Consider the following 111,125-nt stretch of genomic DNA (forward strand, 5'->3'; position numbering starts at 1 on the left):
TGGTTCTAGCTGGTAAGGACTGGGCACAACAGGATGGGTACAAGGCAATGTCAGTGCCAGCCTGGCATGGTCTGTTTGCAGATGGGGTAATTATTTTTTTTTCTTGTTTGTATGTCTTATTTTCAGAAACCTAGTCTGGAAAAATAAAAAAAAAAGAGAGGTGGAGGATATTTTGCTGGAAGGTTTTTGGGTGATGAGCTGGCATGTGGTGATGCCTGATGGGTCCTGGTAGAGCTGCAGCCCAAGCAAGGGACAGAGAGTGGTCGTGGTTAAACCGTGCTCATCATTTGCCATCTGTTTGCTTTTGTAAATGAGAGGTAATGATGTTCTGGCTGCTTTTCTTCAATGCAAATCTGAGGTGTTTAGCCAGGTCTGCTGAGACCTCCTGACTCAATTTTGCATGGGTGAGATAGCTGAAAAAACTGTTTGAACTGGAGAAGTTCTCACATGTGTTGGAGCCCAAAAAAAGTCACAGGCTCTTTTAGTGGGGATTTAGGTCACGCATGATTCTGCCTTGAGGTAGTGAAACGATTTCAAGTCATTCCTGTCCCTGCCTGTGCTTTTCCAAGCAAAAAGATGTGGGTTAACCTGTTCTCGCAGTCCTTTATTCTCTTTTTACCCCCATGGCAAAATGAAGTGGAAAAGGATGGAAAAGGGAAGTGAAACCTTCACTCACAATGGCTGTGAGAAGCAGAAAAGCATACGATACCAGTGGCTTGAGGTGAGGGGCTCTGCTCCCCTCCCAGCCCGAAACACAATGCTCCTTCTGTGTCCCCATGCATCCCTATCCTTATCCCTGTCCTCCGGCTGCTCCAGGGCCTCAAAGTGAAAGCTAATCCCAGGGGATAACTTTCCACCCCGCTCCCGGCTGGGAGGTGCGGGCTATTTATGCCTCACCCTGGAGCCTCGGCAGTGGATCGGCGGCGCAGTTGTCGCTGCGGGCTCGGGGTGGGCAGCAGCACCCAGAGCGTCCCCTGCCTGCTCCCACGCCCTGCCGCACGCTGCCGCCCGGCCTCGCTGCTAAATAAGGACGGAAGGCTAAAAATAGAGCTGAGACGGGGCTTTGGACAAGGCAGGCAACCCTTCCCAGGGCTGGGAGCAATATGGGGAGGCCAAGCAGCGTCCGTGTGCGAGGGAGAGCAGAGCTGAATGTGGGGAAGGGTCTCACAAGTGGCTCCTGACTGCGCTGTGGCAGGGGGGGAGGGCTGAGGCCTGCCACACTTGTGTCATGTGTGCTCAGCTGGCTCAGTCCCCTCCGCAGGATAAAAGCATCTGTCCACCAAAATATATGGGAAAATCCATGCTGCTGTGCCGTCCTGATAGAGGGGTACCCGTGTCACCATTCCAGCATGATGGGGGTGCCTGGGGCACCTCTGTCTGGAAAATGATCCGCAAACAGGGGGTAGGAATGGAAGAGGGGATGATAAATCCAGCATTTTACATAGATGGGTGGTAGAGGTGCTGTGGCAAACTGCCCACTCAGGGGCTACCCGATGCCAGCGTTCCCTCCCTCCTGCTCACACGCATCGGGTGTGAGGGTCTCAAATATCTGAAATATCTCAAATATCTCTGCTCTTCAGCTGCCGCCTGCCCTGTGCCGAGCGCGGGGGGAGCGTGGGTGTCCCGGGTACTGCCCAGAGGGTACCGACCCTCGCACAGCCGGGGCACCCCCGGGCGGGATGTGCGGAGAGCCGCAGCCCTGGGTGGAGGGGGGGTGGTGGGGAGGTGGTCGTGCTTCCCCCATGGCAGCGGGGTGATGTGTGTGCCCCGGCGGGGTGGGTGCAGCTCCCGCCCCCCAGCTCCAAATGCCGGCTCTGGGATCTTGGGAAAGCGGCGCTTCCCGTCCCAGCATCCCTGTGAGTCCAGTCCTGCGCTTGGCAGCCAAACCAGGGAAGGGAGGGGAAAAAAAAAAAAAAGAGAGCAAAAGGGGAAGGGAAAATGGGAGCGTCCTCGGGGGAGGGAGTGGCATCGGGCGGTGGTGGGCCGGGCTCCGAGAGAGGGCTCGTCCCCTCTGCTCGGGGCTTCAAAGACCGGCCGCTGCCCGCCCGGTGCCGGCGAGGTGCCTGCCCTCCTCTCGCCTCCCCACCGCTCGGAGCAGCTCCCGGACTCATCCCGGCCCGTTCCCGGCGCATTCCCGGAGCATGCTGTGCGCGGGGCTGGCGCTGGCGCTGTGCGCGCTGCAGCTCGTCCCGGCCGCGCTGGCCGGGCCGCAGCCGCCGCTGCTGGTGGAGCGCAGCGGGGCCCGGCGGCTCAGCAAGGTGAGCGGGGACCCCGCAGCCCTCGGGCTGCCGGAGGGGACTCGGCGGGGCGGAGAGGGGTAAGACTCCGTCATCCCGCTGGGATTGCAGGAGACCAGGAGCTTTTCCTATCCCGCTGGTGGGTGCGTGTTTGTGCCTGGGCAGGGGAGTGGGTCCATGGACCCCTGGAGCTTTTCCCATCCAGTCAGGGTGGAAGATCGCTGGTGTTTGTGGCTGGGCAGGGGAGGTGGGTCCGTGGAGCCCCGGAGCCCCGCAGCCCCCCGCGCTGGGAGCAGTGCTGGAGGTTGGAGGCAGCTCGGAGCAAGAGGGATCCAGTGTTTACAAACACTTCTCAACGCTGAAACCCAGCGGCCTCTTCCTTCGGCTGATCGTATCCCGGCTCTCATTTTGCTGCTTCATGAATCTTTTCCAGCCCAGGTTCTTCTTCCCTATTCCCACGGAGTTCTGGGTCTGGCTCATTAACACGCGCTGATTAAGACACAGCCAGTTACTACGTGTAACTCTCACGCGGTGTGAAGGGAAATATCGCAATTTATTTTCCAGGATTCCTGCGCTTGCCCGAGGGAAGGGGGAACCGGTTGGGAAGGCTGCAGGGCGCTCTGCGGGCAGCATTCTGCAGCCACACACTGATGCTCAGCTCGCTGGAGCCTCTTTGCCCGGAGACTCTCGGACTGGGGGCCCCCAGCTCTGGCTCAGTGTTGAGGTGCAGCCTACCCTTGTCCCGGCTTGTCCTGAGCCCTGTGTCCTGCCCTGGGCTGCTCCCGGCGGGCGAGCGGGATGTGGGATGGGCTGCTCGGCTGCGTGGGCTGCGCTGTGCCCGCTGGGGCTGCCGTGTGGCACCAGGCAATACAGCCTCCACCGGTTCTGCGGCTGAGAGCAGGCAGGAGAGCCCCGCGTCATGCCGTGGGGACACGGGATGCTCCAGCCAAACCTGCTCTGGGAGGGAGCTGGGGCTGGTCTCTGCCATTTGCCTCTGGCAGGCTCAGAAGTGGCTGTTCCAGACAAGTCTTGCTAGCCCTCCACCTTTGAACCAAAGTGTCTTTACTGGTGGTGGCTGGAGAGGTTGGTGTGGCTTGTAGGGAACGGGGGAGATGTCCCAGAGTGACTCTTAAATCAGACCAGACACATAAGTGATGTCTGTCATTTGGGTAACATCTCCTTATGTGTGGATTTTCATTATCACATTAGGGCAATGCTGCTTCCCTGGCTCATTTGTACTCTGGATCAGGATTTGTACTCATTTGTAGCTCAGGACCAGGCCCCTGGGGTGCATCAGGCAGAGGATGAGCACAGACACTTATCTGGTCCCCGAGTGTGATTCCTGCTCCTATGTGGAGCTAGGTGGCTGGAACTGGTGGATGAGGGCTCACAAAGCAGGGCTGGTCCTGGATGAGGTGGGAGGCTGTGTCAGCCCCACAGCCCCCCCCAAGGCTCCCCCCACACCATTGCCCAGCATCCCACTGGACAGTGCAGCCGCCATCTGGTCCCAGCTTGCTCTGACCTGTCCTCACACACCTTGCTTGGTGCCGTTGGCATGATGGATGCATCTTGCCTTGGTCACACGTCAGGTGTTTGGAGGCAGAGCTGAGGCAAGTTTGGAAATTGCAGTCTGGTAATGCTCTTTGGGTGTAAAGTACATGCAGAGGCACGCGGACAGAGGGTTCTGCAATGTCCTCGGTCTTGGAGAGCTGGGAGTTTAAGAACTGGCATTTGAAGGGGCTGAAGGTCATTTTCTGGCTCTTTGTGAGCAGATGTTTGGCAGGGGTCAGAGGGGCAGCTCTGGATAAACCTCCTGCAAACACAAGGCAAGGCTTGCCCCGCTTCTAACTCTTCCTGTCCCTCGGTGCTGCAGGTTGGTGGCTTTGCTTGGGAGAACTGTGGTGACAAGAGGGACCCCGTGGTGCTGCAGAGCCTCTCTGTGGCACCCGACCCCATCAGCATCCCGGGGAGCCTGCGTGTCAGCGCGGCTGTCAAGAGTGGCAAGACCATGGGCTCCCCTCTGAAGGTAAGTGCCAGATGTCCCTCTGTGTGGTGAGGGAGGGCAGAGCTTCCCCAAACCACTGGCAGCTGGGAAATGGGTGCAGGAATGAGCAGCCCTTGGGGAGTGAGGTGCAGAGAGGTGTGGGGCTGAGCACACTGGGCTCTGTAAGCCAGAACAGGGCAGTGGGCATGGGGAGATCTGTGTTGGGAGCAGACAGTTCAGCTGGAGCCTCCCAACCTTGTTCCTAGGGCAGAAACCACCTGAGTTGTTTCATGTCCTGGGGATGTATTGGCTCCAGGAGGGAAGTGAAACCCAAGTGCTGTGGGTGCTTCTGGATGTCACTGCAGTACTTGTTTTTCAGCAGCCAACCCAGCTGCTCCCTCCAAGGACATGGCACAGCACTGCTCTGGGAGCCCTGGGCCATGCCAGCTGCCCTGCAACACTTTTGGGGAGTTTTTTGGAATGAGACAGAACATGTCTCTTGTCTAGAGTGCATGGGCTGTCTTGAGCAATGCTATGGTGTCTGTTTGGGCCTGGGACTGTGGGGTGAGTGCTAGGGGAGTGAGGAGCCAGAGCTGCAGGATGGGAGCACCCTGGGAGTTTTGGGACAGGCAGAAGAGAGGGGAAGCAGGTGGGGATGTGAGGTGTGGGGTGGTGTTAGCTTAAGGGGTCAAACTGAGGTTGGAGGAACAGAAGCTGCAGGTTGAGAGGAACTGAAAGCCAGGAGGGGGAGGCAGGAGGGGGGTTTATTGACCACATGGACATCCCAAGGATTGCATGATCAGGAGCTGAGGGAGTTGAGTTGGCTGGTGAGGAGCTGTGGGTGCCCCTGCTGGTTGTGCTGGTGCTGAACACCTTCCCTGCAGGCAGCGCTGGTGGTAGAGAAGGCACTGGGTGACCTCTGGATCCAGCTGCCCTGCATTGACCAGCTGGGCAGCTGCACCTACAACGACGTCTGCAGCATTCTGGATGAGCTCATCCCACCTGGCACGCCCTGCCCGGAGCCCCTGCTGACCTATGGCATCCCCTGCCACTGCCCCTTCAAAGCGGTACGGCCGTGCCCTGCGGTGACACTGGCACTGCCACTGGGTGCCACTGTGCCCTCTGGTGCTGGGCTGGCCTTCTGACTGACCTCTTGTCTGTCTGTCCCCTCTCTCCACAGGGCTCCTACTCCCTGCCAGCCAGCGATTTTGATGTGCCCGATGTGGAGCTCCCTTCCTGGATGACCAACGGCAACTACCGCGTGCGGGTGGTGGTCAGCAATGGCGGGGAGGAGCTCAGCTGTGTCAAACTGGCCTTCTCCCTGCACTCCCACTGAGGGGTGGGACACTTGCCCTCATATCCCCTCCAGCTTGGTCCCCTGTCCCATCCCATCCTGTGCCAACCCATCCCTGTGAGGTCCTTCCCTCCTGTTGTCAGGAGGAGGCACCTCCTGTCCCCCCCAGTGCCTCCTTCCCTGCTGCACCCAGAGAGGCCCCTTTGGCTGTTCTGCTGTCCCCAAACCCATCACCAGGGTGTCTCCTGCCTGGACAGGGTGGCCTTGGAGCCTAACTCCAGCATGACCTGGGGTTGTTATTTTTTATCCAATTTTTTTGTTTTCTTCTTATTCCTATCAGGGCAATTTTAGACAAAAACATTCCAGAGAAAAGCAGTATTTCTTGGAGCAGTCCGTGGGGATGAGGGAGTGTTTGGGAGTGCTGGGGCAGGCTAGAGGGATGCAGCACTAGTTGCAGAGGGTGTTCCTGCTTCCCACCATCTCTGGCCAGAGCACAGGACTGTTTTGCAGAAGTGTCCCTACCCCACACAGCAGCTTTGAACCTGCTGTTGCTGCATCCCTGTCCTGCATGGGGAACCAGCTTGGTGGCACGAAGCACCTGTGAAAGGCACCTCCCCATGCTCCTCCTGTGGCAAACAGGAACACCTGAGAAACCACCCAAGCCCCACATGGGCATTCCCACTTAGGGGGGGACCAAGAGGCTGGTGACTCCCAGCAGCAGAAGAGGTTGTTGGTTGATGACTGTGCTCCAGAGGGGGACACAAGGCTGTGATGCACTGCTGGGGCACAGCCTGGCTGAGGACCAGTCACATTCATCTCATTTTTCCTCTGAGAGTGAGCCAAGGCAGGATGCTGCACTGGGACTGTCCTTCCCCTGTGCTGGCAGAGGCACCCAAACACAGCAGCATCCTGAACATGGGATAACTGGGAGATGACCATGAAATCCACCAGCCTAGATCCTATTTTGGGGTGTCCTGGCTGTGGCTGGGGACTGTCATGTGGGCAGGCAGAGTCCTTCTTGCTGCAGCTTTGGGCAGGGTGTGAGCCTGTCATCACTCCTCTGTGCCAGGTGCCACCAGCCACCCACATCCCTTGCTGTCCCTGCGTGCTTGTGTTTTGTAGCCCCTCGATAGGGCTTCTACAAGCACTTTATAGGCCTTAACTGCTGCGGGTGCTCCTCCACCACGCAGATGTGCTCCCACTGCCTTTCTGTGCCCTCCACTCGCTTTGTTTCACCCTCTGGCTTTGCCTGGAGAAGCACTAACCCTCTGCCCCTGCTCCCCTTCAGTGCCACGGCAGCAACCTCCTTTTGGGCAGGTTCTGCAGGTTCTTAATAAATCTTTTTACCAGGACGTGGAGCTGGTGCCTCTTGTTGCTGGGGGTGACCTGGAGGTGACATTTATTTCGCTGGAAATAGTGTGGATGTGGGTGTGAGCTGGGGGAAGTGGAGGTGCTGTGGTGGGGACAGCAGTGGAGGATGCTGTGGCCATTGGAGCTGAGCAGCCCTGGGGGCAGTTCCTGTGTGAGGAGCAGGGATCTGCAAACGCTGCTTTGTGATGTGGGGACACAGGGACACAGCCATGGCCCAGGGAGCCACAGCTCATGCTGGGGGGCTTTGAGGGTGTCACACATTTGGGTGACCTTCTTTAACCCTGACACCTGCATGGCTCTGCAGGTTTGCCCCAAGGCAAGGGGATCACAGAAGTACAGAATCAATGAGCTTGAAGATCTCTGTGATCACCACCTCACTCTGTGAGTCCAACCCCTGACTGAGCACCACTATGTCCCCTTCACCATGGTGCTGAGTGTCATGTCCTGTCTTTCCTTAAACACCTCCAGGGATGGTGACTCCACCATCTCCCTGGGCAGTCTGATCACTCTCTCTGTGAAGAAAGCCCTCCTAAAGTCCAACCTAAACATTCCCTGGCGCAGCTCAGCACCTTGTCCTCCTGTCATAGCGCTGGCTGCCTGGGAGCAGAGCCCGACGCCACACGGCTTTACCCTCCCTTGAGGGAGTTGTAGAGTGTGATAAAGCCACCCCCGAGCCTCCTGCAGGCCGAACAAGCTCAGATCCCTCACAGTGCTGCGCTCCAGACCGCTGCCCAGCTCGGTTCCCATCCCCGGCCGCCCCTCGGGGGTTCGGCGCTGCCGCCTTTCCCCACAGCGGCCTCGGGGCCCGCCCGCCGCCAGGGGGCGCCACCGCCCGCGCCCGGCCCCGCCCGGCCCCGCCCCTCGCCCTCAGAGCTGCCCGCGCGCACGCGCCGCGCTCAGCTGAGCCGCGGTCACGTGACGGCGCGGCCGAGCGAGCGGGCCCGGCGGGGCCGGGCGGTGCGGGCGGCGGAGAGGTGCGGAACCGGGACAGGGACCGGGAACGAGGGGACGGGCACCGGGACAGGCACCGGGGGGCTGCGGGTGGATGGGTGGGGGCTGTCAGCCGCCTGTCAGCCCGCCGCGTGCCCGGAGAGCCGGGGTTGCGGTGGATGCGCGGGGTGCCGGCAGTGCCGCCGTCCCGCGTGGGTGCTCGGGGCAGCCGGGGCGCGCTGAGGGACTCGGGGCTCCGGGGCCTCGTTGGCAGCCCCTGTGCAGGGGCGGGTGCTCAGGGCCTGGGGGTCCTGGCAGCTGACATGGGTGCTGGAGGCTGACATGGGTGTGCTCGGGGTGCCTGGGGGTGCTGAAGGCTGACATGGGTGCTGGGGGTTTCTGGAGGTGCTGGAGGCTGACATGGGCGTGCTGGCAATGCCCTGCAGGAAGGCTGGCACCCCATGGGGCTCCTCCGGGCGTGCCATGCAGCGTAGGGGGCACAGCCCCCGATGTGAGGTGCTGGGAAGGGTGCGGAATGCTCTGCGGCACTGGGAGGGTGCAGGGAGCCCCACACTGTGCAGGCTTCAGCTGTGCTGCTCTGTGGAGGGGCAAGTGGAGCTGGCAGCACAGCCTGGCTGCAGTGGGAGCTGTGGGGACTGGTGGAGTTTGTGCCCAGCAGCCTCCGTGTGGGGAGAAGCTGGGCTGAGGGCACTGGCTCATGCTGTGAAACGTTGGAAAGGTGAATCTGGGGGTTCTCTGGAGCTGTGGGAGCACTGGGTAGCACAGGGACAAGAGGACTGATGCTGTGACTGGGAGGTGTCAGGCTGGCATGGACATGGTGGCCTGGGAAAGGGGCTTGTTGTTGGCTCTCCTTTGTGTCAGGAGGTGGGTTATTACAAGAAGTGCTTTGGAAATGAAGGATTCAACATGTGTGGTAGGAAGCAGCAGTGAGTTTTGCTCACTTTTCTGGAAGATTTCCTGATCTACACACAGACCCAGCTCAGCTGGGGACAGCTGTCATGGTCAGCAGCAAGTAGCAGCTTGCTTTTGACTTCTGGCACGGGGCTATCGCTGTAAGGGACAAAATTCTGTCACCACCCCCCCCCCAGCTTTCCTAATAGGATGAAATTGCTTCTGTGTGTGGGTGGCAAAAAAAGCACATGAGAGTGGCTGAGGAGTTGGGTTTGAAGTGGGAACCGAATGTTCCTGCCTTTGCTGTTTCCAGTGACAAGGAAATGGTGTAATGGGGTTTTGCTTTGATTTTAAATGTTTTTCTTGTGGATGAGACAAGTTTTGCAGCTTTTCCTTGTTGGTTGTGGGAGAGCAGAGTGCTCGCTCCCTGCTGCTATGCAACCTTTAATCCAGACACGAGGCAGGCAAGTCACGATGAATGCATTTCCCTGGCTCTTCAAAGCAGAAAGCAGACGGGCCTGCTTGAAAGGGAAAAAAAAATCCACAGGGAGCAATCAGGCAGAGTGATGTCAGCACGTTGTGTTTATCTCAAACTCACTGCTCTTGGGTGCTTTGGATGCTGTGCAGGCCCTCCTTGGGATGGGTACCCATGCCCAACCCAGTCCTGCACCCCTTCTGCCCACTCTCTCTGCCCTCTGCCAGCCCATGGTGCTTGGCAGAGCCTCCCAGGTTTCTGTGCTGCCCCTTGGGCCTGTCAGTGATGACAAACAGCTTCTAACGCTTTCCTTGTGTAAACTCCTTCTGCCGCTCTTCCCGCTCCCTGCCCTGCCGGATCCCTGCCTGCGGCAGAGCCGGTTCAGGACACCATGACGTGTCCCAGCTGTGAGGGAGGAGGCTGGGCAGGAGTGGTGCATGTGCTGCCTTTGGCTCTGGAGAGCCTGCCTGCCAGCCAGCCTGCCTCACTGCTGCTCCAGAGCCTGGTACTCCATGGGACACTCTGCTCCTTCCTGCTGCTGGTGTTGCTGGTGCTGCAGGAAATACAGGACTGCTGTGGCCTGGATAACTGCTCCAGAGCAGCAGGGATCTGGAGCATCCAGACCTGGGGGAAATCCCTTGCTCTCTGCTACCCTTCTGATCACCAGGCTGGACCCTCCCAGTGGTTGCAGCCCTTGGCTTGTTTTCCATGTAGCAGCCAGGTTTGCAGAGCAGTGCTCTGGGGAATGCCTCGGTGCTCTGTGGGTGAAGCAGCACCCAGGTGGCCCAGGCTGAGCATTCCTGGCACAGCCAGATGTGTTGGTCTGTGCTGAGGTTGCATCTGGAAGGCTCTTGCATGACTTGGTGGGTTCATGAAGAGCTCTGGCAGGAAACGAGACAGTTTTTTGCAGTAGTAACATTTCTCTGCTGCTTCCTCTTGCTCCCAGTTCTTTACCAGTGCTGGGGAGTGGGATGGGGGAGCACCAGGACTGCTGGGGCAGGTGTGAAGCCTGAGGCATGACAGCCCAGAGGAGCCGTGGGGCAGGGACTGGATCACCGGTCTGTGGCGCAAGAGCCTTACACATAATTTCCCTGCCTCTGGTGCTCCTTCCCAGTGGGTGTTTGGGATACTGGGTGTGGCATCATGAACCAGCTGATTATTTTCCAGACAAAGGCATGAGGTGTGTGTCCTTGGTGAGGCTTGTGCTGGTGCCCCTGGTTTGCTGGACACTGTTGGAGTTTCTGTTGGAGCAAGAGCTCCAGGCTGTGCAGGTGCCTCATCCTGGGAAGTCCCTTTTCCCCATAGGCACCTTCTTGGCTGTGAAATCTTTGGGGCAGGTGTTTTGCTGTCAGCACATGATCTGTGCTCCTCACTAATGGGAGTATAATAAATTTTTGTAAAAAAAATCTCTTTAATAAAAATTCTTCAATAAGGAAAAAAAAAACGGGAAAAGAAAAAAAAGAGAAGTTAGGAAACTTTCCCTTCCCTGGCAAGAGCAAGCTGTTCCCTTGCAGCACAGTGTGTGCAAGTTAAAAGCAGTTACACTTTCCTGGCCCGTCCACTTGACAGCCCTAGTCCCAAGTGCCAGAGCAGGGGACACAGTGCCAGCATGTCACCCCCTACCCCGCTGCCTGTGGTGTCACACTCACCACCCTTAGAGTAGGGTGCACAGCTCCCATGCCTGACATGAATTGGGTCACATCCAGGCTCTGCCTGCAGGATCCTGACCCCATTCTGTCTGGGTGTGCCCAAAACATGGGCACCAGCCTGAAGGAAGAGCCAGTGGGAATGTGCTGTGCACCTTTGACCTTAGGACATGCCAGTGTGATTGCTGGGGAGGGAGCATGTGGCTGTATAAAAGCCCTGGAGCAGACCTTGCTCTGGCAGTGCGAGCCACCGCTCTCTCTGCACCATGGCTGGCCCCGAGGTGCCTGAGGATGGAGCTGTTGAGCTGGACACCTCTAATGGCACTGCCCCCACAGGGACCATGTCCACGCGGCGCCTCCGCAGCGAGGACTACAATGACTACAGCTCCACAGATGTGACACCTGAGGGGAGCCCTCCCGATGGCATGAATGGCTTCGCCCACCCCGAGTCCTACCAGCGCTTCGGGGAGACCAACGGGACAACGTGAGTGATGCTTCCCTCCTTCCTGGGCTGGCCTGGCGCTGGGGAGGGTGGAGGAGGTCATGCTGGCTCCCTGCTGTCTTTGCTAGAGGATGGTGGAACTGTGGTTTTATGGGGAGTTCTCATGAGGGTGATGAGGGCACAGTTGTGGTCCTGCATCTGTGGGGTGCTGGCAGCAAGTGGCAGCTGCCCCAGTGTAGCTCTTTGCTCTCTGGTGAAGCTGGGCTTGCTGGCAGTGGGCAGTGATTGATGCTTTTCCCAATATTTTCCCATTCTGCCTTCATTTGATGAGGAACTCTGGCAAGCAAACAGCATGCCCAGATTCAGAGCCAGCCATGTTCTGGGGGCTTCCTTGTGCCCAGGTGTGCAGAGGATGCTGTCTTTGCCTGAGAGAGACTGATCCCTTCACCTCAGAGACTTCCTTATGCAGGTCCTTGGTGCTGGGCTGTGCTTATGCTGGGTTTTACCATAAAGTTGGTTTTGCAAATGCCCATCCAAAATCTGTTTGCTCAGTCTTTGCTTTCACACCTAGCTGGGTCCCAGCTGGTTAAGCTGGGTTCAGGGGACAGGATCATGACCTCCATGTGCATTCACTGCAGCCATTCAGAGCTGCTGTGGACCCTTAACAGGATAAGCTGTGTATGGTCTGGGTGTGGGCACCTGCTGACTGTGATCTCTGCATCTGCTCTCCCTCAGGTGGTACCAGACCCTGATCCATCTGCTGAAGGGGAATATTGGGACAGGGCTGCTGGGGCTGCCTCTGGCTGTGAAGAATGCTGGCATCCTGGTAAGGCAGCTCAGCCCTGCTGTGCTGGAGCCTGTGGGGCAGAGTGACCCCAAGGCACTGGGCAGCTTACATGGCCAGTGTTGGGGGTGTTGGGGCTTGAGTTCCTGCCCAGACACCTCTCATTGTTTGGTGACTTGCACATGTTTGCACCCTAAGCTCTGTGGCTTTGTTTCACTGCTGCGACTGTTCCTGCTGCTCCTGCATTGTTGCTGCCTGGTGTGGGGGAGATCAATGTGTGAGCTGGGCCCATGGTTTCCTCTGCTGGGGTCATGCAGGACACTGTGTCCAGGTCACAACCTCTTCATCACCTGCATAGTAGAGATATGCAAAATAGTTTGGAAAACAATCCTAGAAGTGCTTTGCTACACCCAAACTGCCCCAACTTGCTTATTTTGCATCGTTCCTGCCAACCTCGTGGCTCTGTCAGGTTACTTGGTCCTGGGGGGCTGGTTCCTGGGAGCTGCACCAAAGCTCTGGTTCAGCCTCCAGCAGTGTTTGTACTCACCCAGCCCATGGAGTTTTGTCTGGAAGTAGAAGGCACAGTGCAGCTCTGCCTCTGGCCATCAGAGTGCAGCCTTCCCCCTCTCTTCCCTGCAGCTGGGTCCTCTGAGCCTGCTGGTGATGGGAGTCGTGGCTGTGCACTGCATGGGCATCCTGGTCAAATGTGCCCATCACTTCTGCAACAGGTAAGGAGCAACTCCCCTTCTCAGCCCTGCAACTCCTACAGTTCTTCCCTCTTGCCCAAAAAGCCCTGGGGTGTTTCTGAAGCCCCTCAGCAGCAAGTTGCCCATGCCAAAGCCTCAGTTTGGAACTTCTCTTGTTTTTCACAGGAACTGTTTTCCTTTTAATGTCACTCTTTGCCTTGGGAACTAGCAGACAGGGCTGATGTGATGATCCTTCTCCCTTCTCTGGACAGGTTCCAGAAGCAGTTCCTGGACTATGGAGGTGCTGTGATGTATGGGCTGGAGGCAACTCCCAGTGCCTGCCTGAGGACACATGCCATCTGGGGAAGGTACTGTTCTCCTGCCCCAGGCACGGACTCCTCTTTGAGCCTAGCATGTGCTGCAGCTGGGACAGAAGGGCCTCTGGTCCCTGAGCTGTGTCAGCAGATAAGCACAAGTGCCATAAAATGCTGTTTGGCTCACCTGCCCTGAATGGTCAGTGTCCCCCAGAGGGTAATGCTGAGGTCTTTGATCCAGTACTGTCCCCAGCCAGATCTGACTTACACTAAATGTGTGGGATAACTAAGTCTCCACAGCATAACAAAGGGGTGAGTAGGGTCTTGCAGTGCTGGCCCATCTTGCCAGACATGGAACGTGTCCAGTGACTGCTCCTTGCCCTGTGAGTGTCCCACATTGTATCACACAGATCATTGCCCATTAGGGGGTGGGAGCATTCACCTATTCTGTGTCTAGGGAATATTGCTTCCAGCTCTGACAATTCAGCAACAGACTGGATATGCTGAACCCAAAAAGGAGACTTTTCTCCTGAGGCTGGTCCTGACCTTGTGAAAGGGCTGGGATGGGGAGACTGGAGAACCTGAGATCGGTGAGGCTGGGTGGAGAGAAAGTCCTCTCTCCTAATCACAGAGAAGTGAGTTGGGTGTGCTCTGACCTGTACACCCCAACCTTGGGGACAGCAGCATTGCTGTGCTCTGCAAGTGCAGATCTTCTGATCTGGCTGACAGATGCTGTTCTTTTGCTTTCCAGGCGTATAGTGGGACTTTTCCTGATCATCACTCAGCTGGGTTTCTGCTGTGTGTACTTTGTCTTTCTGGCGGACAATCTGAAACAGGTTGGACCTAGACCTCCTTCATGAGCTGGGGGGAGGTGAGAGGGTGTGAAGGTGCTTGGGTTTTTCTTAGCTCCTGTGCCCTGTTTTCCCCCAAAGGTCTGGTTTCTGTAGGATATGCTGCTCTGAAAAGTCCGCTCTTCTGCCCAGATATTTTGAAGGATTGGTTTTCCTGTTCAAACAGAGCAGGTTTTCCTGAGACTCTCTGTGATTTTGCAGAGGTGCTGGAGGTGTCTGTGTTGCTCAGGAAAAGTGAGGCTGTCCTTAGTGAGGCAACAACAGGAAAGGGATGAAAGCAGAGGGACTGTGCATTTTATATCCTGTCCCCCTCAGTAACTGGTTTATTGGTGTCGATGGTAACGTGTAAGTCCCAGGATCTGCTGTGAACCTCTCTTCTCCCTTCCTTGGATCTGTTTGCATTCCAGTTTCTTTCCTCATCCTGTGGCTCTGAAGCTTAATTACATCTTTAGAGAAAGAGTTTCTTCCTGCCAGGCCTCAGGAGGAAATAAACAGAAACCCTGAACCGCTTGTCTGGCTCCTGTTCTGCAAGAAACTGGGAATAATGAGTCCCCATTCCCAGCCTCCACCAGCTCAGTGCCTTGCAGGCACTGCTTAGCGTTTTTCCCCATGTGCTCCTGCTGTGCCCTTGCAGCAGTGCTCTGGTCACTGCCACCATGGCTGTGCCCTTTGTCAGCTCTTCAGTGGTGGCCATCAGCTTCAGAGGGGAGCAAGGGGGGGTCCATCCAGTGTGAGACTCTTCATATGCTCCTGGAGCAGCAGTGAGGAGATTCCCATTGTTGGGTGGCAGGAGGAGTAAATAGGTCAACACTGGTGATCTACCAGCCCTGACAGCAGGAAGGGTCCAGGGTGTGTGCAGGGGCCAGGCTGCTGCTGGCCCCCACCCCTGGGAGCAGCCCCCTGCCCCACTTCAAGGTGGGCTTCTTTCTCCTCAGCCCCTCACAGCAAAGATTGAAGGCTGTCTCAAGCCTCAGGGGAAAATTTCAAAAACCTGCAAATCCACACTAGTTTTTTAGGCCACAGGTGGGAAACCCCTTGGCTTTGGTTTTGGAATTTTTTTGGGTGGGGTGAGGGGAGTGTTGCTTGTTTCTTTTTGCGGTGAGGAATAGCATGTTAGGTGGAGAGTCATGGTGCAGGTGGTACCTTGGGCAAGGTGCCACTGTGTTGGGCAGGGCTTTGGTTTGGAAAATGGCTTTGGAGCAAGGCATGAAGAGGCAGGGCAGGCTGGGGCTTGAGCAGCACTATCCCTTGGGTGCATGGCCCTGCACTGCCCTCTCCCACAGAGGATGCTGGTTTACACAGAGTTCTTCAGTCTCTCCTCTGGGGCAGGACTTGCTCTGGAGCAGGTTAAATCAGTTTGCAGACTGCTCTTTGCTGCAGTGACTGGACAGGACCTGGTACCCGAACCAGCTTGGTCATGGTTGTTTTGGTGATTCAGGGAGCCCATGCTCTCTTGGGAGGGATGGCTCAGCCACCCTGGGCCTGAGCTGCCTCTAGAAGTGAGCACATGGCCTGGAGTGCCTTTGGAATGAAAGACCCCAAGGGAAAAAATGGTTTGTCATGAGACAGTGAACTTGGGGCCAGCGGTAGTTTCCAGGTGTCCTTGCTTGTGAACGGGGCACTGGGGAACTGAAGGACTGTGTGACTTAAATAACAACTTGGTGCAGCAAGAGGGAAAGGATTCCTTTGGAAATAGCACTTAGTGCCTCTTCCCTCTCTTCTCAGCTGACCTTGTGGGCAGTGCAAAGATGCAGCCTGTGCTTTCTGCCCCCTGTGTGCCTGGCTGCTGAGTCCTCCTGCTCTGTGTATCTGGGCTTGGGCAGGATTTGCTGTTCTGGCTGAGGTGCCATAGCCAGTCCCACCTCTGCCCCCTGCAAGATAACAGGGATTTGCTTCAGAGCTATCTGAAAACAGCTTGTTGTTTTGATTTTAATCAGCTATCTCTGCTTGAAGTGACCTCTTGGGGTACTCTGACCCACCTGGAATGGGCTGCTAAGATCTGTGGCTTTTAGACCTGTGTGATGGAGTTCACCAGGGCTTCCTGTGCTTCCCCAGGTTGTGTCTGCTGCAAATGGGACCACCAATGACTGCAGCCCAAACAGGACAGTGGTGATGACCCCCACCATGGACTCCCGCCTGTACATGCTGTCCATCCTGCCTTTTGTGGTGCTGCTCACCTTCATCCAGAACCTCAAGGTCCTGTCCATCTTCTCCATGCTGGCCAACGTGGCCATGCTTGGCAGCCTTGTAGTGATCTACCAGTACATCGTCAGGGTACGTGTGTATGGCTCCCCTCTCTCATTCCTGTGCTCTCCCATGCTTTGGCAGGTGGAGGGAGCTTGCCAATGGGGTATTTGGATGCTGGGGGTACTGTTTGTTAATGTGGGCATGATGGTTCCCTCTGCTCTGCAGGGCTTTTCCTGCAGCGTGGGGCTGTGACAGGGAGTGATGGGAACAGGCCAGGTCTTCCCTGTCTTCCCTGTGTCTGAACTCTGCATGGGCTTTTTTCCAGGATATTCCTGATCCCAGAAACCTGCCTCTAGCAGCAGCCTGGAAGACCTACCCTCTGTTCTTTGGCACTGCAATCTTTGCTTTTGAAGGCATTGGTGTGGTAAGTCTGGGCATGTGGCAGTGGGGTTGCTGCACAGGAGGCTCAGCCCTGCTCGGACTTGCTGCAGCACCTGCTTTGCTTTGCAGCTGCAGTTGCAGCTGAACTTTTCTGACAGTAGCCCAAATTCTGGATGGTGCTGTTAGCTTTAGCTCCAGGCTATCTCCTGGGTCAAACTCTGGTGCTTCCATCTGAGGCTGGAGGAGCACGTGCTGCCAACCTCATGAGGTTGGTTGCTGCTTTAGAGGTGGCTTTATCTGGCAGTAGATTGGGAATCACACCAGCCTCTGCCTTGGGCTCTGCTGGCTGACCTGCAGATGAGGAATTGTCCTGAGTCTTCTAACCAGGCTGGATCCTACAGTTGCCTAATTGGGAGGCCAAAAAGTGTGGCATGAAAAGATGTGATCCTTCCCTTCCCACCCTGCTGCGGGGGCACTGAGATCTCCCTTTGGCAGCAGCGTGGCCCCAGCCTGCCCATGCAAATGGGCCTCTCCTGCAAGGTGCTGTAAATAGACCAACTGTGTCTGTGAAAAAAGCTGGGTGGGTGGGTGGAGAGCTTAATTACTCCCTAAGATGTTGTGAGTTGTTTCCGGGAGCTCCCTTCAAAGGAGGAAAAAATGTTTTCATCTCTTAAATATAAGCTGGCTGTGTAAACACAGGGCTGGAGAGGGCCAGATCCGTTACAGGAGGAGTGCTCACTGAATGCTGTGCCCTGGGCAGTGGGCTCTTGCCAGCACTGAGGCACAAATGCTCTCTTCCTCACATGACTTGGAGGTGAAGAAGCAAATAAAAGTTTTTCTTGTCCTGCCTCCTCACCAGACTGCCATTGTCTCTCTTCTTGAAATGAACACCACCCAAGGACATCTATAAAATTGTTTACTGAAGGCCTATATTTAGTGTCAGTAGCATAGAGGTGGGAGAATTACCTCTCCTTGCTCTTTTTATTGTCCTGCCTGGTTGAAATCTGTCCAGATAAACTCACTAGCAGAGGAGAATGTGTCTTGGTCTTCCCAGAATTTACTGGGGAAAATAGGACGGTGTAAAATAGTGGGCATGGCTGTGCTATTTTGAGGTGCAGAGCATAATGCACCCAAGATATGGGTGGTTGGCATTGCCCCAAGACCCAGCACGGGGCACAGCTCGTGCCAAGGGCAGGGAGCAGGTCTCATCTTTAAGACAAGGGTGTGGGTGATCTGTTGGAGACTTGCTATGCTCCAATGGGAGCACAGAAATCAGATCTCCAGTGTAGTTTTTTTTTTTAGCTGGATTCTCCAGGCTTCATGTGGGACTGTCAATCCTGGCATGGTGGACTGTGCTTGACCATGGGGCTGCCCCTCCTTCTTTTTGGGGCTGACGGGGGTATAGAGGAATGAGCAATCTGTTGCTCTGTCATCTTCTTCCTCTTCTTGTCCCAGGTGCTGCCTCTGGAGAACAAGATGAAGAAGCCCCGTCAGTTCCCAGTGATCCTGTACGTGGGGATGAGCATTGTCACCATCCTGTACATCAGCCTCGGTGTCCTGGGCTACCTGCGCTTCGGGGCAGACATTCAGGCCAGCATTACACTCAACCTGCCCAACTGCTGGTGAGTCCCTGTGGGCAGTGGAGGGACTGGGGGGTGTGGAATGAGGGGCCCAGATAGGCAGGTGGGAGAGGGGGACCTCACTAATCTGGGTGAGCTTGAGGGACTGCCATAGGCAAACTTCAAGGAGTTTGACAAAGACTGTCAGATGCATGTGCTGGAAGAGTCTTGTTGCTTAGTGTCTGAGGCTGGTTTTGGAGTTCAGGCTGTTTCATTGGGTCCCTGGAGGTCCTTGTCTGGGTAGGTGCAGCTCTTTTTTTTTTTTTTTTTTTTTTTCTTGGAGCCTTGTGGCATCTTTTTAGGGCTCAGTATGCACTGACTAGCAGATGTTGAACACAACCCCCATGCAGCCGTACCAGAACATCACTGAATTGTGCAAAACTTCTCTTCCTCAAATGTAGCACATGAAAAACCAAGCCAAAGCTGGGGGCTCCCAGAGGGAGTGAGATGTGACATTGAGCCAATGCTTTGCCTATGAGCACTGGAGCTATGAGGATACCCCATCCTTCTGTGGGGTCTGAGCTCTGCCTGCCTGCCTGAAGGGGTTGTTTCTCCTCTTGCCAGGGCTGGTGGCTGCTGCAGCAGCTGCCCAATCTGTGCTGCTCTGTCCCTGAGGATGGGTGGCTGCTCAGTGTCACTGCTCCATATTCTTCCACAGGAGAAATGCAAGCAGTCCTCTTTGATGGTCTCTGAGTGAGACCTGGAGCTGGGGATGCCTGTCCTCCACTTCAGCCCATCCTCTCTGCTCCTAGTAGCACCCAGCACCTTGCAGTGGGACTCACTGTCTCACTGTTGTGTAAATTTGGGCAGGACTCAAGTTTTGAGTCACTGGTGCTCCCACATGCTGTCCTGGTAGAGCTGCACAGCTGGAGCTCTGGAGACAGCAAAGATTTGACAAAAATAGAGCCTGGTTTTGCTTTAATTATTGCTGTGTGGGTTTCTTTTCAGTTTGAGTGCATGGATGTTCATTCATGCTGGGTCTGTGTAGTGACTGCACTGCTGGATGTTGGTGTTGGTGTGGTAGAAGATCCTGCTCCTGCCAAGAGCCTTGTCCTGTTCCCTGCAGGCTTTGGGAGTTCTGCCAGGTCCCTGCTCTCAGTGAGGAGGGATGGGGCTGGTGGAAGGATGTGCCTGTGTTGTAGGGAGGTCTGAATCCCACCATGCCAAGCACAGGAGGTGTGAATCCCTTCTGCTCAGTAAACTGAAGTACAGTGTGGAGGGGATGAAATGTTGCTATTCCTCCTGAAGGTGAAAAGCAAGTCCTTTCCAGGTTTGGGCTCTGCATGCCACAGCTTGCAATGACATCTGCTGACCTGAAATGCTGCAAAGGGGCTTCTGCAAGGAATCTCAGCTCTGGGTGCCCTGAGGAATGACATTCCCTTAGAACAGATCCTTAGAATGGGATTACTCTGACCTGCTAGGCTGCAGAGAGAAGAGTGCAAATCCATGTTTGTAGGAGTATCCACACTTTCTGCTTTTTCTTAAACTACTTTTCTGAAAGTGAAGCATTCTAAAGTTACTTTTCTAAAAGTAGCCATAGGGTTTTTGGATAGTGAGAAGAGAATAGCCCTTTGGAAGCAGTGCCTGGGGAAGCCTGGGCATGTGACACCCAGCTGCAGGGAAGGTGTGCTGTGGTCCTTGTCACTTGGCACGCAGGACACCTTGATATTTGTGCATGTTGCCTCTTGGCAGTGGATGTTGGACCTGGAAATGGGGTATCTAAAGGGCTGTGACAGTTGTGATAAAGTCTTCACTACCACTCCTGCAGATTAAACCACAGGTGCTGGGTGAAGACTTGCTCTTGAAATGAAAGTCTTGCCCATCCTGCCTCGCCCATGGCTTTTCTTCGTGGCAGTAAAAGGCTGGGCTGTAGGAGCTGGTCATAAAGGGCTGTGGGTGAGAAGTCATGGGGTTTGCCTGCAGCCTGGGAGACAAGGCAAGGATTGTGGTGGAGGTGCTGCAGCCTTCCTTAGCTGCAGCCATTGCCTGGAGGTCTCTGGAGCAGATTTGCAGGAATCGTTGAGTTGCAGGGTGACTAAGGACTTCTCCAGTCTCGTTTCTCTGAAACCACAGCTTCCTCAAACAAGGAGTGTGTCAGTTCCCAGTGCCCAGGTCTAACCACAGTGTCCAAAATATGGTGCTGCTATGCAGAAATCCTTCCTTGCCTCCTAGGAAGGGTTGCCTCAGTGCACTATGTGAAGGGTGAAGAAATGCTGTAATGAGGGGGAAGCTATTGCGTTGCATGTGGCCAGTTGAAGGTAATGACAGAGCTTATGGTCCCAGGAGAGTATTTCACTTCTTGCAGCCTTTAGGGTTGGCCTGGTATGGCAATCTGGCTAAAGCAGGCATTGCTGTGGCTGGCAGAATGCCTCTCTGGCCCTGCATGGGCCTTTCTTTTCTGTGGATCAAGGGTAATGCTTGAATTCTTCCTCTTCTTGGTATTTAAAATGCCCTTTGATCTTGTTGTCATGGTTCATGACCTGTGCAGGACAGGTACACAGCCTTCTTCTGTACTTTTTTTATTAACAGCTATTAATCTTGAATTGCCCTGGAGGACTTTATGGCTTTTATAGATTCCCTTTCTTGGGAAAGCAGTGATAAGATATGCCAGCTGTGGGTTGGTGGCTCAAGGCTCCTGTGCACACGTGTGGCTGCACAGGTGCACTCTGGACTCTGGAGATAACTTTGTGTTCAGCTTGCCTCTGGAACCTCAGGGTATTTCAGGCTGGAGAGGACACCATGGGATCACTGGGTCCTCTCACCAGCTTAAGTGTTGACTGTCAGTAAGGACAGTGATTCCCTACCAATCCAGGCCCTTAGCCATCTTTTGAAGATGCAGCTCTAACTGCAACTGGTTCTTCTGCTGTGCAGCTCCAAGAAGAGCTGATACTCTCTCCTCCATGCCCTCCTATTAGGCAGCTGAAGAGATTAATAACATCCCCTTTTAACCTTCTCATCATGCTGAACAAGCCCAGGGCTTGCAGCCTCTTTTGGACATCATGCTCCACCCCAACCATTTTAGTAGCCTGCACTCAACTTGCTCTGCAGAGTAAGTGTCCTGTCCTGGAGTATCAGGGCTGGACACAATACTCAGAATGCACAAGCCCCAAACAAGAACATAATCTCTTGATCCCTGTCCTTCACCTGCTGGCTGTGCTTTTGCTAGCACAACCTGCTTTGTGATTGACCTTGGTCACTGCAGGGTCCTGCTACTGGCCATGTTCAGTCTGCTGCCCACCAAGACCCCCAGGTTCTGTTCTCCTGGCTCCAGGCCTTCACATGTAAGAGAATTTGTGTTTGCAAATTTGTGTTTGTGTTTAAGCTTTGCTTGTGACATCATGTTGTTGCTCTGAGCTGTGTCAGCTATTTCCTCCAATTTGATCTTGCTTGGAATTTGATGAGAATGTGCTCTGGGTCACTGAAAGCTCATCCAGGTCACTGATGAGGATATTTCCATGATTACCCTTTGGCAAATCCCTGCTGGCTGTTTACTGTCCAGTATGTGCCTGGAAATAGATACCAGGAGGACTTAACCCATATTCTTCTGGGGATTGAGGTGAGGCTGATTAGCCTCTACCTTCCCTCATCCTTCTTGAAGGTGGATATTATTCCTTTCCCAAGGCAATAAGTCCTTTCCCTGAGCACTTTTGAAGATGATAAGGTGGCTTCAGGCTCCTGTTGGCTGCAACCTTGAATACATCTGGACTGGTCCCATAGACTTGTGTAACATTCCATTCACTTAGGTGATCCCTAACACCATCTGTGGGAAATGTTTGACTCTGCCAGACTCTGCCACTAGTGTTCCAAGCTGTCTTGCATGGGAATACTTGGATTTCTCTGATTTAAGGCTGTTGTAGAAGGTGGGTGCTAAGACCCAACATACAGAAGGGCACAGGCCCAAAGAAGGTAGAGGGAAGGCAGGAGCCAGATACATTCCTCAGCTTGGATCCACCCCATATTTACCCAAGTGGTGTGGCCAGGACCCCTGTTTCCTGCTTGGTTAGTGTGTCTTCAGTTGGGGAAGGGTTAGGATCATATGTGAGGTAACCAGATGTTACTTCTCTTTTGGAGAGGCTTTTTCTGCTGCTGGGAAGCTGAAGGCAGAGATGGGGCTGGGAGGTGCCTTTTGGTCACTTGTGATGGGCTCTCTCCTGCAGCCACACTGTATCACTGCAGGATCTGGGACACCCTGAGATTTGACTTGGGGTGAGCCCAAGGTGCTGTTTGCAGCCTGTCTGCACTCTGCCTTCCTTCTGCTCAGCCCAAACTGGTCTTTTAACTCTCTTTCCCCCAAACATGTACCAGCATTCCAAAAATAGCTGCTCTTTTTTGTTTGATGGAGGAGGCTGAGTTGCCTGTTCACATAACTTTGCTTTTGGAACATTGTGATGTTCACTCTGCATGGAAGCCCAGACTTATTCCAGCAGTGCTGTCCTTTTCCCCCTCCTCAGAAGCCAAGCAGCAGCTGGAATGTGTAATCATGGCTGCAGCTGATACATCTTGCTGTCTCTTGCTCAGTGATTAAATGCATCACCCCTAATTTTCTAAGGGTGTTCAGGAGTTGAGACCCCTAGCTCACAAAAATCCTTGCAGAACATTCCTTTTCTGCTGTTGATGTTGCAGGGGCTGGAGGAAGAGCCACAGTGTCACTGTGTCCTTGTCCTTTGCAGGCTGTACCAAGCTGTCAAGCTGCTCTTCTCCTTTGGGATTTTCTTCACCTACGCCGTGCAGTTCTACGTGCCTGCCGAGATCATCATCCCTCCCCTCGTGGCCCGCGTGTCGGAGCGCTGGGGCTGGCTGGTCAACCTGCTCCTCAGGATGGGCCTGGTGTGTGTGACCTGTGAGTACAAACCTCCTTGTCTGACCTTCCCTGTGAGGCTGTGGCACCTCCTTCCCACTGAGCCTTCACCCCTGTCCCTAAAGCCTTCACCTTTAGCCCTCACAGCTGGTAGTCCCTGGGCCTGGCTAATACAAACAAGGTGCCTCCAAGGAGCAGCAGCAGTGGTCCTTTGCCCCCTCTGTATGGAACCAGCCTTCTCAGTGGAGGAGTAGGAAACTGCATTGTTTAGAAGTGGCAGATCCCCATGGAGCCTCAGGGCTGGGGATGGCAGTTTTGCAGGATGTTGAGTCCCACCAGGGTTTGCATGAACAGCCAGCACAGGGTTCAGTGCCAGGGCAGCCTAGCCTAGAGGCTGTTTCTGTAGGCAGTGTGCAGCCAGGCTCCTCATGCCTGTGTGATGGGGACATGGCTGCAGAGGGGTCACTGACTGTGAGGGATGGGCTGTTCTTGTTCACACGCTCATTGCAGTGCAGAGCACAGCAGGACACAGCACACCATAAACAGAGCTCTGATGTGCTGCTGGGCATGTGTGCCTGGAGCAGCCCCACAGGGTCCCTTCCCTTCATGGTGTGTGGGGCCAGTAGTGAGGTTTTGGTGGATCAGGCTCCTGACTTGAGCCTGGTGGAGTGAATCAGGTGGTATCTGATTTTGCCTGGCTTTGATTCCTGAAGAACAAATGCTTGCTGTTGTCAGCACAGGTGAGATGCTTGACTGAGCTCCCTGGTGTCCCTGCTGAAATGGAGCTTTGCTCCATGGCTTGATGCTTCTGAAGCAGCAGAGCTGAGCATCAGGGAGCTGGCCCTGTGTCCCAGCTGGCTTTGGCTTGGGTTTGAGAGGAGTGGGGTGCTAACTCAGGGTGGTGGAGCTGGCTGAGAGCAGAGTACTGCTGCTTCTGGCTCTCACTAATGAAAGGCCAGAAGTGCTGCATTAACAGAGGTGGGCAAGACCCATCTCCTCTGTGCTGAGTTCCTGAAGCCTTGATGTCCTCAGAGGGTGCAGGGATGAAATACTGCCACGCTGGGTGATATGCTCTGGCCACCCTCATGCTGTGGGTGAACTTGGAAGTTGCTTGTGGGGTTGGAGCCTCTCCTGGAGGGTGTTGGGCTGTGCCAAGCCATGGAAGAGTTGGGATGGCTTTAGGCATCAGCAGTACCCTCCTGTTTGGGGGCAGGGAGGCAGCAGAGGTGTTGGTGGAAGGATGCAGGTTCCTTTGTACCTCCTCCCCTCACCCTTCCATTAAGGGATCTCTGGCTCCTGCTGAGGATAAAAGCCATTAGAGGGGTTGCATGAATATTCATTGGAGGATTGTGTGGCCACACAACAAGCCCCCACCAGAGCTTTGGCTCCTAAAGAGAGGGTGCATGTCTGGTGTATGGGTCTCTTTCAAGCTTAAACTTCAAAACCAGCATGCTTAAAACCTCTTTGAATTAATACCTGCAGAAATCAGACTGTTTCCCCGGAGGCTGAGGACTGCAGCTGGTGCTTCAAATCTGCTTGTTTTAGAGGGGAGTTAATAATTTTGTTTACTTTTGAGTCCAAAGAACGGTGTGGGGTGGGCTGAGGATGCTGTTGAAGGGGAGCTGCTCTGCTTTCCTCAGAGGCTGCTGGAGCAGGGATGCTGCTTGCAGCAGAGCACTCCTTTGGCTCTGTTCAGGGCTGAGCACCAGGATAAACTGGCTCAGGACTTTTGTTGCTGTTTCCCTTGGTGAAGGGATGGTTTATCTCTAGGCTTATCCAGATAACAGCAGTGTTGCAGTGGTGGCACAGTCAGTCTCCCAAACTTTCCTTCTTCTGCAGTTCCATGGGTGATCTTTGGCTTAGGGAGGCTCTCTGTAGCTGATTGTCAGGGAGAGAACAAATCCCTCCAACAAGGAGCCCTGAGATGTCCCTTCTCCTCAGGGGCTGTTCCTCCTAGGCCCTTCTAGGTGTCTCCTGTTTCTAAGCAGAAAAGCTTTCAAAGCAATAAACCAATTTTTTTATCTTGGTCACTGGTTAAACACTGAAGTCTGCTTTGCTTGCAGGGGGTTCTGTTGTGTTGTGACATCCCTCTGTCCCCTCCTGGTGCCATGCAGGAGGAGGAGCAGAAATATCCCAAAGCTGAAGCTCACACTGCTAAGCTCAAGCTGTCAGGAGTCTCCCAGGGGGATTTTCCTTGGCTGCAGTTTTCACCTAACAAATGATTCCTAACAAATGTTTTCCCCCGGGCTGTGCCGTGGGCGTGCTGCTGCTGGAGCAGCTCTAAACACACGCAAACCACACGGATTGATTTGGGGTGGGGGGAGATGCCTTTTTCTCCCCTTCTCCTGCTTTTATGGGGTTTCTGAGGCTTTATGGCTCCCCAGGTGTGGGGAGCAGGAGTGCTGGCTCGCACAGGGGGGTCGGGAATGCTGGCAGCCAGCAGCACCCATCCTGCTCAGCCCTGCAGCTTGCTCTGGTGGCGCCCAGGGCGACAAAAAGCCTTGTTAATTTAACAGCTTAATTGCTGCTTGGGGAGGAGTTACCGGAAAAATAAGCAGCTTTGTCTTCTGTCAGGGAGGAGGGCAGAGGTGGGACCCAGCCAGTGGCATTCCTGGGTGGGGTTCTGCTAGATTTGACACGGGGAGGAGCCTCTCTGGCCTGTGGCAGCCCTGATGTTGTGTCCGTTCTTCCTCCAGGCGTGCTGGCCATCCTCATCCCGCGCCTGGACCTCGTCATCTCCCTGGTGGGCTCCATGAGCAGCAGCGCCCTGGCTCTCATCTTCCCCCCGCTGCTGGAGATTGCCACCTACTACTCGGAGGGCATGCACCCCCTTGTCATTGCCAAGGACATCGCCATCAGCCTCTTCGGATTCGTGGGCTTCGTGGTGGGCACGTACGAGGCGCTGGTGGAGCTGGTGGCACCCGCGGCCACCGTGGTGAATGCCACCACTGTCCTGGTGCAGTGACCATCCCCTCACCCTGCGGCCCCTCTCGGTGCTGAGCTGGGGGTGCACGGACCCTGGGCACTGCTCTCCTGGGAACAGGCTCCCCTCTCCTCTTGGGAAGTGTGGGTTTGGTCTGTGAGGAGATGGGGCTGCCCAGCACCACAGCCCAGCTGCAGCAGGATCCTGCCCTGGCTCTGCCTGGAAGGTGGGATCCAGGCTGGGGCACTGCCTTCTCTGGGGGCTCTTAGGGCAGGTGGTAGAGCAAAACAGTTCCTCTGTAAATAGGCAATTTGAGAGGTGAGGAATCCCAGGGATGTAGATTTTATTTTATTATTTTTTAAAATCCCAACCTTTCCATATTTCCCCTGTCCTTTCAGTCAGGGCGGGGAACAGGGACTACTCTTTTTTTGTGCCAGTTTGATTTTTATTTTTTTTTTTTCCCTGAGCACTTTATTTTTACAGCAACAGACAAACCTCAGCTCAGGTTAGAGAGTGTGGAGATCCCTCCTCACCTCGGCCTTGTAGGGAGAGTGGGCGGAGCCTGAGGTGTGGAGCGTGCTGGGGCCCACCGCTCTCTCTCAGTGGGATCCCCGTCTGTGGGCATGGCTCCTGCAGTGCCTCAGCTCTGTTTCCAGCTGAGCATGCCCTGGAGCTGGGCACTGGGAGGGTTTGCTGACCCTTGGTCCACGCTTTCAGTGGCGACACTTCTTTATCCCATCCAGCGCACAACCCAACGCTTGGCTTTCAGAAGCTTTACAGAACTGAGGTGTGTGGGGAGCAAACAGGCTCTGCCATAATGAGGGGCTGAGCTGGTCCCCTTTGGGTGGGATGGTGTTTCCCCAGGGGTCACCACATGCTGCCCACACACCACAAGGATACATCATCACCTTGTTTACAGTGCCTGAGCTGGCCCTGGCACGCTCCACCTGCCTCTGCAGGCTGATACTGAATGTCAAATCACACACAAAAAACTCCATAATATTTCTGGTTTTAACTCTTCCTCTCCTGGTTGCACTCCCTCTGCATCCTCTGCTTCTGCCCAGCTCCTCTCCTCCTGTAGGATGCAGCTCCCTGGCACCTCTCCCTGTGCTCCTGTTGCTTCTTTTGTCGTGGCTGGTGCATGCCTGGTGGGCATGGTCCTGTGGCACTGCTGCTTTCCTTTCTCTCAGAGCCCAGCTTCCTCCCTAGAGAGTTTCCTCACCTTTCTACTGGATTTCTACTTTTTTAAGACAAGGGAGCAAATGCATCCTCCACAGGACAGATTGAACTCCTGCCTGCTAACACAGCATCTCCCAAATGCCAGCTCTCTCTGGAGAGCCTTCATCCCTCATGCCACTGCAGCCATGCCTCCCTGGGGGTGGGCAGAGGCTGCTGGTGGTGGGAAAGAAGGCTGAGTACAGCACCAGTGGGCTGTGTTCCCATCTGTGGTGGAGGGTGAGGTTTGCAGTTATTTTCGGTGTTTGAGCGGGTTCTGTGAGGGGAAGGCTGTGTGGAGCAGTGTCCCTGCAGCCTGCCTCTCCCTTGGGTGCTGCTTGTGTCTGCACTGTGCCCCTTTGCTGGCAGTTCTGGGTGCCACATGCCACTATGTGCACCCATGGCCGGGTGTGGGGTGGGTCTGTGCCACGTCTCTGCCCCTTTCCAGCCCCTCTTTGCTCTCTGCATCTCTTGGGGCTCACCTCATCCTGTCCAAGGCTGTGCTGGGGAAGGTCTTGGCTTGGTCAGGAGCAGAGCAAAGCTTTAACTCAAATCCTCCCTCTGGAGGGCGCCATGGGGATAGAGAGGAAGCACCAGGGCTGGGTAGGGACTCCAGGGCATGACACAAGCGGGACAAGTGCAATATTCATGTCCATCTCTGTGTGCTGACCCCAGCGTGGCCCTTGGGGTTGGGTTTGAGTCAGAACTGTCAAGCAGAGGAGGGAGTGCTGTGAGCAGCAGGGTATGTGTGATGCTTCTCCTTGCCCTGCTAGTAGTGCACTCAAAGAAGGCTGGCCACATTTTAGGGACAGCTGTGTGCCAAGGCATGTCCCCAGCCTGGCACTCGCTTTGCAAGCAGCAGCGCAGACCTCATTTCCAAGGGGACTGGGATATCACAGAAGCATTATATGGGTTTTGCAGCACTTCCCTTTTAATGGGGTGAGCAGGGCTGTTTGAAGATGGTGACACGTGTGCTGTGAGAGGCTCTGCTGAGCCAGGGGTCAATGGTGGACAGGAAAACTTGACACTTGTGTATTGTAGGCTGCTCAGTAACCAAGAAACTTGTCTGTGTAAAAATAGCAATGGTCACGTCCATGTCTTGTGCCTATGGATATTGTCAGTGTACAGCACAGGTGCCTGCCCAGCAGGAGAGCTGGTGCTGCACCTGAACCACGTATCTTACTTTAATCAATAAATATGATCTATTTTTTATGTGTAAAGGCTTTGGGGGTGTGAAGTGTGGGTTTTTCTTCCAAAATAAGGGAGCAGGTGATGTGGAGCCCAGCAGGCACTCAGGATCCCATCCTGTGCTGCTCCCACACAGCACACACAGTTTCCCCTCCCAGTGAGTGTTTCAAATAAAACTGTTCCAGCTTTGCTGCTTGGAAAATTTAATTTTTCTTTTGACCTCATTTGTGCAAGGAGGTTGTGGGCAGAGCTTCTGGGCTTGTAGGGCTGAGCTCTTCTCTGCCTCACCAAAGCCGGGCCTTGGTTTTTCATCTCCATATTTATGCCAAAAGTGGGGCTGCAGCTGAAAAAAAGAGCTTGGCATGTGAAAAAAGATGGGGGATGCTGAGCTGCTGCAGATCCGCCCTAGAGATCAAAGGAGCAAAAGTCAGCCCACACTGGGAGACTGCCAGCACTACTGCAGCTCAGCTTATCCTCACTGCTGAATAATTCATGCCCTTGCAGTGTGTCATTATGGAGCTGTTGGGAAATCAGTGCTATAAAAAGTTCATCTTTAGAAATCTGGCAGATTTTTTTTCCTTAAACTAGGAGGCTTTTGCAGGCTGATGAGGACTGTGGATCTGAGGTCACTTGAATGACAGGGCAGGAGGGACTGCTGAGCACAGGCACTCCTGGTGCTTCAGGGTGTTTCTGACTGGAGAGTCACCATGGTGGGATCCACAGCCATCCTTTCTTAGGGGTGAGCACTGCAGGGCTGTCCCCATCCCATAAAATGGCTGTACTGAGGCTGCTCCTTCCCAGGTATTACTTAGAGGAGCTTCATTACAAGCTGTCTTTGCCCTTCCCTGTGTTGTGACCACTGGCCAAAGCAACCCTGGGGAATTAAAAAATCTAAAGGAAAATATCACTGTTATTTGTGCTGCTTCTGCTGCTGGGAAGAACAATTTGTGTTTTCCTTATGGGTAAAAGTGGTGCCTGTTGTTGAGACACCTCAAAATTAAATGTCCTCAAATGACAGAAATGCATTATTTTAGAATCAGAGCAATTTACCAAACAGAATAAAACCACCTAGATAAAAGAGGTCTGATCTAGGCAGGGACTGCTTTCTGCTGAGCAGAGCTGGTGGAAGCTGTCATGGAAGCGCATGACAGCTTTGAGAGGTAAAACAAGTGGTGTTTGTTTGGGATGAAAAATCAAAGGCTTCAATTTGGGTCCTTTCAAGCCCTTTACTCCTGAGCTAAGAGATACCATGAGGAGGCTCATGGTTTCCCAAAGCAAGACAGGGTACTGTGGGTCTGTCTGCCTCATCCCTGTGGCACATAGAGGATCCTCAAAAAAATGTGTAACTTGCTGTGTTGGTACTTCCCTGAAAGCTTTTCATGCCCAAACTAAGCTGTTGTTCCCTTGGCTGAAGCTAGGCAAGGATGTCCTAATAATTTACAAGAGAATCTCTGGGATACTGAGTAAAATCATAATAGTAAAAAAATCCAAACTCTTTTAATACTTTCCAAAAATTCAACAACAACAAAAAAATTACATCAAACAACCAACCAAAGCAAACCTCTCACGAAGAAACAATACATGTCCAAGCACAAGGACAAACAGGCAAACCCACGCTCAGTAGCCTCAGTGCCCCTCTCTGGTCAGAGATTCCAGGCAGTGCTGGCCAGTCTTTCTGGGATACAGCACGGGGCGTGCAGCTGCATCAGTGTGGGACTGGGACAGCCACGGGGACAAGGCTGTGCACACAATCCTCAGGGCAGGGTCCCCCTTGCTTGTGCGCACACAGCCCAGCTGGGCAGCCTGCTTTGAGTCTGTGGGCGGTTCCTGCTGTAAGAAACCTTGTTGCTTGGTTTTTCTACACAAATTATTTTTTCTTTTTTTTTTTTTTTTTTTCCCCTTGGACTTCTGTTAGCCAGTCAGGGATGTGCTGGTGGGACCAGCTGCATTCCCTCTTCTCTCCCCCAGTGTCAGGGAGCAGACATGAAGAGGGTTTGCACCAGCTGATCCATTCCACGAACAAACTGTTGGCTTGATGCAAGCCCTTGGAGCCAGATCTGGGAGCAGGGAGCCTCTGTACCCCACAAGGGGCACTGCCAGGCTGTGCACTGCTAATCCTTCCACACCTTTCTCCTCCATGACTGCTGCCATACCTGCAGTGCTTGCCCTCCTCCTCCTCATCCTCCCCATGGCCAGGAAGCCTGGCGTGGGAGGAGGCAGCATGGTGCTGGAGGCAGTCACCTCGGTGAGGAGGCAAGTTAGTCACTGGCATCCCAGGAGCATCCTCCATGTCCCAGCAGTGCCTGGAGCATCTCCCCTCCATCTGCAGCAGGAGCACCATGGAGGGCAGCGAGGGGAAAGATCCAGCCAAAATTACAACCCAGCCATGCAGGGGGGGATGCTGCAAGCTGAGAGTGACACACACAAGCCTCCCTTCAGCAGCGTGTGCCAGCCCCCTGCCCTCTGTTCTGTGTGGAAACTTCTCTCCTCATCCCAGGAGCAAGCCCCGCTAGAACATCACCTCCTCACAGCTCCCATAGTCACTCTCCACCATGTCAGAGCCCTCGTAGTTGGGTGGTGGCAGGGGCTGGGCTCGGATGCTGGGCTGGTGGCCCAGCTCGCAGTCGGCGTAGGAGGGCTGGGCCACGCTCAGGCGCATGCTGACCCGCTTGTAGCCCGGCTCGGACTGGAACGGGACCCCCTCGCCCTGCACCAGCTGCGCTGGGTAGTAGCTGATGGCCGTGTACTCGTTCTGGCACTGGGATGCCCCCACGTCCACGGGGCCCAGCGGCAGGAAGTCCTCCAGGTTCTGGTTGCTGTAGCGGGGCGGGATGGGGGCGCGCTTGTTGCTCTGGTCCAGCGGGAAGGGGAAGCCCCCGTAGAGAGCGACCGGCTCTGCGTCTGCCGGGGGAGGGGGCGGCGGAGGGAGAGGAGGGTGAGAGGAGGAGGCAGGGGGGCCCTGGATGATCTCGTAGTGGGAGTACTCCTGCACATCTGATGACAGGTACTGGGGCGGCCAGTAAGTGGTTTCTGCTGGGTAGACTGGAACGAAAGACAGTCATGTTAGATGCAGCTCTAGCAGCTGGTGCCTCTCTCTTGCCCTCCTGCAAATTCTCTCTGTAGGTAGGCTCTGAGCCTGTAGATGTGGCAGACTAGGAAAGAGAGATGTGGTCGCTAATTTGGGAATTGTGGAAACCTGAGATCACCCCTGGCCATGCTGAGGCTGTGTCCCCACCAGCCTACAGATATCCACTACTGCAGCACCCAAAAGACACACTTCATCATTATGTTTGAATGCAAGAAACCCATGTTATGAAGGGACTGGGGCAGTGATGCCTTGGATCTCTCCCTTTCCCTGCAGTTACCTTTGTGAGGAACTCCTGCATGGGGTAACCTTGCTGTCCAGAGCCATTCAAGGTGTTTCCCTGAGAATGTGATCCCTCTGCCCAGGAGCACTGATGCAAATGTCTTCACTAAAACTCCTACTGACTTTTAGGATCTTAACTTTTTTTTCCCAATTTTTCTCTTTTACGGGTTTTCTTTTTGACCCAGGATCACAGCTTGCTGTGCATTAATGGTTTCCCTGCTGACTGTGTACAAAACCAAGCAGAAAAAAGCAGAAAACTGGGATGTAGTGGTGAACCAGGAGGAAAGAGCCAATGAAAGCCCTACAGCAGGGCTGGGGCAGCATTTGCCCCTACTTTGTGGAGGAGATCGAATGTAAGAGAGATAGAATGTAAGAAAATAAAGATAGTGTAAGGTAATCTCACCCCTGAGGAGTTGCAGCTGTACTAATTACCAAAGATTCGGACAGGCCTTCACTTAACAGGCCACAGCTGTGTCCAATAAGGATGAGTGCTATAAAAGAGGGGGTTAGCTGGGTGAGAAGGAAGCTGGAGTTTGTTGGCTGTGCTGTGAAGGAGTCAGTGTGGAAGGAGTCAGTAAGGTAATGCCCATGAGAAATCACCAAGATGATATGGAACTTTTGAGATAAGATGACAACTCTACTTTGCTTCAGCCAACACCATTTTCCCTCCATGTTTTCAAACCTCAGATCCCCTTCCCAAGGGAAGGAGGGGTATGTAAGAACAAGAAGAAGCTGTGGCTACTGACCCATCTCCTCCCTGGCCCAGGTGCACTTGATGAAGGACTCGTTGTCGGAGTTGGATGGGGGTGCGGCGGGGGGCAGGTTGGGGGCCACGCTGCACACGATGGTGCCGCGGTGCTTGGGGGCGTTGGCCGAGTTGAAGGTGACGAACTCGGGGGTGCCGGCGCCCTTGCGCGGCTCGGGCGCGGCCCGGTCCAGGTTGTTGTGCGCCGCGTCGCCCAGGATGTTGAGCTCGATGGGGGGCACGGGCTGGGTGCCCACGCCCACGCTCTTGGAGAACTCGCTCTTGGAGAGCAGGTCGGGGTCCTCGCGGGCCACCGGCTTGTGTGCCTTGGCGCGGTGGCAGCAGCGCTTGCGCACCAGCACGAACACCGTGGCCAGGATGGCCGCCCCCAGCACGCCGGCCGCGATCTCCGCGATCTCCTCGGGGCCCAGCGCCCAGCGCGTGGGCACGATGGCCGGGGTGATGATGGGCTGGGTGCAGTACTCCCCCTGGTAATCGGATGGGCAGATGCAGTACACGGAGCCCTGGCTGCTCACGCAGCGCCCGGCGTTGCGGCACGGGTTGTCTGGGCACTCCTCTGCCAGCTTCTCGCACCTGTGCGGAGAAAGGGATGGAGATGAGCCCTGTCAGCCTGGGATGCACCAGAACTGCCTGATCCTGGTCAGGCTCTGGCTTACACCACCCACAGATGCCCTGTCCTGGTCTGCTGTCCCTCCCTCGCTGGATTCTTGCTACCTGCTGATCCTGGCAGAAGATCCTTGAGTATAAAATGATGGTTTTCAAGAGGCCATGTTTTACAGGGTGGTCCTATTTTTCAGTTGTACACCCAAATTAAAATAGGGGGCTTTCTGCCTCAGAGCAGTGTTTGGAATTCTAGGGCTAACACTGCATAGAGAGATGCTCCCATCCTGTTAAATTAGGAAGCCCAGGGTCAGTATGAGGTGTGTTAACCTCTTATGAAGTCTCCCATGTCCTCCAAGCTCTGTGGAGCCTCTGGATGGTCTGTGGATATCTGCAGGTTACAGAAAACATTTGGGAAAAGACCACCATGTGAGATGGTGAATGGACACCCTTGCTGAAGAGGCTTTTTGACATTTTATGGAGCATCTGCAGAACTGAGATGGTATTTCTGATTCTCTGTCCTGGTCCCACCCACACACAACATGAATGTTTGCCAACAGTATAGGGGACCTTTCCTTCCAACAGCAATGACCTCCCCATGCTGAAGGGAATATACAGTGCTTTAGTGGCTTTTCCTCCCTTTTTTTGCTCTCATTACTGAACAAACTGTGAAGTCTGCACCGCTCTTGTTGTAGTCAGTGATTTAGGATGTGTGAGCTGGTGTGTGTGACATGTACCCACAGGCTCTGGCCGATGTCAGGTATTACACTGCCACCTAATGCTCAGCCACAGGCCTTTATTCCAAGAGCTGAACAGATAATTTCTGCTTTTGCCTTGATCCACAGGACCAGTGTCCATCCTGGCTAAATGGGCAAGGAAGAAGCATGAACTGGGTGTGATGGGCAAGGCAGAAGGATGAACTGGGTTTGATGCTGTTTGAGCCTGTGCTGGGAATCACTGACCAGGCTGGGCTGGAGGCAAGGTGGGGGTCTTAGAAGGGCTGCTGGGCTGGGGTGGTAATGCCCACTGTCTTGAGCTGGGATTTGAACTGGATGAATCACAGCTGTGAGCTGGGACAGAGATTTCTTTTGCATGAACCCCACAGAGTTCCCAGATAGAAACAACCCCTTTAGCACTCTGCAGGGTGGGTGTTGAGGCTACTGAAGCAGGGGGCACCTCACAGCTCTGCCAGCAGGTTCCCCCAGCCCCAGGGCCCCCTCCTGCCGCCCAGGGCAGCGCCTGCCTGTACCCTGCTGCCAGGCCCCCCATAACAGCCAAGATGTTCCCGTTGCTGCTGAACTCAGCTCCTGTCACAGGGAGCGGCAGTGTGTGCCAGCAGCACTGTGTCCCATCACAGAGAGCCTTTGCACTGCCCCACAGCACCTGCAGGCACCAAAATACTTGGAGAAAAGTTTCAGTTTTCCCTCCTGCTCAGAGGAGCAGTGGCCACACGATGGCAGAGTTATTTGTGTCCTGCCCTGCTCAGCTCTGCCCTCCAGCACCTCCTGGCTGCAATGCTCGGGCGCCTGCAGTTTGCAATTAATCCCGGAGTGTGTGGACCTGGTGAGCTCCAGGAAGGTGCAAGGCTCATGTTCTCAGCCCATCAGGGGACGTCACCTGTCCCAAAGCCCCCCCCAGGCCTTACCTTTCGCCCAGGTACCAGTCAGGGCAGTGGCAGGAGTAGCCGGTGGCCGAGAGGGTGCAGGTTCCCCCGTGCAGGCAGGGCTTGGACTCGCAGGGACTGTCCCCAAGCTCACAGTGCTCACCAGAGAACAGCCCGGGGCAGATGCAGGTGTAACCTGGAGAGGGTGAGAGTGAACATATCCGTGAGGAAAAATGGGCAAGGACAGGGAGGAGCACAGCCTGGTGCTGATGGCCCCCACAGGGGGCTCACACAGTATCCAGGCACAGGAATTTGCTGCTGCAGCAGATGCTGTGGGACACCCAGGCCATCCCTGGAGGCCTGATGGGTTCATTACAGGACCTGGTGTGGCTGCTGGAGGCTGGGTGGCTGTTCTGGAACAACACAGTGGCACTAGGGAGCTGATTGAGCAACAAGTCAAGCCCGTCCTCTCCTGACACAGATCAGGGATGCAGTCAGGGCATGGCTTTATTGCACGGAGAAGCTGAGGGACAAATCTGGGATAAAGGAAGGGGAACTTGGCTGGCTGATTCACAGTTTCTGACTCTGTTGAGTGCAATCCCCTGTAATTTGTTGTTCTCAGGAGTCTTTGGTCCTGCGAGTTCTCGTGGTATGAAGTGCCTGTCTCAACTTGCCGAGTTTCTCCTGCTTGCAGGAGATGTCTGCTCACAGACAGAGAGAAACCCAGCAGAGCCAGGCACTCGGAGGGGCTCCTGCTGTTTGTGCTTTTGGCTGCTGTTTAGCATAGCCCCAAGCGTGGGAATGTCCCTGGCTGTGCTGAGCTCCTGCTCGTCACCTGGCTGGTGCTGCTGTGAGGGAAATTCAGAGTTTGCACCTTCCAGCACACTTGAAAAGTCTTTGCTACTCATCCACAAGCTGAACAGCCCTGCTTTAGAGCACAGGGCAAACAACCTGGGCCTGTTCCCACATGTGTGTCAGTGCCTGTACCAGAAGGACGTGCTGACACTGGTGCAGCAGGTGCTGGACATTGCCCACAGGGCTGTGTGTGCCCAAACACAGGTCCTGGATGTGGGGCTCACTTGTGTTTGTGGTCCTGGGGTGGTGCTGGGCTGGCCTGGGTGCTCTCCCCACAGCTGTGTTCTCACACGGCCACGTGGTTCCCCAGGCGAGTCCCTGCCTGTGCTGCAATCCCACGCTGAGATCCTGGGCACAGCTCTGCAGGAGCTCACTGAGATCCCTGGGCACAGCTCTGCAATCCTACACTGAGATCCCTGTGGGCACAGCTCTGCATGAACTTGGGCTGCCTGCCTGGGGTACCCAGGACTGAGCCCATGGCACTCAGGGAACCAGGATAACCTCACAAATAAACATCCCTTAGGCAATCCCTTCCCTGCAACAGTGCCCTGCCTGGAGCCATGTCCCACAGGCTCTTTCTTGGCCACCCGGGCCATTTGCAGAAGAAATTGTTCATCTTGGAAGGAAGCTATGGGAAAGGTGCTGGATGATCATCAGGTTATTACTGAGGGAGTGATTTTTCACCTCCCCATCCCAACTGCATTCTCTCTGCAATGAAAGCAGGGGATGCCTTGACTTAGAGCAGAGATGTGTTTTCCCCTCCAGGGCTTTGAGCTGCTTCCAGCCCAGCAAGTGAGCTTTTCTGTGCAGAGGGTCTGAAGGCTGAGGTGTGAGTGCCAGCCAGACTAACTGTTCTGTACACTTACACCTGGTGTCAAACAAGTTCACCTGAACCAGGCAGCTGCTGAGTCGACAGGGCTGGGAATCTTGTTCCCAGAGGCAGCGGGCAGGGCAGGGGAAGGTGGTGCCTCCTCTGTCCTCACTTGCTCGCTGGGCAGGGTGTGCTTTGGCAAGGGCCCCAGAGAGCTGCAGGAGCAGCTTCTGCCCCACACAGCAGCGTGGGAAGAGTCCCACTGCCCCTCAGAGGGGCTGAGGCACAGGCAGTACCCATCTCATGGAGGGTGTTATGGGGTGCAGCCCTGCTGTGCTGGCAGCTACAAGGAGTTGTAGGGCAGTGACACAGGGTGGACATCACTGGGAGCAGCTCTTCTGCTCACAGCCCCTGTCCCTGTGACACAGGACACAGCTCACTGCAAGGAGCCCCTCTGAGGGCAGCAGGGACACTGCCTGGGGCAGAGCCTGTATCAAACCTCTTTTGGGCGTGTGTACCCCATGTTAGCCTGGGACTCTAGGATTTGAGCTTACGGTTTTCCCATATCCCTTTGCATAGCCCTGGGGAGTCGCTCACTGCAGTGGGAAGAGTCCAAGATCTTGGCTTGTTTCTGCCCAGATTCCATCACCACATGATTCCATCTTGCCTGATTCCAGCCTTGTTAACAGCTCCTTAAGCAAAAAGGATGCAGAGGGGTGGGTGGAATCTCTACATGCATTTGAGTTTTTGGCAACACTCTGCTCTCCTATGTCATGCGCACTCCTCAGAAACAGCTTCCTGCCCTCTGGGCCCGTGGTCCACCGGTGAGAGCCAGGATGATGATCTCACAGCCTGCAGCTGCTGCTGCACTGAGCCACCTGAGGTCCCCTGGGATAGAGGATCTCTGCCTCCCCTCTGGAATAACCCCTCTACAGGGATAATAAAGTTGTTGCATCTTTCCCCCCGCTCAGTGTTTACTGCTCTGCACAGCCCTGTGTGGGATGTTCATGTACCTCCTCCATGAGTTTCGGAGCACATCCCGTTGTTGAGGCAAGGGTTGCTGCTGCAGGCACCGCTGGGGGAGCAGCACTGCCTTATCCCCACCTGCTCCAAGACTTCCTTCGACTGCCCTTTCCCTGGGAGGAGAACAACTTCTCTGCCGTTGATTGCAACCAGGTCCAGGCAGCCCCTGAACCCCCGAGTGACCCTCTGGGACTGCAGCGGCTTTGGGAGGCCCCCAAAGACCAGGTCTCTCCTGCCCTGGGGGACACCACAGGTCCCTGGCAGCTGGAGGGAGGCGTTGCCCAGGCCATCGACGAGCAGGCGGACGGAAGAATTCTTCACCTCCAGGAACACCGAGTGCCACTCGCCGTCGCTCACAAACCGTGAGGAGGACAGGTTCCCAGAGGAGCTCCCCTGGCAGCTGTAGCCAAGGTGAGGCACTCCATTAACCATCTGTAAAACATACAATCACAGGTAGCTGTGACACAGGTGGCTGAGGACTCATTTCTCCTGCTGCTTCATCCCCCTCTCCTGGCCTTCACACTGGCAGTTGAGATTACTCCCAATTTTCTGATTCCAAGAAGTACCAAATGCAGCCCCTTTCACCTTTTTTAACCTATGTCTGGATGAATTAAGTGACTACAACTCCTTTATTTTGCAGAACACCCTCACCTCTCTGTCACAATTTCACCCGTGGTCCTTCCTGGCAGCCTTTGACCAGCATGCAAGGAAGGAAGCCCATCTTTCCATGTCATAGAGCCATGGGATCATACAGCTACTGCTGCAGCTGCTTGCCCTTTCTCCCACCCTCCTGACCCTGATCAGAGCCCTGGCATTCAGACTATCCATAAGAGCATCACCAGTGACAGATGGGCTCTTGTTCTGGGCCACGTGGCTTTTGTTCTGTTCTCATTGTCTCATTGGTGGTGAGAAAGGTGCTGGAGCAGTTGTCCCTTTGGCAGGGCTGAAGGTGGTGAAAGAATCTTATTGAGGAGAAGCACTGGCAGCTTTCTCTGGGGGAAAAAGCAGGACTTGGGAGGCAGAGAAAGGAATTACTGTTGTACCCATGCTGGAAAACCAGGCCAAAGTTACTGATATGTGCTGCAATCCAATCCTTGATCTCCAACAGACTGGAGAGAGACAAGGTACTGAGCTGCTAAAAGTGAACCACACCAACATCCTCTGCATTAAACTGGGACATCAGAAATTCCTATTTCTGGCCCAAGATTCATCTTTAAAAGTCATATAGACAGAGAAAGGAAAAGTTAGCTGTGTTGCTTCAGGGTGAAGTCAGGGTTAAACCCCTTTTTCACCTCTATCTCCCCAGTGCTTTGCTGATAAAACCTCTCTCTCACAGAAGCCAAGATCCTATGGAGAAGGACAAAAGGGATGGAATGAAGTGTTGGTGGGAAACCTGCAGAGCCTGCTATGTAACATCAAGCAACTGATCCCAGGCAGGAGAGATGTCCATGGGGGACATTAGAGACAGCAAGGAGGGTCTGATTCTTGGAAGGGGTTAGAAGAGTAGCAATGATTATGGGCTACCCTGACTTTAGAGAAACCCACACACAATATGAAGGGACTACTCTGGGGCAGAGCAGAACAACAGCTAACTCTTAGAGAGTTTATACCCCATGGTATACATCAATACCAGTGGGAGGAGATGGCAACTGCTGAAGAAAGAAAGAACAAGAAGCAGCTGGCACATGGCATGGAAGGGCCTCAGGGCAACATGTGTGTAAATCCCTTTGCACAACTGGCAAGCACACCAGAGAGCTTTGTCACTTCACTTCATCTGCAGGAACATGATTTCTCTTCAGATGGGTCTGTAGATTTGGCTTATCAATTTCTGGGGCTGGGAGACAGCTGAGAACTTGATTCCCTGGAGCAAGAACTGACACACTGCCAAGCCCTTCCCAGCTTGCCAGGTCTGCCATCCTCTTCCCGTAACCTATTTCTGAACATCAGGAGAGCTTAGAGAATGGAAAAGTGGTGATATGCATGCTCTTGGGAGAGCTCATCCTCTTCATCAAATCTACAAACCATCAGCTATGGTCCTTTCAAGGCTTTGGCTCATATCTGGAGTACTTCAGTCTAAAAAGTTTAAAATCTTGAGGGATTCCTTCATTTTTATCAGGCCAGGTCGTTTAGAAATCTTTTTATCCCTAAGATTTGCTAATAAAGTGAGTCAGGAAAGAAATTATTTACAGGCACTTTTATGGAGGAGGCTTTACGAATGTTTCCTATTGAAAAGATTGTGGAGACAAGCTTGGCCACAGGACATCATGGGCTCACTGAACTCCACCAATAATGAGTGTTTTCTCCCTTGACTCCCTGTGCTGGCCTGAATCAGTGGAGTCTCTTGTCATCTTGTACTTCCTGGGCACCACCCAACGTGCTGGATTCCTTCTGATGAGCTCTTTGGTGACTCCTTCCCAGAGGTGAGGTAGAAAGCATGAGACCCTTTATGAGAAGTTTTTCACACTGGCCCTTTAGAGTTCAGCCTAAAGTCACTCTCAGAGATGGGTACAGGACACATGCATGATATTTCTCTTCTCCTGCTCTTCAGGAGTGATGGCTGTGGCAGCTGGAGCTTGAAATATGTGCAAAAGGCATGTGCGTGGGGGTTGGCTGCTGTGCAGCTCCCTGTCTGAGTGGGTCTGAGTAACTGTGGAAAGATGGAACAACAGGAAGATGGGGTTGTGAAACCATGAGAAGGGATGGGGAAATCCAAGAACAGGATGAACACTTCCAGGTAGGTTATAGTGTGTAGATCTCAATGTGATCAGTCTCAAGGACAAATCTCTGTAAGCTAGTAAGCAGGTGCTGTGATCTTAGTCTCCAGTTAGTCTGAATTCAGTTGATGAGGAATATATAAAACAGCTTTTCTTTAGTAATTTGCTGCTTTCCTTCTGTTGGCCAAGTGGAAGAGTGAGATGATCTTTGAATGCTTTGGTAAGTTCAGTGCTCAGCTGAGGGGAGGAGAGTAATCAGAATGAAATACTCCTCTCTCTGCAGGTGTCTAAAATAGTGAAACCGTCTGAAGAAAGTGGTTGGAAAGAGGGGAGTTTGTGTGAAAAATACAATTTTGGATTCCTGTTCTTTCTTTTCTGTCCATTAGTGTAAAGAACCTGTAATTTGAGGTATGGGAGAAAGTTTGCCCTTTGCTAAAGTGGAAACAAACTGGTTTGGGAACAACTCCACCTGATAAATTCTTTGCCCTGAGAGGTGAGATGCAAGAGAGGAATGAAGAAACCAGAAAGAGGGTGATGTAGACCTGCTATGAGTGTCTGATGACTTCACCAGAAGTCACACCAGAGACCAATACATGCATTTACATGTATAGAGAACGATTTCCTGTTGTAGTTGCAGCAATTGCCAAACTCTGCTTGGCTCTCATTTGGTCTTCCCAAGTCTTGTATTTCACGGATTACTAAGGGTACATATTTTTGCATATTCTTTCTGTGATTCCCTTCCCTGAGAGAGTGAGGTTTTTGTGGCTGTGGAGAGCAGTCCCCTGCAGTGCCATACCCACCTCCAGCGTGGCGTGGTCGCTCCCGTTGGCGTGGAACACGACTGCGTGCTGCTGGTGGGTCTTGAGGCGAAAGTGCATGTGCCAGGAGCCAGCCTGGGAGTGCTGGTACCAGATGTAGCTGTGGCCCCCAAACCTCACAGCTGTTCCTGAAAGGAGAGTGAAAGAAAGGTCTCATCTCTGTGGCACTTTGAGGCTATGCACGGTATCAAGCCTTGCCTCTTTTGCTAGCCTGATGCCACAGCTGTTCAGGAGCTGTCCCATCCACAGCAACCCATGGATCCCTGCACTGCATCTCCCACAGCCCCACCAGGAACTCCCAGTATTTCTTCTATGCACTCAACTGTGAAGCACCCCTGAAATATCAACCTGGCTATTTCTGTCCTTCAAGGTGCCCTCAGTGTGGCCTACAAAACCCTTGAATTTCTCCGTCCTTAGTAAGTTTTTATATTATTCTGTGGTATCCCCTTATGTTCCTGCCCTAATGTCACTGATCTCTGCTCCCTCCAATTATTTCTTGAAATATCCTAGAACCAGTGTAACAAATATATTTTATTTGGCTTTCCTCAAATTTATTTGTTATTCTGTGCTTTGGTCCAGAATCAATACAAGAGATAAAAGATAAAAAATTCTAATCGCTGACCTTCATTTCCTGCTAAATATGAGTGACTTTTCCCAATCAGAGAGACAGATGTTGCTGCTATTAAATGCTACAGGAGATCAATTTTTAAAATGAGACTATATGAAACTTTCGGAGTTTAAAGTCTTTGAAGTTGTGGGCAGAACTGTTGGTCACTGGGCAAGCTAATTCCATGGAAAATCCAGGTGCTCTATAATGTACTGAAGGAGAACACAACATGCCCAGGTTTATAGAAGGATTGCTCACCATTGCACGAGCAGATCTGCTCCAGGCTGTGCCGTGGGGTGAGGACGCTGAGCCGGGCCGTGCTGTACGTGGACATCATGCCTGGGTCCAGCTGGATGGTCTCCTTGCAGACACGGTGGGCACAGTCTGACCCGTGACAGGGCACATGGATTGCTTTCTTCATCCGGAGCCCCACGAGCTGGTCCATCTCCCCAGCTGATCCAGTGAGCTTGCTGGCCAGCACCCGCGGCTCATACAAGGAGCCGTGTGGCTCTCCGACAGCCAGGAGCAGATCCACTCCATCCGAGGCAGCTGCAGGCTGCAGGCTGGCCATGTGGATGTTCTGGCGCCGGGTGACAAGGATGTTGCCCAGAAATCTCTGCAGGTTGCGCCAGTGGTCCCCCACAAACTCCTCGGGGGAGAGGTGTCGGAAGTGCAGCACCACGGCCTTGTCCAAGGCCTCCTGCGTGAAGCACCACACGTGGACACTGACGCTTGTGGTGGCTGTGAACGTTCCGTCGCTCACTGTCACGTTCAGAAGGTAGTGCCCGTGGGGGAGCTTGTCCCCAGCAATGATCTTCCCATCTGCAGCCCCGACTGAGAAGAGCCCCTCCTTGGGCACCTGTGCCACCAGAGTGTACACCAGCGTGTCGTGGGGGTCCCGATCTGTGGCATGGATCTTGCCCAGAACGCCGCCTCGGAAGGCCTCCTCGTTGGTGGTGATGAATATTTCCAGGGGAAGGGCTGAGGGGGCGTATTGGCTCTGCTCAGTCACTTGGATGTTTATAAACGCAGATGAGGAGAGGGGAGGGATGCCACTGTCAGAGACCTGGCAAGGAAAAGAGGAGGATCTGTTACAGCCACACACTGACTAACTTTCATCTCACCTGACTGGGGAGGTCTTGCAAAGGAGAGCGCCTTTCAGGGAGCAGTGAGGGGAAGCTCTCAGGCAGCAGGCAGGGAGTGAAGAAGGAATGAGAAAACTTGGCAGCAGTGTTGGAGCTCTGCCTGGAGAAAGCCCTAGGGAAAGGGCAGCTTCCCTGCCTTGGGGAAGGATGGAGGAGACTGAGGAGGCCTTGGAGACTGACTGAGGCCCTCTGCTAGTGATGGGGTCACACTCACTTCCCTTTGCATTCAGCAGGGCTGAGGCACCTCTGAGTGGCTCTGAATATTCCTGAGGGTTAATAATTTTTTGTGATGTTGCCAATCTTTGTGGTTCCTCGTGTAACTGAGTGTACAGAGATGTAAAGCAGTTATGCACATAAACACATTCGCTCACGTTCCAGGCTCTTTAAGCCCCTGTCCCACCTCTGACAATATCTGTCTAGCATTGAGTCAAGGAACCTCAAACAGAAAAATGCAAATAATCAGATTATGGGATAAATTTCTCCCTAATGCTAAGCAGTTAGAGGTTGAGGTTTGTAATATAATAGTACCCAGCTTTTGCAACAATTGCCATTACTGAAAAGTATGTACTTTACATGTTATTATCCTTTTGTTTGTAATGGACTATCCCTACTGATAACGTTGAAAAATAATGAATTCATTCTGCAACAACAGAAATCCTTTTTGAAGAGGAACTGAAACCACTTCTTAAATGACAAGGATAATTAGAGAAAGCTTGTAGGACCAGATCCAGGTCTCACTTTAAATTGCAATTCACTAGAATGATTATGGGGAAAGCATCTGTCTAAGGAAACTGCTGACAGAGTATTGTTCATGATCATATTATCTGATTTTATCAACACAGAAGCTGGCCCCCTGCTTCTTGTGGGCAGACTGTGTGGAGAAATGAGCTCTGCAGCTGGCTCCAAGCTGCAAAATTTGTGCCTGGATTGGATTTCTTCAAAGCCAGAGATGTTTTCATTTAGCTGGGCCATGCTAATCGCATTTTATTGCTACTTAAGCTCACTGGGGAATTCAGAGACCAGGACAGTAAGACAGGCTCTACCTGGACTTGCAATAGGTACTGTTCTTTCACTCTCCTGTTCAGGACAGACGATGTCACCAGCAGACCATTTTGGGTGACTTCAAAGGCTTTCCCACCATTGCCCTGGGTGATCTGGAACGAGTATGGTGGTCCATTTTCTGAAGAGTCTCTATCGCTCATAATCAGCTCCAGGACACTTGTCCCCACGGGAGCATTCTCCTGAAATGGGGAACAACACTATTGGAGGAAGGAGAGCAAAGAGAAATGGCCCAGGGGAGCCCACAGTGCCCCAGGAGCTGCTGGATCAGGAACAGGAAAACAAATCCCACCCTGCCCTAGAACACACAGAGTACAAAGCAGCGATGTGATTCATCACTGTCTCCCCACTTTACTCCAACAGCAGCCTAGGAATGAGTTCCTGAGTGCAATGACAGGGATTGAGAGAACAAACTGTCTCCTGGCTTACCTGCACCACCACACTGTAGTTGAGCTGGAAGAAGCGAGGAGGGTTGTCATTGACATCAGACACATGGATGTGCACAGGGACATCACTGAACTGAGCAGGCTGGCCATTGTCCGTGGCTCGAACTGTCAGCGAGTAACTGGGGATCTGGAGGATTTGTAGTGCAGGATTACTTGGAGAAATGGCAGAATGGTGGCTTTTTCACATCCCACTTTTATTCTGCTGCAGCTTGTTGAAATGCCCGAGGTCATGCGCCATGGCCACAACAGCCTTGCCTTTGGCTAAGGCTCTCCATCCATAAATCTCACTCAAAGCTCATTGCTAAACTAAATCAGCCTCACAACAGTTGGAGAAAAGAGAAACTTGGCAAAGATGGATGAAACTAAGCTGGGCAAACACCTGTCAATAGTGGTTTAAGAATCATACAATCACACAATAAGCTGAGCTGGAAGGGACCAATGAGGATCTTCTCCTGTTCCTGCACAGGACATCCCAAGAACTCCATCATGTGCCTCAGAGTGTTATCCAAAGGCTTCTCAACTCTGGCAGGCTGAGACAAGCTGCTGCTGTTTTATGAATAAGAGATTGTCCAGGTCACCTTTCTTCTCCCCACACCTGTTTTCTCTAATGCAGAGAAGCAGAACCCAACCATGTTGGTGTCCACAACCAACATTCTCAATATTGAGACCAAAACTCAGAGCTGTGGAAGGTGTCCCTGCCTACAGAAGGGGTTGGAAGTAGATGATGCTCAAAGTCCCTTCCAATCCAAACCATTCTATGATTCTATACTGCCTTTCCTAAAGCCCAGCCTTCCTACTGCAGTATCTGTGAGTCTAGAAAACAAATTATTGCCTTATCTTCTACCTACAATATTGTGAGTAAATAATTCAGAAAAGAGGAGGTAGCTGAGTAAGCTGTTCTCCCTCAAGACTTTTGGGGCACATCTGTTTCAGTCTTCCCATTCTCATTTTCATGAACTCACCTCCTCCCTGTCCAGATGCTTGGCAATGCTGATCTGCCCATTTTTGGGCTGAATGGCAAAATGTCCCAGTGGGTTCCCTTCCACAATGGAATATGTGATCTGATTGTTCATGGACCCATCCAAGTCATCAGCTGACACCTGTTTGGAGGAAAAACAACAAAACACTAGGATCCTTGGGCCAAAAAGGACATGCCATGGAGAAATGGGACCAGTTTGTCATTTTACGGTATTGGTTTGACCTTGCCTAAGTGAGGAGGGGGAAAGGAGGGTAGTTCAGATAAGTGTCATCCAATAGTTTTTTCAAAACAACATAGTTTCCTCAGCTTTCTCCTCATCCTTTTCCTGATTTTACCACCCCTGTGATGGTTATAGGCTGGACAGGGAACTCCACATCACCTTGGACTCTGCTATTCTGCCCAGGGGAGCCTCTGCCTTCCCCAAGCCACAAGAGCATCGTCCTTTTTCAGGCATTTTTGTTTTCTTGGGATGTTCTCTCAAAGCTCCTAAGCCTATCCTTAATTTTCACTTAAAGGTGTCTCATAAGGCAAAGCCTGCGGAGTTTCAGGAATTCTGCCAATCATCCTTTTTTAAAGTCATATTTTAATCTTAGATGCTGAACACCACAAGCCCACTGAGGTCATTGTGTCCAAGGAAAAGAAAAGTGCACAAGAGGAGTGAATATTGCATAGCACAAATAAGGAGGAGGTAAAGACAGCTGGCGTGGTTCAGCCATACCGTGAGGATGATCTCTCCAATGGCAGCATCCTCCCGAATGTCAGTGGAGTAGGGATCCTGGATGAACTCTGGTGCATGGTCATTAATGTCAGTGATGTTGATCACCACCATGGTCACATCACTGAGAGAGGCTGAGCCCTTCCTCGTGCCCTCAATGGACAGGTAATACTCATGACTTGCTTCAAAGTCCAGGCTCCCGTTGATGTATAAGGCACCTACGTTGAGAGATGGGGAGGAAAGGACAGAAAATACTTCAAATGAATGGCACGTGAGATTTCTTGGAATACTGCAGGTATGCCAAGGCAACTGCCAAACTGCCAGCTGAAACAGTAGTTGACCTAACTTTAACCCCCTTGATGAGGAAGAATTAGCAAGAGCCTTGTGACCAGAGAGGCTGAGGAGCCACTGATGAGGATGTTACAGCGAGGGCAGAAGGTCACTGCTGATGCAGCCAAGGGCTTGTTTCAGGGAGTTAGCACTGGCCTTCTGATAACAGCTCTTATCACATTGCTGTGCAAACAGTATAGGGCTTTATTTGGCTGGTAATCATGGGCTCAACACCTGCCCATGGTTAGAGTGCTATTATCTATGTTCATTGAGCACTACTGAATAAAGCTGCCTGTAACCCTGGGCAGCAGGTTCCTTGTGGGACCTTGATGGAAAGACTTTTTAAATGAAAACACTTTCTCCTGAATTTTGAAGTGGGAAAATTTTCTCATCCTGTTCTCTATGTATCCCTCATTCACACTGGACCTGTCTCAGACACACAGGAGGAATCTTTCTATCAATTTCAGTAAGATTTGGATCACTCCTTAAGTGACTTGAATGGCAAAATCTGAAGTAGAAAAGAAGACTGTATTCCCTACTCCTGTGCTGGGTAAAAACAGAGGTAAGCAGAAGTGGGAGCCAAACAGGGAAGAACCAGAGAAGATGCACACAAAGACATCCTTTGATGTTGGATCATCCTGGACCTGCTAGGGCACAAGATCATTTTACCTGTGTTTGAGTTGAGCTGAAATTTCCCGTGGTCATTGCCGTTCACAATTTCATACTTGATCTCTCTGTTTTCTGCGTTGTCCCTCGTCAGGACTGACAAGTTGAGGACCTCGGTGCCAACAGCCACATCTTCTTTCACCACGGCCACGTACTCAGGGGCCAGGAAAACAGGCAGGTACTCGTTGAGATCCACAACAGAGACAGTGACAGTGCCCAGGGAAGAGAGGGGCTGCGGGCTGCCCCGGTCGGTGGCACAGACTGTCAGCTCAAAGGCCGAGTGCTGGGAGTCCTTCAGGGGCTTTTCCAGCCGGATCACCCCCGTGGTTTCCTCAATTGAAAAGTGTCCATTGGCAGAGTCAGACAGAGAATAGACCACCTCAGCGTTGAGACCTGGAAGGGAAACAGACTGCAATAATTCATGGGCAGGGATGCTGTTTGGTTTATTTATTTATAATGCATTAGGATTATATGAACAGAATGAGCTTCAATTCCCAGGGAAAATGGAGGCTGTATGAACATCATACCAACATTGAGTGTGCTCCTGTCCATCTGCAGGTTCAGCCATCTAGCCAGCCCTCACCATTACCCACCAGTGTCAGCTGTCTGCACTTACTAGTGTTCCTCATTTTTAATTACCTTGTTTTCAAATGTAATTTCTCTTCATATCTGCTTCCAAAGAAGAGAAATATGATCTTTCTGTTCTAAATTCAGCCTCTGCTGGAGAAGTTCACTGAAAGTTCCTTTCTTAGGAGCCTTACCTATACTTCTGAGAATCTCTGTGTTTTCCGGAGGACCTCCCCATCCATATTACCTACCCCACCCATATCTAAAGCTCCTTTTCTCCTTTATTACACTCATTCTCAGTCCTCATCTTTGAACAAGTTTCTGTCCAGTTTGGATCCCTGCGTCACAGTTTGTGCTGTGCATCACAGCCACAGTTACTGAGCACATTCTCAAGGAAGGTCTGCATGTTTCTACAGATACTGTGCTCCCATCAGGGTCACAAAAATGCTGATGCCAGCCCAGTAGTCAAGAATATGTCAGCGATGAGATCCAGGCACATCTTCGCCAAGATTCAATCATCTAAACCCACTGCGGTAGCACTTCCCTGCATTTCAAAGGCTTCTCTTCAGAATGAAAGATGAACTCTACCAACACGTAAATCCCATTCTGACTCACCTTCATCAAGGTCCCTGGCAGCAACCACAGCGATGGGTGTCTTGGTTGTGGTGTTATCAAAGACGGCCACGGCGCAGTGGCTGGGGAAGAACCTGGGTGCGTTGTCATTGGTGTCCTCGATGATCAGTGTCACATCAGCCTGGCACGAACGGCCCCCGCCATCAGTGGCTTTGGCTACGAGGTGGTACACGGGCTTCTGCTCACGGTCCAGGGGTGCAGATGTGGTCAGCTCCCCTGTGGGAAAGAACAGGAGGTGGTCGTGTCTCCAGCAATCACAGCTGAAGCCTACAGGACCTCAGAGAGCTGTTTTCCTGGATGAACCGTGGGAGACAATAATTGAGCTAATAGTGGTGATGTGTCCACGCCACATTGCCCAGGGCTATTCTCGGATCATTGCCAGTCAGGGCCCTGGCAAGGCTTTGCATGGGCAGTCCTGCAAGTTCAGCTGAACTTCATCCAAGGGATGCCATCATGGGATAAAACTGTTCAGAAATAAATTGTACTTCTAAACTCCACTGCACTGAGCTTTCTGCAATGTAATGAACCCAAGTGATCTCTAGAACAATCATCAAGTCTGTTTGAGTAAATACACTGACCAAGACACAATAAGAGGTGTTTTGGGATTTAGAACTTGTGTCTTTGGCTCAAGCCAAATACTTGCTGCTCTTTCCTCCTTGAGACCTGGCTGCTAGCAATGGTGTCTGCTCTTCATTTTAACAAAACAGATAGAGCAAACAGGATGATGTAGAATTCCCTCTCCTCTATGCTGTGGCCATTCCTTCCTAGCTGGAATAAACATCTCCTTGTGTTGGCTGAGAGGAGGTCAGTGTAGAGCCATGTTGGGAGCTTGCATTTCTCAGGGGAGGGTAAGGAAGAGGATGAAAGCAGCCCTGCTCTCACCTGTGTGTGGGCCCAGCCGGAACTCCTCAGCACCAGGGCCATGCAGGCTGTAGGTGATCTGAGCATTGCTGCCCACGTCGGGGTCGCTCGCTGATATCTTCAAAATTAAAAGACCTGGCCCAGCATCCTCAGAGACTCTCCCAGTGTAGAGTATCTGGCCAGGACAGAAGAAATCATTTGAGTTCTCTCCAAAATACCTCCACCCCATCTGAGCTCTCTCCAAAATACCTCATGGAAGGAGAACAGACCCACAGAAGCTTCACAGAGGATAAACTCTGTGTTTTATAGGGGAACACAATGTGCCTCCCATTCTTGGCTGCTGGGGTGTGGACTGGGACAAGTGAGCTCATTTCACACAAGCCTTTGAATCTCCTTTGGGAAGTAACCACCTCTGCTTGTTCTCACCACGGGTGACGTCCACACCAGCGATCAGCTCTCTACAGCAGCTAACCTCCTGATGGGAATCTCCCAGCTTAGCAGGATATAAAACTCAGTAATTTACATGCCCCTTCCCAGGAGGCTTCCTGGCATTGTTTATCTCCAAAAATTACTCTTCATAATGCTTAGGCTCTCACTTGCTGCTGGCAAACATGCTTGGAGGCTAGATTTAATATTCTTGCTTGACATGCTGCTTAATTAAAATTGTTAAGCATAATCAAAGCAACAGGATCGTGTGAGAAGAATTATGACAAGCCAAATCCTTTAACATGCTCTGCCTGTTCTTTCTTCTTTTCTATTGTTTTCTATCCCTCCCAGGATCTCCCTTTATGCCCCTGATGTCCCAGAACAGATGTCTTACCTGGCCACACTCAGGGTTATTGTCATTGATATCCAATACAAAAATTTCCACTTCCGTGGTAGCCTGAAATTTCCCATCAGAGGCCATAACCTTTAGGAGATATTTCTCTGTATCTTCTCTGTCCAGAGGCTTCTTGGAAGAAATTGTCCACTCGCCCTCAATTTGATCAACTGTGAACTGTCCCAGTACGTCTCCTTCTAGAAGGGGGCAGGAAGCAATTAAAAAAAGGCATTTACTAAGGGCTGAAAATCAGAAGGGGTAAGGAAACAGAATATGGGTGCGTCCACTGATGGCTCCTTGGGAGACCTGAAGGACCTGGATGCTCCTAGAGGTCTTTTCCAACCCAAATGATTCCATGACTGACTCACACTGGTGGTGCAGAGAGGGCACTGGTGGCACATCCAGCAGGTGAGGAGCTTTTGGTCAACCTCACTGCACAGCTGGGAAATACCCTGCACAATTTAAGTTATTCCCCGTCTGCACATTACAGTGACAGAAGGAAACAACTGATTGCAGAAAAGTCAGTAATGTTCTGCAGATGTGCATATTCATTGACTCAAAACCACATTGTCTCACCTTCCCAGAGCCTGTCAGTCTTTTCTGTGCATGTTCCTAAAAGGATTCAAGAGCTGTAAACACCCTGCAGACACGGTTTGGATCTTACTGTTATGGTACCATGTACAGTTGTATTTCCTCTAATCTGTAGAAGTATTTAACATATAGCTTTGTTTTCTGGGGCTACTTTTTGTTTCTGTAAGAGCCAAATTATGAGAGACAGGTAAATCCAGACTAGGGATGCTCTCTGGTACACCAGATCCCTGCTGCTCCTACTGTTGTTACACATGCTGGATTTTAAACGGGCTGGATGCTGCCACAGGAGAATCCCTCTCTCCTGGGAAGGAGCTGGTGCTCTCTGCTGACCCAGGAGGAAACACAACAGGCAATGGGGGTCAGCGAAGAGAGCTGGCTGTGGAATCTGTTCATCCTGGACTCTGAAGGGTCTCACACAGTGGGATAAATTAAATACATTCCCTTTCTGCTTTCATTTGTGCTGCAGTGATGAGGTTGTGGAGGCACAAGGTGCTGGGAAACACCAGCCCATGCCCAGATTTAGTTTCTGTGTGTTTGAAATCAGTGTGGACAGGGGGAAGCTGGACTCTGTGTTCACCTAATCCTCTCTTTTGCTGCATTTCCATGTTTATTTGTGAAGTCTGATCTGTGTTTGTACATGCAGAGCAGAGAGCACAAGGTGTTCACCCCTAACATAAGTGTGCATCCTCTCAGGTTTAAAGTACTTGAAAGTCACTACTACCTTTAAGATGGCAGAAACGTGAATACATAATGGATTAAATCTTTCCTCTCAAAGGCTTGCAAATACCTAGGCATGCCATAAACCAAATGAAAGCACCAGCATTCCTCCCCTGTTTCAGATGGTTACAACAATAGATAACAGGCTGCAGCATGATCTGGCCTAATGTTTTGACCCTGAAGGGTCCTCCTTTGAGCCTGAACAAACATTTAATTTGAAGGATCTGCCCCAGGTCTTAGAAGGACCCTTTAGGGTCAAAAAATACCATAAAAGCAAGCTTCTACTTGTGCAAATGCAGAACAAACATTCCAGTGTAACTTTTTTGTTATTTTACAGCAGTGGTTAATTTTAGTTGGCATATGTGATGTTTCAGGGATGCAAGAGTAATTTTTAGTATTTCTTGTTAGCCAAAACCTTTTCTAAGATTGACGTGATAGTCTTAAATATTTCCCAGTGCAGAGTGACTATCTGCAGCCTTGTTATTAAGCCAACCTCCAAGTGGTTTTGTAGGAAACAACACTTAATACCATGAAGTTATACATAGTTATTAAAAAATACAAATAGGCTACAGGTACATATGTGATGTATAAACTGACTGCAGTGCTGGCAGGAGAAAAGGCTGGGTCAAATAACTTAAATACAGATCACAATATCTGTGTGAAAAAAATCTTCCTCCCTGCTGTACTGCCTCTCCTGTCCTTCCATTAGGCATTACAATTACGCTGTCTTAAATATTCCTCTCTTAAGAAAATGTAAATAAATATTTCTACAGTACAGTGTAATTACTAATATGTATTTTATTTATATTTTTTATTCCCAGAGAAATAGGACGATTCAGTGGTGAGACAGTTATTTTAATGATCATTTGTTTTTTAATGATCAACCCACTGCAGTTACATATAATTACTTATATGTATCTTATTTATTTATTCCCAGAGAAATAGGACAATTCAGTGGTGAGATAGTTATTTAATGGTCAACCTACTGCAGTTACTAAAGGGTTTTGTATTCCCCAGATTCATTTGAGTCCAGCTCACGACAGAGCTCAGCCTCCATCTCCTGCATCTGACAGAACTGTCAGCGTAACACTATTTCTGTACTAACAACCTGTAAGACAAGGTCTCAAACCCTCACTTTGAGATGACACTCTCCCCTTGCCCACTGGAGATTTGAAGTCAGGAACTACTCACCGGTGATGTAGCAGGTGACGCGGCGGTTCTGCTCGGAAATGTCGGCGTCGATGGTGCTCAGGGTGACAACGACCTGCCCCGGCTCCGCGTTCTCAATGACCGACCCCCTGTAGAACTCTGAGGTGAACTGCGGGGCGTTGTCGTTTTCATCGGACACCGTGACCTCCACCAGGGTTTGGGAAGAGAGCTGCACCTTCCTGCCGTGGTCAGTGGCCACCACGTAGAAGCGGTAGATCTCCTGCTCCTCGCAGTCCAGCTCCTTCAGGGTGGTGATCCACCCGCTCTCGCCGTCGATGGTGAACAGCCCGCGGAGGTTGCCAGACTCTGCTTCCAGACTGTAGGTCACCTGCCCGTCACTTCCCATGTCCTGGTCATTAGCTGTCACTTGGATGACTGTGGTTCCTGAAGGCATGTTCTCCATGACAAATGCTCTGTAGGGATCTGCCTCAAAAACAGGCCTGTTGTCATTCACGTCCTGCACTTGGATATTCACAGAGACCAGAGAGACCAGCTCAGTCTCCAGATGTGAGCAGTGAGCCATGACATCCACCTGGTACCATTTGGTGGTCTCATGATCCATAGGTTTTTTGATTCTCAAAGCCCCTGTCTGTTCATCCAGTGTGAACACCTCGTCCTTGTTACTTTCTGTAGTGGTTCCTTTCACCAGGCTGTATATAATGGGGTCCTCTGCAAAAGCTTTGACTGACCCTATTTCTGACCCCTCTGGAAGATCCTCAGATGCAGAGAATGTATAAAGGGGCTCAGAAAACCTTGGCAATGTCACCTCCCTGGGGACAATCTGGAGATTCACTGGAACAAGGGAGTTCCAGTGAGGAGGTCTGCCATCTTCTGCCTTCACCTTGAAGTTAAAAGCTCTGTTTTCTAAACCAATAAGACTCTCCTTGACCTTAACAACCCCAGTGGCAGCATTGATCTCCACAAGGTCTTCTGCCACATCTTCCACAGAGTCAACAGAGTAAATGACATCTGCATTTGCACCTTCATCAGCATCATAAGCCAGCACCTGGATTACAGGGGAGCCTTTGCTGACATTGGACTGGATGGACAGGGTGTATTCAGAGGCTTTGAACAGAGGCGGGTTGTCATTCTCATCTGTAAGGATTATTTTGACAGTGCAGAAGGCCACCTTCCCACCCCCATCCTTGGCCATGACTTTAATGGCAATGACCCTCTCTGTGGAATTTTCCCTGTCCAGTTTTTGCAGTGTGGCAATACAGCCCTTACTGTCTATGGAGAACTTCTCATGGGCGAGTTTATTTATGATGGTGTAGTCTATGGTGCCATAGGGGCCACCATCTGGGTCAATTGCCAGCAGCTCAATCACTTTGGTTCCTATCTCAGCATTTTCTGCCAGCTCTGCCTCGTACACATTCTGCTGGAAAGAGGGGCTGTATTTGTTGGCATTTGTGGTATTGATATACACAGGCACAGTGCTCTTGAAAACTCCATCTGAAGCAGAAACTCTGAGATTGTACGACGGCTCCAAGTCCTTTTTGCAGCGGTTGAACATGGATATTATCCCAGAAGTGCTGTTGATGGCAAAGTGCCTGTTGTCATTACCCGAGAGGATCACGTACTCCAGCCGGGTGGTGTCTCCACTGTCGGGGTCCAGGGCCTGGACTTTGATCACAATGTGCCCACACGTAGCCATTTCACTGACCTTGGCTTCATACTGAAGCTGGCTGAACTCAGGGGGATTGTCATTGATGTCTGTCACATCTACAATTACCAGGGCATCGCTACTGAGTGGAGGCACCCCGTGATCCACAGCTCTGACTTTCATGCGGAACTGTTGATTTGTTTCATAATCAAGTGCTTGAGCTGTTGTTATTTGCCCTGTGCTGGCATCAATATTAAAGAACTTGGCAGCATCTGAACCATCATCCATGATCTGATAGGAGACCACTTTATTTCTGCCAGAATCCTTGTCAGAGGCAAAGAGCTGGACAACAGGGGTCTGTGGTGGCAAACTCTCTGAGACAGACGCTGTGTAAACAATCTGAGAAAATATGGGAGGGTTGTCATTTATGTCCTCCACCTCCACCTCTACTCTGGCTTCTGAGAAGGATCCAAGTGCTGTGTCTGTGGCTCTGACAGTGAATGTGTGTTTTGTCTCTAGCTCATAGTCCAGCTGCCCTGTGACAGTGAGGACACCAGTTTTGAAGTCGGTGTTGAAGAGTTTCAGGGAATCTTCTTCCACAATGTTGTAGATGAGGCGCAAGCCTTCGGGGCTGCGGGCCTGGATGTGGAGGATAGATGTGTATGGGGGGACGTTTTCTGGCACCTTCACTCGGTAGTACAAACTCTGGAACAGAGGGTTGGATCTGTTCCTCACACTGATCACAACCTCCTCTTCAGCATGCAGGGGAGGCTCTCCTTTGTCCTTAGCAATGACCCGAAGGTTGTATTTATTTAACGCTTGATAATCAAGAGGCCTCTTAAGGGATATGTCTCCAAGGTAAGGGTCAATCCAAAAGTATTTGTATTCCTCTGCAAATGAGTAGGTAACAGCTCCATTATCCCCTATGTCTTTGTCTGTTGCTGACACCTGAAAAAGGACATCCCCTGGCTCTGTGCCATCCTGCACCGAGGCGTAGTATGGCACATTCTCAAATTGTGGGGGGTTGTCATTGACATCCTCTACATAAACTCTGACTGTGGCTTGGGACACTCTTGGTGGCTTCCTGTTGTCCTTCACTTCCACAGCTACCTCGTGCATGTCTTGCATTTCGCGGTCAAATTTCACACCCTTGGTCTGAAGAACTCCAGAGGCCTGGATCATTTTGAACCTTTCCTTTTCATTCAACAGTGAGTAGAAAAGGGGCTCATTTAGCTGATATCCTTTGACCCCAAGAATGGTTAGAGTCTTCTCATCTGTAGAGTTCTCCATCACAGTTGCTGTATATACGTCTTGCTCAAATTTCAAGCTGGTACCTTGTGCCCGAGTTAAATTTAGCTTAACCAGAGCAGTGCTCTTATACAAGCCATCACCAGCTCTGACTGTGAGCTCTTGGTAGCTTCTCAGGCCAGTTGTGTTATGAATGGAGATGAGACCTGTTAGTGGATGGATATGGAATGCATTGTCAAGGTTCCCTTCCACGATGCTGTAGGTCACCTCCGAGTCTGCATCTTTCGCCTGCACTGACAAAAGCTCCATCCCTGGGTGGGCAGGTAACAAGACAGAAATGTCATAGGTGTCTTTGAGAAAGACTGGAGGTGAATCATTGACATCTTTAACGTGGATTGTGACCTTGGCAGGCTTGGATGCAAACAAGCTGGGACTTCCACTGTCATGCACATGTACACTGAAGTGGAAAACTGGGGTGAGCTCATAGTCTATATCAGCACGACTGGTCAGCGTCCCTGTGCTGGGATCCACGGTGAAGTATTTCAGTGCCTCTGGTTCCAAAATCTCATAGGTCAGCAAAGCATTGGAGTCTTGATCAGCATCTGTTGCATAGGTGACGAGGGGAGCGTTGCTTTCATCCAGAACCATGCTTTGGGATGGGGCATTCTCCATGATCCAGCCAACGAAGGAAGGCTTAACGAAGACTGGCACATTGTCATTCTCATCTATGACATAGATGAGCACCACTGTGTCCATAAATGCTCCAGCCATGTTGGTACCACGGATTTTCAACTGGTAAAAAGACACCTGCTCAAAATCTAAGTTCTTCTGAGTAGAAATAAGGCCTGACTGATAGTTCATGGAGAACACTCCATCTCCATTTCCATCTTTTATTTCATAGCTGACTGGTGACAAGCTTGTGGCTGAAACCTGGATCAGAGGAGAGCCAATAGCAGTGGATTCACTGATCTCTGTGATGTATTCAGCCTCTGGAAATTTTGGAGGGGTTCGATCCGAGGGTCTAATGTGGACATGTACTGTGGCAGAATCTTTAAGCTGAGGAAACCCCTGATCTTCTGCCTTTACAATGAGAGTAAATCGCTCCTGCCTGGATGGGTCCAGTTTCTGGGCAACTGTAACAATTCCAGAATATGGGTCGATGCTAAAGAAGCCTTCCCCATTACCTGCAAGAAGAGAAATTACAGAGTGAAGAATGCAGACATCTTACTGGTCTTTGTTTTCTACAACTCTTTTTCATAGATTCTCCTGACTACAGACCTGATTAACATCTGTTTCTTCTACTGAGAGAAATTAATTCCTTTCTAAATAATTTTAATTGTAAGAACAACAAACCCATTGAGATCTGTGAGCTAACATTTGAATAAATCAAAATGTAAATTGGAGATAAACACTCTTCTAATTTAAACATATTTAGTGGTGGCAGAGCATGTGCTTGAAGCTTTTGCCTCGTGTGCAGAACATGGTAGCACAGACAGTACTAGTTCCTTCAAGCCCTGTCATGCTTGTAATTACCAATACTTCAGGGGCAATTAAATTCCTCAGTCCTTGATCTAAATTGCAGTGAGAAAGATGGAGCAAAGGATGGCTTGTCTCCTGCAAAGAGTTTACAGGCCAAATAGGCCGTGTGGCACAGACATAAATACTTCAGTTTTAACCTTCATAGTGAATGATAAAATATTTGCCCATTGAGCATGAATGACTCAAAACCACCACCAGTCAATGCTGAGAGGGTTCTCACCATTCCTTGAGGATGTATTTCTTGGTAGAAATAGTGGAATGGTGATGACTCCTGTGGGAATTGGGAGTACTTTTGCCTAACAACTGAATAGTTCCCATGGAAAAAGAGGAGCAGATTTTAGGCTGTTCTAACTCGTCCAGTCACTATTTTTCTTTGACCAGTGACTCAACATTAAGCTGTCTTCTTAAGAAAAGATGCTAATAATCCATAATATGGACATTACCTACTCACTCTGGATTTTTTCTGGGTAGGAAGAAAATCACATTTTAGAACTGTGCAACCATTTGATGTTCCTTGCAACAGCCAGAGAAAGCTGGTCAAGTGGCCACCAGTTAGAGCATGGTAATGCAGATATGATCACAACCTAAACCATCTTGTTGCATGGCTCTCACCTGCCTGAAGGGAATAGTGGATTTCAGCATTAGCTCCCTGGTCCTGATCAAGGGCTCTGACTTGTATGACCTCTGTGCCCACCACGGCAGAGTCCAGCACTTCTGCTTCATAATGGATGCTGCTGAACTGGGGAGGGTGAAGGTTGCAGCTGTCCACGTGCACGATGACTCGGACAAAGTTCCGCTTGATGGGCACCTCCTGGTCTCGCACCTGAATGGCAGAGAGAGAGCAGGAACAGTCACACCCAGGGATGAGCCAGTCTTGCCTGCACCATATTTCAAGTAACTCATCAGCACTCTTACAGAGATGGCTGTTTTGCAATGGTACCAACCACTTGGCTGGGAATGAGCCTGGAAGTTTCAGAACCAAACCTCAGCCTTGAATTTGAAAGCGAACATTAACTATTACACACTGTGTTTTCTTTTGTAAGAATCCAGTGGCCCTCCAAAGAAGGTGGTTAGAGGAATGCAGGGTGTTACCTACATTTAGCCATATAGTAAAGGTTAACACCCTGCTTTCCTCTTCCCTATTGCTCCAGACAAATCCTTCCTCAAAGACTAGAACCACTTTTAATTTCTCCAGTGACCCATATATCCTGGCCAAACCGGTGGACTCAGCTTGGCTGGGCTTGGTTAGGACTCACCATCACTGTGAGGGTGTGCTGAGGCATGGGCTGGGAACTGAAGCCTTCTGCTGTTGTGAGGGCTCCATTGCCTGGATCCAGCTGGAAAAGTCTTGTGCTTTTGGGGTCCACACTGCCATGGATGGTGTAGATAAGCCCCTTTCCTTTGTCCTTGTCTGTTGCACTGACTCGAAGGATTTCTCTCCCTGAGGGAGTATCTTCAGGAATCCTCACCTCGTAGTGGCTCTGAAGAAAGTGGGGACGGTGCTGGTTGATGTCAATCACGTGGATAAATGCCTGTGAGAGAGATAGCACAGTGAGTGCAGCAACTGGACAAGCGGCCATGTAAACTCTCAGCTCCCAATCCTTCCTGGGTGCTGACACACTCTGAGTGCCATAACCATCACAGTTTTCCAACTCTTGGAGCTTTGCCATCCGTGATGACCGAGAGCCCCTTTGTCCTTGATCCCAAGGAAAACCTGCTGTGCTTTCCCCTTTTGTGTTTTTCACTTTGCTTCCTCTCCTTGTTCAAAATCTCTCCAGTCTCTGGCAAGGCATTCAGAGTGAACATGCCTGCACTTGGCACATGGGGAAGCAGTCAGAGCCTGCCATGGAAAGCAGCAGCAGCTCAGTCATGGTGCCAGCTTTGCTGCTGGCTGGTGCCTACACAGCAACCCCCACTATTTACTCAACAGAAAGCTGACAGAAGGGGATGTTTGGTTAAAGAAGGGAGGGTCTGGCCTATCTCAAGAGCAGCAACTGTGTGGAGAAGCAAAATTTCTGTTCTACCCTTTTTAGCCAAGTTTTCCTCTCTGTGTTGAACAGCACATGCTGGGAATCCTGAATCCTGCTGGGGAAGTCACTGCTTTCTCCTGTGTGGTCTCCTACCCTGGCTGTCCTGCCCCTCCTACTGATGTGCCTCCTGCATCTTAGGAAGCCTCAACCAAGTGTAATAATTTGCTTCCTTCAGCAAACCTGAGCATGCCATGGGGGTTTTACACGAGCAGGTTTCTTGACATCTGCTAGCGGCCTTGAGTGCCAAAATAAACGTGGGGATGAGATGCAAGGTGGCATGGAATGCACACTAGGCAAGGTGGGGCTTTGTTTGTTTATTTGGAACAATACTTGAAGACAGTTGAGACATGTGGCCATCTGTTAGCATCACGTTTCACAGGAATGGTGGAGTTCCTCACTCATCATCCCCCACAGAGAATTTCCCATGATAAGCATTACTGACAGGTGACTCACATCCTAGGTCTTCCTGTGCATTGAGGGCTGGATTTTTGGCTGCTTCTTATGCATGGAGAAAATGACTAGTGAAAGATCATGCCTTGAACACCCCTCCTCAGGGTAGTAAAGATGGGCAAAATCTCATCATTTTAGCCGGGGCTCAGGGACATGCCTGAGAGTGAAGTGCCTCCTTTTGGAGCTTGGCTGGTGTGGATGTGTCCCTGTGTGCTGCCTGGGATCAACAGGAAAGATCCAAGCTTTCCTAGACCAGCTGCGTTTCCAACAACATAAAAACAATCATAGCTCGGTGTAAGATCTGTGTACTGCAGGATCCTCCATTACACTGTCACTGTGTAATGGAGGATCACAGTGTGAGGACATTTCTGTGCCTGGCACGTGATCCAGAGCTCAGCAGATCCAGAGGAAAGGATCCCTTTGGCATATGCTCCTTCTCAACAGGGTCTCCACTAAAGAAAAAAACATTACCTGGGTTTTGATCGTACTGGACCCATCAGTGACTTCTACTGTGAGGTTATAGCTTGACTTCTTCCTTGCATCCAGAGGTCTTGCAATGACCATGCTGCCTGTGCTCTTTTCAATGTCAAAATCCATGTCATCGTCACCACCTGGGGCAGGGGGAGACAGGGAAACAGGAGGGCAGTTACAGTCAGCCAGACTGGGGACAGTGCCACAGGTAAGGTTCATTCCAAATCTGGAAACTCAAAATAACATGAGATAGATAGATAGATAGATAGATAGATAGATAGATAGATAGATAGATAGATAGACAGATGGATGCACACAGGAGATGGGGAGGACAAGGCAAAGAGGCAAAGCTGGACAAAGGGACAGTCACAGATGGTGACCAAGGAGTGTGAAAAGGAAGATGAGGGGAATGAGAGAAAATGAGGAGGAGGAGAAGAGAAGGGGAAAGGATGCACTTATGCATGTGATATCCTGGCTAGACTGGCAACAGGCCCATTTGAGCATTGATTTATTTGCACAAGGTTTCCAGCCATGCACCATCACTAGCTTAGCATGGAGCAGGGACCTGCTGGGCAGAACAGGGCTCTTGCTGGCTTCTGATTCAAGGTCACACTGTGGGCATATCAGCAATGGTCCCCATCATCGTGGCTGGGAGCCTGTGAGCTCCCTGAATTCTCAACACTTCAACAGTTGGGGAGGCAGACGGTGCTTCCAGGGTGAGCAGAGCCTGTTGACTCCAACCCAGCTGGCTGAGAATGGCCAGGAACAGCAGGCCTGAGCAGCTCAGCAGCAGAAAGCTGTCCCTCACACTATTGCTGCTCAGCCCTGGCATGGCAGCTCCTCTCTCATGCCTCACTTGCTGGGGCCTGTTGGGCCCCTCTTGCACATTAAACCCTGCAAAGCTGCTCTGAGATATGGAGAAGCTGAAACAGTTTCCTGTAATTTATCTCAGGTCTCAACTTCTTCCTTCCTGGCCACTGGATGCTCTGGGTTCTGCTTTATTCTATTAAAATCTTTGCTGGTTGTAGAATTGCAAATCTTCCCTTGCTGGAGGAATGCAGTGCTCACCAGCCATCCAGACCACTGCTCTCTTGCTGGGAAGGAGACAGAAAGAAGCACAGACAGAGGGAAGAGAGACCCATGGATGTCTCTCCCCGAGAAAAGACAGAAGAGCACCCTGTGCACAGTGTCCAATGGAAAGAAGACGCCCAGAAAAGGAAAGAGATGAGGAGTGATGTTGCTTTGTCAGAGTTTTTCCAGACTCCATCAATCCCAGTGACAAAGTGATTGTGGTCTCGGGAAGCTTTGAATGAGATGCTGAAGGCTCCTGGACCTCTGCATCATCCCCTTGGTTGCCAGCTACCATGATGCTTTCCTTCCCTTGCAGGAAAAATAAAATCCTGTCCTTTTCCAGCAGGATAGAAACCAAGACAGCCTTCAGCATCACTTGGAGCTCTAGGAACTGGGAAAGATGAGGTCAAGCTACGCTCCAGCACTTAGCAGGGAAATGATGGGATAACATTCAGAGGAATACACCGTTAATTCTGCAGACCCAAGCAGACTCTACTAATGCCAGATAAACCTTGCACCGATATTTTCTTGCTTCTTGTAGTGTTGTATCTTTTGTTGGTTAATTGTATTTATACACCATTATCCTTGCCCTAACACAGTAAGGGGAGAAACTATTCACTTGCCCAATTAAGGCTTTGTCTGACAAGGACAGGCCCTGCAGGCAGTACCAGAGAAAGGCTGTGCAAGGCTGATTAGGGCACCACTTCAAAACATCAAATTACATGAGCACAATTGGCCCTTGTTGGTAGGACCAGTTCTGCACACAATGCCTGGAGAGTCCCCTGGGGGGACAGCCCACGTCCCCTCTGAATCCTGTGTCTTGAAGGAGGCCCTAGAGTTCTACATTCCATGTCTAAATCACCCCTGGGATGTGGTGAGGAAGAAGGGAGAGCCCCACAAGTTAGGGCAGACCAAGTCTTTGAGGAATGCTTCCTTCTCCATTCCCTGCTCAAGACTCAACAGGGAGAGAGATATGGGGGGTATCTGTAACACTCAGCCACACACCTGGATCCTCGCTGGCAGTTTTAACAAAACCAAGAGTGTCACTTGACTCCAGGAGGAGCTGGCACTGGCATGCCCTGCCTTTCGTGCGACATCGGAGAACACCTCAAACACAGGCAAGTTCCAGACTGCCATTAAAAAAATCATGTTGGGTAATTGCACTTGGCACCTGAGGCCTTGGATGGGCAGCTTTGTCTAATGGCTGTTTAAACCTCCTGGTGCCTGTGAGAAAGCTTTCCCTGTAGCTCACCTACACTTAAAGCAAACAATTCCATTAGCTCAGGCATGCGAGCGCTGAAAGCCAAGGGAGCCAGAGCAAACGCTCATGGACACTGCTCTGATTTCTGTGCCTCACCTGTGATATTAAACCACACTTGGCTGGGACCCATCTCGATGCTGATCACTCCCACCATGTGGTTCACAGGATCTGTTTCCATCACAGCGAAGTTGAAGTGGGGCTCATCAAAAGCCAGAGGCTCTGAGGAAGGGCCGGGCCGGGTGACCCAGCTGATGTGGAGCCTGACGTGGGAGGAGAGCGGGGGGCTGCCACCGTCTGTGGCCTTGACCTGCAGAGGAAGGCATGTGCACCCAGGGAGAAAGCTGAGTTAGCTCATGGGAGCTCCAGGGAAAGTTTCAGCTCCCAGTGTGCCCAAAATCCCATGAAACAGACCCTGAGGCAGTGGCTCATGCTCTGGTTGCTTCCAAGACAGAGCCATGCAGCTCAAATTCCTCTTTACTGTCAAGTAAATCTGCCAAGCTCTATCCATAGCAGAGACCTGGATCACAAGCCTTGTTTGCAAGTACTCACAGATTGTGGGAAGGCTTTGAACCCACATCCAAGCTCCATGACCTGATCAGAATGCCATATAGAGGCATGATGGAACCCAAAAACTGCTCAGGTTTGGGTCCACAGCCATATGGGATCATGGATCACTGTATTCCTCTCTGAAGATAGGTTGGACAATTAATTTTACATTTATTGTCCATTTTTAATAGCTTCCTACTGTCTGCACTTCCTACCATTCCCACTTTCTCTCCCTTAACACATTTGCCTTATTCAAGCTCTCCTCCTCTCCACTGCTGCATTCTCTCCATCTCTTTCATCTTTTCTCTTTCTGAACCCCTTTCTCTCTTTCCCGCTCCGCCTGTCTCTCCCCATCTGCTCTTTGCGCTTCCCCCTTCTCTCACCGTGAGTATGTTGTATTCAGAGGCAGGAAAAGCTTTCCTGGAGAAGACTGTGCCGGTTGTGGGGTTGATGGTGAAGATGCCCTCCTCCTCCTCCTCGATGGTGTAGGTGACCTGGCTGTTCTGGCCCTGGTCGCGGTCGGAGGCGATCAGCCTGTACACGGGCAGTGGGGTCTCTGAGGCCTCTCTCTCGGGGAGCTGCACCATGAACAGCTTGTGGGGGAAACTGGGAGGGCTGTCGTTGGCATCCAGCACCTGGATCACGACTCTGCTGGTGGACTTCAGGGCTGGCTCTCCGTTGTCAGAGACAGCCACCTGTCAGCAAGCAAAGGGAGTAGGTGACAGGGCTCTGAGGTGACCTAGAGTGTGACCAGCAAACCTCCATCCTGGTGAGCAAGGACTCAGCAACCAAAGGGAGTGAGTGACAGGGCTCTTAGGTGACCTAGAGTGTGACCAGCCAGCCTCCATCCTGGTGGGCAAGGACTCAGCAAGCAAAGGGAGTGGGTGACAGGGCTCTTAGGTGACCTAGAGTGTGACCAGCCAGCCTCCAGCCTGGTGGGCAAGGACTCAGCTAGGGGGTTTTGTGTGGGTCTGCATTTGTATCTCAGCATTTTCAGAGGCACTGCTCCTCTCTGCAGGGCAAAGCCTGGAGGCTGCAGCTGGCACTGTGCAGGGCCTGTCCATGATGAGTTTGCAGGGTTCCTGCCTCCAGCTGCTGTGGGCAGTGGGTCAGGTTGGTCTTTAGAGATCACACACAGATTAGAGATCTGAAAACATCTGTACTGCCACGGCTTGGCCAGGCACCAGCCATCCTCACCCTGCCCTGCCTGTGCACGCTCCCAGCATGTTGCACTGCAGACAGAAATGATAGACCCTGATAGGCTCAAAAACCTCCAGATCTCTCTGATGGGAATACTCATAGCTGTGAGCAGCTGGGGATGGGGGCTGGTGAGCAAAGCTACACAGCAACATCTGATACAATGAGATAAACAAGGGTGGGTTTCTCTGGCTTGTTCTTTCCCCCATGATGTATAAACCATCCTGCTAGAGGACAGTTCCAGTCCCCTTCCTGCATTCCCACAGCTTCCAGAACAGAACTTTTGCTCCAGTCCTCAGCAAGAAAATAATAAACCCTGCAGTACTGCTGCAGCTGTCTCTGGGGTTAACACACACCATTTAATTAAGTTTCCCAGCAGTTGGGAGCTGATGGGATGAGATTCTTTCTTTGTGCTCCAACTTGCAAGGAAAACCCTTTGAGGACTTAATACACTTGTAGGTAAATAAAGCTAATTACAATCATCATTACCCACCTCTAGGATATGTTCAGCCTTGTATTCTCGATCCAGCTGCCGTGAAGTCGTGGAAATCAGACCTGCCAAGAAAGACACCCTTTGAGCTCCAAGACTCAGCATGCAAGAAAAGCCGGGGCTGATCAGATCCCTGAATGCCCAGGATGAGCCTGCCCACCTGTCCCGTTTCAGGCGCCCTTTGTGATCAGAGGAGAAAAGCAGATACCCCCAGAGGGTAACCCATCCCCTCCCAGCCTGAATCCCTCTGTGGAGGTGTTGCTGCTGCTCTCTGATCACAGAGACCATGGAGGAGGGGGAACACCTACCAGATGCCTGCATCAGTTGAGGGTTGGCAAGGCATTAGGTGAGAAAAGCTGCAGGACCACGAAAACAAAACTTTTCTTATGCCTCTAAGTAAGAAACATTCTGCATGTGCTGGCACAAGTCTGGCCTCTTAACAAGTCTCTACTCCTGATTTTCCTCTGCTGAACCTTGCTCTCTGTAATTTACAGTGTTTTGACAAAAGTTTGTCTCCTGTCTTGGGAAATACCCTCTACTCAACTGCTAGAACAAATGCATTCAGGCTAAAAATAAGGTACACAGTAAAAAATAATGTTGGTATAATATTTAAGCCTTGCTGAGACCAGAGGGTGAGTCCTCCAACAATTGCAAGATTTGAGGGATTTCTGAAAAATACACAGTAGTTTAGCCACAGGGAATAGGTTGGTTGCAGGAGGGAAGAACTTTGAGTTGAAACAAAATAGAGTTGAAACAAAAACATCATAATTGCCCCTTTTTGGCCCATCAATGACTAAGCTGAGTAGATGAAAGAGTGAAAAGGATGGAGTTGAGGCTTCTCTTTCCATGTCTGGTTTCACAACACTCCTTGCTGAGTGCCTTGACTCTTCACTTTTGAGGAAAAGCAGCTCCAAATCATTTTACAACTGCTTTACCAACAATGAAAATTGCATATATAATATTTGAACTCCTGAAAGTCATCAAGGCTGACACAGGTGAGTGTTTTTGTCCACTCCCAGTTATCACCGTCTCTCTCTCCTGTGAAGGGAAGTTCTGCTTTCTTCCTTCTTCACACCAGCAAAAGGCAGGGTGAATTTCCCTGAGCACAGCAAGCACTGACACAGGTTTATGCTACCCTGGGAAATGCTTCCCATGGGATGCCATGTCTGTGTGAGCACGTGCCATGAAAGACTTGTACATCCCAGCTGCATGAATCCATCTCTACTCTCATTTCTGGTGCAAAACCAGACAGCTTTAATTAACAGTGTTGTCTTCAGGTGTACCTTAGTTTTTGTGTGTGTCTGTCTGAGCATGACAGCAGGAGAAAATTTCAGATGGCTGCAGGAAACACGAGGCAGCTGAAGGAGGGAGGAAGGAGCAGCTGCTTGGAACACGACTCGTGTTCACCGTTTCCACTTGTTCTCTGGGATTATTCACATTTGGCACCAGCCATGGTGATAAACATTTATTTGATGCCCTTACAATCATAAATCAACACTCCTTAATGCGTTATGACAAGATGGCTTGAAAAATTCTGTTTGCTTGTCTGTCATAGTGGGGTTTTTTCTCTCCCTAATCATCCTTTTAACATCTCAGCAGGTGAAGAGGACTCAGCAGAGAGCCCGCTGGCTGAGGAGCTTTTAAAACTTTCCCAGGTTAGTGAGAGCCCGTATGGCCCCATTAGCAGCAAAACTCATGGAAATGCTCTTCTAATGGGGGCCTGGAGAAGGAATTGCAGCAGCAGCTCACTGAGATCTCTGATGTTCCTGTCCTCACTACCAATAAGTTGGTAGTGAGGACAGGACTGCTGCTACTTCAGGGAATGCTTCATAATTTTGCCCACAGGACACAAAGATATTGAAAACAGACACTCATGTGCACACTGGGGATGTTTCTGGTTTATCAAATTCCAAAATCCAGTTGCAGCAGACTAACACCTAGTCTGTACTGGATTACTGCACACCAGCTGATGGAAGAGAACTTAACCACTCTAGAGTAACTATCTGGATTTGCTTGGCCACAGCCTGAAATTCTTCCATGACTCAATGAAAAACATGAAAGAAAGCAGGATCATAGCTCAGCTTTCTAGTGCTGGAGAAGGACTGTAGTGAAGGCAGATGAACTGGAATTCAATGACACTTGAATGTTTGTATCATTGAAGATGCTCATTCTCCTGGGGAGTAAGAGCTGACTCTGCTCTCTGTCACATAACCTGTGCTGTATCCCAGCTGAGAGTCTCACCAGATGGAATTTTTTTGCTTTATCTTCACATCTGCTGAGCCACAAGGCAAAGGGTTGGCTTCTCCTCCTGACCCCAGGCAAACTCTGTCCCTTACTCCTGGTTCCCCTCTCTGGAGCCAGTCACCACTCTGCCCTGGGATCTGAAAGGCCTTGTGGTTAATTAATTAGGGTTAATCACCCTAATTCCCGTTTGGAGCCGTGGTGCTGAGATGCACAAACTGACAGCAGTGTTCACACGGGCACGGAGCACCTGGAGCTGGGGAGATGGACCCTGCACACAGCTCCTGAGAGAGGCAGCTGGGATTAATGCACATTTTCACTTGGTGCTGCTTGCTTATACACCCTGTGAGGCCAGAGGGCTAAAATGCAAGTGGAAGCTGTTATTAAAGGGAGCTGACATCAGCTTTTGTGGCCTGGGGACACAGTTCCTTGGTTCTTTCTGCTGTCCCCTACAAGGCCTGGGAAGTGCATGCTTAGTTTTAATGAGTGTTTTGTGTGTGCATGTGCATGTGTGTGAGTTATCAGTGCCCTGCCCTGCTGGAAAACCCCATCCAGCCTGTCCCATGGGACTGTGATGGAGTTGAGTGGGTGTCCTGTATTTGTGTTCTTGCATGAGGGCCTGATGGTTTCTGCTGAATCCTACAGAGACTGAACAACACTGTCAAAGGTCTTAATTGCAGCTGGCCAATTAGCCAAGCTCTGCATCCAGGTGAGGGCCCAGGAACAATGCCTTCTGCTGCCTGTATGCAGGCAGGCATAGACTGTGCTCCAGCAGCCTGTCCACACACAGCAGTGAGGAAGGATCTGCCTCTCTCCTGCTTGCTGCCTGCAAAGGGCAGAGAGGAAGGCTGGTCATGTTGGAACAAGAGCACCAGAATTACCAGGGCACTGTTGTCAGGGAACAAAAAATAATAATAACTTCTGCTGGCAAGAACAGGGCTGGAGGTTGCGGGCCCCCTGCCCTTGCTGCAGGGGGGAAAATCTAAGATAGCTAAAATAGGCAGAATCAGGTTTGCAGGCACTGAGGCTTTCACAAGAGCTTGAGAAGGGAAGAGGTTGTCCTCCTAAAACCCTCTTTCTCTTGTCTTACTCCTGTTTCCATTTAACCTTTTTATTCTTCTCTTCCTACCACCCCACCTCTTGTTCTGACCCCACTGTGCACTGCTCCATGCTCAGCTGTGTGCTATGTTAATTTTGGGGAGCAGCCATGCAACCATCCCTTGGGCCTAAAGAGCAGGATGTCCCTCCATGCAGAGAAATCTTTCCTTGCAGGGAACGACAGACACCCTGGGGAAGCCAATGGACACTGTCACAGCACAAGAAACACCAGAAGAACAAGCACTAGATAAGAGCTGGAGACAAATAACCCAAAGTAAAAGGACTCTTCAAACAGCCTTTCAGCAGCATGAATGGCTTTGTCCTGCCACAGCCTCCCAGTTCCTCCTGGTCTTGTCTGCATTCAAACCCCCTTCACATCAAATTCTGAACAAAACAAGCTGAAAACCTTTCCAGCACAAGAATACCCCAAGCCCTGCTACCTGCCAATCTCTCCATGCATCCCTCTACCCCTGTCTCCCACAAACCCTGCTCCACACCAGCTGCCAGGCTGGGCTGGAGAGATTCCATTGCCCATGGCACAGAGCTTTCATCTCAGTGCACAGTTTTGTTCCCTCTTCTCATCAGCCTTTCATGTACTTTCCTCCTTTTCCTCCACCCTCTTTAGAGAGCTCGGAGATCCTAGAGCCTTCCTGTGGTGTTTGGGAATGCTGGAGAAGCCAGGACAGTTACCATGGCTGTTCTGGCTCCCCTGCAAGGCCTCAGGAGAAGTCAAGGGCCCTGCTGGTTATATCTCCACAATCCAGCCCATGTCAAGGCACTGAATCAAACACACAACCAGGGGCCAAATTAGGTTACCTGCAATAGTGTGTCACTCTGCCCTAAATGATTATCCAGGGCTATTCTGCAGGGTAATTCTGGGTGTAGATACACCTGTTGTAGCAGCACATCAGGACCTTAATTCCTATTAAGACACAGGATGAGAATGAGCTTCCTCTTCCTCCTCCTCCTATCCCTTTGCCTAGAGGCCACTACCAGAAATGTCCTACCTAGGAGAGACCCAGACTCACCTCTGGCCCTCTTGTGTTCTTATTTCAGTGCCACTGTGTTTATTTGTCTGTCTTTTGATGACAATGACCATGTGGGATAGGCAAAAAGGAGATGTCTTGATCATAGTCTCTGCCCTGCAGTGGGATAACCCTTTATATATATATATATATATATATATATATATATAATCCTGCACTAATGGGGATGACAGCAGTTCATCTTCCAGCACTGCACTACCAAGCTGAGACCAAAGATTATGGTTTTATTCTACTTAAGGGAACAACAAGCCTGCAGAATGAAAATACTACTGGGTTTCCAAAAGGCTGCCTAGGGCCCTGAACGTTAGACAAGCTGTGATATTCCTCCTGGCAGCAGCAGCAAATGATTTCTCTTTAGATACTGTAAACATGAGGCTATAACTGCTCCATTTGTGCCAATGTTCACAGGTATTATAGGCTCTTTTGGGTGACATGCAAGTAAAATAATGGATAACTGAATCCTCATCAGGCTTGGAAGCAGGACTTAAACAACCTCCAAGCTCAGGGTTTAAAGAATAGACTTCCAGCAACTGTCCAAGAGATAAGATCAGCCCATGAGTTTCTTTCAGAACTGACAAACTTATCACTCTTCTCATGCAAATCACTCGAGTATAGGGAGAGATGGAGAGGAGATGACTCATTCCTGAGAGAGCTTTTTTTGTCTAAGGTAGGATTAATGGGATGGCTCAGAGGTGAGGTGTCTCATTAGCAAACATTTGGATTTTGCCAGAGTCACTCATTTTGCTGCGGAACAGCCTTGGATCGTGACTTTGCACTCAAATGGGGCTGGAAGCTTTGCCTGCAGCATAAAGGCTGCATTTTCTGCAGGGTGCATGGCTGCTCAGCTGAAGAGGGGAGCCAGCTCGGTGTCCTGACAGCCATCCTGCTCCACATCCCATCAAACAGGCAGTGGTTTTATGCCACAGGGCTTCTGAAGGAACATTTCTGCAGAACCCTGCATTGTGCAAGCTGTCCTGGGGCTGGGTTGTGCATGGCAGTTTGGATTATGTGGGAAAGTTGGATGCAGAGCTATGTCCTGACCAGGCTAAAAGGTTTCTGGCAGCACAGACAGCTCCAGCTGTGGGCAGCAGTGGTCACAGTTAGCTGACATCTCCAGGTGCATTTATACAGTGCCATGTAAACACACCCCGTGAGGTTCTTGTGACAAAAATATTTTAGTATTTCATAATAATAATGATTTCTTTCTTCCATTCCCCTCCTAGCCAGCTGTAGAGCACTGCCAGAGAGCCATCACACCACTGGAAACACATAGCTGAGAGCAGCTCTAGCCTTTTCCAATCCACCCAGCTCCTCATCTGAGAGCAAGCTTCCATCCCGCTGCAGCAGCTGAACTGCTTTTATCATCTCCAGGAGATCAAAGTCATGCAATTAATCCTCTCCCATACTCTGTGTCCTCCCTTCCCTCCTCTCCCAGGAGCTGATGGCATGAAGGGCTCGGCACAGCTTTCCCTGCCAGACTGGCCCAATGTCAGCTCTGCTGGGATTGTTTGAGGAAGCTGTTTACACAAAACATCAGCGGGTTTTTGATGGCTCTGGAAGATCTGGTAAATAATCCTCAGATGAAAGATATAGTCTAGGAAGATGGCAGAAGAGGCTTACTACACTTACTACATTAATGGTGCTGGAGGATGGGTGGAGCCTTTAAGTGCAGTGGAATTCATTTTTGTTAATCCTGCCTGGGTCTGTGTCAGGAACAGTCACCTCCAGAAGGGTGTTGTTCCCCGGCTCAGGATGTGCAACAGTTGCTTACAAGGGGGAAGATTAAAAGCAACTGTTTATGGCTTTGAAAGCAGCACATTTGTGTCATTCTAAGAGCCATCTGGATGCAAATGGCAGCCCTCAGGTTGAGGGTTTCAATCCTCAGCCGACCCACAGAGTGTATTTGGAGACTGGGACTTTTGCTGCAGCAGAGAAGTGTGACAAAGGCAGCTGTGTGGGCTGTTTACATTGAATATGCAACATCCTCTGGGCACTTGGAAGCCTCAAAAACAGATGCTAAGCTGGGTCAGTCTTACCTGTAATGAGGTTAATGGTGAAGAATTCTTGAGGATTTCCAGTCAGGATGTGAAAAGTCAGTTTTCCCTCTGAACTGGAGTCTGGATCAAAGGCATCAAGCTGAAGGACGGATGTGTTTGGTGGGGAATTCTCCATCACAGAGGCATAGAAGACAGGTTTGGACATCTGAGGTGGGTTGTCATTGGTATCAGTGACTTCAATATAAATTTCAGTCACAGAAGACAGAGGAATTGTTCCCAGGTCAAGGGCCAGCACAGTCAGCCAGTAGTGAGATGTTCCCTCTCGGTCGAGCGATCCTATGGTCCGTATGGTGCCTGGGAGAAGGACAGGGAGTGTTTGTGAGGGATTTAAGGAACTCAGACCGCTTAGTCCTTGATGACAGAGCAGTCTCAAGTCTGCTTCCTGCTCTTTGCTGCACACACAAACTCTCACACCCACCTTGTGTGGCTGTGAGATTGTGTGAGGGGCTTGCTGTTGCTGAGGTTAATTTTTGGTACACAGGTGATAGAGAAAACCATGGTATTTTAGGGGAGGATAGACATTGATGCGCTGTTATTTTAAGGAGAAAAAGCCCTAATCCAGGGGTAAGTTAGTAAATCCCTGCACAATCAAGAATGGCTTGAATGCATAGAACATTGTAAAGAGCCAAGCCAAAGAGAGCAAGTAGTTTAAGCCTTCAAGGTACATTATTAAATGAAGATGTCCTTACCTGTGTCCTTCTCAATGTGGAAGACAGACAGGCCAGTGCCTTCTCGGAGGAAATACTGAACCTCTCCATCTTTGCCCCTGTCGATGTCCTTGGCTGTGACCATCATCACAGACGTGCCCCTGGGGCTGTTCTCCTGCACCCAGCCTTTGAAGACAAAGGAGGCAAAGCGTGGTGGGTTCAAGTTCTCGTTGACATCGATGACGTTCACTTCCAGGTGGCAGAGGGAAGAGCGAGAGAAGGGCTTCCCACCATCACTGACCTGCACGGTGAGATTGTAAGAGTCCCTCTTCTCATAGTCAAGCTCCTTGTCCAAACGGAGCGCCCCGGTCAGCTTATCCACATGAAACATCATCTCCTCATTGTTGATGAGGCTGTACCTCACCTCCCCACCAGAGCCAGCATCAGGGTCGAAAGCTTCCACAAACAGGAGAATGGTCCCCACGGGCAGGTCTTCGGGGACCTTCACACTGTTGAGGGCTGGGAGGCACTGAGGGGTGTTGTCATTGACATCCTCCAGAATCACAACGAGGTCTGTGACAGAGAACAGCTGGAGGCCTGTTTTGGGCTGGTCCCTAGCTTCTATTTTCAGCACATAGCAAGGCCACAATTCTCTATCTAGAGCACCTGTAACTGTCACTTCTCCAGTGACACTGTTAATGGCAAACTTGTCCGTGGGGGTTAGGAGGGAGTATTTTACTCTCCCATTGTCATCAGTATCAGCATCTTCTGCTTTCAGTTGAGCTATTGTTGTCCCTGCTGCTACATGCTCTGGTATTGCCACCCAATAGGCACCTTGAGTGAATTTAGGAGTATTATCATTGGTATCCAACACATTCACAGCCAATAGTTTCCAAGATGATTTTTGTGGTGTGCCAAGGTCATACACAGTAATGTTGAGAATGTAGAAGCTGGTTTGCTCATGATCTAAAGGAGAAAGGACTTGAAGGAGACCCAGTTCCAGGTCAATTGTAAAGCAGCTGTCATCGTTTCCATCTGAGATCACATAAACCAATTTTCCATTAAAACCAGTGTCAGGATCAAAGGCTGAAAGGTCAGCAATAGTTGAGTTGATGGGAACAGTCTCTATGATATCAATGGATCGTGGAAAGCTGTCATCAAACTTAGGAGCATTATGGTTTATAAGGTGCAAGTTCAGAGATGTTTCATCATCCTGCCCATGGCCTTGAGACTGAGACTCGATGGAGTGTATGATGGTTTCTGTCAGTTGCTTCAAGACTCCTGTTTCCTCACAGTGCATTTGGACGGGGAGGCCTTGGCTGACCACAGTGATGTTTACAGATGTTGGCAAAGCATAGTTCTCTCCGTCTGTTGCAGTTATTTTCAAAGAGTAGAAAAGTGGCTGTTCAGAAGGAAGATCTCGCAGAGATATTCTAAGGGATATTACTCCAGAGATGGGATTCAGTTCAAAATGCTGCAAGTCGTTGCCAGACTTGATTTCGTATTTGATATGCTGCAGCTCATCGCTGTCGATTGCAGAGACCGTGGCCACAGGGCTCCCAACTGGAAAGTCCCGTGGGATGGTGCCACTGCAGCTTGTCTTCTCAAACACAGGAGCGTTGTCATTGACGTTGCTGAGCGTGAGGGAGACGTACACCTCGGTCTCGTGGCGGAAGGGTGAGCCCCAGTCTGACGCCCACACCCGCAGGTGGTACCATCTCTGCATCAGCTCGTAGTCCATCGACTTGGAAGTGGAAATGACACCAGAATAGGGGTCAATGACAAAGGGAACTGATTTCTCGTTGGCTATGCTGTAGGTGACAAAGCCATTGTCTCCTTTGTCTTCATCTGTAGCCCTTACTGTTAAGACGCTGGTGCCAGGAGGAACATTTTCATCAAAGGCCCCACGGTACGAAGACTGAGTAAAAACTGGACGGTGATTGTTGCAGTCAGTGATGTCAACAATAACAGTGGTGGATGTGTGACTGTTGCTGCTTGTAACTTCAAGCTCAAAACTAGACTGCTCATGGAAGTACATTGCTCTGACTGTAGTTATCAGTCCAGTGTGAGGATTGATCTTAAAGCTTGTGCTGTCAGGAGTAGGTCTTAAAATGTATTTAAGATTTGGCACAGCTGGTGTGATCTTCACCATAACAACTTGGCTTCCAGCTGGGGAAAATTCACTGAGCTGGACCCAGTACACTTCTTTCTCAAACCTGGCAGAAACATACTTGGAGGGAGGTATGTGGACAACTCTGACAGGAGAGAACAGTGGTGGCTTGCTCTTGTCCTTGGCTTGCACACTGAGGTTGAAACCAAAGGGGTAAAGTAACCAGTTTATCTCTTTGTTTGACACAATCATGAACTCAGTGCTCCCAAAGTAGGATCTGATGGCTCTGAAATGTCTTCCCGGATCTCCATCCACAAACTCGACCGAATCAATCCCTGCTTCTGAGTCACCACTTTCTACAGAGAGAGTTGCATAGATAAAGTCTTCACCTGAGTCAGGTGATGTCACCTTCACCGAGGAGATAGAGGGGGGTTTCCTGGCAGATGGCTCCACCTGGATGGTGAGACTAGCCAAGTTCCCAAAGCCATTCCCTTCTGTGATCTTTCTCATTCTGTCCACAGCCAAAACCTGCAGGTTATGCCTGCCTCGATGGGTGCTGTTGAGCCTGCCTGTAACCATAACTGCCCCCGTGGTGGGGTGCACAGTGAATAGGTTGGACTTGGTGTTGAGGGCATAGTAGAACTCAGCGTTCTGGCCAGCATCAGCATCAGTGGCACTGAGTGTGCTGACCACTGTTTTCAGAGGAGTGTCTTCTCTGATGGACACTTTGTAGGAGGGGGGTGAAAAGAGAGGTTTCAAGTCATTTCTGTCCAGAATATGGATCAAGACTTTGGCCCAGGCTTCGTAGGCAAAGGTGCTCTCTGTGGCCTTGATTATTAGCATGTAACTGTCTTTGACCTCGCGGTTTAAAAGTGCTGTGTTGCTGCTCCTGGTTCTTATTCTCAAGAAGCAGAAATCCCCAATCACATGCTCCTCTGTTTTAAACAGACCAGTGTTGTCCCCAGAAGCTATTCTGTACCTGATGTCCCACTCAGGCTCTCTCTTGTAAATACCCATCTTGGCGTAGCTCTCCACATAGGTCTTGGGGGCTGAATTCTCATAGATGGTGGCATTGTAGAAGAAGTGGGTGAAGTGCAGAGGGGAAGTGTTGCCCTTCTCACAGCTGGCCTTGTGGACCACACAATGCATCAGGAAAACAGCAACACTCAGGAAGTGACTCCTGATGGAGACTTCCATGGTGCGGTGTCTCCTTGAGCCCTGCAGGTGTCAAAGGAAGAACATTGGTAATTCTCATTAAGGTCAGTGTGTTACAGATAAAAGTCTGCAAGGGTTCAGCCTCACCTCCCTGCTCGTCTAGCCTGACCTTCATTGGTACAATTGTTATGTTAGCTCAGCTCTTCTTCCCTCTGTCCCAGTGACAGACCTGTCCTCTCACATCCCCACGCTGGCTCAGATTTCTTCACTTTCTCTGCTTCAGTTTCTGCCTTTATAGAGGAGGCAAAATGTGCTAAGTCACGCAAAATGCACTGATCAGGCTGACTTGGTATTTTGTGAACAATCTTGCCCTCCCTTCATTCTGCTTTCTCCTAAGTCAAACAGCGTATCTACACTCTCCACCCATAATCCAAACTTCCTCTTCTTTTGTTTCTCCAGCCTCCCCTTTCCATCTTAACTTCTCTCTCCACTGAAATTTCTGAAAATTATCTTTGAGAGTCAAAATACAAACTGATTTATGTGCCTCTCTGCGGTTGCCTTCCCTTTCTCTCCCTGTGCTACAGGATGTGTTATCCTTCCCCAGCAATGATGGGGAACACATGCCATGTTGTAAAAATTCCTTCTGAATGTGCAGCCCCACAATGTGGCCTTTCCAACAGCTTTCTCTCACCTTCTAGTCAAGCTCTGTCTCAATTATCTCAAAGCTCTTCTGATTCACAGGCCTTACCCTGCTGTCCTCTCTGAGCTGACTGAAGGAGCAGGTTTCCAGCTAGACACTTTGCCCATGTCACCCTCAGCCCTTGAGTAATCTCTCTGGCTGCTCCCTTGTCATGGCAAAGCCCAAGGGTCAGGATTCCTGTGGAGGATCTGCTGTCCATGACCACCTTCCATCAGCTCCCTTCTCCAACAGCTCCCGAGCACCTGTGGCTCCCACTGTTTATCTCTGTGAACAAGGTGTATCAAAGGAGGAACTGGGGAGCACACATGTGATTAACAGGGATGCAACTTTATTAGGGAGCTTTGCAGAGCTTGTTAAAGGATCAAGGACTGTTCTTTTCAAAAGCTAAGTGCATGCTGCTGTGTGTGCAGTTAGGGGTTGAAACCAGGGATAAGCTAAATATAGGTGCATATATTTCCCCTAGATATCCTAGGAGATCTTTATCTAGAACTGTTTCTTCCTGTTTTAAATTTAAATTATATATCAAGTACCTGCCAGTCATTTGGCACATTCCTAATTTAAACAGGGAAGACTTGTTTTTCCAGACACTTTTTCAAGACTCATCTCTTTAAGAACCAGAACTAGTTCAATTTGTAACTCAAGTTGAATGTTAGGAACAAATTGTTAGATCCCAGCTAACAGTATGTGTCATATTCTCTCACCGAGGTATCTAATTACTGATAAATACAAAGCTGTAAATTTCATATTTGCTTCAAATCCTTTTCTCCTTGGTAAACAGAAGCCAAATATCCAAAAATCACTCTGTGGTCATCCCTTTACGAAACAACTGCTCTGAAGCTGAAGTCAAACTAGCAAAAGTTGGAGAAAAATCAACACAATTCAGTTTTGACAAAATTCAGACTCATTTTTCATGCCATCATTTCACTTTTAGGAAACACAACATAATCCCAAATGTACTTCAAATTAAAGAAAAACTTGGGGGGGGCAGAGATAGGTGACCCAGAAAGGCACTGTGGCTCCTTCTGAGAAGTCGAAAACCATGCTCTTAAAAGCTCTGCTTGCTGCTTGTTACTTAACAGCCCTTGAGAGCTGTGCAGCATGTAGGGACCTGCCTAGAGCTACTCCCTTGCAGCATTTTCAACTGCTGAACCTGGCGAGGAGACGTGGGCAGGCTGCGCACGCGTGGCTGGGGCCAGGATCCACACAGCCCAGAGTGCAGCAAGGCACCAGAATCAACCAGAACCAAAGCAGAGCTGCTCCACCAGCAGCAGGCTTAATGAATCCGATGGCTTTGTATCTGGGCTAATTGACTTTTTAATTGAATTGTACTCGAACGGCAATGTGAACTCATCTCTCATAAGACATCAGAGAAGCCACAGAGCAGAGACGTTATGAACTCCACAACCACAAGAAAAGCTGGATCCAGAGCACATGCCTTCCTGGGCACCAGCAATTCAACATGGGAGGATAACCTTCAGCAAGGAGTGGGTTTTCTGGCATTTAACAAGATGCAAGCTTTCGTCTGAATCTCTCCTGGAATGTACTTAACCTCACTCTTCCCTGTGTTATTTCCTGACATCTAAGAAGGGCTTCACTTAACATTGCTGCTTTTCCCCTCTCTATTAGCAGGGTTTTACTCCTCTGTCCAGATAATTGTTGTTCAAAACCTGTTGTGACCTCAATATTTCTTAGAACTTTGCTCTCAATTACCAGCTGGACTGAGAGCAATCAACGGCTTCAGCAATTATTACAAGGGATGGAGAGTGACTACGCATCTGGGGCATGAGGCAGAAGCCTCATTTCCTCTGGAAGTGATCTGAAACTTCGAAAGAGACAGTCAAAACCTGGGTAGAATTGTCTAGGAGGCATCACCATCAACTTTTCAAGAGTTTGTGTTAGGACCATGCTCAGTATCACAGGGAGTCTGTGTCCCCTGACAGCAACTTCCCACCCTGGGCCTGGAAATTATCCCCTATGACCTGCCGCTGCAGTTTCTCCCTTAGTAGGCTGCACTGGGAAGCAATCATGCTCTGAGGGTCTTGTTTCTCTTTTTCCAGCATGGTTTTAGTGCAATTTGAAGTGTAATAGATCCCCCAGAAGATGTCTGTGATGTCCCTGGTATGTCCTCTGCTTCTGCAGTCATTTATGCCACAGTCATAATGCAAAATTATCCAGAAGTGGCATGGGGACATTTCCAAGGGCCCTGGGGAAGCTTAACAGAAAAATGGGGGAGAGTGCCCTGAAGAGAGGAGAAATCTGGTGAATTGGCTCAGCTCCAGGGAAAATCCTGTTGGGACTGACCCTAGAAGATGACGGCAATGAACCAGCAGAAGAGAGGGTTTCCATGACTTTTGTTCCATGGGTTGAAAGCTCTGCATAGCATGAAACCAGCAAAAAAAAAGTCAATTTACCGGCCCTAATTCCCAAATGCAGGTGGCTACCAGGGAGGAGCAGCACTGCCAAGCTCAGGGCTCCCTGCCACAGATTTCAAGGATCTTCAGATGGAAACTGGGTGAAATCAATCAGATTTTTCATGCAGATTAAGAGAACCATTCCTCCTGTCCTTGTGCTGTCAGTAATTAGTGCACGACCCATGGGACCTGTGGCAAGGGCCAAACACACCTCAGGGCTGCAGATCAGCTGCAAGCATTTAACACTTGAAGACCCTCACTTGCCTCTGGTCTCTTCACCTCATGGGACCATTTGTTCATTTATTTGAGTGCTCTAATTCTCTTTGGTGGCCTGCTGGAGCTGCTGCATTGAGGGCCAGCAGTGCTGGAGAAGCCCTCGGTGGGATGGAGTGAGGAAGGCAGGGCACGCTCCCACTGAGGGAAATACCAGGGCATCATTATGTGGTGATTCAGCCTCCTCTCCTAATCACCAGGCGAGGATCAGAGAGCCTCGGGGGGCTTCCCCCTCAGCCCCGTGGATGCAAACTCCCCGCAAAGGCAGTAAACAGCCCGGGTATCTCTAATCAGAGCCCGAGCGCGCAGCTAAATTTAACATCCAAATTGTGAACCTCTGTCAAAGACATGCCCAAATCTGTCGGGCTTGAAACGAGGGAACAAACACAGCGCTGAGATTCAAAGTGTGTGCGTGGGGAGACCCTGGAGATGGTGATTTGGGGGGCTTGGTGCAGGGAAAGGCTGTTCTGGCCAGCTAGGGTCAGGGGCTGGGGCAGGGCCAGGGGGTCTCTGGGGGCCCTCCCAGGGGTCTCCTGCAAGCTGTGGGCTGCTCTGTTTGTTGGCCATATCGCAGCAAAGTGCTGCAGCCTGCCAGGAGGCAGGTGTGGCCCCAGCCCCACCTTTTGATTCCCTTCAAGAGGAGCATTTGAAAGCAATAAAAACCCAAAACACAAAACAAAGCGAGTGCTGAGTGCACCCAGAGCAGCATTCCCCTCACGAGCTGTGGTGGGGGCTTGGCACAAGGTTTTGAGATCAGAAGCTTAAAGAAAAATCATCATTTTCACTGGAAAAGAACAACTCTTCCCTTACTACTCTTTTGCCAGCATGCATCCCAAGTTTTCCTTCTTCCTCTCATTTTCTTCCCTCACCTCCCTCCATTTTCTCTCCCTTTTTTTTTCAATACAATAAACAGCCTCTTCCCCATGATAAGGACCAAGCAAAATCATCCCAAATCACATCAGCTTCTTTGTCAGAGGCTGCAAGAACAGGGAAAGACAGGAGATGAGACTGGCTGTTCAAGTAATTAGTTTAACAATGCATTTCCATGGCCAGTGGGAAACAGAGAGCAAAGGGAGCAATCCTGTAAGATGGTGAGTAGAAGGTTTTGGGAAGGCAATAGGAGATGGGACACTGTTCCCTTGGCTTGGTGGGGCAGAAGGGGTCCAGCTACAGATGGGGCAATGTCCTTACAGCTGCTCCCAAACAGGACTGACCAGACAGCAATCCCTGGGATTTCAGTGTGGCAAAGTCACAGAGTTAAATGGACACTGTGCTGGCCATGTCTGTGAAATGTTTTGCTTCCCAAAGCTGAAATATCCTGTGCTCACCCTGCAGGGAGGCTGTGCTGCTTGGTTAATGTTCGCCCTCTCCTCTGCCACGGTGATTTTAGTGGGGATTGGATTCTTTTCCATTGGGGAGCTCCCTGATGGCTGCTCACAGTCACCCCGTGGGGTTTGAATGCTCTGTGGAGATGGGTATCTCTCAAACTGTTTTCCTGGACTTTGAAAAAAACCAAACAAAACCATCCCATCCTCAGAGATCCTGCTCCTGCCTTTGGTTGTGCAGTCTCTGCTTGGTTTTGCAGTGCACAGGAGAAACACGTCCTGGAGGTACTACACAAAGCCAGAAAACTAATGAAAAGAGCCCCTGCAGTTACGGTGTTTCCTTCTTGAGTGTATCTCGGGGTTTTCCAGCGCCTGTGGATGGTTTTGCAGGGCTGGTGCTTGCAGAACTGCCTGCACCAGCCTGCTCGGGGGCTGTGCTGCTGTGGGTGCAGCTTTCTGCTGGACTGGCAGATTCCATCCAGGCACAGTTGGGCTGTTCCTTCCCCATCTCCACTTTCCAATCTCTGAATGGCTTGGACAGAGTTTTGGAAATTGTTTCCAGGTTGCTGGGCAGCCTGGAGCAAGGTGGCTGGTCATGTAGAACCTGGAGCACGTGCCCTTCACCTCCAAGGACTGTCCTTGCTCCCAGTGTCCCATGAAATGCTGCCAGGGCAGTGCCAGACCTGTGCCACAGCTATTCCACGGCTGAGCTCTGTTCCTGGGGGAAAGGGGCTGGGTATTGATGGGGTGGGCTCTGCTGAGGGCTTCTCAGCTGCAGAGCCATGGAAAGCCATGGGTTAATGAGTCTCATGCTGGCATACAGAGCAGAGACTCTCTCCTTGGCCTGCCCAGCATGGCAGGAGGTCACACACACGTCCCACACACCCGAGCACGACAGGCAGAGCCCTAAAGCACTGCAGATGTTCCTTCATCATCTGCCATCTGAACCAGGCAGGGGCTCTAACCCAGGGGGTTTGGGTACCCCAGGGAGCCTGGGATGGCAGCCTCTATGGGGTTTCGGTGAACAGAGACTCCCTTGAAGGAGTTTGGGGGAAGCCTGTGAGACACTGAGTGGTGTGGGGCACTCTGGGCCCTGGCTGAGAGGGGGATCTGGCAGAGATAACCTTGTTCTCTGTACTGCTGCAGGGCTTGGTGAAAATGCTTCATTCTGAGGCAGCCCTGCCTTCCCCAGACCTGGTCTGCTGTGGCCAAGAGATCTGTGAGGGGTCCTACCAGGACCACCCTTCAGGACTGACAGTGGGAACAGGGGGGATGCTGCCCCTTGAGTGGTGCAAGACACAGATGAGTAGAGCCAGAGAGGAGATGGCAGGATGGCCTTCCACGGGAAGGGCAGCTGGGAAGCATTTAGTTACTCTGATGTCCAACTCCTCCTTCCCCCAAATTCCACAGGTTGGATGCTCAGAGCCAGACTGACTCTAAAGGCACCTTGCTCCAATGTGGCTTCCTCCAGCTAGCCACTCACGCCCTTCCCCCTGGGACATTTCACCCATTCCTCCATCCTTGGGGCTTTGGCTGTGCCCTGATGCTGCTCCTGCTGTGACCCTTCACTGGAGCAGGCAGCTGCTGCGTGTCTGTGCCCCCAAGCCATCCTCTGTCCCACAGCACCACCAGGTATGTGAAGCCAAAGGCCACCTTTCTACCTGCAATGTGCATTTCTGCCTGCTCTGTGAGGAACCCAGGGAGAGCTGGATTTTGCACTGCTGCCAACACCTAGGCCTGGCCCAGATGTGTCACCTAGCTGAGGGGTCACTTTGTAAGCTCATCTTTAGGCACAGGACAACCTGAACATAGCTGAACTCTCTGCAGAGTTGTGAGGGTCAATGATCTCTCTCTGTTTGGCATTGCAGCATCATTCTAGAGCAAGAGTTAACTGAGCAGCTCCAGAGCTATGGAGCCCTCAGTGAGGTTTGGGGGTTGAGGGAACCTTGCAGTGCCAGCTGCCTTACTGCTGGCTCCTGTCCCAGGGCAAGCATGACAGGAGGGAAGTGAAGAAGGGCTGTGCAAAGGGAACCATCCTTATGCATCATTCCTGATCCCTTTCCTCTGCTCTCACCAGCTATGGGAGCAAGGGGGTAAATCCTGCTTATGATCCAAAAGCTGTCACTGCACAGACAACGAGAGGAGGTGTTGAGGGGTGGATAAGGACAGCAGCTGTGACAGCCAGGAGCCAGGGAGAGACAGCACATCCCACTGTGGCTGTCAGGGGAGTGGGCACTGCTGGCTGGGACAAGAAGCAGCCCTGGGGGCTGGAGAAGGGGCAGCCAGTGCTGGTAGGAAGGAGATTTGGTGGGAGCTGCTCACCAGGCAGGGTGTGAGGGGCCCTGGGGTTGGGCACCACAGTGCAGCAGCCCAAGCATGTTGGCACAAGAGCCAGGTGGAGCATGCCAGGATCTCACATGAGTGTGCCCCAGCTCTGCTGCTGCTGCTGGGACTGTGCACCACTCACCCTGTGATTCAGCTGCCGTGGAGGCTTTAGCACCAAGGACCTCATACCTCAGTCACTGCAAACTATCTGTGAGAGCCCACAAGGGGTCCTGGACTCTTCTCTGATTGCTTTCTCCCGCCAAAACTCATCCTGAGCCTTTCACATTTTCCCCATGCTTGGGATGCAAGTTAGCTTACACTGATAACCATCCCCCTGTCTGCAGACTGCTGAGGGATTTGGGTGTGTGGGACCACACTGTCAATCCTGCTACCCTTCAGATCCACTGGCCAGCTCCAGCCACATTTAACCAGATAGGCAAAGACCTGAAAGGAGTTAACTTTGCACAAGCTTGTGAAAAGCAGCAGGACAGAGGAGAGAAATCCAAATTAGGACTCCCAGCTGGAAGAAAAAGCTCTAATGTGAGCCCAACCCGATTATTAGACATCAGAGAATCCACACAAGAGGGAGCGCCGCAGGCAACCCAGCTTCATGAATTGTGCTGCTCACAAACCAGCTGTTTACTGGGGTGCTGCAAAGCTGGGAGAGCCGAGGTCCCACACACAGCTCACACCTGACCCAGGGACACCAACCCAGTTCACCCCAGCCTGGGGAGAGCAGCAGCTCTGCCCAGTGTGAAGGGGCTCTGACCCTGCCAGTCCTCACTGCCACCTTAACTCAGCCTGGCTGCTGGTAACGAGGCCGCTGCCCTCATCACCTCCAGTGCCCTTTCGGTGATTACCCGTGGGGAACACACACGTTATCCTAAAATCGCTGAAATTCCTTGGGAAGGAGCCCAGGAGCACCTTGGTGTGAAAGCTGGTGAGGGACCTTGTGCCCCTTGTGCTGGGTGCAGGTGAGGAGGGACAGCCCAGCCTCGTCTGCCCTGCACACAGCCCTGCCCACCGCGCTCCTCCCTCACCTTGTCCTCCTACCCGGCAATTCCATTCACCCTGCAGACCTGTCCCTGCACTGATCTGATGATTTCTCTCCTTGCTCTGCCCAGATCCTGCCGGTCCTTCCCTCCTGCAGCCCGCAGGTGAGCTCGGAGCGCAGCTCTCTGCTCAGCCCCTCTCTCTCCGTGTCCATCTGTCCGCCTCCAGCTGCTCCTTCCCGCCCCTTTCCTGCCTTTGGAGGCAGCGTGAGGACACAGAGGGCAAAAAAAAAATGAATGAGACAATCAGGGCATCAAGGATGGCTGGCCAGCACGCCAACAGCCGTGCCACAAAAATTCCCCGCAGCAGGGATTCATTGAATGCAAGGGTTACCTGCGAGCTGATAGAAACCCTTCAGCTCCCAGAGCTGCCCGCAGTCTCCCACCTCCTGTGCCGTGTCCAAGCTGCTGCAAGGCCAGCCCGTGCCCTGGGGAGCTCGGTGTTTCACCGAGAAAATAAATTAACCCCCAAGACAGCCGCGTTTGCCCAGGCTGGCCTCACTGCCACACTGTGTCCTTGTCAGCGCTCCCAGCACAGGTCACTCCCTCCTGCTCCATCCTCTCTGCTTTGAGTGTATTTCTGAGATCTGCCAGTGCAGCACCTCTGTGGGGCCAGCAAGGGCGCGTGGACGCTGCGTGGAGCACCTGTGACAAGCAGGCTGGGCACAGAGTGTCCCTGTCAACCGGGGCCATATGGAGCGGCTATTCGTGGCTCAACCCGCGTCTCCCGGGCTGCCTGAGTCACAGCTCCTGTCACACGGGCAACCCAGCCACTCAAAAATAGTCACACAATGGAAGAGCATCCAAATAGCCCTGCCTGGCTACCTCTCTGTTCCCCTCTCCCAAAATGGCCAGTTTTGATTGCTTAGTGGAGGAGCATAAAAAAGAAGGCACAGGTAGTGAACTCCTTCTCCCACTTTTCAGCATCATTGCAAGTACCTGTCTGATACTTGGGCTACCGCATTTAAAAACCTTCACTGGGGTCATCCATCCCAAATGGATCAAAACCTTGTTTGAAGCCAAACACAACTTTTGGTGCCTGCAATATCCTGTGGCAATTTGTTCCCCAGTTAATTACGCCCTCCATACAGAAAAGGAAAGTGTTTCCTTTGGTTTGTTTCAACCCTGCTCCTTGTCCATTTCGGAGCTACAAACCTTCCAAGCAGCCTTTGCAGCCTGCCCCTCCCTGGAGCTCCTTCTTCCAAGATTAGAGAAGAAAGTTTCTTTGCTAATAAAGCACTACCTGCCTCATTGCCAAGGAAAAAGTGTGGTTAGAGGAAAAAAATGCTTGCTCAGCAGATCATCTTGTTAATAGACAATGCAGCATCCATGTTGCCAACCCAGTTTAAAAAATTTAAAAGGGCTCAGGGGTATTTAATCCTCTTATGTTTGTCCATGATACAAGAGGAAGCCCGGTGCTAACAGCTCGAGGTGCAGCTGCACTTGCATGCTCCACACGTGGCACGCAACAAAGCGAGGTGCAGGGAGCAGGGAATGCCATTGCTGCAGCACGCAGGGAGCTGGAACCATCCTGCAGCGCTTGCCTTGGAGCAGTTGGCAGGAAAGCAGGATGCAAAATGCATTAGTCCCTAACAGATGTCTGATTCCAGGTGTCGTGCCTCCTTTGAACTCTCCCTCTGTACATGAGCGGCGCTTGTTTGTTTGCAGGGTTGGGAGCTGCACTGGTTTGGGAACATTAGGGTTTGAAATGCATTCATGGTGCGAGGGAAAGGCTCGGGAGGGAGAGGAGCGGATCCTGCTGTGCTCTCCCCTGCCCAGGCAGGGTACCTGGGCTCATTTTGGGAATGTCCTAGAGCACGCTGAGCCTACCGGCAAGGCTGGGAGAAGCAGAGACCGAACCCCTGGCTGGGTTAGAGACCTCTCCCTGCCCAGAGCCTCAGGAACCCCAATCCTACAGCACACGGGTGGATGTCCCTGAACCATTCCCGATACAGTGAGGGGTGCTGCACATTAGGAGATGATAAAAGCACACAATGCCAAGCCTGGACACTTTGCTGTCCCAAATCCTGATACAGCCCAGCCCTGCTCAGGAGCCCAGTACAGACTGTTTGCTTTCCATCCCAAAGCTCCAATAACCTGCCAGATATCTCTAGCTTGACAGCCTGGAGAGCCACGGCAGCTCCCTGCACATCCCCTGCCTGCTCTTTGCCCCTCTGAGTGCCGGAATGGGGGAACAGAGCAATCCATGTGCCCCTGCCAGGATCCAGGGCCAGCAGCAGTCCGCTGGCCACAACCCTGCCTGCCCAACAGAGCCTGCCCAGCTCGTACCACCACACAGCCTGAATTTCCACACCACCTGGGAACTCTCAGCCCTCCGCAGCCACAAAGGCAAAGGAGCAGGAGATTTCTTTGAGGGTTTCCTCTGAAGCAACCCCAGTCGCGTGACCGCTGATCTTTGCCCCTCTGGAGTGCTGTGCTCCACCGAGTCCAACTCCAATTTCCCGGGAGGCTGATTAGCTGATAACTGCAGTTTGGAAGGGTTGGCTCCCAGTGCCCAGGCCTCCCTGCCTGCATTTCCACCTCCTTTATCAGGGCTGCACATGTACATAGGAAATAATTCCTGCATGCCCTGAAGTGGGACTGGGCTTGCTCTGTCTGGGGTTTCATCCCATAACAAGGTACTGGCAGTGAATGAAGGTGCAGACACAAAGGGTGGCTCTGCTGCCCATCGTGGAGGGGCACAAGGGCAGGTGAGGAGCTCCTGGAACTTGGGTGTACAGGGAAGCCGGGCAGGGGAAAACCAGCGCTGTGACTGCACTTGGGGATCCCCAGAGCACAGCCCAGGGGATCCCCAAAGCACAGCCCAGTTCAAGGCAACAGTGGAAGTGGCTCAGTGGGGCACGTGGGGACAGAGTTTGGAGCTGTATCACCTCACCGTGGTTAGCAGGGCTGGACATGGCCAATAGCTGAGCCTACAGCCAGACACCATCGCTGCTCCTGCCACAGCTCATCCATTTACTCCAGCACAAGCTTGCTCCCTGCAGAAATCCTGCCCTGCTCCGACACCTGGATTGCTTATGTGCTGACTCCCTCCACACCTGCCTTGCTCTGCAGCGTCACTTTTGCTTTGATACCTGGAGCCCACCTGCTTGCACTGGCTGCAGCCTGCTGAAGCTCCCCAGCTAAGCCAGATGCAAACAGGAATGAAACTTTTCATGCCTCCTTCCATGAGCCCTGTGCTAGGGCTGCCAGAAGTGAGGAAGAGATGAAGAGCTCTGCATCCCAAAGCTCTCTCTGTAGGTGAAGGCTGCTCCCAGCAAAAGTTACTCACATGCAAAAGCAGTTTCTCGATTAAATCTCTGCATCCTCCATGCCTTCCTCCATCCATGCTGCACAGACTGCTCCCTGAGTCATTCCCACTCCCCACACCGGCCAGCAGCGTGCCTTACCTGTTGCAGCAGGAGAGGCGCCTCTCCTGAAGTTCACTGCTGCCTCTGCGCTCCCTGCGCTGCGAATCCTCTCCGGCAGCAGCAGCAGCAGCTCCTGGCTGCCCGCCGGGGCTCCATGGTGCGGGCAGGTCAGAGCAGAGGGCTCCGGGAGATCCCTGCAGCAAGGGCTTCTGCCGGCTGCAGCTCCGGCGGCAGCGCTCGGCAGCGGCGAGGGAGAAAGTTGCGAGGGGTGGAACTGGCTCGCAGGAGCGCCAGCCCTCCCGTGACGGGCTGCGGGAGGAGGAGGAGGAGGAGGAAGGGCATCGCCCGCTCCCTCCGTGAAGTTTGAGTGTGCCTGTGTCAGAACCGGGCAAGGACCCAAGCCTTAGAGCCAAATAATTGCAGCGCTTTTTACTGTTAGATTAACCTGAAATCCAGGGCTTCAACTGCAGGGCGGGGGGCGGTGGTGGGCTGGCGGAATATGTCGGGTAAATCCCTCCCAGCACACCTGAAAAACTCAAAGATTGTTTTTAGCTATCTGCCAGGGTGGGTGTTGTGAGGAGGGATTGGTAGAAGGGGGTGGGGGAAACCTGAATCTGCCCTCGGAGCAGCTGCGTGCGAGAGGCACTTTGAAGGTTGTTGTTGTTTTTTGTGTTGGGGGAGCCCCCAGAAACGCCGGCTGGTGCCAGCGAGCCCCGGGGGCTCCGTGCTGCACGGAGGAGAGGGGATGAAGAGGGGGTCCTGCCCTGAAAAGGCAGGAGGCAGCGAGGGGGATGGCAGCGTGGGGAGATAGACAACGTGCAGGAGCTTTGGGGGATTTATCTTTGTAGAGCATCCTGGCTCCGGAGGAGTTGTTCAGGGCTGGACCAAGGAAGGACACGGACTCTTCTGTGAGGGTCCTTCAGTCCTCTTTGTCCCCTTCTGCCTCCTCTCTTCCTTTCCACCTCAAACCCCAGTAAATATTAACGTTCCCCCTTTAGATTGAAGTGAGGTTTGAACAGGGTAGTTCTCAACATGGGAAATAAATGTTCAGTTTTAAGTGAAGTTTCCTTCCCCTCTGGTGTGTTTTTGCAGATGAAATTACCAGAAAGCCCTCTGTATAGTTTTAGAGGGAAATAGTATGAAAATTGGACAGTTTTAACATCAAACTGTCCACATAGGTGCCTGGCTGCTCCTCATGAGGCTACACCCAACAATGGCACAGGAATGGGTGGAGGAGAGAAGGCAGGGTCTGTTCACATCCCATTTGAGGAGGAGTGGTTGGTGCAAGCCTGCACCTTACTGGTCACCAGCAAGCCTCACAAGACAGGAAGGTATTGATCCTCTGGCCACATGTACAGCCTCAACTGGAACTTGACTCAAACTAAACGCTGTCAATTTAAATCACACAACACCAATCCCTTGGAAAATCCATGTGATTTCATGGTGCAAGTCCAAAAAGACGTGAAGAAGTTGACCCATGGTATATTGAGACTATTTGGAGTTGGTGGAGATGGGTGAGAGCAACATGGTAAATTCACCAGAAAAAGCAGTTTTGATGGAATCAAAATTGGTCAGGAATTTAGATTAAATCTGGGGAATTTGTACCAGGAATGAGAGAAGAAATGTGCATGGCATGGTGAGCCTGAACACTCTCCCAGAGGACACAGCTGGGTTTTGGGAAATCTCTGTAGCTTTGGTGCTTCAAATGTTCTTGTTGGGTGCTCTGCTCACAGCATTTAACTTCACTTGGAAAGTGACTTTGATTTCCAGCTCATCATGGCCTTTCAGAAACAGTTTGAACTGAGTGGGAAGAAGGGAAAAACTTAGTTGGATTTACATGTGCAGCTTATCCATTTTTCCAGCTGGTTTGTTCGGATAATTTATAGGGGAACTTGTAGTGAAGTTTTGAGGATTATGAAAGTGACAGTAGAAATAGTAGTACCTTGAAATTGCAAATTAGCTGCTTTTCAATGACATCTCGTGAGAGGAGGCCAGATCAGCCAGTGGTGGCACTGGGAGGTGCATTTGGGAGGAAGGAAAGGAAAAGTTCCTTCACACAAGCTGCATGTCTCACAGCTGGGGAAGGCGAGAAAATCAGGTATTGGTGGCAGGGCTGACGCAGGGCTCAGAACAATACCTGTATTATATTTAGACACACCAAGGTGCAAGTGAGCAAACCTCTGGCTTCAGGGCATCAGCTGATTGCTGCAAGAACCAGCATTTCCCTGAGTTTGGAGCCTTTCACCACTGCAGAGGTGCCTTGTTCCCTCTGGAGCAATGGGGGCTTGGTCTCATCCTGTGGAGCCAGGTGTGAGCCCTCAGCTAGCAAGGCCAGCAGTGCTGATCTCAGCATGCCACCCACGAGCCAGCTCTCCCTGTCTGCACTGTCTTCTTGCTCTCCCAGGTGGTGACAGGGGCCCTCCTTCATCCCTTCTCTTTGCTGATGAAATGCTCTTTGGGGAGGCTGGTGCTCACGGATGAGCTGTGTATCAGTCAGGCCCTGCAGAAAAATTGGCTGTGAGCTGGTTATTACCTGATCCCCGTACAGAAAATGTACAGTATCCAGTGAATGCAAAAGCCACTGACAACTCCACCTTGTTGCCAGCAGGTTGGTGGCACTGGGTGCTCCTTCCCACAGAGGTGGCAGAGCATGGTGCTGCTCTTGTTGGCTGCAGATACCTGAGATCTCAGAAAAAAACTTCCTTGGCTATGGAGCAGCAGACCATGAGAGACATGACTGAAGGAGGGCTTGGTTATCCAAAAGCCCACCTGCTTTTCCAAATGTACCAGATGGTTTAATAACAAAATTACCTTTCCTAATTAAATCACGGCTTTGGGGTAAGCAGCAATCTAGCTATGGAACCCCCAAAATCCTCATAGCTAGAATACTAAGATGGACTTCTGCCTTCCTTACAAAGACAAACATGGTCTCTTAGAGCACATTTGGATTGATTACTGTCCCAGTGATCCAGGAAGTACAAGAAGCAGAGGAGAGCTTTTCCTGAGCTCCAGCTGTTCATTCCATATCAGTGGTGAGTGAGAACCTGGAACTGGTGAAAACTTTCTGGCTCTGCCTCCTCAGCTCTCCTGCTCAACCTGAAGTCAGGCAGGGTTGGGAAGAAAAGTGTTGTCCCAAGTTTATCCCAAAGAGCAACTCCTGCAGAAAGGGGTGGGTTGCAGAATTACCTGTGGTTGCAAGCAGAGAGGATTGGCCTGGCTGGGGGAGCTGTGCCAGGAGGAAAGACAGAAGATGGGGCTGTGCATGGTGCCTGGCTTTGTCCTTCTTCACACCACTCAGACAGTCAGTCAAACAAGCCAGCAAGGTTCCATAAGCTGCTGTCAACATTTCATGCCACCATGATCCCTTTACAGAAAATGTACATGTCCTGCTGTTGGGATCTCACCCTGCCAGAAGCAATGGAACCTTTCCAGGGTGTGGGGGATGTCAGAGCCCCATCCTTGGCTGGCAATGGTGCTTCTTTCTCCCTAATCATGGGGAGAGATTTCATTTCCTGGTTCCACCCAAGATCTCCATGTAATAAAGCCAAGCTGTTCTGCTGTGGGTTACCTGCATGCAGAGCTTTCCAGAGAAGCAGCATGTTCAGGCTGGGGTAGGGAAATCACCATGGGCCTCTCTGGACCAGCAAGAAACATCTACAGGGGCCTCCCTGCTGTGGCTGGACTCACTGCCCTGCCTGTGCCCTGAAGATCTGCCTGCAGGCCCATCTTGCAGCTCATCCTCCCAAACACGTGCCTTTCCTGGCCAGCACTTGCAGCTGCAGTGTTGCCTCCATGGCCCAGCAGGTCAGGGCAGTGCTGTTGAGACGTGGCACTGGATTTGTTTTCTCCAAACCCTTCTGCCGTCAGAAACAGCCACGAAGGTGTGACCCCCTTGATCGTCCCTGCTGAGGGTGAGGGTGAGCTGGAGCTGGAATGTTCCAGCTGTGTGGGTGAGGGTGGGCAGCAGAGTCTTGGTGCAAGCTCAGGGGTGTGCAGGGATCTGTGAGTTCTCTCCCTCGGGGACAAACAGCTCCTGTTTCCCCTTTGCAGGGAATAGAGCCCGTCTGTGTGTCTGGCCCTTCAGCCCTGCATTGCTGCCGTGCTCTGTGGGTCTGTTTGCACGGCAGCGTGCAGGGACTTGCCGGGGAAGGGGCGATTATCTGCCTGGAACGGCGTCGGCAGCGCTTCCCCAGGCAGCAGCAGCGTCTGCTCCGGGCAGGGAGGATCCACTCCTGGGCAGGGATCGGCTCCCCGAGCCGGGTCTGGCTGCAGCCTCCTTGACCAGGGCTGCTCCCATGACTCAGGATGGTTCATGTAAAACACCCTGCAGCTCCCAGACAGGCAGGATCATTGGGGAATGAGGGGGTGCTGCCTGGAGAGGGACGTTTGGGTGCTTTGGAATCTCCCAAGGGGCACAGGCTGGATCCATCTCTCCCCTTGCAGCAGGGTGGTAATCACAGCCCTTGACTCATATCTCTGTGAGCACACCTCATTCTCACTCTGAGACTCACCCTTTGTACCCAGTACAAATCCGAGCTGGGATTTCCTTTGTGCTCCAGGTTATCCTGGCCTGAAGTCCAGGAGGAGTCCGGTGATGAATGAGTTTGACTCAGGCCGCCCATCAGACATCATTTTGGGAATAAGAGGCTGATGCACACTGACCACTCCCCTCCATTCAGTGTGGGATCTATTAAGACATCTTTGGCTTGTGAGGCTGAGTGCTGGGTAGTCCTTGCCCTTAGACACTCAGGAGGGCATCACATGGAGCTCCTGTTGGTCCTCCACTCCACAAGTTTATTGTTGGGACAGATGAAGCATGACGCATGGCTGAGAGTGAAGGGCATGAGGCTGTTGGAGTGTTGGAATGGAATCCAAGCCTCTTTGGGCCCTGTGTGGGATCATAAGGATGCTGTGGCATGCTCCCCATGTTGGCTTCCCACCAAGCATGATGCACATTGATTCCTACAGGGCACTGCTGACAGATCCATTGCCCCTTTAAAAGAGATGAAGTCATCTCCCTCCGAAGCCATCTGGCACCAGGACAGAGTCAGGAGCTCAGTGCAACAGAAGGCTGGGATGCCAGCCCACAGAGGGGATGTCATCGCTCTACAGACAGATGGGACCCTGAAGGGATGGGGAGAGGTGCTGCTCAGGGCCCTGGGGGAAGGCTTGGTGTCCAGGTAAGGCCGTGAGGACACGCTGGCAGAGTACCAAGGTGTGCCATGGTCCCACTGCCATCATCCCTGCGAGCAGAGCCGCACTGGGGGCTGGAGCTGCAGGTTTTCCTGGCAGGACAGGGGGCTGTAGCAGGCCCTCATCATGGGATGAGCTGGTGAGTCAGTGTGTCTCCTCCTCCCCTCCATCCCTCCGTGCATGAGCTCATCCCGAGCCGCTGGTCCTGCCTCGTGTGCCGGATGGCTCAGGGATGGCTGAGCTCAGGGATGGCTCATCTCAGGCATGGCTGACCTCATGGATGGCTGGTCTCATCCCTGGCTGTGCCACCAGCCCTCACTCAGAGCGCTGTGTCACCATGTCACCACAGTCCCCAACAGGACACCGTGGGAAGAGAAGCCACCACGTCCCAGCGAGGCTTGGGGAAATGATCTCAAGCAAAACTGCCCACCAGGCTTGAGTGGGTGGTGGGGGATGAGGTGAGTTCCTTGCTGGCACGCTCAGGGAGCAGCCTCTCACTTCCAGCTCTGGCAGGATGTTTCTCTATCAGTATCCTGGCCATTCCCAGATACCTCGTGTATCACAGACCCCTAAACCCTCCTGGTGTGACTCACTGAGGGACTGGTCCCCTTCACAGGACTTTGCTTGGTCATGCTTTTGTGCACCAGGAATGGTGCCACATTAAAGTCTTTCTGAAGTTGCTGCACTGGACCCCTTCTCCCCACCATGCACTGCAAGGCAAGCATCATAACATCCCCCTGGGATAATGGCCAGGGCAGGGACATGGTCAGTGCCTTCTGCTGGCCCAGCTTTGCAGGAAGGAGCTGGGGCTGTGATGGGTGGGTGAACACAGATGTGCTTTTCCACCACCCTGAATGAGAAACCAAACTTCAGGTTGGTGTTTGTGGAAGGGATTGGTGGGGGTGGCAGTGGATAATTGGTGGGGGTGGCAGTGGCAGAGGAGGGGACAAGGTGGGAATTGTCTGGGTCCTACGAGGAGCTGGGGATAGAGGACAGTGGGTTAAAGGGTAGAACAAGGATGAGAAGTTAAATTACAGCTCCATAGTTCAGGTGTCTGTCCAGGGAGAAGGAGCCATTCCCAGAGGATGAGTCTCTCCCCTCACTGATGCCACACAACCAGCTTGGACTGGATGTTTAACTTTTAGTCCAGTGCACTGGATCTAGTGCTGGGGATTGCACGGGCACTGGGAGATCAGGCACAGGCAGAGCAGGGTCTGCCCACACTCTTGCTTCACCCAAATGTCTCTGGTTTGCCTGGCTTGAGCAGAAACTCAAAGTGGAGGTTAATTTTGAAATAGGGAAATAATTTGTGCTTGTTCTGGTCTGGCCTGAAAAACCTTGGACCACTAACTCTTTTCCCTGGGAAAGACCACTCCTCTCCTGCTTTGTCATGCTTTGGGGGAAAAGTTCTGTTCTTCTCCAGCCCAAATCCTTTGTACTCTCTTCTTTGCATTGCAGTCCGTAAATTTTTATTAATGTTAGCCCATTGCAGTCCATAAATGTTTATTAATCTGTTAACCCATTGCCGTCCATAAATGTTTTTAATGTGTTAAGCCATTGCAGTCCATACATTTTTATTAATGTGTTAACCCATTGCAGTCCATATGTTTTTATTAATGTGTTTACCCATTGCAGTCCATACATTTTTATTAATCTGTTGACCCATTGCAGTCTGTAAATGTTTATTAATCTGTTAACCCATTGCAGTCCCAGACTTCCATGCTCCCCTCTCAGATCCTTCTCTCTCCTTCTCCTTTGCCTTGGTGCTCAGACCTGACACCCAGACCTGCCTGGCAGAGAAACCAGGCTGGAAGTTCCTTGCTCCGAGGGCATTTTAAAGAGGCGCCGTTGTGCAAGTCCCAGTCCCAGGAACACAATCCATGTGATGATTATCTCGATACCATCCTCCCTGAACCAGGGCAGCCTCAGCCAAAAGAGGAATTTAGAGCTAAACAGCTTTTGTTTACAGGAAGCCAAGCACGGTGTCTGGGCTTGTACCAGTGCAGCAGGAGATGTTGCTGCTGTCTCAGACTGCAAAATATTGATGGATGTGTGTCCCTGAGATTTCCCAGGGACCTTATGGGAGCAGTCTCCGTAATTTTTGAAGTGTCTAGTATAGGAGCCAGAGGGGAAAAGTGTTTCCTTTGGCTGACTGGACAACCAAGCAAAGGTCATCAGCTTTATTGACTGCTGTGTTTGGCCATGATCACCACAGGCTTTGCAGCACTCTGTGCCTTGGCATGGAATAAAGTTGGGTCTCAGGTGTGTTCTAAAGGGCAGTGGTCACCGAGGGACACAGCACCAGCAGCCCAAACCTCCATGAATCTGTACTACTGAAAAAATCCATTGTAAAAACACACACTGATTTCTCACAGGCTAGCAAAAGAGAGGAGACAAACTTCTCTCCCAATACTGAAGCTGCTTTTCAGGGTGTATTATTTTCTTCCTTCTGGATTTGCAAAACCACAATGTTACAGGAAAAAATGCTGGTGGACTTCTCTGCAGAAAGAGGCAAAGAACCTCATCTCCAAGGCTTGTCCTGCTCAGGACAAGGAAACAAACAATTGTGAGAGAAAATCAAAATGTCTGACTGCTCTCCAGATGTGAGGGAGGGCTTGCCCACATCTGGCAGGGAGTGTTTCTCAATGGAACAGCTTTCCTCAGCCCTGGGCACACGGCTGGGGGTGGCTCTGGTACCCACAAACAGGATGGTCCAGTTCCTGTGCAGGCAGATCTGTTGGGGCAGTTCAGTGAGTCAGAGAACGTTTACCAGGAGCTTTTTGTGTCAGGAAATGTGTTTTGGTGAAAAAAGGAAGACGTTTATAATAAGTTGAGAGAAAAAAAGGATTGAAAAATGAAAGAAACGCAGATCGCAGAGGCATTTCCCAAACAGCAAATCCCAGTGCTGAGGGATACCATCCAGCCCAGTCAGGATGGTCTTTGTGGGATTTACTGGGGGCCCACTGCCTGATTTCAAGTGAGCCATGTTTGCTAACACCTCATGGGGCTACAGCAAGGCCTTCCCTATCCTTGAAGCACTTTGTCCAACCATTTGGAGAAATATCTGAGAAATTTACCTTTGGAGTTGTGCTGCTCTGATGTGTATCAGTCCCAGGCTCCTTCCCTTCCTTTCTGGAACAGGGGATAATGATGTCTGTAGTGCTGACAGTCTAAAATGTGTGCTCAGAACAGGGGTGGCAGAGCCTCAGTGGTGTTGGGCTGGGTCCATGGCATCCCCCAAATGTCTGTCATCTCCCAGTGCCTGCATCCTTCCAGGGAAGCAGGGGCATCTGTTAACCTCCTTTTCACTGGTGGGGAAACTGAGGCACAGAGATGTTCAGCCATACTTGCAAATATTTTAAGCCAAACAGGGAGTAGATGGATGAGGGGAAGCAGAGGAAGGGAGCAGGGACCTGAGGACTGGAAGGCAAGAAGATACCAGATGTGGAAATGCTGCCTGGGAAGGTGAGCCTGTCCAGCCTCCTTTGCAGAGCCAAAACTTCTGTTTTGTCAGGGCTGGGGAAGGCACTGCCCTCATCACCCTGCCCAGCAAACCTTCCCCAGTGAGCTGGGCATGAGGGCTCAGCTCAGCTGCTTGAGGTGAGGGCTGGATACGCTGCTGGACAGCAAGGTTGGTCCCATCTGAGTTTCTCCACAAAGGAGATTTCTCCATTTCCTGCTATGGCAGCACTCTGCACCCCTGATGCTTGTTTGGGGCTTTTGCTGTGGACCAGCTCTGAGTGCCCACCCTTCCCTCCTGCCCTGATCTGTGCAGTTTGGGCATTGCCTGAGCAAGAGGAAGGGGCAACCTTCATTGGAATGAGAGGCAGTCTGCCAGGAAGATAAACAGAACAAGGCCTGGGTGAGAGGTGTGGAGAATCCCTAAAGCTGAGGGGCTTTGCATTAATTATCATATTAAACGTTCAAACTGCAAAAAATACCCATCTCCATTTTCATGTGTGTTCACTTTAAAAAGAAATAAAAATCCTGCTTAATTGCTCCACTTAATTCATTAAAGGATTAAGGCAAAGACTAAAGGAAAAAAGTGAAGTATGATGATGGGCGGTTGTGGCATCCTGCTCCAAACCATCCCTGAGTGTTTTGGAAGGAGCCAGGGTGTGAACAGGACTGCTCTGGCCAGTGCTCCTGCCCGTTCCCAGCATGGTGGTGAGCCCTGGAGCTTGAGCAACCCCACCAGTGGGACCAGTGGGACGTGGGGACACAGCCCCAGGCCCTGCTCTTTGCTCAGCAGATGCAAATCCTCCCACTGAGCCCTTTGCAGGAGCTTTGCAGAGACCTCAAGGCATTCTCCATCCTCCTTGGCTGCATGTTTGACAGATGCTTCTGACCCATGGACAAAACCTCATTCTGAGCCATCCCATCACCCAGGGATTTCTATTTTTTTGGGTTTTGAAGTACTGCAGCATGAGGCAATGTTGGCTTTTGTAAAATGTCCTCTGTGTTTGTTTGCATTGAACTTAAAAGTAAACCTGGGAGGCTGGTTTATCTCTCAGGCCCATTTTAATTTGAGTTCCTGAAGTTTAGAGGTCAGGTTGGTGTGGGTCTGCCTGCATCACACCTGGGCAGGAACTGTGCTGGCAGAAAAAGGATATGGGGAAATGTGCAGGTGGGGATTTGCTGCCTGATAAAGGGGAGGGGAGCAGCTGGCTGGAGATTAAGGTTAAGGTTAAGGTTAAGGTTAAGGTTAAGGTTAAGGTTAAGGTTAAGGTTAAGGTTAAGGTTAAGGTTAAGGTTAAGGTTAAGGAAGCCTGGCTTCCACTCCCTCCTTCCTTTGCTCTTCCCTCTCTGGTCTCATCCCTGACCACAGGTGGTAGCAGGTGCCTCACACAAAAGCCAGATTGGAGCTGCAGATCTGTGTGTGTGTGTGAGGGGGAAAACAGCAAATCATCCTTGAAACAATGTCCCTTTTCAGAGCCTTGGCTCCTGGCAGGAATGATCTGTCCTCCCTGGGCAGCTCAGCCTGGCAGCAGCTCTGCCTAATCCTGCCCAAGTCGTGGCAGATGTGTGGATTGCTTAACTGTGGGGTGACACGAGAGGCTTCTGCAGCCCCTTGGGGGGCTTCTGGGGCTTGTGGTGGCTCTGGAGGAGGCTGGGAGGAAAGAGCAGGTGATGTGTTTATATAGGGAGACACATCTGTACAGGCAGGCACATCTGTATGGGCAGGCAGGAGTGCTGGTAAGGTTGGGGTTGTGCTCTGCTCTTAGGACAGCCCCCATGGGGGATGCTGAGGGCTCATCCAGGGTGGGGATCAGGGTCCATTAAGGAATTAACCTGGATGGGGATCCATTGCTGGGTAGGGAGAGCACTGACTGCTGCTTTGTGGGTCACTCTTGGGCTGGACTCAAAGCAGAGATCCCAGTCCTGGTGTGCTGCAGCAGCTGGATGCTCTGGAATGCCCTGGACACAGCTGCTGTCACCCACAGTGAAAAATAAGGGCTGTTCAAAGATTCTCAGTGACTTAATAACCCTCAGTGACTTAATAACCCTCTTTCCCCAAGGAGAGGAAGAGGCAGCACGGTCCTGCTCTCTGGAGCTGTTTGCAATAGTGCTGCTCAGGTTACTGGGGAGGGTGTGCACAGAGATTTAATTTCAGGAGTTTTCAGCACTGTGGGCTTCTTTCTGCAAGTGAATCTTGTGCTGTTTCGGATGTAATACTCATTGTTTGAAATGCCCTCCCAGAGCTGTTCCCCTACCAACTTTTATCTGTCTCTGTCATCATAAATATAATCTCATTTTATCTCTCAGATGGGCCCTGGAATGAAGGCTGTGGGCTGTCTTGAACCCCAGACTGGGGAATTCAGATTTTATTTGCAACATGCCAGGAAATTTTGTTTTCCAGTAACGACTTGTGCTGTAATTGTGAACTTCCTCTTGTAACAGAGATCTAACTCCCCACTTCCCTGGACGGGAGGCTTGAGCACTGCTGGTGTTTTCTACAGTCCCCTTGGAATTCTCAGTTTCAGCAAAGCTGGTGCAGGACAGGGATTTGTTCACCTTTTGATGCAGGAAATTTGCATTGGGTGATGCAGGAAGGGTCATTGCAGCTGGACCTGCCCTGGAGGAAGGATGGGAGGAAGGATGGGGAGTTCCTGCTTACCACCTCCACCTTTCCTTCCCAGCTCCTGTTTTGCTCTTCCTTTACCTCCTCCCAGTGTGTCTGACCCAGCCTGGCCCTGGGTCACTCCTGTGGCTGTCAGAGCCCAGCTGAGCCCCTGGCAGGGAGGGCAGTGCTGCCCTGTCACTGCTGCCAGCCCTCAGTTACCATGGCAGAGGAGTTCCTTCAGCCTGTTCCTGCCAGACCCCAGGGTGATCAAAGTCGGTGTTTAAAGGCAGAGATGGGGCTGGGGAGGGATCAAAGCCATCCTGCCTGCAGAGCTCTGGGCCATGCAGAGCGTGGGGCTGTGCTCTCCAGGTGATGCTCAGCACTCCTCATGCCCTGGCACTGCTCTGTGCCACCCCAGTGCCAGCCCTGGCTCCAGACGTGCTGCAGGGGAGGCTCTGGGCTCTGCTGGGCACAGGCATCCCTGCACACAAACCCCTCCTGCACTGAGGCACACGGGAAGGTGGCTGTGCTCCCTGATGTTTGGGGGCTCTTTGGGCCCTCCTGGGGGTCACACAGCACCCAGTGTGCCACCTGCAGGGGCAGAGCTGCAGAAATTGCATGCACATTAAAATGCAGCTTGTGCTGCCTGGCAGGCGTGGAGCAGCCTCTGTTCCCACGGACTCATTTACCTGCTTGGAAGTGGAAAGTGTTCAGTACCTGGCGGGCTCTGCTGAGCTAATTAATTTATTTAATAACAATTCTTAGCTGCTCTCCAGGCCCAGCTGCTTTGCATCCCAAAGGGTAATCATTTTTTTAAATATTTTTTTCTGAAATTCCCAATGGACATGTGCCTGGTTTATTTATATAGATAGGTATTACCTTTTTTTGCAGTTCTCCATTTGAACAGCATGTTGCACAGCAGGGCTCTGGCTCTGTACCCTGCTCTGCCATGCTGTTGTCATGCCCATAGACACTGCCACCACTCTGGGGACACTGCTCTGGGGATGCTGTGGGCTCTGCCCTCTGGGACAAGGGGTCCAAGGGCTCCATGAACCAACAGGGCTGCAGCTTGAGCTAATGATCCAGCCTGATTAACCTGAAATCCTCCAAGGACTGCAGTCATTAGAGGGAGATGGGGGACCCCCTCTGCTGGTCTGGGTGTGGGAGGTTCATGGTGCCCTGTTTCCCTTCCTCTGCAGTCCCCAGGAGGAAATCCAGCTGGTTTGGGGGGATGCAGCTTTCCATCATGACTTGTCAGCTCAGCGTTGCGGCTCTCAGCCAACACCCTTCCTTGGAAGTAGGGATGGGGCTAGGGACACACATTTCCTAGCAGGAATTGGGAAAGTCTTGTTACCTGACGGGGAATCTGTGCCCATTTTCCTGCTGCCCCTGGCAAGGCTGTTAGGACAGCTGACTCCAGGGAGTTTGTGTCTTGTTTCAGCACAACATGGAAATGCTGATCAGGGCTGCCTTGCCTTCAGGGACAGGCAAGAAAACATAGGTGTGGGAAAAAGCCTGTTACCCTGTAGGGCAGGTGCAGGGCACACCACTGGAATTACCCAAAGCAGTGCCATAGGAGCCTCTGGGTGCTGGGGACACTGGCTCAGTGCTGGGGCACAGGGCATGACACTGGAATTACCCACAGCAATGCCCATGGAGCCCTCTGGGTGCTGGGGACACTGGCTCAGTGCTCGGGTGCAGGTGCAGGTCTTGCTGTCCCAGGGACTGGGCAGGGGAGGAGAGGAGCAATGTCAACGGGTTGGTTTTCCCAGAACCTGGCAGTGCCACTGTCAGGGATGAGAGTGACTCCATGGCAGAATTCAGCAAGGTGCATCCAGCCCAAACCTCCTGTGACCATCCTGTTCATGGGGGGCTGTGACGGTGTTCACAGGGGTCTTGGGATGAGGGAAGAGACGAGGATCTGACTTTATGTTTCAGAAGGCTTGATTTATTATTTTATGATATATATTATATTAAAACTATACTAAAAGAATAGAAGAAATTATTTCATCAGAAGGCTAGCTAAGAATAGAAAAAGAAAGAATGAATAACAAAAGCTTGTGGCTTGGACTCTCAGTCTGAGCCAGCTGACTGTGATTGGCCATTAATTAGAAATAACCAGCATGGGCCAATCACAGATCCACCTGTTGCATTTTGTTCCTGAGGCCTCTCAGCTTCTCAGGAGGAAAAATCTTAAGGAAAGGATTTTCCATAAAAGATGTCTGTGACAGGGAGCTTGTGTGGCTGCATCCTGTCCTGAAACACAAAGAGGAGAACTCCCATGGCAGAGTGAGGAACTTTCCCATCGAGCTCCGGCAGGGCTGGGGTGCAGCATCCATGGCTGAGGAGGCTCCCTCAGTGGGGTGGGCTCGCTCACCGCGCCCCATTCCTGCAGGAGCGCGTTCTCCTCTCAGCGCTCTGCAGCAGTGCGTTCTCCTCCTCGCCCCGAGACAGACCTGGGTGTTTCCGAGCCTGCCGCCCCCGGGTTGTGCCCCGGCGGGCTGCTCTCCTCCCCCGTTCCCCGCTGCTGCCCCACATGCCATTTTCCGTGCCGTTCGGTGAGTCACCCGCGCTGTTGCAATGCTCACCTGGCCGCGACCCCAGCGGAGCGCTGTCCCTGCACGCCGGCGCTCGGTGATTCAGCCGCGATCAGAGCGCTCGCTCCTTCTCCCTGCGCCCAGCTGTGTGTATCCAGGAAGGCATTTCTGCCTGCTGGGCAGTGAATCACCCAGGAGTGGCTCACCCAGCCCTGCCTGCTGCCAGCGGGACGGGCCATGGGAGGAGAGGAGGAGTGCGGGCAGCCTTCCTCCTGCACCGGGGCTGCTCGGGATGCAGCACGCAGGTTCTGCAGAGGGGGAAGAATCAGGGATGCAGCACTGGCTGCTCGTGTGCAGCCTTGCAGGGCGCTCTGGTGGCTGTCAGCCCCGGGACAGAGCAGAGCCGAGCGTGACGGTGTTCACAGGGGTCTGAGGATGAGGGAAGAGATGATCTGACTCCATGTTTCAGAAGGCTTGATTTATTATTTTATGATATATATTATATTAAAACTATACTAAAAGAATAGAAGAAAGGATTTCATCAGAAGGCTAGCTGAGAACAGAAAAAGAATGAATAACAAAAGCTTGTGTCTCGGACAGAAGAGTCCTAGCCAGCTGACTGTGATTGGCCATTAATTAGAAACATCCACATGAGACCAATCGCAGATGCACCTGTTGCATTCCACAGCAGCAGTTAACCATTGTTTACATTTTGTTCCTGAGGCCTCTCAGCTTCTCAGAAGGAAAAATCCTAAGGAAAGGATATTTCATAAAAGATGTCTGTGACAGCAGAGCAGCCCAGCCTGCGCTGTGCTGGCTGCAGGGGCTGCAGATTGTCCCCAGCCCCGTGGTTCATCCTCTGCTGGTGCTCCAGGCAAGCTGGGACATGAACACTGCAGAGGGGACATTGCTGTGCCATGCCCTGAGCTGGGCTGGTCTCTCTGCCATTCCAACAGCCTGAGCTGCAGCTGCAGGCTGGGATTCTCCAGCTGGGGAAGCTGCTCCAGGGCCATCCTGCCTGCCCAGCTGTCCCCTCCCTCAGGCAGTGGGTGCCATTTTGTGTGGATGGAGCAAACCCTCCTTGTGTTCTTTTTGTTGTGCTGTTTCATTTGCTGTCCACTGGCTCAGAGCAGTTAAGAGCATCTAATTTAAGAACTACTACAATAAAAGCCACTTGTGGCAATGACACCAGTTTTAAAAGAAAGCCAGTTTCTGAGTCTTCCTCTTTGACCTGTCTGCTTTTGGTGCACTGTGTAGCATGATGAGCATTAGTCACTTAGAGCAAAATCCTCTTTGCACTACAGGTCCTGGGAGAATGGAGTTAGGAGCTGAGGGTAAGGCTGCTTTAGGCTCCCCAAAAAGCTAATGTGGTGGTAAGTCTGGTGAGCATCTCTTTAGATGGGATTTGCAAAAATATGTCCCTAACAGGCCAAAGGAACCCTATGGCCAGTCACTGAAAAGCCTGCTGCACTCAGAAAGGGCAGGAGGAGGTGGTGGGGACCACAGACATCCCACCTGGGGCTCCCCTGTGTGGGGCTGCTCTGTGCTTGGCTGTGACTCTGACCTGAGCTTTCTGGTGGGAATATCGGCCAGGACTGTTGGGCCTTGCTGCTGGCTACTCAAGGAGTGATCTGAGCAGCAGCAAAGCTGTGTCTGATCTGGACACAGGTCCCTAAAGGGCAGCAAGGCTGCACTCACCTGTATCTCCTCATCCTGCATCACATCAGACTGCTGGTTGCCTTCATTCTCAGGATGTATTATGGCTCATCCCACCCATCCATGCATCCCTTATTTGATACCCAGCAAAGGGGTTGTTCCCTGCTGGTCTTGGGCAGAAGGGGACCTCACCCTGGTGGTGCCACTGTCCTTCAGGTGCTGCTGGCAGACACACACACACGTGCCTGGTGCTGAGGCACCCTGGGACAGGGGCTGTGAGGTGCTGTGGTAATTCACACCATCAATAACTGCAGGGGATGAATCTCAGATACACATCTCTGGGGCAGGGCGAGGGACCTGCAGCTCATCTATTCCTGGCACGGGAATCAGGAATAAAATCGCAGCCCCTGAAAGTTCAGTGATAAGCCCGACAGTGATAGGTGTGGGGAGGGAATTTCCTGCAATCTGCTGACTATAAACATGGCTGTTAATATTATTCTGAGAGGATTTGGTTTGTGATTTATTAGACCTGTGTGAGGGACAGGCCCATAGAAGGCATATGGAATAAATCAGGTGAAACCCAGAGCTGGTTCCACCCCTGCTGCTGCATGAGGGTGGTGGGAGGGTGGGGAGGCTTTCCAAGGACACAGCACAGCACACATCAGGCCAGGATGGGTCTGAGCTCTGTTAACAGCACCTGGGGTTAGAAGAGGAAGCGAGCAGGATGCTGGGAGGTGAGTGGTGAGGAGCTTGGTCCTTCCAGGCCCCAAAATGTCTGGGCTGCAGCACTGAGAGCAGCTCGGTGCCCCACAGCGCCGATGCAGAGAGGGGGGTGGGAGGGAGGCATGTTGCTACAGTTCTGCCATTACCACATCCAAAATTATCGTTCACATAAACAAGGCAAGCAAGAAGCAAACCTCAGGACAAACCAGAACTCGTCTGGGGGGAGCGGGAAAAGGCAGGAGCCACAGGGAGGGGATGGGAGGTGGGCTCCTGCTGCTGGCACTGCGGTTTAACCCCTCACAGGACCCTCTCAGCCACCTCACCTGGGGGCTGAGGGGCTGAATTTCCCCTGGTGCAGGTTGGAGGGGGGAGATGAGGAGGTGAAGGAGCAGGGGTACCTGGGGAGCAGCTCCTCCGTGCTGATGTAGGAGCTTCTCCCCAGCCCCAGGCAAGTATCCAGCAGCAATTATCTCCGGTGGGTGCCACCCAGAGCGAAGCTCTCCTGGGTTTTATTTCCCGGCCATCTCTTGAGCTGCATGAAGAAAGCTCTGCTGTAAAACCTGTGTTCCTCCTCTCACAGTGAGGGCTGTGCCTGGCTGGCTTGTACTCGGATAAATAACAGCAAATGGGCTCTGTGCAGGGCACTGGGCAGCAAAGGGACCATCTGCCAGGCTGAGGTTTAAAGCCTAGGCGGGAATGTTGGAATAAATCATCTTCCCATTCAGCTTTCCCACCTCTCCAGACTCTGATGTACCCCTATGGTAATATAGGGAGGTTTTAGCTCCATGGAGCCCAGTCAATGTTGTGTGCCATGACTGCCCCTTGGGGCTGAGAATGGCGATTTGACACTGAGTTTTAGAAGAAGTCATCAGGTATTAGGTGGCTTCTCTTAGGGAATTCATAGGGAATTAACCTAAGGGTTCACACACCCGGCTCTGGAAGGGATGTCTGTGCTTCAGGTGGCTGAATGACCACTGGGGTCATTCTGCCTTCTGAGGGGCTCTCCCTGGTATCTGGAGAGTGGCTCACTTCAGCATTTTCTTGCTGATAGGGTTTTATTTATTGCCAAATGAGTAATCTGCAGTAATCTGCAAAGTGAGCAGTTTGAACATCCTCGGTGTCAAATCAGAGGAGTGAAATATCAAAGTGCCTGAAATATGGAATTTGAAGCACTAGGAGAGCAGGAATTGAGAAATAACCAGTTCCTTGACTGATCATGGGAAACCCATCCTTCTAGTCTGCTGCAGCACAAGTGTTGCAGGGATGCAGGCAGGCAGATGGATGGGTGAGATCTCATAAATATGGGCCAATGCTGACATGGCTTGGTGTGTGTGTACAGGGGATGATTGTGAGCAGCCTTAATGTGATTGTTGGGCAATAGTTTGCTGTTATGCAAATCACACCAGCGTTGCACAACCAGGGAGGGGTAATTCCTCAGGTGTCCCAGTGCCTCAGCTGGGGCTCTGCTTGGCTGAGATCATCTTGAGCAGCACTGCAGGAGCATGATGAGGGGCACAATGTGCAGATTAATGTCTTTTTCTAGGCTTAGAGAACAGATCCTGCTCCCTCTCTTTTGCTCTGTTGTCACAAAATCCACCCAGCTGGCTGAGGTGCTTCTCTCTGTGTCCATCTGCCACCACCTATCCCTTCATTTAACACTGTTCAAAGCTGGACAGGGGCACAGGTGCTGTGGCTCTTGCACAGAGCCACTCCAGACACAGCTCTGCTCTCAGATAAGCTTGGGGCCAGGTGTTTCATCCAGTTTTAAGTCTGGAGAACTTCTTGCTTGCAGCCCCAGGGTGTGAGGAGCCCAGGCTGGCTGCACCTGGGAACACACCCTGATGTCAATGCCTCTGCTGGGAAGTGTGGCACTGTGAGCTGTTCCCATGTGGATCTGCACTGGCTGATCCCTGGCCAAACCCAGATTGCTGTTAATGTGCTCTTAATGCTCCCTAAGCTGGTTATAGAGGAAATTCTCCTTTAGACACCACCATGAGCTCCCTGCCAGTCCTTAGCACAGCTCAGTGGCTTTCAGCAGCATGCAGGGCTCCCAAATGAATAGGAAATTATGGGGCATAGCTTTGTTAGGTGCTTGGAGAGGATTTCCTTCTGCAAAGCAGCATGTTGTGTTAATGGGAGAAATTATAAAGGGATTAGGAGGGAACATAACTCTGCAGCAGATGGGCAAGGGCAGAGCAGCACAGGAAAGTGCAGTGGAGCTGGACCCTGTGGGAGCTCCCTGGGCTGGAGACAGGGAAACCTGGGGTGTGCAGAGCTGGAGAGGGGAGAGCCAAAGCCCCTGGCTGTGCATGGTTCTCTCAGGGCAGATCAGATCAGATCAGATCAGATCAGATCAGATCAGATCAGACCAGCCTTTGCAGCTCCTCCACCATGGGCCTTATCAGCGGTTGTGACTGAATCCTCAGGTGAGGGGCAGAGCCGTCAGCTGGCACTTGTTCTGACTGAGCCCCTGGGGAGCCTTATTCAGGGGGGCTTCAAACCACTGAATCCAAGGGGTTTAAGGTGAGCAGAACCTCCCTGCTGGGCTGTGCTCTGCTCTGGGGAGCTGCAGTTTCAGGGTGAAGCAAGTGCTGGGTGCATGCACTGGCTCTGGCTGTGAGTCCTGGGAAGCAGGACATCCATCAGCCTGAGTGCCAAGGCTGGTGTAAGGTGAGAGCAGGTCCAGGTTCACCAAACAAGTGCCTTGAGCCAAAGCTTACAGTGTTCCTGGAGAGTGGGGCAGGTCAGGGGTTTCTGTGGCACCTGCTGTGCCTGCTGGCCAGGCTGGCTCCAAACATGGCCCAGTGAGTCCAGCAGGGAGTGTGTGCCTGGACAGGAGCCCCACAGTGCCCAGCAGGGATGTTTGCTTCCTGGCTGCAGGGTTTGACATTCTTCTGCTCTTTGTTTTCTGGCAGAACAGGAGAGTGTGTGGATTCTCACAAGTTCTGGTATCTCTGATTTATCTCCTTTCTCTTCATACCTGAAATCACTGAGGATGGGGAAGAGAAAGCCTGACTGCCAGCAGCACTGAAAGTGCCCTCAATGTTACCTGTGGTTTATAATTTCCCAAGTGCTTCTGTCCAAAATTACCACAGGGCAGAACGGCTGTGGGGAATGTGGAAACAACAACAGGATGGCCACAGCTCGCTCATGTTTATACAGGAATGGACCAGCAAGGCAGTGGGAGTGTGTGAGTGCCAGATGGGCAAATGGACAAATCCCTGGGAGCTCCTCACATGGATGGACCTGGCCAGTGTCTTCTGGTGTGGTGGATTTGTGCATGTATGGGCTGCAAACAGAGGGGAAAGGCAAAGTGACCACAGGCTGTGGTGTTCCACCACCTTCCTGAGTGTGCTTTTGCTCTTACAGAGACACATGGACCTGTGTGGGGCTCAGGAGACAGAAAACTGAAGGTGGGGGGAACTGTTCTCTGCCAGGGCCTTTGATGAGAGGCAGCTCTGAAGGCAGAGGTAATTCCAAGGGAAAGAACACAGACGTTGGGATGTTTTTAGGATCAAGGGATTGCCTTCAAAGCTGGTTGGGCATCTTAGGCTAACCTATGGTAGGTGTTGCAAATAAAACAAGTGACCTGTGAGATACAGCAGCTCTTCACATCTCTGCTTTCCCTTCTGCTGGGCAGCCAGGATGCAGAGGCTGGGGCAGGTTGGTGGGGAACAGTGCTGATCCAAGGACATGACAGCAGCAGTGGAGAAAACCAGGCCAAAGTTGTGCATGTGCAGAAATGAGTGGTTTTAGGGACATGGGATAAACACTTAACACACACATGTGTCAAAACACCTCTGTAAGGTGCAGAAGCAGCTGGTGGTGCAGAATGTATTTATGTGGAAATATGTCTGGGGGTAGTAAACAGCAGTTTGTGCTCCTCTCCATGTATGTGCACAATGCCTTTCATGGCATAACGTGAACATGGCTGAAGGGGAGGCCTGGTAATCGAGATGAGAAAAGATATGGAAGCACATGAAAGGCAGAGATTATACATTCTTGTACAGCCTTCAAAGGTGAATTCATGCACTGGTATACAAATATGCAGGGTGGGGGGAAGAGATGTACCCAAACACATCAACAGGGAATTATACCCACAGAGAGGTGAGCAGTCCCCCTCTCCTTTTGGAGGTATGTTTAATACCTTTGTGATGATAATTAAAGCCCCTGTTTGGGTGTTGCATCTTGTGATTTACTGCGGTCTTATAAATCTTTCAGCAATTTGAAATCTGCAGGGAACAAAGGTACTGCAGAGCTTGGAAAAGAAACAAAGAGAAGGAGCTGCACCGCATTGAGCAGAGGGTACCCTGGGCTATCTGGAAAGAGTGGCTGATAGGCAGGGAGGGTAGGAGGTCCCACAGGACTTTCCAGCCCAGGAAACCAAAACCTGTTGCCTGTGGACCCCAATTCCTTCCACCAAAGGGAGGCACCCATCCAAAGCACCTCTCCCTCAGGCTGGCTCTTGCACTTGTGGAAGGGGATCTGGGTCTGATTTCTCTCCAAAAGGGCAGAACCTTTCCTGATGGCTCCGTGCCCTCCTAGAGAGATGGAAGAGGAGGGGAGGGCTGAAGGTGGGCAGGGAAAGGCACGTGTGAGGGAGCTGTGGGTGGAGGCAGGCAGAGAGAACACTTGGGAGCAGGCAGAAATGGGGTGGAGATGGTTTTTGGGGAGCTGGGGAGGGAAATGGAGCCAGTGAGGGATGTGCTGGGGAGTGATAGAAATAGAGCAAAAATACTCAGATGAGATGTGTGAAATGGAGAGCTGTGGCAAGAGGCACTGGATGCAGAATTAAGAGGGTGAAGATGGTAGAGTCTGGAAGGAAGAGCCAGAGGGCTGGAGAGCTGTATGGAGACCCAGAGGAGTGGAAAAAGGATGTCACAGTGGGATGGAGAGCAGAAATGAGATCTCTCTAAGAGGATGGATGTGTAAGAGGCAGCTGGGCCAGGAGGGCTCCACTCCACCACTCCAGCCCTGCTGCAGGTCAGGGAGAGACCTTGAGGAGGGATCTCTGACCCTCTGACAATGGGAGCATTGCAGTGCTGTCTGTGGACATGCACAAACCGCATCTCCCTGCCCTCTCTGTGACCTTGCAGGGTGCTCCTGTCCCTGCTGATCCAGGAGCTGATCAGGCTGGGTCAGCAGGGCAGAGCTGAGGGCTCAGTCGGTTTCCTTGTGCCACCCCAGCCCTCTCAGACAGACTGTTTTCTTGTGCCACCCTTCTTTGGGGTTTGTTTTGCTACCCTGACACTGAACTTGTTTTCCTCTCCTTTTGGCCAGCTCGCCTGGTGCCCAGTTGGCATTTGGTGGGATAGCAGTCACAGCCATGACAGCAGTCCTGACTATTCCTGCCAAGAAATCAAAGCTGAAGAATGTGGAGGTGCAGGTGATGGTGGGACTGAGGGCTGGGGAGGCATGAGAGGCCATCTGCAGAGAGCACGGGGTGGTCTGTGCAGCTGACACGGAGCACCGTGACTTGCCTGGTGGAGATGGTGATTTCTGCCTTCCTTTCCAGGGTGAGATCATTCATTGGATTCCCACCAAAAAATCAGCACTCCCTCCCTCAAACAGTTCAAGCCTGCTGAGGGCATCTGTGCTGGTTATTGCTGTGGATGAGGCTCCAGGAACGCTGAGGGCTGATCCTTCAGGGAATCGAAGCCTGGCCATGTGTGGGTGGATGGGGAAGGGAATAAAAGGATGAAGAACTTGGTCAATCAATGCCTCCCAGTGCTGGAATCCTGCTTGTCATCATCAGAGTCAGGTGAAATGGGAGGCACTGGCACTGAGCAAAACTGGAAATGGATAGAAGTCAGTGGAGGTTTTGGGTGGTTTTTTGTGTGATTATTGTTTCAAAGCAGCACATGACTTAATTCTGCGTTCTGCAAGGAGGAAAAATGTTGTTGCCAGGCCACTTCTGATACCCTGAATAATCTACAAGAAATCCAACCATCTCTTCTTTAGCAAGGCAGGATCACACTCAAAGTACTCAGATCAGAGCTGGGCCCCACAGCTAACCTCATTCCTGGGGTGCCTGCAGATGAACAAACTCAGCTGGAAGGCTGAGACCCTTCAGTTTGTGCTTATGTTTTCCATCTTTGCCCCTCTACAGCTCTCTAGGCAGAGGTCACAGGCAGGGTCCTGCCTGGAAAACGTGCTGAGAGATCAGTGCCTGCTCAACCCCTGAGGCTGAGGGGGGAAGGAGAGGCTGATGGGGCCAGGAGAATGAAGGCTGATATTCCCCTGTGGGTGAGCCATGGACTTGCCAAGAGGGTGGGGAGCAGAACCTCCTGTTTAGCTCTGGGGGAAGGCTGACTTCACTGCAGAGGGATGGGAGCAGTGCTGGGGTGGCTGCTGGCTGTGGCACGTCCCTGGTGATTTAGATCTGGAGATATGGAGGAGGAAACCCCAGCACAGAGAGGCAGAAAATCCCTTCCAGCATTTCCTGAGAAGTCTGCTGGGTTCTGGAGAAGGCAGGATGGAAGGTGGGCAGGACAAAGGGGTCCTGGGGTGCTCAGAGGAGCTCAGAGTAGCTCTCCAGCCCTGTGTGGGGACCAGTTTGGGGACAGCTGTGGCTCTGAGGAGCTGGCTTGGCAGGATGGGATGGAGACAGGGAATGCAGAGATGGAGGGTTTGAATGGATAGATGAATGGATGCTCCCATCCAGAGGCACCCACCCACCAAGAGTTGTCTCTTGGGTTAACAAGCCCCAGAACAAGCTCCTGTTCTCTGTTGGGCTGGTGTGTCAGAGCCAGAGAGTCAGAGCCACCTGGACTCAGCTTTACCCTCAGCTCAACTCACTGGGATGGAAGGAGCTGTGCAAGGATAAGCTGAGCCCAGGGAGAAGCTAGAGAGGGAGTAGAACATGGAAGAAGAAGTAGAAGCTTGTCAGGTAACCCAAGAACTCCTGTTTGTGTGTGGGTGTGCACACGTGTGTGTGTGAAGCACAGCTCTGCCATTTGGTCTTGGTTTGGTCTGCGTGGAAGGGGAAGATTTTTGCTCTCACACCTGGATGGAAAGAGGAAACATTTCCAAGGAAGCAGGGATGCCAAGGCAGGTTCATTCACTCTCTTCACAGATCCTTTGGCACCCTCACAGAAGGAACCTTTAGCAGCAGGGGCATGTCTCAACCCCATCTTGTTTCCTCTGTCCCTGTGGCTGCCAGCGGTTCCATCCCTCTCTGCCTCCTCCCTGGGTCCATTCAGAGCCTTCCCAGACAGGGTTGGATCAGGAAGCCTCTCCCAGCTTTGGCAGTCCAAGGCTGGCCTTTCCCCAGCAATTCAATCATTCCTTCTCTCCCAAACGGAACGTGCCCCAACACCTTTGCCTTGAACCGAGCTGCGTTCAGGAACCTGGGTTTGCCCACACATGTTAAAGGTACAGCTGGAGGCCAGGAGCAGGGAATCCAGCCACAGCTCCAGCGTGGAGGGAAAGGGGAGCCCTCAGCAGAGCCCCGAGCTTGGGGCTGAGGAGGGGGGGCTGGCTGCTGGAGCAGCAAGGTGTGCCCTGACATCCCAGCTCCTTTCCAAAGGAGCTCCGCCTCAGCTAACATTTGGCTTTTCAAGACAGAATTGAGCGTCCTTGGGGAGAGAAACCATCCAGAGTAGGAGGGCTGGGTCTGCCAGGGGGTCGTTGCCTGTGTGCCTGTGATGCTGCAGCTGTGTGGTGTAATGGGGTCTGGGGGTGATGCTGCAGCTGTGTGCTGGTCATGGGCTCTGGGGGTGGCAGCAGCAGGGATGGGCACAGCAGGGTGGGAGCACCAGGCTGAGCCCTGCAGTGCCCAGGGCTGTGAGGCTGCTTGGCTCCAGCCCTGCTCTCCTCCAAGCACGGGCAGGGGTTTGTAGGTGTGAGCTCTGGGTGCAGCACTTTCATCCCTGCCAGTTTTTAGGCAGAGGCAGCCAAGGAGAAGAGGAGGATGGTCTTCTCCTCCCTTCCTCTTTTGCCCTTTGCATATGAAGAGGGAAATTCATTCTTCCAGTCTGTGTGCCATGCCAAGATCTCCAGGGGAAATGAGTTTCCATGGGCAGGGGTTGAAGTTTGCCAGCACAGGCCCTGTGTTATGGTTAATGTGCAAGGGATATGGGCATCTCTTCTGAAGGGCAACAAACCTCTGGAGCCCTCCAGATTTCCCCTCTGATTGTTACAGCATGTTTCTTCCTGCCACAGGTAGTTTAGTTCATCCCATGCCAGCTGCCAGGCAAAGGAGAAGGATGCAAACAAGACATGTTAAGTGAAATACTCCTGGATGAGCAAGCTGTAAAGGAAAAGGAAATTATTCCTGTGGAGCAGGATAAAGGCTCCCCAAACAGACAGCATGTGGGCAGTGCTCAGAATAGGGAAGGGCTCTTTGAAGGGCATGAAAATCCACACCAGAGCTAAAAGCTAGGGCTGGCTCTCAGGTGAAGGGGGAATCATCTGATGGAAGATAAGGTAAGGTTTTCATTGAGGACACCATGGCCAGGAGGAAACAACAGGAATCCTGCAGGATGAATGGTGCTGCTCAAGCCCCAGCAGACAGGGCATGATTGCAGGTGTGGTTAGTGCAGAAGAGCAGCAGGACTGGGTCAGACCAAAGGTCTGCCCTGACTCATCTCTGCTCTCAACAGCAGATGCTTCAGGGAGAAGGAGCAGAGCAAACAAGTGGTGATACTTGACCCAGATATTAACCAGCTTCCAGACTGCATCCAGTTCAGGCACCTGTGAGCTGAAGAAGCAGCTCTTCTGGGGACATTTGTGTTGGGGGAGAAAGAGCCTCCAGTTTCCAGGAGATCCCTCATTTCACGGGAAAGAAATGCACTGCATGGCTGGACAGCACTGGATGCTCAGTGTAGGAGTCCTGTGGTGGTTTTACACTGCTCCTGGCTGTGAAAAGCCCTGTGAGTGTCAGGCACAGCCCTGGCCACCAGGAATTGTCCTACCAGGCATGGCTGTGGTGCCACAACTGCCCTGGGCAGCCGCAGACAGTCACATCAGGCTGTGGCCAGGCTTGGCTTTGAGCATGGGGAATTTCAGCCCCAGAGCTGACAGCAGCAGAGTCTCCAAAACCCAGGCAGGGAAGGTGATCAGTGAGGTGTTTGGACAAGAAACAACAAGAGACTT

At 51.7% G+C, this 111,125-nt stretch overlaps 3 protein-coding genes across 3 annotated transcripts; 2 read left to right on the forward strand and 1 right to left on the reverse strand.

Moving 5' to 3' along the window:
* The first annotated feature begins 2,002 nt into the window (after positions 1-2,002).
* GM2A (ganglioside GM2 activator) lies at positions 2,003-6,867 on the forward strand. Its single transcript, XM_059483724.1, has 4 exons — positions 2,003-2,258; positions 4,111-4,263; positions 5,106-5,288; positions 5,402-6,867. Exons 1-4 carry the CDS (start codon positions 2,142-2,144, stop codon positions 5,555-5,557), a joined length of 609 nt encoding a protein of 202 aa, XP_059339707.1. The 5' UTR covers positions 2,003-2,141; the 3' UTR covers positions 5,558-6,867.
* Positions 6,868-11,172: 4,305 nt separating this feature from the next.
* Positions 11,173-28,272, forward strand: LOC132080686 (proton-coupled amino acid transporter 1-like). The gene is made up of 10 exons (XM_059483933.1): positions 11,173-11,333; positions 12,027-12,117; positions 12,715-12,803; positions 13,034-13,129; positions 13,827-13,911; positions 15,982-16,200; positions 16,439-16,537; positions 17,950-18,116; positions 22,784-22,953; positions 25,608-28,272. The coding sequence occupies exons 1-10, from the start codon at positions 11,191-11,193 to the stop codon at positions 25,874-25,876; spliced, it is 1,428 nt and encodes a 475-aa protein (XP_059339916.1). The 5' UTR covers positions 11,173-11,190; the 3' UTR covers positions 25,877-28,272.
* A 1,510-nt stretch (positions 28,273-29,782) lies between these two features.
* Positions 29,783-74,441, reverse strand: FAT2 (FAT atypical cadherin 2). The gene is made up of 23 exons (XM_059483930.1): positions 71,177-74,441; positions 70,467-70,781; positions 64,049-64,110; positions 62,742-63,053; positions 61,909-62,119; positions 59,481-59,620; positions 57,786-58,061; positions 57,142-57,352; positions 52,122-56,174; positions 49,623-49,819; positions 48,824-48,977; positions 47,924-48,157; positions 46,745-47,134; positions 45,749-45,963; positions 45,014-45,151; positions 44,035-44,178; positions 43,590-43,787; positions 41,660-42,467; positions 40,777-40,922; positions 37,253-37,694; positions 34,616-34,769; positions 32,351-32,943; positions 29,783-31,279 (listed from the first exon to the last, which is right to left on the reverse strand). Exons 1-23 carry the CDS (start codon positions 74,439-74,441, stop codon positions 30,747-30,749), a joined length of 13,191 nt encoding a protein of 4,396 aa, XP_059339913.1. The 3' UTR covers positions 29,783-30,746.
* Between the last annotated feature and the right edge of the window lie 36,684 nt (positions 74,442-111,125).

Source organism: Ammospiza nelsoni, chromosome 16 (genome assembly GCF_027579445.1).
Source record: "Ammospiza nelsoni isolate bAmmNel1 chromosome 16, bAmmNel1.pri, whole genome shotgun sequence".
Classification (NCBI taxonomy): Eukaryota; Metazoa; Chordata; class Aves; order Passeriformes; family Passerellidae; genus Ammospiza; species Ammospiza nelsoni.

Coding starts and splice junctions, on each gene's coding strand:
- GM2A (XM_059483724.1), top strand. CDS start 2,142: ATGCTGTGCGCGGGGCTGGCGCTGGCGCTGTGCGCGCTGCAGCTCGTC. Junction 4,264..5,105: donor CCATGGGCTCCCCTCTGAAG/GTAAGTGCCAGA, acceptor CCTTCCCTGCAG/GCAGCGCTGGTGGTAGAGAA. Junction 5,289..5,401: donor GCCACTGCCCCTTCAAAGCG/GTACGGCCGTGC, acceptor CTCTCTCCACAG/GGCTCCTACTCCCTGCCAGC.
- LOC132080686 (XM_059483933.1), top strand. CDS start 11,191: ATGTCCACGCGGCGCCTCCGCAGCGAGGACTACAATGACTACAGCTCC. Junction 11,334..12,026: donor GGGGAGACCAACGGGACAAC/GTGAGTGATGCT, acceptor GCTCTCCCTCAG/GTGGTACCAGACCCTGATCC. Junction 18,117..22,783: donor CTCAACCTGCCCAACTGCTG/GTGAGTCCCTGT, acceptor TGTCCTTTGCAG/GCTGTACCAAGCTGTCAAGC.
- FAT2 (XM_059483930.1), bottom strand. CDS start 74,441: ATGGAAGTCTCCATCAGGAGTCACTTCCTGAGTGTTGCTGTTTTCCTG. Junction 45,152..45,748: donor TTGGAGAGATCATCCTCACG/GTATGGCTGAAC, acceptor TCCTCCAAACAG/GTGTCAGCTGATGACTTGGA. Junction 44,179..45,013: donor AGCATCTGGACAGGGAGGAG/GTGAGTTCATGA, acceptor CAAATCCTCCAG/ATCCCCAGTTACTCGCTGAC.